Source organism: Sander vitreus, chromosome 8 (assembly GCF_031162955.1).
Source record: "Sander vitreus isolate 19-12246 chromosome 8, sanVit1, whole genome shotgun sequence".
NCBI lineage: Eukaryota > Metazoa > Chordata > Actinopteri > Perciformes > Percidae > Sander > Sander vitreus.
In genome coordinates, this window is record NC_135862.1 from 16,352,414 (window position 1) to 16,470,864 (window position 118,451).

The 118,451-nt window shown below is 40.6% G+C and overlaps 4 protein-coding genes across 6 annotated transcripts; 1 reads left to right on the plus strand and 3 right to left on the minus strand.

The window, feature by feature from the left end:
• Positions 1 to 2,389: 2,389 nt before the first annotated feature.
• On the minus strand, positions 2,390 to 12,590 carry LOC144522211 (acyl-CoA Delta-6 desaturase-like). The gene is made up of 13 exons (XM_078257110.1): positions 12,429 to 12,590; positions 11,624 to 11,901; positions 7,855 to 7,965; positions 7,356 to 7,553; positions 7,178 to 7,279; positions 6,974 to 7,099; positions 6,819 to 6,879; positions 6,663 to 6,739; positions 6,390 to 6,487; positions 5,997 to 6,093; positions 5,832 to 5,911; positions 3,157 to 3,282; positions 2,390 to 2,907 (listed from the first exon to the last, which is right to left on the minus strand). Exons 2-13 carry the CDS (start codon positions 11,831 to 11,833, stop codon positions 2,856 to 2,858), a joined length of 1,338 nt encoding a protein of 445 aa, XP_078113236.1. The 5' UTR covers positions 11,834 to 11,901; positions 12,429 to 12,590; the 3' UTR covers positions 2,390 to 2,855.
• Positions 12,591 to 20,933: 8,343 nt separating this feature from the next.
• On the plus strand, positions 20,934 to 23,208 carry lrrc10b (leucine rich repeat containing 10B). Its single transcript, XM_078256085.1, has one exon. The coding sequence runs from the start codon at positions 21,615 to 21,617 to the stop codon at positions 22,800 to 22,802; it is 1,188 nt and encodes a 395-aa protein (XP_078112211.1). The 5' UTR covers positions 20,934 to 21,614; the 3' UTR covers positions 22,803 to 23,208.
• A 2,582-nt stretch (positions 23,209 to 25,790) lies between these two features.
• On the minus strand, positions 25,791 to 38,108 carry saxo4 (stabilizer of axonemal microtubules 4). Of its 3 annotated transcripts, XM_078257112.1 has the most exons (14): positions 34,328 to 38,108; positions 33,925 to 33,977; positions 30,542 to 30,653; positions 28,699 to 28,871; positions 28,496 to 28,607; positions 27,290 to 27,452; positions 27,176 to 27,221; positions 26,902 to 27,002; positions 26,687 to 26,752; positions 26,485 to 26,574; positions 26,334 to 26,399; positions 26,135 to 26,229; positions 25,952 to 26,056; positions 25,791 to 25,867 (listed from the first exon to the last, which is right to left on the minus strand). In XM_078257112.1, exons 4-14 carry the CDS (start codon positions 28,796 to 28,798, stop codon positions 25,849 to 25,851), a joined length of 963 nt encoding a protein of 320 aa, XP_078113238.1. In that variant the 5' UTR covers positions 28,799 to 28,871; positions 30,542 to 30,653; positions 33,925 to 33,977; positions 34,328 to 38,108; the 3' UTR covers positions 25,791 to 25,848. The 3 variants fall into 3 exon arrangements, with proteins under 3 accessions (XP_078113238.1, XP_078113241.1, XP_078113237.1); XM_078257115.1 differs by lacking the exons at positions 30,542 to 30,653; positions 33,925 to 33,977; positions 34,328 to 38,108 and adding an exon at positions 29,132 to 29,869; XM_078257111.1 differs by lacking the exons at positions 30,542 to 30,653; positions 33,925 to 33,977; positions 34,328 to 38,108 and having other exon boundaries at positions 28,699 to 29,026.
• On the minus strand, positions 38,108 to 116,739 carry syt7a (synaptotagmin VIIa). Its single transcript, XM_078256229.1, has 15 exons — positions 116,569 to 116,739; positions 85,852 to 85,955; positions 72,757 to 72,836; positions 71,222 to 71,356; positions 67,814 to 67,981; positions 65,129 to 65,536; positions 60,584 to 60,727; positions 53,278 to 53,308; positions 52,566 to 52,574; positions 50,523 to 50,597; positions 47,970 to 48,231; positions 46,610 to 46,779; positions 46,193 to 46,307; positions 45,302 to 45,501; positions 38,108 to 44,580 (listed from the first exon to the last, which is right to left on the minus strand). Exons 1-15 carry the CDS (start codon positions 116,600 to 116,602, stop codon positions 44,476 to 44,478), a joined length of 2,040 nt encoding a protein of 679 aa, XP_078112355.1. The 5' UTR covers positions 116,603 to 116,739; the 3' UTR covers positions 38,108 to 44,475.
• Positions 116,740 to 118,451: the final 1,712 nt, after the last annotated feature.

Sequence of the window (118,451 nt, forward strand, 5' to 3'; positions counted from 1 at the left end):
TGAAACATCTGATAAATACCGTCGACTTGGTATGACATATTTTGGGCTCAGATAGTTTATGAAATTTTTGAAACCCAGATTTTCAACCTCACAAAACGGCTGGTCATCCAGGGCAATGAATACCATAATCTTTCCGGTTATGGCTTTGCTCCTTTCCTTGCTTAAAAAAGCAAACAGAGGTTGCTGACTTGTGGATGGCTCAGTGCTAGTTTGGTGTTTACCTTTAGCCCCGGAGCGTTGCCCTTGCAGGTGTTGCATATTGCAAACTTGTTATCTTAACACATGCTGAAGAATTTCCAAACAGCTGACATGTTGCAGTTTAATTTACGAGGTTCCCTACATGTGCGAGAATAACGCGGACACACCGCGAGTGGGTACGCGCGACACATGGCGGAAAAGTTGAGAGAAAAGAATAAGAGACTGTGCTGACGCGTCCATGTGTGAGTGCGTCTTTGAGAACTGTAACTCCTATAACTTATTTTGTCAGTTAATTGTAGTATTGACCGAGCACGTGAAAACCGGCCAATTCCGGTCACCGACTGGTCTACCGGTGCATCTCTAAAATAAATATCATCAAATCATTTAGTTTAGGCTATGCCTTAGTGCCTAGACCTGCCAACATATGCCTGTTGTTAGAAGAAAATAAAACACCCCACAATTGTTTAGCCTTGTAGACCACTACTGACCTCAATCATGCTGCCTCCCTCAGAATCAGCTGCTCTGCCAAATTCCTGCTTCTCTCTCTCCTAAAATACCTCCCAGTATCCATCTGCTCAATGAATTGAAGGATATACCGGTACAACAGCGTTAACAGTGACACTATGACATTTAGTTTTCAGTGACAACATTTTTTGTGGGGACTGATATTGCTTTTAATACTACAGTGAGGCTATATTAATGGCAAAGAATACAGAGCTTCGGATAGCTAACTTAGCTATTTCTTGTATTTCACTCGTTCACTCTAGCTAAACTATTGTTTTCTATAGCCAACTAAAATATCCCTTTATCTTTACATCAGTTAAACGTAGCTGAAGTTAGGCAAGTAAAAGTCATTTACAACAACTTACAATTTCACTCTGTATCACTCACTGTGTGTGCAGTAGCAAGTTCAGACCAAAGAATCGCGACGATATACAGCAGATGAATGTCCTTACACTACAAAGATGTAAATATAAACTTGGTGACACACCTATTGGTGGCACCACATTGTCTTAATACGGGCCTGCTGATAGGTCATGACCCTCCAATAAAGTAAAGAAAGACGAGGATTGACATATTAAACTGCTATCAAGTTTAACTGTGTGGCTGATTACCATAGACAGTATATAAGAAGCTGATTACACGTGCTGAATCATGTACACTTCACTCAAACTACAGTCAGTGGCATGAACTTCCAACTTTGACCTTTTAAACTGTAAATATAACTTACATTTTAAATGTTTTATTAATGTTAACCATTTTAACATATATACGGTATTAATTTATATTTTCTTCGCCATATTTATATATTTATACTGCATTTAAATAAGTTCAATGACTGTTTTAACTACTTAACTCCCAATATCTAAATGAAATTTAGCCAGGTCTACACATATTTAATTGTATATTTATTTTATATCACCCAATGTGTATGTATTCCAGTGTTTTCTTATGTAATTATGTTGCTTTCATTGTCTTATCAAAAATTGCTGTATGAAAAGAGGAACATATAAATGAAAGTACAGGTGTGTGTGTGTGTGTGTGTGTGTGTGTGTGTGTGTGTGTGTGAGGGAGCATGTAAGCACAACATGCATGTAACGTAGATATTTGTACGAGCAGTGTGGTTAATGTTTATGCTCATTGTCAATATTGCAGCTGTTTACTGAATGACTTAAATAAGTAGATCTTAGCTATTGCATATCTAAATATGTGCCAGAATGTTTGACACATTTTCTGATATATAGCCATTTTTTTCATATCGATGTTTACAAGTAAAATAAATAATAAAACATGCTCTGTCAGAAGTAGTCTCATGCTGGTTGGTAATTGCAGATCAGCAGTAGGTATTAATATAAATAATGTTGCTGTTTATAATCAAAATTCAGACATTCTGACAAGAGAAACAGTCAATAATCCTGCATGAAGTTATTGTGAATAACAGTGAGATGCTGTCATTAATGTGTATGAGACTGATGTATGCAGCATGATATTTTGCAGTGTAAACTGCACAGACACACAGGAATAATAAGGAATATATGAGACTATGTTGTTCTGATATGAATAATTAAATAAAGATGTAGACAAAACATTCAAGGGGTTGTAAATATTAAATAAAACAATTTAATCAAAAATAAACTTTTTTGTACATAATTCTTGTATTTGTCACTGGATTAAAATACCAGAGGTAGAGAACCAGTCAATACAGTTCCTTTATTTCATACTGTAAAACCAGAATAAGAGTTGCAAGTAAAGAAGGAAGTTAAATTAAGTACAGTAACTTTAAATAATCCTCAATTACACAATTTGTCACTTGTCCGCATAATTGTCATATTTTATTGTTCAAACTGTATCACATGATTGATAATGAAAAAACATCACATTAAATACCTGACAATCACTTTTCACAATTGTATATATATATATAACGCCATACTACTGTTGTTCAAGACACTGTAAGGCAAATCAGAGAAATCCTGTGAGCACTAAAAATCTGGCACAGAATCTGAAAAAAACGGAACTATAACCTCAACACTAGGAAAAGATAAATCCCACACTATTAACTGGATTATAAAACCAAACAGATACAATCAATGTATGATGCAGAAGAGAGGAAAACACATCAGTCCTTGTAGGTACTGTGCAAAGAATAAAAGTTGTCATTTATGCAGATATGCATCAAGCCAGAGGTCGCCCGAGTGTTTCAGTGACCTGAAAATAAAATGAGAACAAAAATACACACATATATCAGGCAAGCGGTTCATTATTAATCTTGTTCTGCAAGAGATTTATATTAAATTGTCACCTCATTTTGTCTTCATTATTCAGTCAGTTGCACTTTAGGTTCATTCCTTTGTTTTGTCAGATTGAATAATGTCTTATTTTTTTCGACAACCTCACCTTGTCTAATCCTGGCAGTAAATAATACTATAATAATACTACTATTATTTTTGGACTTACCTGAAAACATCAGCGAAGCCCTGCTGCAATGTTTTCACCTGGTAAGGAATCCCATGTTTCTCACACAGTGCACGGACCAGCGGGGCCACCAGGTGGTAGTTGTGGCGCGGCATTGTTGGAAACAAACTCCAGAGACAAAAGGAACAGAAGGCATCCATCAGCATAAAACATGTCTCAACAATTGTGTTTTAAATTTAAATAAATAATAATAACAATTCGAAGAAAATACTGTTCAGTATGATGAACCATGTTTCACCAAACTTCAAAAGACTTTTTACAACACAGAAATGGCAATTCAATCACCCCACTTTCATTTCACTGGAAATAAAGAAATATTTTAATTTATGTTTTTACAAACTACAGAACAGTTGTATCTTTTTCCTGTCTAGTCTTCCCTTTAAAGTTTGAGTTTATTGAATTCATGCTCACAGTTAACTGAATGAAAAGCAGAATTTATATCAGTTTAAAACATAAAACAGTCTGGTCCTATAAATATAAATAAATATTATTTATTGAAGGCTCTGAGAACCAATTTTCTCAATCACCTTCTTACTATGAGTGAAGGTGTCAGGGGCGTAGCACAAAATTCTGGGCCCTGTAGAAAAGCATTTTCTGTGGGCCCCTCACCGCATCCACTGTTATTCATTCTAGCATCTTTTTGGGCCCAGGGTACTCAGTCCCCTTTTTCCCCCCAGTCCGACGCCACACACTATTTTCTTAAGTGATAACTATATTATATTATTATTATTATATAACTATATTACAGGGTCCCCTCAGGGCTGTGTCCTTTCTCCGCTACTCTATACTAATGACAACAGATTAATTTTGAAGTTCGCAGGCGACTCTGTCATAGTCAGTCTTCTTCATGCTGGTGAAAACAGCCATGGTCCTGTTGTTGATGAGTTCGTACAGTGGTGTGACAGTGCATTAACCTACTTCAACTGAATGTAACAAAAACTAAGGACATGAGTATTGATTTTAGGCACAAGCCATCAACCCCTGAGAGTAGTATCATCAAGGGACAGGTGGTAGACTTTGTCCCTTGATGGGTGTGGTAGACTTTGTAGTCTACCACCCCATCTCCTTCTGAATTGTATGACTATGTTGTTTTTCATGTATTGTACCTTGCAGGAAAACCAATTGCCTTCATTTTTGGGGACAAAAATAAAGTTGAAAGTTGAAGTTGAGTCCTGGACTCAAGTCCGATTTGAGTCGCTATCCTCTGGACTTGTGACTCGACTCAAACTCAGGTAATGGTGACTCATCGGGCTCGAACACTGGGGACTTGAGACTTAAAGGTCCAATATGTAATATATTTACTGTAATAAATCCAAAAATGACCCCAATGCGTCATCAGATATTAAGGAAACATGCTAAGTTGAAATACTATCTTTACTGACAACAATGCTAATGCCAGTATTTTCTCCTTTTGAAAGGCAGATTCTGGCCCATATGTATATATAGGCCAATATATTTATATACAGTACAGTATACCCACTACAATACATTAGATTACACCACTGCCAGAGACGTAACAAAGCCCGGGTAAATATTGGAGATGTATTTGAAAGATGGAGACAGCTTAGAGCCCAAAAGGACGCCGAGTTGGCTAAATTACTCCTGAATAGGTAGGCTAAGCATTAGCTTCAGGCTAATTTATCACGGCTACAAGGGACGGGCATTTTATGTCAATTCAACTTTTGTGTATTTTATATTTATATAGCTTGAGTACCCAAGTTGGTTAATCGCAACAACAATTGAGACACAGCCAGTAAAGTGATTCCGACTGGTCCTGACTAACAATGCCATGCTAACCCTGCTAACATTATCCGGAGGACTAGGCAAGCAGTCCACTACTGTTTACAACGTGTAGCCTGTTCGGCAGCCATAGCCGACAATGGTGAGTTATTTTAACCCAAGAGAGGGGGGCTGTAAATCGGGAAGAGAGGGCCGTGAGTTTGCAGTGTGTTCAGCGATTGTTGCTGTAATTTTAAGCCAATAAAGTGTGTTCAGTCGGGTGGAGAGGACGGCAAGGTAGTGTTATTTTTAGCGGTTCCTACCGCAATTCTAAGGAAGTGTGTCTGTCCTTCGGGTGGAGAGGACGGCGAGGTTGTTGTGTTTTTAGCGGCTCATACCTTAACTCTATGCCGAAAGTGTGTTCAGTTGGGTACAGAGCTCCGCGTGAGCACGGGCTTTTATGACTGTCAATATAGCCATCATCTAACGTTAGCTACTTGCTGTGCTGTGAAAATGTCTGGCTATGTGAGACAAGCATCTAGCAACATTGTTGTGGATGCTGCGGTCTCAGCCTGGCAACCTCCGTGAACTTCGAGTCTGGGCAGGAGGGGGCGGGGGAGACGACTCTCTCCAGTATTTTGAATTTGTACTGCAGTAACTATTTTAAACACTAGCTGTCAGTATTACATATTGCACCTTTAACTCCGACTCAACAGTTGGTAACTAAACACTGTGCTGTGTAAAATATTGAAATTATTTTGTACACATTTCTCTAAAATTTAGACAGACATATCTTATCATTAAAAATGTTTGGATCTCTACTGGAATAAAAACATTCAGAGAAGTTTGATGAACATTTACTGCCTTTTTATATCTATAGAATTATCATTTCTCATATTAGTTTCAAGAGTTCTCCTTAGACTCAACCATTCACTCACTGGTGTTCGATTTGAAAGTTGAGGTGTCCGCTGAACCAGTCGTTGAAGAGGGACTGCTTTATATTACAGGTGGCTTGTAACTAAAGTAGAGGACAAGACAAATGTGGGGTTACACATGAGCAGCACAGTGGCAAACTGTAGACTGTTTCCTAATAAACCAGGTACCTGCATGGACAGCCAGTCCTGGTTCTTCTCGTGGTCGATGTCCATGGGCAGATGATTCATCTGAGTCACCCACACAAACCCGTGACTCTCCAAAAACCTGTCATTCATAACAACACAACACCTTGATCTTTATAAAGGGTTTGTACATTGAAACTAATGGGGTTATTTAAGTTAGTATGTGAGTAATTCATGATTGAACTTTTAGATTGCCAGATTCACTGATGTTAATCCCTCTCCATCATGACTTTTCTATTCAGCCCTTTACTGTAAGTTGTAGTGATAATGACTGCGTATCCTTGTGTGAGAGAGCGATATGTGAGAGTGTGTGTGTGTGTGTGTGGTTTGATGGCAGTATACCATTATGGTACTCTAAGTGTGTGTCAGGGTTGTTACCTGACAAAGCTGATGAACACCACTGAGCCAAACAGGCCAAACATGGGTATAGAACAGCACAAGTAGCGCAGGTAGTAAGACAAAGACCAAGCCAGATCCTTCAAAAGAAAGGAAGGTTAATATGACTCCCTGAAGGGCGCCTGGTTAGCTCACCTGGTAGAGCAGGCGCCCAAATATAGAGGTTTACTCCTCAACGCAGCGGTCGCTTTCAGCGTTGAAAAAAACTAATCTTAATATAATCTGCACTGTAACACTCAGAAGATGGCATCTTACCACCCAGTCGCGGCGGGAAATCATGGTGTGTATTATTTGAATGTGGAAGTAAACTGGAATGAGAAGCGGTGGTCCAACTAAAAGATGGAAAAGAAAACCATTATTCCTGTAAAGTTTTCATTGTTTCACTCTTTTAAATGACTCCAAGAAACATACCGAGAAAGAAGTACTTGTGTTGGTGGTGATAGGGCATATATTTGATCTTTTTTATGCCATACTGCAACAGAGAGAAATACAGAGTTAGAATTAGCAGTTGGTGAAAGATTTAATACTATATGTTTAAGAGCTGTTTTAGGAAATCAGTTACTTGCCTCCACTGGTTGAGTTGCTCCAACTACAAAGGCGTGCAACATGTTGACATCAGGGTCCTTACTCAAGATGTTGGGTTTAGCATGATGCTGGAAATGCCGGTGATTCCACCAGTTGGCAGACGCTCCCTGAAAAAAAAAACTTTAATGTCTGTGCAAAATTTCTGAAATAAATATGATTATGATACGGTTGAGAATACCAATTACCTTCAAATGACCAATGACAAACTTGTGCAACAAGTGATTCCAGCTGGACTTCTTGAAGACAGACAGGTGGCCAAAGTCATGCTGCAGCCATCCAGCCTGCAACTACAGAAGATGAAGAGAAACCGGCATTGACTTACAGTTCGTCAACAACAATATGAGATAATGATGTTCGAATCACCTGAGTGGTTGCTAACATGACGGCGCTCAGAAAGGTCAGAGTCCAGCTAGTTCCCCAGACCCAGATGATCAGCCAGGCGAGGGCCTCCAGCAGAAGGATGTGACCCAGATGGAGGCAGAAGAACAAAGGCCGAGCTCGAAACAGACCCTCGCTCTCCACCTGCGCACGTAAAGTATGGAAATCCTGTATGATGGTTGCCTGAGAGCAGAGAAGAAGAAATAGACACATCCTGTAAAGCTCAAAAGAATCAGAAAAAAACAAGGCATTCAGGCAGTTTTAGTTGAGTTATTTAACAGCATTTAATAGCTAAAGAAACTCTCTCCAGATTCTCAGATGTGCCTGAACACTGTAAGACTCATTAATAACAGAACTGTAAATGGTCTGACCTACTCATTTTCCTCAGGTGTTTCTGTACATGGGATCCATCCTGCCATGTTGTCCCACTGACACTAAAGCTGCTACACAAGATATTTTTTATTTGAGGAGTCTGAGTGCTCACATTTTTGTTTCGGTCCTGGCTGGGCTCTGTTGCTGCCAGCTCTCCAATCTGCAGCGGCTTCAGAAACTTTTGCACAAACTTTAAATCTGGATGAAAAGCAGTGAATGCCTCCTGTGAAACAGAAATGAAGGATCTTGTCAGTAACGCAGTAAACAAAAAAATAAACATTTGATCAGATGTGGAAGGAGCACTCAACCAATATAATTAAGTGAAAGTACAGAAGTATTATAACAAAAACTACTCACAAGTGTCATAAGTAAAAGTACTGTTTCTGCAGAAATATGGCTCCTGTGAATGATATATTATCAGGTTGTTGATACTGATGCATCAGTGTGTATGCAGCATTTTAATGCTGGTTGAGGTAAAGCTGTCTTTACTACTTCATATAATATTTGTAGTTTAGGTCAGTGGTTCCCAACCTAGGAGCCAGGCCCCTTCAAAGGGTCACAAGATCAATCTGAGGGGTCGTGAGATGATTGCTGGGACACAGAAGAAGAAACAAAGTTCTGCTACACAGATTTGTATTCGATTTCAGACTTTTCTCTAATACTGTATATGATGATTTTCTTTCGTAAAATATTGGATAATTTGACCTAGCTGAGGCTCAAACTGTTATTTAAATGAAACCATTTAAAAATGTAGATGAAAAATGAATTAACAACTCAGAGATCTGAAATGTGACAAGTAGGCCCAACTATACACTGCTTTCTTCTAAATGAATCACAAGCCAAAAGGGCCACCGGCTTAATATTTAAAATGTGTTGGATTTTAAAAGCGTAACATATTTTCCTTTTTGTCTCAAATAGAGATTTGACAACTCTCAAAATTATTCATTATGGTTTCAATCAAATTAGTTGTCACTAAATGTCCAAAAGTCTAATGTCATGTTATTTGCAGGAAATAAAAAAATTGACAGTGAAAAAGTTAAACTCCATTTTATTAATAAAGAAATAACCAAAGTTCATCAACTTGCTATCTAGGTATTTTGATTGATGATAAACTCTCTTGGAGAGAACATGTTGGTTTTGAGCCTTTCTACACAAACAATGTTGCTTAACAGGGACGTCGCTAGGCCTATTTTAGGGGGGCTGAAGCTACCCCAAAATGTTCCTAAGCCCCCCCAAATAGGCTAATAATAAGAAAAATAATAATGAAATTTTTTTTTTTATTTTTTTTTACAATGCACTCTGTATCACTCACTACGTGGAATAAATCTTCCTTCACCATTCATCTGGTGGTGTCGTTGTGCACTGCAGTCTGTTTTATTTTTATTTCACGAACTGTCAACTGGTCGTAATGGCAGTGTTTTAGAGAGAGGCTTACGAGTAACAGTATGTGGACGAGCAAGGTAGAGAGTTACTGAAGAGAGAGAGGCAGCATTAAAACAAAGCAGTAAATCTGAGAAATAAAATATTGTTTTTGCCGATTTATGACTCAAAATGCAACTGTAGCAAGTATCTCACTGTATTAACGTTATCCAAATTCATAATTAGAAACAACAAATAATATATCCAGCTACAAAAAAGCCAGAAAGTCGAAAGTTAGACAGAAGTAAAAAGAGTCAATGGCTATGAAGTTGATACATCGTCTTGTCTCTTCTCATTGGTTTAAACTGGCAGCTTTCAGAATGCTGCAAGTAGCTACAGGATTTATCTTGTCTCGTCGCAAATGTTTGGTCTGGACTTGCTACTGCACACACAGTGAGTGATACAGAGTGAAATTGTAAGTTGTTGTTAATGACTTTTACTTGCTTCACTTCAGCTACATTTACTTGAGGTAAAGATAAAGGGATATTTTAGTTGGCTATAAAAAACAATATTCTAGCTAGTGTAAACGAGTGAAATACAAGAAATAGCTTGCCTAGTAAGGTATCCAAAGCTCTCTATTCTTTACCATTAATATAGCCTGCTATCTCTATAGTATTAAAACAATATCAGTCCCTAAATATCATAGTGTCACTGTTAATGCTATTGTACCAGTATATCCTTCAAATCATTGAACAAATGGATACTGAAAGATATTTTAGGAGAGAGAGAGAGCGAGAGAGAGAGGCACCAAGGCATAGCCTAAACTAAATTATTTCATGATATTTATTATTTATGCTTGATTTTGACCAACTTAACTTTCTGTATTCCTTTGCTGTAATAAATTAAACAATTATGTAGATGTTGCCTAAATGGAGACTAGGCTATATATGAGCATACATAGATACATACATAGATACATAAATACATACTAGGACTTTTGTTCATCTCGCCATCAGGTTATTAAATTCAGACATACTTTAAATCCTTGTCAACCATATTGCAACGAGCTAGTTCAGCGTATCATGCCTGACTGGAGTAGTGTGTTTTTCTTTAGGAGTGGGAAGGGCAGACAACATGTTGCCTGTTTTGTCAGTGGGGCTGCCTTGTTGAGTGCAGCGGCACTGAGAACATTATATTTCACATAATTGAAGCTCTTTTTTAAAAAATTAAATAGGATTAGTCCAACGAATCGTTCGGTTTGTAATGCGCACCTAACCGAAAGCCTTGTACCGAACGGTTCAATACGAATACGTGTATCGTTACACCCCTAATTAAATAGTCTTATTTTTACCTGCAACTTATCTAATAGAGAGAGGGATTAGGTATGGTATTACTTTACCACACATTTACATGGGCAGATAGATAGCGGTTAAGTCTTGGCCTAAAGAAGAACTCAGCACAGTCTGGCTGAAGTAAACCCCCCCCATGCAGCTTTGATGTATCTAAAAGCTAACTTTAGAGTTTGTAAGTAAGATTTTGCAAGGGAAAGTTTTGCATAGCCTCGGGGCTAAGCCCCCCCTGTCTTTCAATCCTAGTGACGTCCCTGTTGCTTAACATTATATTATAGCTTATTTTATCCTTATTTAACATACTGTAATATTGCGTGGGCGAGTAGCCTACCTCTAATACATATCTGTCCAAAACATTGTTGCTACAGAAAAAGTTCATTAGATTAGCAACCTTCTCCAAAGCTTTTACACCAAGTGCACCACTCCTTTTTAAGTTGCAGTTATTTTTGACATTAACATTCTTCAAACCAGTATATTTGTGTTCAAAAACAAAATTACCTTATAGTTATATTTTGCTAACAATTCACATTTCCATTATTATCCAACTAGACAGGCTGATTATCTTCATATTCCCTTGTACAAAAATCCCGGAGATAGTTCTCTATCAAATTTGAGTTGAGTTATTTTGTGGAATGAAAATTTACATTTAATGGATTCCTCCTTGTCATTGTCTAGGTATAAAAATAGACTTAGAAATGCCCTGCTGTGTAAAGCATGTGATTTTGGAAAAAAGATAACTCTTAATGAACTGTTGTTTTTATTGTAAACATGGTCATTATTTTTATTTGTCTACATGTTATTTTTTGTCAGTGTATTTTTGATTTTTTACATCTACATTATTTTGCGTATGTACTTTGGTTGTGTTTTTTATATAAGCCGCTACAGGTTTCTACCACACCCTCACATGTATTTTTGTTTTTCTTCAATTTAATTTGTTTTTTATGTTCTGTGAAACAAATAAACTAAACTAAACTTATGTCAAATCTGAATCTAATCAATAACAACCCTAGCTGTCAGATAAATATAGTAGGGTAAAAGTACAACATGTTCCTCGGAAATGTGGTAGAGTAGAAGTATCACGTATACATGAAATGGAAATACTTAAGTAAAGTAGGCCTACCTCAGAAGTTATATTTATATTCAAGAAAATAATAATAATTTAAACAATTATACCGTGGCATCCTCTCCAGCATAGTGGCTGATGACTCGAATCCCTCCTGGGTGTCTTTTGACCCACTGTGTGATGTTGTAAACCTTTCGATTGATCACCAGCCACTGGTCATTCCGGTTGCAGTGGCTCTGCACCTCCTCCCAGGTGTAGACACCAGCAGCTCGCCCGCTGATCGGCTCTCCTGGCTCAGTCAGCTGGCCTCCACCTCCCATCCTCACTGCTGTCTCTGGCCTGGGTCCACCAGCACACTAAAGGGCCAGTCAGCATCAAACTTTGACACCTGGATGTAAGAGGGAAAATAAGTTGTGGTTAACGCCTCTCTAACAGTGTGCAGTCACAGACTGTGCAGAGGGAGCAGCACTCCTACTGGCTGATTGTTGTAACACAAGTGAAGTCAGACAAAGAGCAGAGCAACATCTTCACTAATAATTGATGATGAAATCTGACAACAAGCTGGGGGCTGTTGGTGAAGCAGGGCGGATTTCCACGTGAGCATCATTTGTCTGTATCGACATACACCATAGGCGCCGAGTGCACATCCTCATATTATAAAATACTGGAAAGCATCTATAGCCTGCAAGTGCGTTTTTTTGTTTGTTTTTTTACAGCAGCGCATAAGTAATACTACGTCGCAGTTCATGCGGTTATTGTGTAAAATAGGACATAAACAGACACATCAAACCACAGACCGTCTATCGATCAACGTTAATCGCCTAGCTGTATATTAATTAGTTGGACAAAAATCGCAGATAGCGGGCGGCAGGCAGTATAGGCCCGCTAGGAAGATTAAAAATAGTTCACACTTACAGTATCCAGATTTTGGCTACTCTCCCCGGGTTTCAGTCGCATTAACACGCCGGCTCACTTTATTTGCTCTCGTTCCGTTCAGACCCATGTTATATAGTAATCATCCCAAAAAAGCTATTCTCTTGTCTTGCCTAAAATGTTCACGGACTCATTCACCCACTCATTCAGTACAAATTCCGAGCCGATCATTCGAGGGTTTCTGGGCCAATCGGTGTACAGTATATCCTGGACCACTGGCTGATGTGCAATAGGCTCAACAAGCAGCTCGTCTGAATATCACACAGTCTCGTCTGTGCGCTCACACGGAAACAGTCGCCTCTACAGAATCCTCCATTAGGCTACATATTTTTATATCATAATGGACCGTGTGTTACAATATTCTATCTATCTATCTATCTATGGTGGAAGTTTAATCTTTTATTTATTTATTTTGCAAATGTTGCAAAGTAGGTGACTACTTTTCTCTACTTTGATGTAAGCACAGGTGTAGCACACAATTCCATGTTCATTCCATGTTCATAACACAATTATGAACATGGTGCAGAATTCATATATGAACATAGTCCAGAATTGTGTGCATTGTGGGCATTCTCAATGAGCGCCTCCCCATCCACGGTCATTCATTCTGGTATTTTGTGGGCCTTGACTCAGTCCCCCTTCTCCCCCGAGTCCGACAGACGCCCCTGGTTGTAAAACATGAACATGAGCAGTTGCTAAATGTGCAAATAAGTGTAAATTTACGGTTCATAATGTTTTGCGTTTCCCACATTTAACTGCTAAACATTTGCATAAACTTAGCAAGAAAACAACAAATATTGGCCAATTTCAGCATATTTGTGGGGACAACATACTTTTACAAATATTAATAAGGATCTTAAATGCATTTTCTTGTGTCAGAGCATTAATCAGCTTCTTAAAATGTTTGACTTCAACAGGACTATAGTGACCAGTAAACAGAGCCAGCACAGTCAGCAGAAATATAACTGTATTTTAAGCACATGGTGGTTGCCATCTCTTGAACTATGTTTTTTACATCCTGAAAAAAGGAGACTGGTAATTTTAGTGTGATAAATATTTTTATTTTTGCGTATGATCTTACGCAGGCCCGTATTAAGACAATGTGGTGCCCCTGGGCACTATACCTCAAAGCCCCCCCCCCCCCTTTACCGGTGCTGTCCTCCTGGCAAAAATATCAGACATAATAAGGGATTTCTCAAATGTAATTTACTAACTTATCCAACTACATACATGTAGGCATATGAACAGTGAGCACTATATTAAAATGTCTCAATTCAAAATGTCTATCAATTCAGAAAGCCAAAATCAATACTATATATTGCAGCATTGTGGGTCGGTCAAATGTGTATTTTTCCGACTTTATTTCACGGGCCCTGAAAGCAATTGCTCTGATTGGTCAAAAACTTTCAAAAGCATCATGGGAAAGCTAAAACTGCTTTAGCATCACAGCTAACGACAATAAAAGGACCGAAAATGAATACGATTTGAACAAAAGACTATCAATATTAGATCTAAGAATATGGATTTATTACACAAAGTCCTCTGAAAGAAATATGAGTTCTAGGAAAAGAAGCTCAGACTGTGGACCGGTCTTTTACACTTCTCTGCATACTGAATAAACTCACCACTGTGCTGCGTGCTTGAAAAACACGGAGAAGGGTTGGGTGCAACCAAGTCTCACCCAGAGGTGGGGGGGTTTGGGTGAAAAATGTTTTTCTTTGCTTGCCAATTACATTGAATCAAGAAAGCCAACCACTTACCATTTTTATAACAGTTAATATTTTACAATTTAATATTAACAATTTTGGGGGTTTAAACTGGCCACTTTTGATTATTGTTAACCCCCCCATCCCCCAAATGATACATTTGCCCGTACTTGTGGACCAACTCAACTCTGACAGATTGAGGAGGGGAGTGATAGTGGTCATGTAATATTGAGTTATGTATAAGTCAGAAAGCCCCTATATTAGGGATTTTTGCAGTTATTAGAACTATACGTTCCTAGAACACTTTTTTCGTCGTGTTCTGACGGAAAAAGGAAAAATTTGGGGATTTTGAAGTTTCTCTGGCCGCAGTAGCGTACTTTTTTAGCTCCTACTTCAGACAAGCCCCCAGGAATAGCACCATGTCTAAAAGCCACCATGGGCTTAGCGGATAACGGTGGTACTGCACCCCATGGCCCAGAAAGCCTTTTCACATAGACTTTGCATGGCGAAAGAAACGTCTATATTTCAGAGGATAATTTGTTTCGGGGTATATGAATTTACCAGCCCGAACAAGTAAAGGGTCCTTATTTAAAACGTCACGTTTTTAACATTTTTAACATTCACTAGAAGCAAATCCATAATTATTAAATTTGGCATGATGAACGCACATAATGGGCGCGAGCAGAGCCGAGGGACTGTGCCCGCCCGCGTCGCCTGCACTGCACATGCTCATATGACTGTTTTTAGTCCTGTAGCTGTAATAATCTAATGGATGTAGCTCCAGCAGCTAATGGCTGTAATTCACCATGTGTTCTATTAATACATCCATGGTATTATCTTATGATATATCCGAGGGATGTATGGATGTATGCTGTAAAGCCTGTTACGTGGATGTAACGTCATTAGCGTTTCCCAAAACTGCCAGGGCTATCGGCTAGTAGCTAACATCAGCTGTAGCTAGCATGGGAGAACGGTAACACTGTACATAGATAACATTACAGACATAGTGATTACATCGCCATGGTTTTCTCAAAACATCCATCGTTTATTTTGATAAGCATTACTAATTAATACATGGCAAAGTGAAGTATTATAATGAACATTGTCGTTGACTGTTGATGTCAATGACTGGCTATATACAATATGTGTGATACATCCGAGGGCTGTATGCTGTAAAGCCTGTAGCATGGATGAGAGATAAAGCCATGGATGTATTAAGAGAAGCTCTGTTCACCAAACTGCAGGCTAACCTACTAGCTAGCTAGCTAGTAGCACGACATAATAATTACATCTCCTTGGTTGTCTAAATACATCTATCGTTTATTTAGCTAAGCGTGTAAACGACCAGGAACAACGAAAACACAATGTTTAACGTTGGTGAATATTTTAGACAATGAAATGGCAAGTTCATGAGTTCCCTAGCTACGTTTACCGTGGATGTAAGAGACACGAGAGAGAAGCTCATGAACGTGCATGCTGCTACCGGTTGCAACGACAACACAAACAAATTGTTGCTAGTGCTCATGTCCATCGTGAGCCAACCAGCGTTATGGGCCAACAATGCGGAAGAGCCGAGCTCCATGTTTGCTTTATGCGCTTTTGAGCACTCTCATTGGAATGTACGGGGCTTCCCGCCGAACATTGGAAGGATTAGTCCTACCAAGGAAGGATCCTTGACATACGCCTACTGTATCCAGTTCTCTTAATACACCCATGACTTCAGAGCAGGGTCTTTTCCCTTTTCCTAGGTGTACTTGATTGGTTGAACTTCTAAGTCACGCCCACTGCCAACTCGGAACTTGCAGACTGAGGAACAACCAACAACGGGACATTTTTAATAATTTTCACCATCTTATTCATCAGTAAATTCACTTCTGACAACGTTTTAGGTGAGAAATTAACTGTTAATACACGTGCTAGAAAGAGGTTTGCTAATGTTTTAAAGACCACGCCGAAATATTCACTCTGACATTCTGGTTCTGCTTCGGATGCCGTCAAGTGGGATCTCCGATCGTAATCAGTCCTTCACTGACCAATCAGCATTCATTAGCAGAATGCTGGCGTGTTATGGGCAACAATGACTCAACCTGTAAGAAATCGAAAGGGCATAAGTACTTGTTCATTCAACTTTTGACCTATTATCCATGTTGAACTTGCAAAAACTACAATCAAATCTGAGATTTCTCAATGACAATCAGGCGAAAGAAACAAATTTAGCCGTCTAGCTCCATAGAGTCCCATTCATTTAGCACTGGACCACAATCACCCCCAGTGGAACTCTGGTGGAACTGCAACCAAATTTCGTACAATGGGGCTGAATAGGGAGTGAAACAGCTTTCCGTAGACGGGCTTTGATGCTGCTTTGTTGTTGTTGTATGTGGCGCTAAGGTCTAGTGACAATGCTATAAAGACCGTTGCTGTGCTTGCGTCACTCCCTTACCCCTCCTACCAGTCCCTATGGCCACTTGGCCAGTGAGAATGCAAACGGAAAAAAAGATTTTGGAGGAGAGTAGTTCTTAGAACTGCTTAGAAGTGTACTTTTCCTCTAAAAAGTACAAGTACTATCTGGTCGGAAAGCACCATAGTGGTCATGTAATATTGATTTATTTATAATTTATTATTATTATTATTATTATTGTTAAATTAGTGTTCATTAACGAGTAATGTATGGTCTTTCAACAATTTCAAGTGAATAATATAACAATTTACGGAAAATATTGTTAAAGCCTGTCTCATGTGGTGCCCCCCCACTGGTTGTGAATGTTTGGTGCCCTTGGGCACTGGCCCAAGTGCCCTTATGGATAATCCGGGCATGGTTTTACGTAATTGTTAACAACATATTATGAATGTGTTGCAGTTCTTTCTTTGACCAGCAGATGCTGCAGATGTGTTCCTATAATCAGACATACAACCCAAATGTAATGTTTGATTATTAAGGATTTGCTCTTGATGATGGAAAGCAACCATTCAAGTTTACATTTGTTTTAGTTTTTTTTATTGTTTTGTCTTACCATATGTTTCCCATGCTGGCTGGGTCATGCAGAGCTTCTGCATCTGCATTCAACACATTCATCTCAGCAGTCACATCCATTCACCGCCCGGGGTCTCTGTCTGTCTGTCTGCTGCTTACAGTCCATTGTGTCATTTCAGGGTCATTTGAATGCAATGCAGAAATTTGCAAATCAGCTCTTTTGGTCCTCAGCATATCAGACAGGATTATCCTCAAGCAGGGTGCGGCCTGTCTCCCTGTTTGTCCGCTTCTTCTGCCACAGCTCATCAGGGTGACAGAAGCGCTCAACATCTGACCCCAGCAGCTTTTTTAGGCTTTTCTTCAGTATTACAACCAACAAAACAGGCTGCCCATCAGAAAACATGTCTGCTATTGTCAAAAATTCAATAAAGTAAATAAGTAGGCCTATATTTAGTACAATTTTCATGTATTACTTGGTACTGAGTATTTCTATTTTGGGAGAATTTCTACTCTTCTGCATTTCAAATCAACTTATTTAACTTTTTACTGCACTACATTTATCTCATGGCTGAAACTTTATAGTTGCTTTTTAAGATTAATATTTTACATTCAAAACATGTAAGGACTTCATTAAATATGATGAGTAAATGTACTTAGTTTTAGTATACTCTTAGTATGCAGTTGTAATAGAGTATTTTTACACAGTTATAACTAGAAAAGGATGTTAATATTCATCCACTGGATAAAGTTAGCTTGTGCTGTAACTGCTGTTGCCCTTTTTTATTTAAAACTTGCTCTGGGCTCATCCAAATTGTGGAGCTATTTTGAGCCACAGTGTATGAATATATTTTAGTCGTGTCACATTCCTGACAATCTGAACTGCATTTTAGTAGGTTTTGTTATTTATCTTACTATCTGAGGTGGTGGGTCATTAAATTCTGTAGATCTATAAGAAATGTTTTACTTTGTTATAGGCATTTGGTTAGACTTTTACTCCACACTGCTTATCGGTTGGTTACTATTGGTTCTCAGACTGAACACTGTGAAGGTTGGCAGCAGTTTACAGGTTATTTTTGTGTCTGTTTTGTGTGAACAGAAAGTCTCAAGGAGGCTATCGTCACAGCTTTTTAATCTATAAAAACCTGCTATAGCTGAAGTCTGGAGTGTTTGATACAAACCTGTATTACTTTTTTTTTACTACACTGCGTTATGTATCATTATGTATTTACAGCTGTGGAACAAGTATTTAGATCCTTTAGTTGGAGTAACATTACAACAATATAAAAATATTCATAGTAGGAAGCGTAGTGCTGCCATGGCTGACAAAGAAAAATGTATTAGTATCACGTTATTACGTGAAAATGTTACTGTAATAATGATGTTTTTCATATGATATTTTCACGTTATTCCAACATACAAACTTATCAAGTTATAACAAGAAAATGTTCTTGTTATTACAATATACTATTTATCACGTTATAACGTGAAAACATTCACGTTATAACAATAAATTATCATGTTATTACATGAAACTTTTCACTTTTTCACATGATAATATTTTGCAGATTATCCGTCCGCACATCGTGTCTTCATTCAAACAGTTTCATGTTCTAATAAGATAAAGTATCACGTTATAACGTGAAACGTAACATGTTACAATACTATAGATTATCATGTTATAACATGAAAAGTTTCACATATAACGTGATAATTTATTCTTATAACACAAAACCTTTCATGGTATGACATGATTAATAGTAGCTATATTATAATAACAGGAAAATGTTCTTATTATAACTTGATTTTGTAATAAGTTTGTATGTTGTAATAACGAGAAAATATCTTGTTCAAAGGGAAAAAATATCTTGTTATAACAATACACTTTTCACGTAATAACGTGATACTGATACGTTTTTCGTTTTCAGGCATGGCAGCACTACGCTTCCGTAGTTAGGCCTACAAGTAAAAGTCCTGCATCCAAAATGTTACTTTAGTAAAAGTATCATCAGTAAATATACTTCAAAATCAAAGTTGTCATTATGCAGAATAATGGCTCCTGTCGGTGTTATTGGATTCTTTTATTGATCTCTTTATGTTTACGCAGTATTTTATTGTTGTAGCTGGTCGAGATCGATATTTTCAAATTCAGAATTGTATTGACTCTAGACCATTGTTACATGGTGTACAAACAACATATACAATACAATAATGACAACACTTTGGGTTTATCTACAGTATCTGCAATAAAAAAGTAAATGTTAGCATACTCCAAATAGACAGTTTAAATACTTTGGCAAGTGTTAAGGAGGGTTCAGTTTTAGAGGTTGATTGCCATTGTCATGGGGCATCGGTCAGAATGCGTGTATGAGCCACAGAGGAGTTCAGTTCATTCAACGAAGATTTATTTAACAAAAGGGGGTGAGGCAAATGATAATGGATAATATAACAGAACAGACACACATGGGTTGGAGAATCTAGGAAGAAACAAATATAAATTCATCATAAAGTAACTAGGTAAATAAAGCTGTCATTCAATATGTGCTCAAGATATAAGCTGCAAAGTACAACTCATTTTACCAGCTGCTGCCGCCCCATGTGAAGGTGTAAAAGAGACTGACTAAGAGTGAACGCAGTCTTAAATAAGGAGTGACCAGGTGAACTCAATCAGGTAATTAGGGTGGAAACAAAAGCCAATCAGTGGTGAAGACAGGGGAGGAAAGGAAGTGAGGTACAGGAAGTGAGGTAGGTGTAGAAAGCAAGTGCCAAAATAAGATAAAAAATAGGGATCTTTAGTACAGCAAATATAGGCTTCTTTTCCCCTAATTATGTTAGCATTGAAGGTTGGTATGATGCCTTTTATATCTTCCAGTGGATTCTGGTGTGGGCTGCTGATACAGTTTAATCCAACTCAATGTATGTTTTATCTATTAAAACTTAATCTGCAAAGTTACTAGTAAATATCAAATAGATGTGGAGTAAGAAGTACAATATTTTCCTCTGAACTGTGGTGGAGGAGAAGTACTGTATGAAGTTGTATAACATGTAAATATTTGAGTAAAGTATCTCAAAATTGTACTTAAGTATAGTACTTGAGTATATGCACTACTTTCCAAAAGTATTGTTGTCTTTCTTATTGGAGTAGTGAGGCTTAAAACTTTTTCTTTTGTATATTAGTTCAGACATTACAGTATATGGTTACTGTGACAGAGATAACAGATAACAAGAAAAAAAGAGAAGAAGGTTTACATAGGAAACGAACAATGCCATAGACCTAGTTGGCATTCCAACAAAACAAACAAAGTAAACGAGATAGATAAACGAGGAAAATGAATGTATGAGATATATAAATCTAGACCAGTAGCCTATATGCATATGAGATACCTGTAGCCTATAATAAAAACACTAATAGAGATGCATGACAATTGTAATAAAAACTCAGGAAAAAGGGCTGTGTGTAAGCAAAAGGGAACAATAAATACATCAATTAAAATCGAAATCTACAAACAAGTCTAATATGTATGTTTAACTCTGAAAGTGATGTAGTTTTCTTTAAACATCGTTTTAAAACACATGGTAAAAATGCGAGTAATAGGAGAAAACGTTTTTTTTTCTAGGCTACTACTACTTTTTACACACACACACACACACACACACACACACACACACACACAGACAGACTGACCATGTGATGTGATTGCCCCCTGTTCCGGTTACAAAGGAAGGGAGGCGGGAGGCAGCAGTTCAATGTAAACCTTCACACTGATGGAAAGAAGCAGCCAACATCAGGAGCAGAGTCCCTCACTCAGCCGGCGCTGCAATTTACCCAAAATGTTCAATTTGTTTCTCCAGCGCGGATTAAAACTCCGCGAGCCCTCGGCCTCTAATGGGGAGCAGCTGCATTAACTAGTGGACAGACTTCCACCGCCGGCCAGGTCACCGAGCTGAGCACGCACTGTGACAGGAAGAGCGACATTAAACTGACTATTTACTAATGTGGCACGTTTTCTCCTGTTGCGATAGAGAGACCGGATCACGGGGACAGGTGACCTTAAAGCTGCGCGTTATCTTTCTCTGAAAAGCCTCGAGGAAGTTGAAGAGGAGAGAAAGGGTAAGGACTGCAAGAATTCAATTTCAGCTCTAAATTCTGCTTTACTTTGTTGAGCTCAACTACCGGAAGCACTATTACTATTACTACCATGGACTGTAAAATAATTACTACTATCATTACTATTACTCCACAGTTTGTTAGATATTTTCTACTGGTGTTTTCTGATCAAGCGGTAGATGAAGGGATCAGGAGGCACCTGACAAACTGCTGAGGCATGACTGCAGGAGTGTTGATTGGCCTGGAGCGTGATGCCGTTTGCAGCCGGTGGGTTTAACAACAAGACAACAGCAGCTCCTAGGAGGAGGGTTAACTTATCACAGACATTACCTCATCAAATGACTCTGTCCTGACTCACATAGGAGCCAGGGGCTGCAGGCCATAGCATGGGCAACTCCTCCAGAAAGGGAGAGGGAGAAGAGGAAGAGGAGGGGGCGAAGGGTGGCGAGGAGGCAGAAATCACAGAGAAGAAGAAAGTGGAGGTGGAGCAAGAGCTTCCAATGGGGGTGGAGGAGTTGTTTGAGAGTGGAGATCCCGTGCTGGACTTGAGCTACCGTAAATTTAAGCGGTTGCCTTCGCGTGTTAGTGGACTAATGCATCTGGAAAAACTGTATGTTTGTGGAAACAGCCTGCGCACTTTGCCCGACAGCATCTCCCAGCTGCAAGGTCTGCGGATCCTTGCCCTAGACTTCAACAAGATGGAGGACGTTCCCGCAGCCGTCTGCCAGCTCACTAACCTCACTCGCCTCTACCTGGGCAGCAACCGGCTCATGTCACTCCCGCCCGAGGTGAGGAACCTGCAGAGTCTGCGCTGCCTGTGGATGGAGAGCAACTACTTCCAGATGTTTCCACTGGAGCTCTACGACCTGCCCAACCTCAAGTCCCTTCAGATTGGGGACAACCGGCTGAAGAGGCTGCCACCTGACCTCTGGCGAATGGAGGCTTTGAGGGGATTATGGCTCTATGGGAACCGCTTTGAAACTTTCCCCAAAGTCCTGCTGCGCATGGAGGGTTTGGAGATACTGGATCTGGACCGCAACAAGATATCAGAGTTTCCTAGCCTGAAGCGCCTCCACGCCCTGCGCCTCTTCTCCTACGACCACAACCCAGTGGACAGCCCACCTAAAGTGGGTGAGGAGGTGCTCGTGGTTGGAGAAGGTGCTGCAGAGTTCTTGGAGAAGCGTGAGGCCAGAAACGAGAGACGACGAAAGGCCACAGAGCAAGAGGCCGAAGAGTTGGCTCTAGCAGTAGAGGAGCCGGTGATTCACGGCATCCTGAAGAACAGCAGCTCCAACTCAAAACAAGCTCTGGTGACTTTAGGGGATGCAGACATTAAAGAGGAAGAGGCAATGGAGGAGGAGGAGGAGGAGGAGGATGTGGAGGTGCCGGTCACTGAGTACGATGGAGCTGAGCTTGAATATGATGAAGAGGGGGTTGAATATGAGACAGAGGAGCTGATATGTGAGGGAGAGGGGTTTGAATATGAGGGGGACAAGCTGGAGTACGAAAGGGCTCAGATGGACTATGAGTATGAGGAGCTGGAGGACACAGGGAGACAAGATGAAGGGGCATGAAAAACCCCTCATCCATTAAGACTAAGATGATCTGCAGGCAGGTGGAGGTGAATGACAGAAATGAAGCTGACACAAATTAGCTGTGCTGCTAATCTATCGTTAACTGTGAAAATGAATTAGCATTGAGGCATTATAAAACTGTAAACTGACAGCACTTGTGACATCTCTATCAGCTGCAAATGACCAAATCAGAGCAGGGCTCAGATGGAGTGTGTGTGTGTATGTGTGTGTGTGTGTGTGTGTGTGTGTGTGTGTGTGTGTGTGTGTGTGTGTGTGTGTGTGTGTGTGTGTGTGTGTGTTACATGAGGTTTGTTTTCTGTGTGTACACATGAGACCAAGTCTTCCTTTATTAAATATTCTCAGCTGATGAATTCAGTGTCAATCATTTATGGGTAAATATGTCTTAATTGGAAAATCAGTGAACGCACAAGCTACTGTTTACTTCACCAACACTCTGTAGTATTTCCACACATCATGGTCAGTGTCTGTTTTATGTGCCAGTGCAGCTCGGCTCAACTTATTGCTGTTTTAATAAACCAAGGCACTGTGTGCACATGTAAATGTGTGTATTGGATTTAGATCTACAAAATATTTATGACATGCTAAACACAAACCCCCAACCCTTGTCAGTGTTGTGTAAGCAGTCCTGTGAGTGTCAGTGCCAAGAACGAGAGGGAGACAAGCAGTATTATTAAAGGGATGGCTGATGGGAATAGCTGAGGAGCCTCACCATAAAAGGTAAGTCCATAGGGAGGCTGCAAACATGAAATAGATTCAAAAATATCAAGCAGTTTTTTTTTTTTTATTCAAATAAAACAACCTGAAGCCCCGTGCAGGTCAGAGACTCAGGTCCGTCACGACTTTTGTATACTCCTTTTTGTCAGTGACTGCACCTTTACTACCTCCATCTCTAACATGAAGCAGGTCTGGCCCTTGTTCTCCTCTCATCTCTGCACTCATTATTCATGGGGGGCTCGTATGTAATCCAATCCTCTCTCCCTCCATGTATCTTTTTCTCCCATCTCATTGAAAGAGTGAAATATTTATCCCAACGCTAAAATATTTATGCTCGTTCTCCTGTGGAAGCGTGTCTCGACTCCTGCTTTCAACATTTGAAGAACAGACTCAAACTGATGTTTGCTTTTCTTTTATTCTTAAATGTTAACATATAAAACCATATATTTTACATATATGTAAGGGTATTTGTGTTATGTCTAGGGCTGCAACTGATTATTTGTATTATCTAATTAATTTGCTGATTCATTTTCTTGATTAATTAATGGATTGATCCATTGAATATCAGAAAATAGTGAAAATCGCCCTTGAAAGTTTCATAGACTGCAAGTTGATGTCTTCAAACAGCTTGTTTTGTTTGACCAACAGTCAACAAAAAACGATATTAAGTTCCCAAAAAGCAGCAAATCTTCACATTTGAGAAGCAGGAACCAGTCAATTTTTGTAATTTTTAAAATAAAAAACGATACATTTTTAAAATTGTTGCCAAAGTTCCTTCAGAGCAGCAACTAATGATTATTTTCATTATCAATTCATTTGTCAACAATTTTCTTGACTAACAGCTACAATCGTTTTGTCTGTAAAAGAAAACTATAGTAGAATAGATAGTTTATAGAGTTATAGATAGTTTACAGAATAATGCTCATCACAGCTTCCAGAGTCCAATGTGACATCTTCAAATGTCTTATTGTGTCTGACCAAAACCCAAAGATAACCATAATTATCATTTAAGACAAAAAGAAGCAGAAAGTCCTTGAACTGGAGGAGCTGGAACCAGAGAATATGTGGCATTTTTGCTTAAACAAAAGGAAAAATTTACAGCCACACTTGCAGCTTTGACAACATGTATAGTGACAAAGCTAATGTGCTGGTGTTTAGCAGGTGTAATGTTTACCATCTCAGTTGCTAATATTTGCTAATAAGCACTAAACACAAAGTACAGCGAAGGCTGATAGTAATGCAGTTAGTTTAATTAGACAAAATTAAATGTTGACCTGATGATGGCACTAGAGCATCCCCAAAGTTATTACAATTCATCCAGAGGGGGACATAAATGTGTGTACCAAATGACAAGGCAATCCATACAATAGTTGTTGGATGGTGGTGCTAGGGGAAAAGTCAGGGGACTTTTGGGGTCTATGGAGACCATGAATGTCTGTACAATCTGTCTGAAAAATGTCATGACGATACATCTAAGTTGTTGAGATATTTCAATCTGGACCAAAATGGTGGACCAGCTGACATTGCTATCCCTAGAGCTGCTAGCATGGTTCAAATTTCCATAAAGCATATTATTTCACTGTTCACTTCAGGAAGATGGCAGCTAATTAAACATGATCTGCTGTCTATATTTTGCTGACACCAACATTTATTTGCAGACACTGTGTGGTTTTATGTATCTCTTGTTTTGACACAGCATTCCCGTGTTTATTTGACTTGTGTTGAAAATGTAAAACCACTGCAAGTTCTGACAGTTGGCACACAGTAGGTGTACAGTATGGAGCTATAATGACACATGATACAAATGTGACGCTTTTGGAAACTCAACGCTTCTTCTCGGTCTGTGTTCTGCTGCTCGTTCCACAACGGTGGGTGGCAAAACAGTTTGACACAACGCAGACATCGATGGGAATTGGTGCCATACTTTTAGTGGGTATAATTATTTTGCTCATTAGTTTACACTCCTCTCATTCTCTGTAGGTCAGTGATAGCAAGGCAGTCAATGCATCATCTCCTTCACTCCCTCTTTGGCTTTCACACGACTCACTTCACACTCACTGTGACTGGCAGCTTTCCAGCTCACACAAAAAGACTTCATAAAGAGATGAACATGAGCCGGTTTTTTTTGACAGGACTATTGTAAAACAACAGAAGGGGGAGTGATAAAAGTTTTCAGTATTCGATTATAAGAATATGTAATCCTGCAACAGTTCTTACTCACACATCCAGTCTGCACAAATCAACCAGAGTAATGTGTCAAGAACCAATTTTATTTTTAGTCATGCAGGTACCATCTCAGGTGTGTGAAGGTCTAGCCTCTTAAGATGAACCTGTGAAATTAAAGTAGGTCATGTGAGACAAAGGAAACGTATGCATGATGGGACTTCATGTGATGGGACTTCTTGTTCGTGTACCTGTCCATGTCTCGACGATTGTAGCCGCTGTTTATTTTTGCACTGATGATTCCGGCACAAGTATGGCCAGATTTCAACTTTTCATAATCGGCATCATGACAAAACCTGGAAAATAAATACTTTTTTTTAGCTGGATATTTGACAACCAAACAGTATAAAACTGAAAGTATTAAACACACTTACATGCTTTTATAATGTGTGTTGAAGTGTGAACCATCAAAAGGTGTGTTAGGGAAAGCCTGGTTGTTTGGAGCATTGAGAAGAAACCCTGTGGGCTCCTACAAAACACAACAGCAGGCTAAAAACAACATCTAACATTTTAAAACACAGGTACTATTGATTAAAGGAAGAAAAAAAAAACTAAAAGATAAAAATATATAACCTTTTTTCCAATGGTCTTCTCAGTTGGTGCATTACTTTTAGTCTGGGGTGATGGCAGAAGGGAGGTCTAGAAGAGCAGACGGAAGGATGTTAAAGTTAAAGTGATCTCATTAAAATCTTCTACAGCTGAATGGACGGGGATCAATACTTACTGGGCAGGCCAAGGGAGCAATGGCACCTCGCGTGAATCCTGTTTCACGAGAAAAACGGCTGCTGCACAGGCTCGGTCTCGCCTCAGTGCCCTTAAACACAAGCACAGAAAGATGCTGTTACAAATTATGAAAAATAATAGTACAAACTGCATCCTTTCAAAAGAGAGTCAGTCAGAGTGTGAATAAGTTCTGTGGATCTAACCTGCAGAAATGACGGTGGCATGAAATCATTTTTCATCACTGAGCTGTGAGTCAGGAGAGGTTCAACCTGTACAAGACAAAAGAATGAAAGTAGACGGTGCTCACGGGAAGACAGACCACACATATAACTGGCGTACCTAACTGTGTGAGTAAAGATGTAAATATAGTCTAGTAATACTGATTTATTTTACAAGAATGATTATTTACAAAAATTACCATGCAGCTTTTTTTCTCCTGAAATGTGTTTAGTTGAAGGTCTGTTCCCTCGGTGAAACCACTTTGTCCTCTTGGATGCACAGTAGCATGGTTCTGGGAAACTAAAGGAAGTGTGACATTTACAAATGGCAACAGGCCACAAGGAGTCCTCATTCTCTTAAACATGGCAACTACAGCAGCCTAGAATATAATTATTGTTTTTTTCTCTCCCCATCATCTATTCCTGCTTTTTGTGTCTTTAAACTTTAAATTCACATCAACTTTATAATTTTACCTGTTGGTGTGAGACGATGTGGCACAAACAATCTTTGGTATTCTGTCTGAAAAGAAATACAAAGACAGATAATGAGAAATTTACAACTCAAATGTCGTTATCTTTCTGTCCTACCTTTTCCTCTACAGTCACTGTTCTCGGATGAGCCCTCAGCTGATAGAAGCCGCTGTCACTGGGTTTGTTAATGAGGTTTGGCAAAGGCCCCGAACAATCAGACCGGATGTGAGGCCGGTAGTGTTGTTTGGTTTGAGACATGAAATTGTCCGATAACGAGAGTCTGCAGAAAAAAAAGCATCACACCTATGTTAAGGAAAAAGTTTGAAGCTAGAGAGGAAGGTTGTTTTATATTATCTAACAGTCAATAGAATCAGTTGCATTCTTGTAAACCAAATCAGGAATTTGGTTTACAAGAATGCAAACACAGAAGAACCTGTGCTATCAAACATGTTCTTGTATCTTATGAATTCAAATGAATGAGAGGCTTAAAGTGTCAGTTAAGCAAAATGACAAAAAATATACTTGTTTTCTTGTCTCTAGTGGTTTTGAGCCATGCCGATAGCTTTAAAGATAGCCATCTAGCAGAGGTGTGGTCCTCATTGCATTGGAAATTTGATTTAACAAAGAGAAACAATAGTAACAGTAATTACTCTACTGTATATATTAGCTACTATTTCTTTGGTAGAAAGTATCTCCTATGGAAAGTATTAAGTATTAAAATCTGTACAGTAGTAATTACTAAATAGGGACATTGTTTCTGCTTAATCACATTTTTCAATAAAATGAGCACCAGAGATGAACTTCTTTTCCCTAGATATATATCTTAAAAGCCCTGCACACCCATGGTAAATTATCTCTTATCAAGACTGTGTTAGCAAGTACAGACACTGCTTGATTGACATTATATTGAACTCTCCTGTTAGCTTTGTTGCACCTATTAGCTGGACAAATATCACCTCTAGGCTTCTCTTTTTTTCACGGCAGACACATTAATTGTCATTGTGAGAAAAGCATACATGTTGCTAATAACATTAATGATGGCTTTGTTCTATTTAAGTGTCCCAGTAAGGTATAACAGTGTGGCAGTGAGCCAGAAACTGAATCTGAATCAGCTAAATGGAATTCAGCCATCACACACACACACACACACACACACACACACACACACACACACACACACACACACACACACACACACACACACACACACACACACACACACACACACACACAGTGTACACAGTACCGACACAGGTGTTTTCGCTTGCGATTGTCAACTAGCAACAGGTAATGTTTATACTCCTACCCTGCCCTGACACTTACCCAAACTGGGGGTTGTCAATGCGGTCCAAACTGGGCCTGTAATATATGGCTGGTCTCTGGTTTGAAGTGAAGCCCGTCCCACTGAGATGTCCAGAAGTGAAGTTCACCCTGCCTGGTCACAGTCAGACAGAAGTTATTTATGTTTATGCTGAGACCTTTTGACTATGTCCTTTAGTTTTCCCCCTCATCATGCACTCTCTCACCATGAAAAGTGTTGTAGAGTTTGACTGTGTTGCTGGTCAGTCGTCCCCTGCTGCCTGTTGCTCCAGCAGTCGGCATGACTATCTTCCCCTGCTCAGCCATCTGTGACTGTTGTAATGGAAACCTTCGCTGACAGTGATGGATGGCAAAAGTCCTCTGGGCACAGTGCACAGTGCTGTAACCACAAACAAAAGCAAATAACATGTAACTCCTTTTGTTTAGTTTTTTTTAGATTTGACAGAATCCAACAGAACTCAAAGCTTTCTGAAGAAATGATTACAGAGTCTGTAGCAAATGATGCAATAAGTGCTCCCTTCTATCAAATGCTGTTTGAGTGAGGAGAAACGTTCAGCAGCACTGCAGTGATATAAGTATTACAACAGATATTAATCACCCCGGAAAAAAAGGAAAGCTTCACTAACTCCCCAGACATACCTGCAACTCCAGGTTGTTCTTCACCTTTCTGTGTTGTGGTGGTTTTGTAGGTAAACAGGTCTCTGTTGCTAGGAGATTCAGCATCAGTACAGCTTAAGAGTGACTCCAGAGCATATTTGCACTCTATGCTCCAGAGTGAAGGGTTGGCTGCTATCTACATATACAGTTAACATCAGATAGTGTTTGTACTGTATATCAACTCAACGCTTTATTTCTTATACATCTGTCCTATGCAAATTATTTGATCATTACAAAATAAGATTGCAGCCTCTGGCACAAACGTATGTCACAATGTTTTTCATACAAGACACAGCAATCCTGGAATGTCAAGGCTTTTTTGTGTTTTGTTCAGTAGGGTCTTTGTTTGTATTCATAGAACCACCATTTGGAGTTGCAGAAGCTGGACGTTTGAACCATTGATCAGCACTTATCATTATGATTATTTTTTGGGCTTTATTATATAGGATAGCTGAAGAGGGGGAGAGAAGAGGGATGACATGCAGCAAAGGGCCGCAGGTCGGACTTGAACATGTTTGCTTATTCAAACATGTCCTCAATAATATATGATATCATTATTATTTCTAGAAGGACTAATGATAAAAGTAGTAGTCAACACTGTACTATATTGCATTATATTACACTTATTTTATATTATGCTTTATGGTTGTATTCTGTTTACTTTCTATTAACATTTTACATTATTTTACATTATTATATCATTACATCATGTTAACATTTATTATTTATAAGCAATTTATAAAAATATACTTGCTTATGTAAAAATTATCAAATATAAGGCCATTTTAAGTGATAATGTACAGTATTTTAATTGTATGTCATATTCTCATTCATTATCTTTTTATTTACCAGAATCCAGTTACGGATGCTTTAAAGGAGGAGTTTAATTTGTTGACAATACATCATTAAATAATTCAAAAGATATAATCTGCTTACAGCTACATTTTACTGTGTAATATACATTTAGTAAATGTATCATTTTATGCTTATGAATGCTATATTGGAGTTAAAGTAAAGTGTTACCATTATGGTGTAGTACACATACAGTATATTGCACATATATAAAAACAAAATGCCTTCATATATGTAATTTATTATTCTTATTTGAAACCTTGTAACCCAGTTTATATTGGTAACAGTACACACATCATAGCAGCCTGTTTTTGATTTTTTCTTTTACATCAGCATTACTCTAATAAGTCACTGTACTACCTTAATAAGATTATTCCTGCGCATATATATTTGCACAAATGTGTTTATGTTTTATTTATTTAATTCAGATAGTTCCTTATGTATTTTCATAATCTGTTTTAAGGATAGTGGGTGTCGTAGGCTTTACAGATTGTAAAGCAGTTGAGGCACATTTGTGATGTATAAATAAAATAGACTTACATTACATTTTAGCTGTGCAGCTTTTTGGAGTATAACATCTTCAGCAGACTGAACAGTTTCTCCATCTGTCCATTGGATGGCAGTGTGATGCCACAGTGGCTCTGACTTCAGTCTAGCCCAGAAAAGATGTAAGGTTATGTAAAAAATGATGGATGGCTTGAAATTTGCATGATATCTTGATAAAAATGTCCATCCGAGACAGGGAGTTATCATCCACCGCTGTTAACAGGAGAAAATGTCCGTATACCATCTATACATATAGGCTTCATCTACATGAGCATCTCAATTTAATCTGGAGCATATCCACCTCCTGTTGTATTTAGGCCATCAGTATAAAAAACAGTCTCAGTTTCATTTTTCCAGATGCAGATATATATATATATATATATATATATATATATATATATATATATATATATATATATATATATATATGTATATATATACATATTTTACTAATTAACCACCAACAGGAGGATATTTCTATTAAAGAGGTAAAAGAGTGTGGTATTTTTACACAACCTCTACTTCTATACTCTATATCAGAGACCCCATATGCTCTCCAAACACACAATATGAACTTCAAACAGAGTGATTTTCTTCCCTGTTTATTATGAGAACTACAGTACAACATCTAACTGGGGTTTTTCCATGACAACCTGCCACCACCGTGGATCACTAAATCTGACAATGCATCATTGTCACATCATCTCCACACATTGCCTTTCATTCTCAATCCTATTCCTTCTCATTTCCTTGGACTCACACTGCATCTTCACCTCGGTCACTTCATGCTCCCCTCCATCTGTCTAACGCTGGCAGTCGGAGGAGCCTATCTTTACCAAGCTGTTGCTTGTGTTGCCGTTCCACAGTCTTTCATGCTTGACGTGCTGTCGTGCCAAGCCTGGGACTGTTTATTATCTTCTCCAAAAAAATAACTACAGGGAAACGCCTGCATCATTGAAACTGACAGTCTCATTTCCTGCTTCTTTTCTCTTAAACACAATGTGCACATTATTGGCATTTCTAATTATAAACTCTCGGGGATCCATACAGCAGGAATAGACCAGGCGCCTATTTTCATTTCATTCAAAGATTACACCAGATGATTTCACTTAATAGAACAACTTCAGCCTGAGAGTCAGAGAGGAGCAACTGATCAGTGGGAGCATCAGCTGTACTGTTTGAAATGGAAACCTGCAGACTCTCCATGTGATTGTTCATCTCTTCAGCAAAGCAATCTGTTCTGCATAATTCACATAACATGACTGAGCTGTAGCCAGGCTCAGTTATAGGTTAGATTCTTGATCAAATTGACAATACTGGAGAAAAAAGAAAAAGTAAGAAATGCTGCACCTTCTGCAACAGTTTACACTTGAGATACCAGTTACTAGTTAGAATACAGAGTGAGCTTAGAAGAGGGGAAAAAAAGTGGGTGCAGTGGTTCTAAAAATAGATGGAAGTGATGCAAGCACGGGTCTCCCGTCGAGTTGATGCGCTTGGCTCGCCTGCAGCCGTCTGTTGTAGTTCTGGGAGGGACGAAACCTCGGCCCCTGTCTGCAGGAAGCTGGCTCGGTGCTCGTCTGCGTTTCCTGCCCAACTCTGATACTCTGCTGCACCAGGAGGAGAATCTCAACGGTTTCTCTGTCTGTTCAATAACCTGTTTCTATGTCTGCCATGGGATAGCATGGAATTAATATTTAGAGAGACATAAAGAGACAGCTCAAGCGCTAAGACCCTTCTTTGTGTGTCAGTTCTCAGAGGTGCTCTCTCTGCTTCACCGCCTCACTGTTCTGGGTCTTATCTCATCCCTGCTTCCTTTTTGACTTCTGTACTTAATAGGCAAATCTGGCACAGACAGTTTGGAGTAAATTGCATTGTCATCTTTTTCCATTTAGATTTTTAGTCAGCTTTGATGCATGCAATGCAAAAGAGGCAGGCTGTGATGAGGTGGATTCAGGCATAAAATACTGTGAGACATCGTAAGTCAAAACATGTACATTTCCTGACGTGTACAAGACAGACTATTCTGTAACTCGATGAGAAGCAGATTAAATTAAAGAAAACCAATTTCACTATGTTGAAGTTGCAAGATATGCCTTTGAATGTTTATGCTGTTGATGTCGGAAGTGAAACAAACCATACAAACAAAGCAAGAGCTAATTAATGAGAAAATCTGTCATCATCCTGTGAATGGGATAAAAGATTCCGTCAGAGTGTAGCATGTAGCTGGGAGATTCATTTACCTTCATGCTGACTAATGTGATGCTCAGAGCAGAAGCTTTCCACTATACATTTTTAATTGCACTCAAAGGCAAACAACCTTTGCAAATTGCTGCCTCTATCAGCAATTGGTATAACATGTTAAATTGGAATGATGTCATTACAGTTTATAATTATTTATATTGCAGTTTAATTACACTGTAAGTCCATGTGTGTCCATGATGATTGAAAACAGCAGAAATTACACCACATGGCAAGTATGTGGACACCCCTGTCCACATTTTGTTGTGCGGCAGTTTTTTTCCTTTCATTTTTGGGCTTGAAGCCTTACTTCCAACTAAGGGAAATGTTAATGTTACAACATATAATGGTATTTTACGTCAACCTTAGTGTGCATCCAAGTTGGCCTATTTAAATCTTTTTTTTTTTTTTTTAAGATATTTTTTAGGGATTTTCCTTTTTTTAGAACAGCTGAAGAGAGGCAGTAAACGGGGAAGAGAGAGGTAGGATGACATGCAGTGAAGGGCGTCAGGTCGGATTCAAACCAAGGCCACTGGCAAAGACTGAGCCTTCATGGGGCGCGCGCTCTACCAGGTGAGCTAGAGGCCGCCCCGACCTATTTAAATCTGAAGTATTTTTTGTTCAACCAACAGCTCAAAACCCAAAGACACTCCGTTTACTAACACAGAGGACTAAAAAACAGGGAATAGTCACATTTAGGAAGCTGGAACCAATAAAGTTTTTCTTTAACAAGACTATAGCCAGGCTAGCAGCTCTGTGATGTTAAGTTAAGGGATCACCAAAGTTATTTGAATTTATCCTCTAGGGACCTTGAATATCTGTAGCAAATATCTTGGCAATCCACTCAGTAGTAAAGACATTTTATTCAAAACCCAAAATGTCAACCTCATGGTGAAACTAAAGAGAAAGTCAGGGGATCACCAAAGTCAGTAAGACTCATCCTCTGGGGACCATGAATGTCTGTACAAAAGTTCATTGCAATCCACAGTTGTTGAGATAATTCCATTTGGACCAAAGTGGTGCCATCCCTAGAGCCACGCCACTAACATGGCTAAGAAGGACTCAGCTCTAGCAGCATGTTAACACCCATGATTTTAGAATGAGATGCATGCAGGTGTAATGTTTGAGTGTCCACATACTTTTGTCCATTTAGTGTATCTCTATTGCCAACGGCTATCGCTCTTCAAATAACCTTAAAAGAAAACAAAACACAGAAAGAAAGACCATTTAATCTGTGTACACAGGTGTAGTAAAAATGATTCTTTAATATGGAACAAAATCAGAGCTCAGCTCCATGGCTCCGTCCACCCAACACAATCTGTAACACTGATGGGTGGAGGAGAACGAGAAAAACAACCAGTAAGATCACAGTCCGCTCGGCCAAAAAACAGGAGAGGCTAAAAAAAATCATGGAACGCAAAACCAAAGTGCTACTGGGTTTGACCTCGAGACGCCCTTGCTCCCGTCCCTCCTGACCCATGATGTGTCTACAAGGACAGGCCTCTCTGCCGTCTCCCAGGGCTCTCCCACCTCCTCACCTACCTCACCCTTCTCACCCCCCACCCTGGAGGTCAGTGGCTCCTCAAACCAGTCGATGACCCGCGGACCTCTCCCAGCCCGGTGAGGTCAGCGTGAAGGCGGGTTTTGGAGGAGCAGAGAGGCGAGTGTGACGGTCTTTATGCTGAGTGAGCCGTCAGTTGTCAAAGGGACGTGAACACAGACAAGACATCTTGGTTATTATCATGGCTCCGATGGAAATGTCTGTGGTTCAGTCCCTCTGTGTTTTACTCCCAGCCTACGTAATCTAATCAGATCATCAAATGTTGCTCACTTTAGATTTGGATGGAATGTTTGAAGTTTTTGAGGAAATGAGACGAGATTGGAGGGAGAGGATGTCTGCGGAGGCCGCCCAGTAAGAACCCGTTACTATCCTAACACAGGGACATCAACAGAAGTACTACACAGATATGTACAGAGCGACCAAGCAACACATCAGAATACTGAGTAATAAATCTGGAGTGGGAAAGGGAAGTTAATAATAGTTACTACAAATGCACATATCCCACTACTTTTTTGTGTAGTTGGTCCAATCTTTAAGGCTATTCTTTCTCTTGCTACAAACGGGGAACATAGATTTGAGTCACAGGTCTGTGCTTAATCTGAATATGGCTGCTTTGTGTTTCTGCATGCTGTGCTGGCAGCTGCCCTTCTCCTCAGAGATTGGAGGAGGCTAAAAGTACAACACTTAAGAAAGCAACATGAAGGTATGACCAGGGATGAGGATGCTCTTTTTTGTGCTAAATCATTCTCTGGTCCACAGAGCTCTGTAGGAAAGACAAGGTAATGTGGAGGGTGACGTATGAGAGCTGCTAATGGACAAAGAATCACAGATAGATGAGGAAGCATGGATTACTGGGAAATTAGCCTGTGGTGGTGTATGCATGGCCAGATGAATGGGAGAGTAAATGAGCAATTGAGCAGAGGAAGTGGAAATCTATACTTGGTGGAGGAATAAGATGAAGCATTGTAATGAAAAACAGAGTGGACATGAGGAGAGAGAGAGAAAGAGAGAGCGAGAGAGCGAGAGAGAGAGAGAGAGAGAGAGAGAGAGAGAGAGAGAGAGAGAGAGAGAAAGAGAGAGAGAGAGAGAGAGAGAGAGAGAGCATCTGCCAGCTTCAGCCAACAGTCATCCTGCACCTTAACACACTGCTTCGCACGACAAACTACATCAGAGAGGGAGAGAGGAGGGAGGCACTGCACAGAGAGCACTAGCACTATTATGGACGGACACATAACTACCATACACACACGCACACACACACACGCACACACACACACACACACACACACACACACACACACACACACACACACACACACACACACACACACACTACTGCACAGGGTCCCAGTCTGCGTTCCACTGCACTCTCCTGGCTGCCAGAACCTCGCTGTGTCTCATCAAGAAAAAACAACAACAAACGAACCGATCAACAAACAAACGGACGTAAAGAATAAACAACACACACTTTGGATCCCACTGGCAATAATAAAAAAATAAACCAGAAACCAAACCTAGGATATAAAAAGAGCCAGTGGCACTGGGTTTTACAGAAAGCATTTTCTCAATGACTGGCTTTTGAACAGCTCTATGCTTTTTCTTTTAGTCTACCAAGTATATACTATTAACCTTACCAGGCAGCTAAAATCTATACAGTACTGTCATTTTCATATATTTATAGATATTTATACACTATACAAAGTTGGCAAAATACATAAATAAATACATTAAATTAGATTGTACACATCACAATTGTGTGTTTTAAGTCAGAGCACTCTTTGTTGAAGAGGTGGGCCATGGCAAGTTGAGAAAGGAGGTGAAGAAAGAGAGTGAGAGTGTTACCCTGGACATCCCGTAACGCAAAGGAGTCACCATCACACTCGGTAAGTAATAATTCAGTGTATGGCGTTCAATTAATTACGTGTATTGCTTATTACCTACCTGATTAAAAATGTCCACATTATGGCAGGGGTTAGAGGCTGCTCTAACCGAATCACAAAGTCTACAGTATTTACAACCAGCGAGGAAAGAAAAACACACGTATTCTGAGGGATCTGGATTCAGGGAAAATAGTCAGAATTTATTTTCAGTGCATCGAGAACGACAAATTGTGTGTGTGTGTGTGTATTTTCAGACTCCCCGTGGACTCCCTCTAAAGGATGGTATTACAAATGAATCCAGGGCTGTATCCACTGTCCTTCCTGCAGACAGCTGCTGGGAGTATCGTCTGTACTATATCATGTCTGTGGCAGAGACAGTCCGAAAAGTAATACGAAACTGATAAGCTCTGTCCCTGCACTGTATACAGGCCCTGACAGATACATAAGGCTATGGCATATGGAAAATAGGGAATCAGGCGTACACACACCTGCAATGAAAATAACTACAGCCCTGTGCAATTTTTTTGGATGCAGCAGTGGGCTGAATATGTATGTTGAGAAGGCACAGGGCACATTTTGGACATCTGGAAAGATCAATCTTATTCTCCCTCACTTATTTCCAATATGTTTGCCATATGGCAGTTTATAGCACTAATCCCGGGTTATTCTTGCTGGAGTTTGAGAGTTCTTACAAATATCTGACTAAGCAGGAGACAAGCATATTACGTGGCAAATTCATGGCAGTCAGTTGTGCTTAATCATGAGTCTAACCCCACAATAAGAGGCTGAATCACAAGCATGCAAATTGTCTTTAAAAAGGGTCAGACGAATGATGTACGTCCTTCACTTGGAATCAACTCCCTCCTCCATACATGCCTATCCCCATATATGGCCTCCAGCAGAGCAATAATGACTCCAAATCCAATGAGGAAGGCATCATCAGTGTCAGTACAGGGCCAATCCCGTCTAACACAATGGCATTACAGTAAATCCCCAAGCCTATAAGGAGACAGGGTGAGATGTGATGCCAAGCGACCGGGGCAGACCGACTCCACAGGGAGTCGGTCTTACATAGCCAAGGAGCGCTTAATTTTTGTAATAAAAATGTTTAATGGCATACATAACACAGGCTACAATTTGTGCCACATATCACTCAGTCTATTTCCTGAAATGTGTACGGGGGGAAAAGGTATGTGGCAGTGTTGCTACAGCGGGCCTGGGATGTGTTGGGTATCACTCCATCCCTTTGTTTCTCTTGCCCCGACCTCACGGCACCTCCAACAAAAATACAGCGGACATCAAAAGCCCTTATTCAAGAAGGGCAGGTATAATCAACTTCAGCATCATCAACATCACCACTGTTACTCATCAATATCGTTTTCCCCTAATCATTTCACGTGACAAATAAAAACCCAGCATACAACAAATGTCATATTCCATCAACAATATTTACATAAAGTTTCCAAAAACAGGATTTTCTTATCATATTTTTAAAAAGAAATAAATCCAACACAAGAACACCAGCACACACATACATACACAGTGACAGTCAAATGTGAACAAAAAGAAAAAGGATATTATTACTCATTGTTTTTCATATTCATTTTGTTACCATTTAAATAATGCTTACTTGAACCCTGATTGGGAGAAGTCACATTGGTTTTCACCAGATGCTTAAAACAATTGAAAGGGTGAGTTATGGGTGGCGAGGTCTGTCTGCGCAGGGCGAGACTCACACACTGACTGACTGGACATAAGACAAAGGTGACCCAGACGACTCCTGGGCTGACTCAGCCGTCATAATATGATTCAGCAGAAATAAACATCAACTGCAGTCCCTCTAGGTAGGATGAGATTACTACAGCCTGATTTTTAACACACACACACACACACACACACACACACACACACACACACACACACCAAGAGATAAAGCACAGTGTACCTTTAATTTAATATTGCACAAACTACAGCAAAGCAGGCACCTTTCCAACAGTGAGTCATTGACGCTCATTTTAAGAAAGCCATATATATCAAGGAAAACTAGCGTCGCAGAATAAGGAATGGGCTGAGAGTATGACAAGGACAAACAATATCATCAGACTCTGAAGAATATCTTTCTAATCCCTTAGCAAACAGGTGTGACCCCTTCAGCCAATAAAGCTTTCAGTTATTTAGAAAGTAAATAGAGAAGGGAATGCTGCAGGTGACAATGATGAATTTGGGGTGGACACACCCATCCTCTAAATAAACATCGTAGAGAAGATGAAAGTTCAGGAGATGAATCACTATATCCAGCTGCTGTAGACAGCTAGCAGCTCTGTACAGCAAGGTTTTGACGCTAAATGACAAATTGGCAGTGCTTAAATTTGCAGAAAACTAGAAACAAAAATTAAAGTGTTCCAACACCCTCCAGATAAAATGCTAAATAGAGAGGCATCTAATAAACTGGGTAAAAATGTAATTTACGTAACTAAAAAGTCAGTTTTAAGAGCCTTAATTCAGTGGCAAAGTTGTGGGCAGTGTTGGCTGCGTCTGTCTTCTTAAATTAAACCTCAGTAATCAAACCGTAATTATCCACACCTGCACCAGCGACCAGTTGGCCTTGTAAGGGAATGAAACCCTGATGAAAGTCAGAGCTGAACACAAGGCGAGCAAGTACACTGAGTGGAGTTAGTCTGAAAAAAGTCTTGACTGGGAGCATCTGCAACACTGCCATGCTGTATTCATGAGCTCAGGATTGCTGAAGGTTATTGCTGACAATGTTGGTGCCAACAAAACGCAATATGTTTAGAGGTGTGAGACAGGTGGCAGTATAATAAAACTGGGATTTGGAAATTGCTTCCTCTTTTATACTGTTTGGCTCTGAGCTTACCATTCATTTTAATGGTGCTGTTTGACTGCAGGCGATGAGAGAACATAAACATAATGTTTGAGACTCCTTGTTATTTTGTGAAAAATGCAACTTTTCTAGATACTCTGTGATACAAAAGAATCACAAAACTACATAACTTTTAAAACTAAAGCTCATGAAAGTAAGAGCAATATTACAATGACATTTGAGTATTTTGTTCATGCCGTTCTTAGACGTAATAGTTAACTTTGTGACCATAAGCATCAATAGTCACTTAACCTCTTTTACTGTAGATACATTAAGATAAATGATAAGATACCCGCTGAATGAATAGTTGCATATGTAGAGCGTTGTTAGCCTGATGTTCTGTTCAACAGCTCAAAAAACATACTTCACATTGTTTTATCATCTTGATACCTCATGACGTTTCCTGATTTTATGCAAACTAGTGCAGTGCCCGTTGAAAATGTGCCTGTTTGGAACGGGCCGATTGCTTGGCCTGTGGTATTGCTGCTTGTAGAATTCTTCAAAACCAAATTGTACCCCAAAATTACTTACAGAAGGACCCCAATAAACCACTTAATATGCAACTCCACTGTATAGCCTACTACTGACTTACAGTGTAGGCTAGGTCTACATCAGAGGAAGATATTGTACTACTATATTTACCTGACAGAGAACGTGGCAGATTCAGAATGTAATCACAAAATATCACAATGAAAATGTGGAGTAATCAGACATTAGCCTCATAGACTCATGGCAGTGCACTACCCACCTGGCCTGTTATGAGAGCTAATCAGCACCTATCTGCGTTAATCAACCACCAGAACCGGTTGTTTGTGTGAATATGACATGAGTTTGTTGAGAGAGAGAGAGAGAGAGAGAGAGAGAGAGAGAGGGAGAGAGAGGGAGAGACATCCCGTGTAGTATGATCGTTAACAAATTTAACACTTCAGCAGAGGTGTTAATTTGTATACAGGTTATTGTGGCTTGGCGGTTAACGGTGAAGTATGGATTTGATTCGCGGGGTTATTAGTGTTGTAAATTAGCAATAGACTTAATTAACCCAACCCTGGGTGAGTCTGATGAAAACTGCTGTGTTTGCCCGGTTCAGCTCTGAGATTTTCACGCATTGCACAGCGCTGTCAAGGAATAATCTCTGAGATTATGTTATGTTCAAAGGCGCCAATATTCTCTCTCTTTTAACTCTGTTTTTGGTCTCTTTTACATACACAGCATTGAGGAAGTAGAGCCAATGCCAACTAAACACAATGGGTAATAAAACAACATAAAAAAGCATTTCACTATTCCATTTATCTCAGTAACATCCTGCCTTTGCCTAAGTGTCAGTGGCTAATTATTTGATGACTGTCCCATTGAAGTTATTGTGCATTGGATTCACATTTAAGAAGTCTGTATTCAAAAGCACTCAGGAAGTTTTAAAATCCTGCAGCCCTCCAGCCTACCTTCGAGGATAAGCGACATCACACTGTGCCTCATGTTACTAAAAATAAAGCCATATCCCCCATTTTACAGGGTCACTGATGACTAAGCTTTGTAAACCCTCGTAGAATCGCAATTTATCACTCCTGGAGCTATATGTAATCTTGGTGAAAGGAAATGTCAGAGGTTTTGTGTTGACTCATCACTTGCACATTTAAACTATATTTGGTTTTTGCATCTTTACACAGCGAACGCCAACTGATTATTTTCCTCATTTCGTCAGACGAGCCTATATCCCTGTCCATCATCTTCATGCTTACTAATAGGAGCACTCCATAGTTTTGTTTCATTTTTAGCAAGTATTACCTCTGCAAATAGCGAGTTAGGTCCAAGAAAGCAGATATTGCTCGTTTCTGACCACCTAATGGGATAGTAATGTGCGGTGACACTGCAGGCAGTGGCTGTCAAAACAGTGGGCCATGTTCCACGGCAGGCCAATTGTTCTGAAGGGCGCTGGACTGGATCAGTGCATCACAGCAGCCAGCAACGAGGCTCACACGAAACACACAGTGTGCTGCCCAGACCGGCTCATAGAGAGACGAGGACTAACCTGGTGCAGATTAGACTATAATTACACAATCTTTCTTGTGGTGATCAGGTTATCATTATCATAAATCAAAACAAGGCCAAAAGTAAAAGATGCTATCAGGTTATCGCATAAAAATCGCAATAAAATCTAATGCAGGGCCCTCGGTATTTTAGGCATGGATTGTAAGTGGCCAGAGTTAGCAGGAACTACATACGCTGCATTAACAGAAGCAGTGATGCTTCAACTAAAAAACAAACAGATTATATTTGCTTGTGTTGTGGATTTTCTGAGGCCGATTTGTTGAATCAAAGAATCTTCAGGGAGACCGGATGGTGCAATAATAAGATCTTTATTTCCACAAAGATCTGAGAAGTCCCTGCAGAAAAGTTCTGAAAATTCTTACTACAAGCACAGTGCCTTATACCCAGGCATTACCTCAGCTCATCGTGTGGTCTGGTTGTCTTTGCAACAAGGCTAAAAACATGTCCAAATATGGTCAGTTGTCCTTCTCATGTTTATCTATTCCAGTAAGCACTTCCCCCCTGTATCACAATATGTTCTAGGACATGAGATAACACAAATGTCATGACATGAAATTATGGTCATGACATGAATGACATTAGATAAAGGTAATGACGTGAAATAAACCAAAAGTCAACACTTGCTAAGTCAGTCAAACATGAGATGTTTGAAAGATGGATGCTCAATTAGACATAAAAACGTTGCTCCAGTAAAAAAACTAATCCTGAATAGCTGACAGGATTATGCTTCACACGACTTTAAGAATGTGAAAACACAGACAGTTACAGTAGAGTGTACACTAAGAAAGAGTAGACGTCTGTGTGAGCAGCTCTTAATGGCTGGCAGTATCCATGTTGCAGCTTTGTGACGGTTTTATTTACGTTACAGAGATATCGAGCTGAGCTGAATGTGCCTGACAAGCAGGGCAGCTACCAGTACACTCTGTGGTGCTCTCAAGCACTCAGGGAAGAGATAATGTCTAATCTGCTTCTACAGTATCTCACAGCGGCAGATCAGACCATCATCTAATATCACACCCGCCGTCTGCGATACATGGTCGTTTGTAGTTTCTGTGAACAACAACAAAAACTCAGAGAAGGCCTTGTTATCTTCTTTGTCTTTCAGCGTTAAAACCAAAATGCACATCTGTCTCACTGTTTCCAGATATGCATTGTTCAGCATCAAGGACTCACGCAGGAGAATCCAGACTCTTGGTTAGAACTCTGACTCTGCTCTCGCTGTTGATCAACACATTGTGTAATAGCACTGTTGTTGGCCGCCTCCGTGTGACAAGCAGACGAGCTTGATCTCTCAATTCTCGCCCGACATTTCAGACACTAGCAGACTGCCACCAGGAGTCTGGTAGGTGACGTACACACACACACACACACACACACACACACACACACACACACACACACACACACACACACACACACACACACACACACACACACACACACACACAGGTACACTGAGGAAAACAGAGGAACAAAAAGGAGGATGAGAGCCCTACATCCATCCTCCGCCTCTTCCACTTCATCTCCAAACCCTGAAATCACAGAGCAGACGCCTCCTCTCCCCAACTGCTGCTCACCCTTTCAGGTACTTCTCCCTTAATTTTCACCAGTACTATAATCATCATCAAAACTGTCATTATTATTGTTATTACATTTTCAAAAAGTGCAGATAGAATTTCCCTGTGCCCTCGTTCAGAAGGCAGGGCAGTAAAGGAGGACGGGGGAAACAATGGCAGTAAGAAGAGCAAGAAGAGCGCAAGATGAGAAAGAGAAAAGAGAAGAAGATTTCTGCTGTCTAAATTGTGTTGCTCCTGTGAACACACACGTACGCACACACACACACACACACACACACACACATATGCACACACGTAGGCACACACGTACGCGCACACACACACACACACACACACACACACACACACACACACACACACACACACACACACACACACACACACACACACACACACACACACACACACACACACACATTAACGCAGCACACCATCAGGTCAAAACTGGTGGAGATCAACCCCCATCAGCACAACACAACAGCACAGGGCAGCACAAAGAATTCATAGCATCAATAAACAGACATAAGTGTGCACACACAACCGACTGCTTGAGCACAAACCGCAAACGTTTTGCTTCTGTTTTCATCTTAAACTTGGAAGATTTTAAATTGGTTTCCTCAGTTGGTGATGCTGTGAAAAATGACATCATTGTATCATTGGGGGGATTTGTTTTTTTCCATCTTCTTTTTTCTCTTTCCATGTCAAGGCTTTTTGTCTGGAAAAATCAGGAGCGATCCATTTTATAAGTTTACTGTGTTCCCGCTTTCCCAGTTTCGGAAAGTTCTGTTTATTTTTTTTATTTTTAATCTCTATTTTTGTTGGAGCTACAGCACAGCACCCACAGCACACAGACGACAAGGGGTGGGGGGTCCAGAAAGGGTTGGATACGCTAATATTGTGCCAGAGTAAGAGAAAGAGGGAACAATAAGGACAAAGGAGATAAAGAAGAGCATAGAGAGGAAAAAAGAGGAGAAAGGAGACAGCAGTATCAGCAATTCCATCTTGAGTTCAGCTAGTTTCATCAAAAACCCAGTATTGATTGCTTTTCACAACTTCAGATGAACATTAAACCGCTTTTGAGTAAAAGGACTGAACTAGGGAGAGGATATTGTACACTTGAGACAAATGACAAGACAAATGAAGAGCAGGAGAGACGAGAAACAGCAAACAGGCTATGGATAACATACCGTATATTAGTCGTGTGTATAGGGGAGTTCTGCCAATCTATTCTCCTAATATATTAATAGGTATATGTACATATTGTACATACTGTATTGTGTACCTGGAATAGTCATATAATAGGATTATATGAAATTAAACCGTTACTTAAGATTCTCTGTGATCCCACGGGACTGGCACCTTAAATGGGTCAGGGGCTGCAGTGCAGTTCAGAACCAAGGGGTCGACAAAAAACTGAATATCGGACTTCCACAGGCAAAGTGCATAAGGACAGACAGACATACAGACAGTCAGAAACAGGGGGACCATTGGCAAAGTGGTGAAATACAGAAACTAAGACAGCTGTATGAAGAAGAGGGAACAGAAGAAGTGAAAAGAGTCAGAGAGGAATACAGATTTTGAAAGAAAAGAGTTTAAAGGTATAAGAGAGCAGATGGCTAATTGTACCCGTGTTTCGCAGCCTGGCAGCAAGTCAGTCTTGTGCATAAGGACGGGAATGGGAGGAGGGGAAGGAGGAGGGGGAGTAGGAGACGGGAGGGGGCCATGGAGGAAACTGGGCAGTGCGATCAGGCCTTGAGAGCGTGCCACTGGGCGACGTTAGTACGCGGCCGAGCGAGCATGTCTTTCCAGTGCTTCACCTCCGCTGGTCCACTCTTCCACGATAGGTAGATCTGAGTGAGGGAGAGAGGGGATGATAATGTAGACTATAAATAATAAGAGTACGTAACATTGCTGGCTTTATCTCTAATAAATAAAGTAATGGCCTTTTGTCATTCAGACATGTCAATTACGTTACTGTTTGCCTTTATTCAGACATGATAGCAGCTTTTTGGAAAGAGCCACGATGTTTGCGCAATATTTGGCATGTGGTACGTGAGAGGAAGCAACAGCACTGCCGGAGAGCAGTGATGAGTTGAAAGGTAATGAAATGAAGGAAGAAGACCGGTCTCAGTTCTCTCACAGGCTGCATCACTTATAGATTTTTAAACATATTTTGACATTGAAGCCTTAATCAATGAAGCCTATTTCTTGGCTGTAACTCCCTGGAGTGTGCGCTGGTTGCCTGGCAACTGCTAGAGCCAGACCAGAGCCATGCTAGCCATTTCCCCCTGCTTTCAGTCTTTATGCTAAGCTAAGCTAACCGTCCGCTGGCTGTAGCCTTATATTTAATTGCCAGATATGAAAGTCGTGTCAATCTAACTCTGCCAGAAAGCAAATATGTGTATTTTCTAAAATGTCAAACTATTGCTTTAACATAGAGGAAAAGGTTAGCACTATGACAAGATTAATACAGTATGTTTTGCTAATTGCTAAATGTATTGGCCGCTGATCAGATAATAAAACTTTAAAACTACTGTTGCTTCGGGACGTATCACCTCACTGATGTGTTACCTTGCCGATAACGTCGTTGCGGCTGAGCCTGTCTTTGTCCATGACAGTGATGATGATGGTGGTCTCCCTCAGCACATGGGCGGGCACGTCGAAGGGGAAGGACTCGTTGAAGATGGGGTTCAGACAGCGCTTCATCGTCACTGTCTTCTTCTTCTCTACACGCTTGTCCTTGTGCATCAGCCACACCTTAACATATGGATCTGCAATGTGGATGCAGAGAACAGCAGTTTCCATGAGAGCGAGGATGAAGATGCCCATGAAAGGTGAATTTTAGAGTCGGGTTTGCAATTACCCTTTTAAAGTCATGGAAGGCAGCAGGGAGACAGATACCTAGTTTGAGCTCAAGGTCAACTTATCCCATGAGCTAGGAAACATACAAATGAGGAAGTATTTATGGAAATAGGGCCTGGGATTTGTATTACCAATTCTGGAGCATTATCGTATTCTGTAATATAAACGGACACCGCTCGTACTACTGCAGGAAGCAGTAATTTTACAAAAATATGCCACAGAAAGCAATGCATAATGAGAGCTGGCACTTTAAAAACTAGCACCAGACTGAGCTGACACAGTTTTCTCTGGGAGGCTGAAGATCCTCATAGATATGTAGAGCGAGAGAGAGAGAGAGAGAGAGAGAGAGAGAGAGAGAGAGAGAGAGAAAGTGAGAGAGAGAGAGAGAGAGAAGGAAAGATAGAGGGCATGGAGAGATGCTTGATGTAATGTCACCTTGCTGCAGCAGCTATCTAAGGTGCAACCCGGCTTAAGAGCCAGACGGCAACCATCTTCTGCTTGTTTGAATGTTTGAACACAGAGATGGAGCTTCTAATGTCATAATAAGGGCTTCAGATGGGTGAACAAGGGTTAGAAAGAGAAAAGACTAAACAAACTTACCTGAGGTGCCCCCGATATCCATGGCTTTAAGATTGCGCGCTTTGATGATGTTCACAGTGATGGTGTTGGCAGTGGGATTATAGCAGAGAGACAACAGGAGGTCTCCTCGTCTCCCCTGAGGAACACACAGGAACATAATGGCGTATAAATCACCCATTCTAATATCAGATTTCATCAGGAAAAATCAAACTCCAGATTACTCACTAGCTCGCTGTGTAATCTTACATCACTGCTCTAACCCCTTGTGCCAAACACAGATGGTCCAGTGACAAGGCTGGCTTAGCTGAGCCCGTTGCTCACCATTATATTATGTCACATGTTGAGAGCAGTCAACAAATGGCATCACACTTTTAATAAAACTGTAATTACAACATTTGAAGGAAATCACTGGATTCGTCATCATTCGGCCTCTCTTACACTGCCATCACTGCAGGGCTTGAGCTCCTTCCAGAAGGTCTTTATCTGGCCCAGTTCCACCTTGTTAAGGGGGATAGACACCTCTCCAATAGGGTCATTCCTGCTGAAGCGGTCGTAGTCCAACACCTGAAGGTATAGAGTGCGCTCTCTCACCTTCTCGTAAGGGAAGCCTAAAACAGAGACAGAAACTTCAGAAACACTAATGGGAGAGCTAAGTTACAGAGTGAAATAAATATTCTTGACAGTACAGAAAGGGCAGTGTAATCTGCACCGCGCTAACAGGGATGAATTTGGCAAAGGCCAAAGTGCATTTCAAAAACTGCAGGACCAGCCAGCGCTCTCTCAAATGACTGAGAAAGCTCATTATACTCTAGTCACAAAGAACTATCTCATTCATTTTTCAAGACCACTGGCTATTGTTCTAATTTTGGAGCCTCTTGAACATTATTTTGGCTATTCTAACATTGCGCTGTCATCCGAGCACAATGGTCATAATTACACAACATCAGATCATAGAGAGGTGAGACACTTCACTGCTCTCTGCATGGCTGCTACTAAACATCTGCAGTATGCAGTGCTCAAGAATATAATTTTTCTAATCAAACCTGTCTGTAGTTTTTTGAGTTGAAGGTTTTATAAATGCAAATTTATTTTTCTAATTTCACACTTTATGAATTTTCACACAACTCCCACAATGTTCTTTCTGCGTTGAGAAACCACTCTTTGTCGTTGTCATAAAAACTTGAAACAATGATGAATGAAACGATAGTACAAGCTTAGGTTTGTCAGTGAACGTTCAGAATTCATTTTGGCACACTTGAGTTTATTCTTAAAGAAGAAGATCGATACCACTCTCATATTTGTCTGTTAAATGTAACTCTACAGTAAAGCCAGATGTTAGTTTAGCTTAACATAAAGAGGAGGAAACAGCTAGCCTGGCCCTACATTTTTACACTGTGGTTTTTGTAAAGATTAAATAAATGATAAAATGATGTTGATGAAGTTGTGTTGGTGGGCTTTAGCTGTTCATAAGAGAAACAGCTCCTGGCTGTAGCTTCATATTTAGTGTACATATAACTGTATCAATCATCTCATCTAACTCTCAGCAAGAAAGCAAATATGTGCATTTCACAAAATGTCTAACTATCAGCCCCTTATAATGAGTAATGTGGTCGAATATGAACACAAAATGATCTGCCAAAGTTTGAAGAGTTTGGTTATTTCACATGAGAGTTTTCAACTGTTAATAAATAATCACTAAATATATTTATTTTACTTTAATGTGAACTTTGAATTTGAAGAGTTGAAATGGAAATATGTAATAACAACAATAACAAATGCAGCAGAAAACAACACAGACCCTCAAACAGGAAGGTTTCGTTCCAGTGGGGGTTGAGGTTCTTCCTCTTGACCTTGGTCTCCAGCTTGTGCTTTTTGTCGGGCAGCAGGTAGATTTTGACAAAGGGATCAGAAGTGCCGGAGAAGTCCTTGGCCGGTAGCTCCTGGCCCCTGAGAACTTTGACGGTAAGGGTCGTGTTCTGGAAGCTGTACCCTATGCTGAACTGGATCCGGCCCAGCTTCTCACTGACAGGCCCTTCATCATCCTCCGAACCTGGAGACAGCTGCAGGCCACAAATGCAATAAAATAAATATAAATACATATACATGCAGCAACAGCAGCCACTAACATGAAAAGTGCAGTCCAAGGGCACACACTTGACACAAGCACGTGCACACAGACCATGACAGAGAGAAGCTGTGAGGGTAGGAGACTTTAGAGCTGCATTTCTATCATGGCGTACTCAAGCAGCTGCTTAAAGGCAGAGATTGGGCATTAACAAGACTGAGAGAGTTTAATTTCCTTTCTAATGTTCTTAAGCGGCAGGAGGTGCTCAGATTGAAGATAGGGGAGCTTCTCTCTCACAGCCACTCTGACTGCTTTATCACTGCTGGGCACTAAAAGGCCACTATCTGATAGAAGGCAGCGGACAGAGAGAGGAAAAGAGAGCGAGAGACAAAGAAAGACTAGGAGAGAGAGAGAGAGAGAGAGAGAGAGAGAGAGAGAGAGAGAGAGCATTGTATGAGAGGCACGAACAAAACTAAAGCACAGTTCAAGGTTGGCATTCTGCACTTGCAGCCGTCTTTGTGGTCACTTCTTTGGCTCCACCTTCTGTCTTTGTCCATAAATTCTCTCTCTCTCTCTGCAACAATAGCACTGATTGGAATGAAGCGTTTGAGGACATTGAGGGAGAGAAGACACCTAGCAGTTCATGAGACCACTTTGTTCAAGTGCCTCCACTGATACTTTGAAAAAAGACCCTTCTGGTTGTCTGGTTTACCTGAAATTGTTGGTTTCCGTGCTTTAGGTCAGAGCTTCAATTACAAAGTGGAAAAGACTCACTCACTCAGCTTTTGTACATATGGGTTTTAGAACTGATAAGCAGAGCATGTGTGAAATAGTCCAAGTTGAATTAATCAAAAAGTGTCAGTTGCCATGGATGGCTTGTCTGTGTAGGAACTGCTGGTGTGTTTTCTTCCTATTATGGCTCTCTTACAACAATGTAAAGCTTTAAATCAACCTGGCTCAAGCATGGAGGATGACTCAGCAACACTAGTCCTACCTCCTGACTAAGAGTTACCCATAGAAAAATAAATAAAATGTACATTCTATGTCTATGGAGTTACCTCATGTAGTACATGGTCAAAAGCATGTGGACAGCCGCATATTACACACTTGTGATCACTAAACATTTCCATCCAAAACCATGATGGGCATCAATATGATTCCACCACTCTTCTGGTTATGAAGCTGGTTGGAGGGATTTGCCTCCATTCAGCCACAAGAGCATTAATGATGCTGGGCAGTGATTTTGGCTGATAAAGCCTGGCTCACAGTTAGCATTCTGATTCATCACCAAGCATGTGACAATGGGTTGGCAGGCTAGTCAAGTTCTTCCACATCAAACTGGAATTGTCATTTCAAGGTCAGTTTACTCATCATGAGCAGTACTACTCAGCCAGTGCAAACAGCTGTATATGTCTGTGGCTCTGGACAGAGCTTTTTAAAATCTTAGACAATGATTGTCCGATGTCCAGGGTTAGAGACTACAACTTTAAAGCATTTAGGATCTAGGATATAGTGTTTTTGAAACTGGACTGAAAATCTGAATATATTTATATTTATTTTTAATCCGTCTCATGTGAGTCCCCCATTTTTGGAAGTGCAATATTAAATTACTGAAGTACCTCTTTAAGATTTCCCTTCATCTATACGTCTGGTGAAATTCTATATCTTTCATACCATTAACAAATGCCATGAAAAGCCAAAAACTAGCAATTAATTTATCCTACTAATGTGTCTGTGTAGCTAAAGCCTCATATAGCTTTTTTCCTCTTTGCCATAGAGCTCCATTGTAAAAACTATTAAATTACACATAAATGAGACACATTCTTGCACTGGGTGACATTCAGTTTTTTTAATAGGTATTACAGTAATATTTACTCCCATTTGACTCATACTTGCTACAATCTACAGAGCCCAGCTGTATTATGACTTTTTTAAAGGTTCACATGTTCAGTAGAAATCAATGCTTGTGGCACAGACTATCCCAATGTTTAGGGTTTTTTTGGGGGATTTTTTTGGTCTTTATTTGATAGAATAGCTGAAGACAGAAAAGGTGAGAGAGAGGGGGGACGACATGCAGCAAAGGGCCGCAGGTCGGACTCAAACCTGGGCCACTGCAGTAAGGACTGAGCCTTAGTATTTGGGGCGCACGCTCAACCAGGTGAGCTACCAGCGTGACCCGGTTTCTGGCTTTTAAAGGGACATGTTGACAATACAGTGATATAGAATAACAGCCACCTTACACTCAGAATATGTAGGGTGGATGTGTGGTGGGATGAAGGGTCTTACCATCACCATATCGCCAGTGAGAGAGTTGGCCAGGTCAGTTACAGAGGAGTGGCCGTCAGCATCAGGGGGTTGGCCCTTGGGGCTGTTAGCTGGCTTGTTGCCCCTGTAAGCAGAAACACAGTTTGACCCAGAGGGAAAATGGTGAGCACATGAGCTGAGAAGCTTACTCATCTCCAGAAAGAGAGAGAGTGTCTGAGCACGCATGGAGCCCAACCTCCACCTGTTTGGCGCTTGTAAACTGCCTATCTAAAACGACCAATTGAATCCAAGTTTGCTTTGGATAGATGTCACTTCAAAGTGGATTGTGCTTTGTCTAGCTATCATGAGCGAAGCCAAATAAAATCTGCCAAAAATTCCACAGATTAACAGCGGGCTCTAGAACTGAGGACATTTGATGCGGTGAGTTGTATTTGATGAAACTTGGAATCTGAGATGACTATACATATGTCCAATGTGGCAAACATCCATGTCTCTAACAAGAAAGTTACCTCCACCAAGTAAACAAACACATTTTCAGACAGAACACAAAACAAAAACCACTAAATGTAATCATTATCTTCCTTTACAGACATCAACGAGACACACACATGTATAATGACATATACAGCAACATGATGTCACTTTATATACAAGAAACAGACATGTATAGCAACATGTAGAGTACCAGACGTTTAACAGGACAGATGTTGAAGTGTTGTGTGAAGTGTATTTCTTTGAATCTCTCAGTTATTAAGAATATGCATCAACAACACAAAATATGAATAAAAACATAAAAGAGAGAACAGAGATCTCCCATGGCACAGCTGGTACTTAGGTACAAATGTTAATAAATGTTAAGTTTAGTTCCCTCACACGAGGATGGTTGAAAACATAGCGTTAAAGTGGGAGAAACATTCTGGGAGAAAAACCTCTATGTTCATACATCATGAAAACAAGAAGAATCACAAAGTGTAAAGAAAACAAAAAAATCAGCAAAAGAAGACAAATTAAAAGAGAATATTATGAGATTAAAGAAAGAATGAGAAAAGATAGAACAAGAAAGAGCCAAAAGCAAAAGTCCCCGCCAATGTAACGTGACACATTGGACACACAGCACTCCATAGATGACTGGTCAAGGCACATGGAGAGGCTGAACACTGAAACACTGTTAGGCAATAAACAAACAAACACAGAAGGAAAACAACAACCTACACACACACACACACACACACACACACACGCACACGCACATGCACACACAGAAAGAGAAAAGACATGAGCAGATGCAGAGAGAATGCTGAAGTTGCACACACACACACACACACACACACACACACACACACTGGACAGAAATTATAAAGTCTGTAGATAAGATAGAATGATCCACAAGGAATGAAAGAAATAGAAAAGCAAGCTGAATTTTAAAAAAATCTGTATTAGAAGAGATAGAACATATTAATAGCATGAACAGTGAGGTTACGAAAACCAAAACCAAACAGAGAGTGAGATTGTTACAAACACCAGCACATTAGAGAGAAAAAACAGAGCTGCAAGAAAGGATAGGGAATGAAGGAAGGAAAGCCTGGAAACACAAGAGAGGCTTAGTTTGGTCAGTCTGATAAGTTTCAAAGAATAAGAGACAAAAATAAAGAGCTATGCACACACAATATCTCTAACAGGAGACAAAGGGGCGAACATGCTAAAGGGAGAAAAAGAGCACAGAAGAAAAGAAAAAGACAATAAATACAATTGATCACAAAGGAGATCAAGAACCATCGTTCTTTACATGGAGAGCTCAAATTAAACGATAGATGAGATATAGTATGAAAGAGAAATAAGGCATAAATATACCATACAAAAATATAATATCATTGAAAACACATAAAGGGACAAATAGTAAGAATATAAGAAATGCACATTTAGAGTGTCACAAAACAGGGCGCTGGTAGTAATGAAGTAATAACAAAAAATTATAGAAGTTAACTTTACATCTATCCTAATTTTCCAACCATTTAGCAACACTCTAAAAGTGTGGACTGGGGACACAAGGGCCAAAGCACAAACTGGCATTGGCTACATGTGCATATATCATATATGCAAGTAGTTGTCACTCACAGAGTGAAGGCAATGCCTATGACAGGCAGAAAACAAGGAGCCCATAGAAAGTCTGTCTGTCTGGCCAGCAATCTCTGTCGAGTTTTCACTGAGAGAATGTACTTTTTTGTTGGGCGCTCTAATTTGGATGATAATTGATGTTGAATGCAATAATGTGTACATTTTTGCTGAAGACAAGGACAGAACCGGGGGAAAATATACTGACAAATAGACTGACAGAAAAAGCAAGCAAACAAGACAAGCAAACAGACAATCACTTCAACCAGCAAAGGAATCAGAGCGAGACGAGGGGATGGGGAGGAGGGATGTTAACCATTTAGAGAAGGGAAGGGACTATTCATCAATTGGTGTTAGTTGTATTAGTTTCCAAGGGAGGTAATTGCATTTCCAGGGGCATGTTTATTTTTTGCACAGACTCTGAACTGCAGGCAATGAGTTTAAGAGGCGAGGAAAAGGTTGGGTAACACACTAAACTAAGATCTGAGGATCAGCTCAAAAGGTCTCTAAAGCACGGAGAGAGACTTTGGGTTTGAAGTAAAGCAAGGCACCTCCTTCCTCCTCCACCTTCCAACTATCGATGGGGGAGTGAATGTCTTCAATTATTCATTCTCCTTCATGCTTCATTCAGGGGTTCAGAGCATTCTCAGGTAAGAGCTAGTACAGCCAGAGGAATGGCCTTTCTACCAGCCCCGCTCCACAGCACATGAGGAGGTCCTCTGCTCCAGCGCCATTTAAACAAAGCGGCTGGAGCTGCAGATTTGTTGAAATAATATACTTCCTCCAGATCATGTAGTAGGAATCAAAAATAAAGATTGGTTTCAGTTTATTTCATTTCTAAAAAGCAATATCAACTGTGGAAGATGGTAAAACTACAACTGCTATATTTGGTGTCAATGCTTTTTCTGTCTGACCCTTTGGGGGTTGATATGGAAATTGATGCTTTAAAGCCTGCAGTTGTCTACAGTATCCAGTGGGAGGCAGAGTGGACTCTAATTCAGATCAGATTCTCCCACAGCTAAGGCACAGAAAGTGGGCTGTTGGCATAGCAACGGCTCTAGAAACATAGACCATACATTTGGGGGTTTAGGGTATGTGTGCCAAGAGGTTGTTGGGACTGGGCACAGGGGAAGGGTGTGTTTGGAGGGGTGCAGCAAACAGGCAAACACACTGAGAACAAAGAAGATAAGGTATAGGATATATGACAGGTACGGGTGAGAACCTCGCAGACACACACACATGAGCAGACATATGGAGGCAGGCAGGGCCACTTTGGGTTTCACCGTCCTGTGATACTATCCTTTTTTGTTACCTGACCGAGGGCCAGCAGCTCGAAGAGAGGGGGAGGGGGGGAAAGACACTCCACTTCTAGGCTGGAGAGAGACGCGAGAAAGAAAGCCCAACCCAGCCCCCCTTTTTTTTGTTTTTTTTCCCCACCCCTTTGCAAACATGTCACACTCAACCAAACACGCTTGCCTGAGACCATGAAGTCATGTATTTTCAATGTCTATGCTCAATTTCATAGGCGCCCACTAGATCTATCATTCTATCATTCTTCAGGGGCCACAGCATCCCAGGATCATACACAGTCAAAACGACAGCAGTGAAGCATGGCGCTGCTTACATAACTCATCATCCACATGAAACACATGTACATTCACACTAGAGTCAGCCAGTCATTCCTGCTGCTTCACTACACAAGTCCAAAGTCCAAAAATTCTGCTGCGACATATGAATATGGATGCTTTCACTGTTAACTAATTACTTCCTGCATGCTGGAACTGGAAATAGGTCTAAAATAGCATTGTTTACTATAATCCCTTTTCAGAAGGAATCAACATGGGGTGCTAAATGTTGCCTTCTGTTTCTGCTTCTTAAAATGGAAATAAAAAAAAAAACACAAGTCAATTCAGTGGGTGCCAAAGGTTGATCTTTATAAGCACTGTTTTATGTCTATTTTCATTTGATTAAAAGCCATATTTCAGACGTACTACATTTAACTTTGGTGGCCAGCAATTGCCCTTTTGACTATACATACGATACAGTTAAGCATTGCAAACATGATTACTTTTGAATCCAAAGATGAGCTTAGTGTCCACCCCATCTATAACAGTTCAGTCCCACCTCCCTTTATAGCCTCCCAATACTCTCTGCAATTTAGCATTCATGATGTCTCCGAGTTTAATTAAAACAAACTAACCTATCGTTCCGGGGAATTTCAGCAACATGAAATCATCAAAACATTTTTTTTTAAAGTCCATTAAAACTCTACTAAATGTTTTGAATCACGATTAGATACAAAGATTGCCTCAGAGGTGGAGACTGCTGCACATGTGCCACCTGTTCTGAGGCAGGACACAAGGGTCCCAGGCTAATGCTCCAAATAGCTCATCTCCCCAACTGCCATCCCTCTATCTGTATGTATGAGATGAGCATGTGTATCAGCATGTACCTGCTGGCTAAAGTGCTGCCTTCAGCCCCACATAACGCATGGATGTGCAGAGTACAATAAGTACTCCCTCCTCCTGCTCATGGAAGGAAGATTGATTTGCACCCTGAATATTCCCTCATCCTCCCCTGACATACTGTATGTATGGATGGATGGATGGATGGATGCATTAACCTCTGCCTCCTCTCTTTGTGACTCCTTTTTTTCCGCCTTAGTGCTATCTACTTTCCCCCTTTTTTTTAGCATGTAACTGAATGCATCTCAACAGTCCCTCTATGATGTGTGGATGAGCATGGCAGCCACAGTGAGCCAAAGCCCCAGGGACAGTCTTAAGCAGAGCCCCTGAGGATTCTGCTGATTAGCCGGGCCCATAAAGACCCTGTCAAAGGAGGAGCCGACTAGCAGGGCATAGCATAATCAATTTACATGTTTATGTACAAACAGATTATATCATCTGGAAGCATAAAACAGCAGTTTTAAAAAAATGTTATCTAAGAAAACAAGGCCCGAAATTACCACCTAAAATGCTACTCTGCACATGTGTCTGACCTTAGAATAACCTAACATTACATTAGCCTACCACACATCCACCACAACATAAATATTAAACTCCTCCTACTCAGAATAATGTGGTTAGAACTCAAACACACAGTCATGACTTTAAATAAACATACATTTATATTGATTTATGTTAAAGGTCATACACTGTGATTGTATTTGCCTTTCATGTCAAGTTAAGCAATTTAATTAGTTTGTAATATATGAAGCAACATTATATAGCCCACTTGACAATTAACAGACACTCAGAGAATCTCCCTGAGTGCATCACGTCTTTGAGGCAGAGAGTATATATATATATATATATATATATATATATATATATATATATATATATATATATATATATATATATATATTTATACGTTTTCAATATCTGCAAGATGTATTCTGAAAAATGAAAAAACTCCATTTGCTTACACAAAATTATGTAACATGCATGGATGAATAATTGAAAGACCACAGGCAAGTGGATTGAATGTTACTAATGTAGCACAAGGATATATCCCGCCTCTTCTGTTCTGGACGTGCATCCTGATTGGACCGTTAGCTGGCTGCTCAGAGAGAGATCTAGATTCAAAGCTCATGGGGATTGTGGTTCCTCTTTATAGCAACACTGGTAAAAGAACCTACAGTATAGGTTCACTGAATCGCAACAGAATTGTTTGAGTGAAGACCAATGAGGCAAGCTTTCTAAGCTTTCTAAGATTCATAACCTATAGGTGCCTGGGATATAAACATCTCAGCATGCGTGGCCCCAGAATCAAAGCAACACACAATCTTTGTAATCTAACCGAGTTCCTCTGCTATTTTATCGTGCAACAACCCTCCCGCTCTGTCCCCTAAAATTGTGTAACCTTGGTTTGAAAGTCTCAATCAGTACCACCAACTCTGGTGCAGTTCAAACTGTCAGTCAGCTCCTGCCTCACTTCATAAACAAATGGCTATGCAGAACACTTTCATCCAGCGATTGCACACACAAGGTCAGTGAAGGAGAGTAATGAATACCACGCACTATAGCACCTTCTCATGGCCTCTGGGGAATAACAGTGCGCCAACTATGGCCAGGCAACAATGAAGTGTTAACACATAGCTGAAGGGTCAACAAAAGGTCCTTCTGTTGTTATTTGGGCCCTAAGTACTTTACATACATGTTCCCATTAGCAGGATTATCTGGCTAATTGTAGTACAAGGCCAGGAGTATTACTGTTTCCAATGGTGGAAGAAGCACTCAGAGTAACAATACAATGATGTAAAAAAAAAATACTCCATTATAAGTAAAAGTCCTGCATTTAAACTCCTACTTAAGTTAAAGTACAGAAGTTTAATCAGCAAAATAAACTTAAAGTCCAAAATAGAAGTAATAATTCTGCAGAAAAATCTATTATAATATTTGACTTTTGACTGTTGAAGCTGCTTGAGGTCGGGCTAAATGTTTTACTATTAGGTAGTCCAGTGGTTCCCAACCTAGGGGTCAGGCCCCAATACAATAAATCTGAGGGGTCGTGAGATGACAATGATGATTTTTTTTTTTAAATGTTCTCCAATCTTTGTTTTTTGTAAAATATTTGATAATTTGACCTCTTTGGGCGTTCTGTGTTTTAAATGAAACCATGTGAGATATGTCTGAAACGTGACAAGGGGGCTGCAACTACACTACGAGATTGGCACAATTACATTTTTTTTTTTTTCGATAGCTAAACGACAGTGGTCACAACTGAAGCCACATGTGCAAAACTCTAACTACAGTCTGCATTACCAACAGTCACCTGAGCTAAACAGTTCACATCACCTGCAAAACTCATTCCAAGCAACACAACTCTTTACACGTCTCAAAACAGGCTCATTGCAGCCATCATATTTTCACATCTAACTCTGTGAATTAAGGGATTTTTAACTGGCTGTGTGTCACTGCAGCGCTGGCAGTACATGCCAGTAAAACTCTGACACTCCGAAAACTCATTTGGCGGCGTTTGTAGGCCTACTTCATATACTGTATACTGCACAGGTTTATTTCGACCAGAGTTGGTTGTGTTATGGTTTAAGGAGTTAAACCATATGTTTATGGAGTTGGTGCTTATTTAGTTTATTTATCAGACTAAAAAGCTAAGAGCTGGTTCCTTCATTAACCCCTCATAATGGTGAGTAATCGAGCAATTGATTACTCATGCCCATCCCTACTAAGTCACAAACCAATGGTTTAATCTTTAACTATGCATTATCTAACTATGCATATTTTAAGTAGTATTAAGTAGTATTTTAAGTTATTCTGTGTTTTATTATGTCAAATCTGAATCTGTACTGGAACTATTAACTATCGCTTTTAAATATATGTAGTGGAGTAACAGTTACTTTCCACCACTGGTTGTTTCACTAATGTAGGGCATCACATATCAATTGTGCAGAGCAGCTCTTTAATATTCATCAACAGTGGAGAGATTTCCCTTTTATGTTAGCATTGATGATGCTAACGTTTGAGAGTCAACTATTCACATTAACTTCAGAGGCATCATACTTTGCCAGTCACATGTTGTCCAGATGATCCATTTAGTTGAAATCCATTGGGTATAACATGAGTGATGCAAGTATGGAGATGAGGGATGGGCACATGAAGGACATGTTCAACGTAAATGCACAGACTGCGATGATGTGGATATACAAGGGGTGTGGAGAGCGGGAGACGAATGAAAGCGCAGCATTGTCTCCGGCTCGAGAGCCCCATTCAGAATGAGCAATATGCCAAGACCATGATTGATTAAATCATGGCCAGACATCTGTGAAGTCAGCACTAACACCACAGGGAATGATATAGTCCCAGCAAGCTTACACCTTGCATTTCTAATATACTATGGACTTGTAACATTTAATTGAGCCTCTAAATTTAGCATCCAATTAAAGTGTGACTAAATCATTTATTATACATTTAAATTTGTAATCTATCATGAAACAAACAAAACAATGAGTGGCTCAAGTGGAATTAGTTTACAGCTCAGGAGAGGGATACACAGGAGTTTGCTAAAGGGCCAAGACATTTGAAGCATTCATTATATTCAGATCTCTTTTTCTCGATTGTTCACAGACTAGAAGCTGCCAGTCATTCTGTTTTGACTGGAAGAAATAAAATTAACCTCAGGTTAATCTAGAAAATACCACAATGCACTCAATCACGGTTAAATCGAGATGAGTCCTGCAGGCCAAGAGCTGGACTGAGCAGCCCGCGGTTCCTGCTTGCTGTTTAGTCTATTAGTGGATTTCACAACCCATTTAAGGAGGTTTCCAGGTGAATACAAAAGCTGGGAAAGCCAGATGTAATGTGCACAGCAAATTACACAGCAAATTGTACTCCTCTGTGGCTCTACAGGTTTAATCCTGAACAATGCAGATAGTTTTGATGTTCTAAAAAGCAACATTGTTACTGAAAGAATATTTTCATGCTTGTTTGTAACGCCTTGCAGCACTGTGTTGACTTTAGGAAAAGGCCAAAGGCTGCTTTGGGGCAAGAGATTAACATGAGACACAAATATCTTTCACTAGTTATGTAGATCTAAAGGCTACATTTTTAAGATAAAAAAGGTGCTTATTAGTTCAGGGAAGACAATTGCTATTATGCTAAAGACACAAGAGACCCTGCAATTGTCTCCAGTTGCACAGCCCACATGTGCAGCTTCATACTGCAGCTGTGCAGTCTAGATATGACAACATTTGCCATCTGTACTGTAATACAGCCTTAGTTTTAAATCATGTGTCAAATTAATGAAACACTTGTGAATGAGTGTGACAAGTAAATCAGAATTTCTTCACCCTCCCCTGCCATTTTGTTTTAAGGTTGTGTGTCATATTATGCATCTCCCAATTGTCTCCAATTTGTCACAGAATCAAAGTGAGGTTAAAACAAACTAATTGGACTGCAGAGGAAATCAAGTGTGTCGCATCTGCCTAGGGCTGGACCAAACGCAGGATTTCACTAGTGTTACACACTGGCACAAATAATCAAAACCACCATCCACGGCCGAAAAATTAACAAAACAAGCACAGTGCGGTTTCAGCTTGTTGTTTCACATGACACAGCCACTGTACTCATTTTTGAGTCTTAAACTGTTCCACACAAAAAAATGGTCCAATTCCTAAACAAAATGCAAAACTAATTATTTTGGGAGATAGGGAGATGTGAGCGAGAGTGGTGCATCCTTAAAGATGAGTAGAAATATTTTGGCTTCTAGTGTGTAAGGTGGCTGGCAAGGAAAAGGTTTATTTTTAGAAGCGTGTTTACGTAAGTGACTAACATGTTTTGGAATAATGAGGAGGCTCTCTAGGCCCTCGGTGGAGCTACAGAGACGGGACTTTCAGAGCAGCAGAGGGTGATTGAAGGAAGCTAATGAGCAGGAGGGAAAAAAACGAACACAGGAGTAGAAAGGACTGGGATAAAAAAAAACAAAACATGAAAATACAAAGGAAATACGACAATTACCAATGGGAGGTCTCTGTAAGGCTGGAGCGAAAAGAAAAAAAAATAGAGATGAAATGGTGGAGAATGTCATTGCGATGGGAGAGATGATTATGGTCAGGAAAAAAAGACCACTGGCATGAAAAAAAACTTGAAAAGAAAATGTTACCACTAAAAGCAGCGAAAAGGACTGGAGTACCAGTGAGCATCTCACTGCTGTGATTTGTGAGCTCATTACTGCTTTACAGCTAACGTCCAAATTGCTTTATCTCTTTACTCATCTCAGCATTACAGGTATTTTTTCTACATTTGGTTTCATAGTCAGCTCTCATTTTTATTTCTGTAACAGTGTCAAGCTCTGGTGCTATTTCAGGCGCAGGTCTGTGGCACAATGCACTTAAGTGCAGTGACTCACCGAAGACACTACAAAATAAAACTACTCTCCTCGCCTAGATATATCCTTCACGTCCTTTCATTTGCAACTCATCATTCTCTCACATACAACAAGCACTCTCATACATTATCTGGTACCTCTTCTCAGGAGGGGGCTCCTGATTGGATGATGGTGGTGCCTGCGCTGTTTCCTGCAGGTCAGGGATATTGGCAAAGTCATCTTGCTCAGCCACACCAATGGCCAAAGCCAGGACCACCAGCTTCCCTTCACTGGCTCACATTTAAAAAAACAATAAAGAGATAGAAACAGAGATGGAACAAGAGGCAAGAAAAGATGTAAAGGATAGAGAATTCGGACATAAAGGTGTGGTGCAGGGGGAGAGAAGAAAAGAGAGGTAATTTCAGGTGACAGCGAGGACAGTTAGCAAAGAGGCGGCAGGACAATAAGAGAATATATGGCATTAAACAGAGGAAGCAGTAACAAAGAAAATGTTCATCAGGGAAATCTGCAATGCCACATAAAACCACAGCAGTAAGCACTTTATCCAGGGAAGGATATTAAGAAACAACCTTAAACTGAAAGGCCAAATTAATAATAATGTATAATGATTTTAATGAAGTGGTGCTGACAACAGGTGCAGGCTGTTCACGCTGTACAGACAACAAATAATTAAGGGAACTGTTGATGATTAGTTAATGATTGTTAATGGATGTGATATTCAGCAGCTTGTACATCAGCTTCCACACATGTAAAAGGTATGTACAGGCCCGTATGCACAGACACAAACACACACACACTTGCACACCATACTCATAGAAATTAATTTAGTTATTTAACCTGCCTTTTGCTTTCCCTAGAGACTCACCTTTCCCATTGAACATGCCTGTCATCTTTTTGAGTTGAGTTGAGTTGAGATTTAATTAAGCCTCATTAAGAAGATCTGGACTAATTGTTTCTATTTGAGTGACACAGTATCTTGAGAAGGTTGGTGTATGTCACCGCTTTCTGGGTCACTGCTCTCTCACTATCCGTGTTGCTCTCTTCTCATTTCATCTTCTCTATTACACTACACTTGCTCTCCAAATCCCCTTTCCCCCTCATTGCTATCCTCCACTCTTAATTCTCTGCCTCCATCCCTACTTCCTGTCACCCACACGCACAGTTCTATAGCCTAAGCCTCTGACTGCATTACAATACCTCTGCTAAGAAACTACAGTGCTGCCAAGCTGTGGAAAGTTATCACCTCAAAGCTCACAATTTCATCTTTCTTACATGCCATCAAAGGCTTTTTTTTTTTGCAGCACCATAAAGCCTTGTTTAATAATCTTATTTAAGGTTATGTCTATACCAGTGGTTCCCAACCTTTTATGTCTGACCTACCCCCACAAACCCTTTAAGATTAATTAAGTACCCCATTCATTAAGACCATTATCCATTGCTCACTATTTCCAACCGTTCATCCATTACTTTTAGCTAAATATTGCAACCGTTTATCCTTAGCTCACTATTTTAAACCATTTAAACGCTGCTTTTAGCTCACTATTTCAACCGTTTAACCATTACTTTAATCTAACTATTGTAACCATTTATCCTTAGCTAACTAGTTCAACCGTTTAAACATTACTTTTAGCTCATTATTTAAACCGTTTATACATTATCTTTATCTATTTCAGCCGTTTATATTTAACTATTTAAACCGTTGCTTTTAGCTTACTACTTCAACCATATTTCCATTATTTTAACTGTTTATCCATTGCTTTTAGTTCACTATTTCAACCGTCTATACATTAGTTTTAGCTAACTATTACATCCTTATGTTTATCCTTACCTAACTATTTAAACATTGCTTTTAGCTCACTACTTCAACCGTTTATCCTTGGCTAACTATTTCAACCATTTATTTATTACTTTTAGCTAACTATTTGAACTGCGACCAGAAACGTTTTAGAATTGATGCAATCCAACTACTAGTAATTTCCTCACCACTGCCACGCCTTTTTAGGAGACCAGAGGCAGAAGTGAACGTGAACACAGATTAGGACCTATTATTTTGCCCCCTGGTCACCAAAGTAAATATTGGATATAAGTGGAGCATGGGTGGACTGGTCTATAAATATAATGGCATGGTGCTTTTAATGATACTATAAGTATAGGTTATTGGTTAATGGTTATTGGATCCCTCTTCTCCCACCGCCTTTTAAGTACTCAATGAGCATTTACACTTCATATTTGTTAAACAACTAATGCACCAAACATTAAGAAAGCAGAGGCGAGAGAGGGAACAGGATAAGTTATTGGTTTTAAGCCACAAAGCATGAAGACCAATCACCCAAGAGACCCATTTGGTGAAATGGCTCCAAAGGCTAGATATCCGTGTCAATCACATAAACACATTCATTGAGCTATGATTCACCCAGATAGGGAATCTGGCCAAGATTGAAATTAACTGGCTTGAACAATGGGTCATGTCTATTACTGAGCGCTCTGTTATCAATCATAGGAGGTGTTGCTGTTGCAGAGAAGGCAATACATCATCAAATATGACCTCAATCTCACATTTACAATGATGAGTTGACTAGTTTAGTTGAGTATAGGCGATATGCTCAGTGACCTTGGTGGTGGCATGCGCTACATTGCTAATGCTCATTTAGGCGGTGACATTCGCTCAGCTGTGACATACTCAAATGCCCAGAGAAGCTTTAACACAAATAAAAAGGAAATACGAATGGTGAAAAGCTACTGTAAAATTGATTCAGTGCAAAGGGACATTAAACACATGTTGTACCTTGGCATTGTCCTTCCTCAACCCTTCATCACCTCCCTCTCTCCCTCATCTGCCCTCCCTCCACTTCTGGCCTGAAGTAACAATATGTTGTGGAAGTAATGGTGCCGGTGACATAAGATCAATGCTTCAGGGTTAACACAAATCTACACACAGCTGCTTAACTCTTGTTCTTTTACTGATACACAGTGACATGTGGACTGTGTGATGTACACATGCTGACACACATCAAACAGCACAACCAGCAGACTAAGATTTTCTATTAGCATAAAAGTTACCAGTGGTACCGGAAAAAGAGGTGCCATTTCAGTTGCAAATTCTCATGAAATATGGATTAGGCCTACTGGTGTCCCTCCTTAGCAGGATATTTAACAGTCATTCCAAAGGAGGGCTCAAAAATAACATCATGTAATTGAGTGGGACGGTGTGAATATAAAATGTGAATTTATGACGCAAACTCATAAATTTTATGAACTAGCACTACCAGCTCTTTCCTGTAAAGACAATTGCAGCAGACAGGCTGAATGCCATCAAAACAGATGTTACTGTTTAGCAGAGCATACAGTGTAAACGAACAATTTTTCACAGAATGGGATAGAAATAGCCCACAATATGTCAAAACTTCCTTGCCATTTTTCAGGCATGTTATTCATTCTAAAATTAGGAAAAAATTGTTTAACAGATTTCTCAATAAGAAGCTTTGTAATTAACTTTAACTGATCACTGATATATTCAGTTGACATTTGAAAGGATCATAAAACATCAAGTACCCCCCACATGAACTTCCCCTCTAAGAATACAGTCTAATAAACATAATGTATAATTGTTTAAATCAGTGTGTGATCTATAAAGTCCTAATAAAATGAGATGTTGATCAATCTCTTACACAACCACAGGGCTATAATAGCTTATTTACATTTATAACTCTACCCTTATTAACATCTATAATAGATTTTTCAAATAGGCCAACCTCTGGCCTTCTCATCTACATTCACCTTCATCATCCTACACCAACATGATTAGCTTTAACATGGACTAAATTGCCTTTTTAAATGTATATAAAAATGTATATAAAAAAAAGTCTAAACTTTGTGCAAATTATGGTATAATGTATAATAATTTGTATAATGTTTTGAAAGTGTTGTCAAAAATGTAAATGTCTTAACATGAATCCAACATATTATTGGCTTAGTATTATATGAACTAAAAAGGTATGTAAAAAGGCTTTAGGCTGCCCACACGTTATTGCAGGCCCAGTTTAATATGCAAGTTCATTTTATACAATATATGTAGTAGGGGGTCCCTGATCCGTCTCTCTCAGTTAAGGGGTCCGTGGCTTAAAAAATGTTGAAGACCCCTGATGTAAAGCCAGGGTCGTAGCACAAAATTCTGGGCCCCGTAGAAAGGCATTCTCTATGGGCCCCTCCCCACATCCACAGCTATTCATTCTAGCATATTTTTGGGCCCTCCTCACATGAGGGCCCTGGGTACTCAGTCCCCTTTCCACCCCCAGTCCAACACCCCTGTGTAAAAGCCATGACCCACAAAAACCCACCCCTACATAATAAATAATACACATACATGTATGCACACAAGCACAGTAGTACATATTTTGACTGACAGGAGTAATATCCTTCCCTGTATATCAGATGCAAACTGAAAATAAAAACCCAAAAGAAGAGGCACAGAACACAAAGGTAAAAGGTAAACGCAGGTTAGTTAGTACTTAAACATAGATACATTATGAACTATTTGATTAATTCAGCATTGCATACTATAGCAAATAATTACCTTAAAGCCTAAGCAGGTGATATTACAAAGACCTACATAAAGATATGAAATACAAAACACTACATAAAGATATGAAGGAAGAGTTACAAAGACTCACAGGAAGGACTTTGCGTCCAGGCCGCGATTCCGCACCTGGTCCATCATGAAATCCCAGCTGCCAGGATTGCCACGTGAGCGCCCTGCTGCTCCACCTCCCCTATTGCGAGAGGCCCCTGATCCTGATGGGCTGCCCCGTACACCCCTGGGACCGCCTCGTGTACCTGCACCCCCACCCTCACCACTGCTGCCACCTCCCTCTCCTCTCCCAGCACCCCCGCCTCCCCCAGGCTGTCCAGGTGCAGTGTGTAATTGTCCCAAACTCTGGGATGTGGTGGGAGGATGGCTAAGACCAGGGCCTGGTGGGTGGATGAGAGGCTGCTGAAGACTCTGCTGGCGCAGTAGTGTCCGAGGCCGGGAGGGGATGTGCTCCAAAGTGGACGCATACGATAAGACTGGATCCCCAAAGCTGGGAGGGCAGAGGAGCAGGGAGGAAAGAGAGCGCGAAGAAGGCCATGGCCGACAGAGGATAGGATGATGAGGATGGAGGAAGGAGTCAGGGGGCATGGAAGAGGAAGATGAAGAAGTAGATTTAGGAGAGGAGCCGTGGCAACAGGAGGTGAGTTGGTCAGAAGTGGTGAGGTCAGGAGATGAGACGTAGAAGAGACGGAAAGAATCATCAGAGATGAGACAAGGTGGCACAGGGCAGTAGGGAGACACAACAGAAGAAGTCAGGTTGACGTCAGGATGGATACAGGAAAGTTCATCCAAACAGGAAGTTGATGATTGTGAGGGGGAGGAGGAGGAATGAGGAAGAGTGATATATGATGACAATGTGGAGAAGGCAGAGGGAGGAGCATTGGGAGGTGGAGACAGGAGGAGGAGGAGAGAGAAAGAGAGCAACGTGAGGCAGCAGCAGTAACAGCAGTAGCAGAAATAGCAGTAGAAGGTGCAGCCTGAGTGATGGCTGTGTGCCGTGTACTGCTCATAGGGCTGCGTCAGGCAGCAATGTGCAGACTGTGAGCCCGCCCTGTGCGTCTGCGTCAGATGTGTGTGCACCTTGCGTGTCTGCGCAGCCTGAGCGTGCTGTTTGCGTGAGGGTGCGTTTCGCGTGGGCAGTGGTCGGATGTGCACTGTCCGCACGAGTGTGGCGCGATTCTGTGCCACATGACTAAGTCGAGGCGCATGGGTTGTGCTTTTGCAGGTTCCAGGCCTTCTTGATGAGGGTGTTTTGGTCTGATGAGAGATCCCCATGTCTTCTACTCGTCAGTCAATTTTTTCCATCTCTGATAGCCTCTCTTCCTGTCTCTAAGTCTTTTTCGTCTTTTAAATACATGCTGCACCTCTAGAGACATCCCAACAGCCAACCAAGTCCTACATTATGACTCCCTCCCTCTGTCAGCCTCTCATTTTCCACTCCTCCTCTTTATAAATGCTGTTAAATTGGCTCATTGCCTTTCTTACAAATGTTTCAGTAGTCACATCGACATGAAGGTGTGACACATTTTATTTAGTTTATTTAGTAATCACTTACTTACACATACATCATTCCTGTGTTTAGTGGGCTCTACAGTATCCTGTATCATCTTTTTTAGATATTTTCTACTCACCAAATGTATCATCCTCTCTGAGATCGCTGTGTAACCCAGGCTACCAGAATTAGGTCATGAGAGAGCTATTCACATCAGTTAGGTGCAGTTTACTCCGCTCTGCATTACTTCACCTAACATAATTTTGCACAAGGCTTTTAGTGTCCATCATATTTAACAGTCACGAATAAAAGGATAAAAAGTGTAATGAAAGGTTTTGCAGAAATAAAACAGTTTGTGGGCAAAACATAAGAAAAGAAGAATGAGAGGGGTGGCTTTACACAGCGACAGAAAGATGGAGAGAGCGATGGGAACGAGGAGAGCAGAGGGTGACGATGGAGGAGAGAAAATGGGGTGTGAAACACAAACACAAGAGACACAGACACTTATAGCAGCCTGAAAATAGAATCCAATTATAGACAGGGGGCAAAAAGAAAGATGAGAGAATGAAGAGTGAGGTAGTGATGAGTGTAAATGTGATGTGGAGGAAAAATATCACAGGCACGAGGTGCCAAAGGAAGGTGCAAAAAATCACAGAGAACTGAAAATGAACTGCCTCATTTACAACATGCTGAATATAGATTATAACTTATGTCATACGTCATGCCTGTGGGATACAATTAGTTAGTGACCAACATGCAGTTCACATTCCAGCCTAAATCTTAATTAAAAGGCGGGATGGCAAGGTATGAGGCATTATTTCAGTAAGTGTGAGAAAATGAGACTATTTCCGTATTGCATTTTTGAAAGTACACACAGGCAGTGCGGTTCCTCACATGAATAAATCATATTCTCCTGCAGATTCATACACGAGGCTATATTGTGCAGCTGGGCTGACTGTGTCAGCTGAAGGTTTGAGTCAGTGCGAGGCGGCTCGAGCAACTATTGTTATCTTCTCATGATGACGAGAGTTCACATTTCCCCAGTGCTCACACCGTGATCTGTGCCCACACGCTCACCTCGACACCTGAGCTGCACTTTTCCCCCTGCTGAACTTGACCTGACTCTCCTTGTTTCTACTCAGAACTGATTCATTCATCTAATCATAGCTGCTGCAAGAATAACATTTATAAGAATAACATTTGCATTGTAATGTGTGTTTATTCTTCTGTGCTGATTGAAATGTTTGCTTTTTTTCTACCCGGTTCTGAACTCACTCGCTGGGTCTCAATCCTCCGGACTTCATGTGGCCCTGGACGGTCTGCCACCTGCCGGCCTTCACTCCCTCTGTCACCATGCTCTTCACGCTGTCACTGCGATAAGGACCCCCCCCATCATCCCCATGCCCAGTTGCTGCCCCCTTCTGACCCCCTGACACTGCCCCACTAAGAGAGAGAGACAGGGTGCGGAGGTCCCACAGCAGACAGAATGTATAGAAGAGGGAGAATAACAACAGGCAGAGGAGAAAAAGACCAAAGAGTGTAAGAAAGAAAGACAAAAACACACTCACAACTGAAAATAGATTGAGTAACCACATGGCTAAGGGGGTGAGACAGATCAGCAGAGTGTGTGAGGGGGCATGTCTAGTTTTCCAGGCCAAGTGAGAGGCATGAGGATGAAAAGGTCTGTGTGGAATCCAGTGTGGAGAAAGAGAGGGATGGAGGAGAAAGAGAGGGATAGGGGAAAGGAGAGCAGGGAGGAAGAGGAGAATTTACAGGGAGCCTGTGGAGGATGGAAAACCAGCAAGAAGTCACTTATTTCAGCCTGGAGGACCAATACTACAGCTGCCAGCATTCACTAGTGGCAACAGTTTGTGGACGCTGGTTATTTCAGTCTCATTCTCTCATTCATTTAGGAATTTGGGGCTTGAGATGTGCAAGGCAATTCAATAGCAACTTAGAACAACTGGAGGATGGCTTGTACTGAAGTCCCTCATGAGCAAATAATCGACTCATTTGGGAAGTCATCCAAAGTGACATTCACTTAAATACAGTGCATTTGTTGCTGTACAACATCAATTACACCATATTTTTTAGATCTTAATGTATAATATTTAATTTTTAAAGATCTGCATGTCATCTGATCACCACTTGGCATCAATAACAGTAAACAGGAAGTTGTGAAATACCTGCACCACACAGTAGAAAGGATCATAAGGGCAATCTAATCAGTGTTCATACTTAGGAGCACTTGCTGACTCAGATTTCCTCCTAAAACTGGTTTTACATTTAAAATGTCATATCTACTCTAAAAGCAGTGATGATCAAAAAATAAAGCACAGTAGTGCCCTCTGGTGACATGACTACATTTTATTAATATGCATGGTGCTCCTGCTCCAGGAGACACAAATTATGAGGCACAGAAGACAAGTCGTCTGGTGTGTAAGCATGGGGTCGGGGGGTGCTACACTTGCATCATGTCCCTTTGAAGGTCACCTTTCACATTTAATTTTGACCAACTGACCTGACAGTGCATGCTGATAAGTCATCAATCACAACAACAGCATGGATGACACCGCTGAAGCAACGGTCAACACAAAAGACGAGGGCCTGATTTGTCGAGCACAAGGTGAACGTCTTTACTCTTTATTAAAGGTAGGAACACATAAATAAATGGGACCATGCATCACTTGTATTTACAGGAATATAGCATTCAGATATCAATCCTGTTTCTGACAGACTTAACTGACATTCGAGTAGTGATTTAAAAAAGAAACTCTTTGACAGTTTTTCATCTCATAGCTGTCAAATTGATCAAATAAGGTATAATATACTTGATGGGTAAATTTGAAAAAATGGTTTACGTCAATTCACCACGAATTGTATCATGACTGTTGCTGACATCAAATGTATAACAAGTTCAATATTGAAAAATGATAGTATTGAACCTCCAATCCAATTAATCCTTTAACATGGAGAACGATCGTGCAGGGAAGGTACCCTGCTTGATAAATGAGACCCAGTGTCATTACAGAGATTGAAAGCGGCTGATCTCCAGAGAATCTCAAACAGGAAGTAATTCCTAGCTGCCTGTTGGCTTTAGAGGCATATTATTGGTCAGGAGGTCATAAAAATATCTTCATATTTTCTTATTTTAATTGAATGTCTGTGTTTTTACTGGCTCACACACTACTGATAAAATAGTGCATTTTTAACATTACTGCAGTGAAAAGTTATTTTATTTTTTTCCGCTAGAGAGACAAGACAGCTTTTTGGACAATAAATGACAACCTTGAAGGTTTAAAAAAAAGAAAGAAATGAACTTCTCAAAAACAAGCACTCGGGTCTAAAGCTGGTTTCCTGAGATCAGCAGCCATCATCTTCAGGCAGACTTTTCAGACAGCAATCCATATATCCATCGTGTTCATAAGCACACTGCTGCCTCCTTTCTCCAGGCAATTTAACACACAGTCCTCAACAGCTAGGTCTATTAAAGATGACCAGTTATTAGACAGTTTATCAGACAGATACCTGTTACCAGGATATCTAAGCTTAGAGCCTTCACGGTGCCCAAAGGGAGATAGGTATGACCTTGCTACTGCTTTATTGGATTCAAGTGCCTAGTGAGTGAAAAATGCATTTATTGCATCAAGTTAAAACACTGTTGCCTTATCTCCCAATGTGAAACAGTAGACACAGTTCAAGTGCTACAATGTTAGTGCAGTACACATTAGAGATTAGGTTGATGGGGATCAGAGAGAAGCCACAGATGGATGTAAACCACAGGTGAACACTGGCACCACACTGCAACCTGGTTTAACGGTCAACCCTCCACAACAACAACCACAACCATTTTAGTTCACACAAGTAAAGGACAAGGAGATACACAGATTACAGAGGTGGGTTAAAGTATACACGCCTTTTGGAGAGAAAAGGTACGAGGGTTGTCCGTCTCCATGGTTACAGCCCCATGGGAAAGAGGTGAGAGGTTAGAGGTCAGGAGTTAGTTGGGACCGGCAGGGCTGTAGGGAGTAGAGGGGCATCTGAACATGCGCCTCGATGTGAGGAGTAGTGGTAGAAATTAGCCCGGGGAGGTTACAGGGCTGTGCTGCTTTGACGCTGCAGTAATAGTCAAATGGTTGTCGCGGGGATGCTGTAATGTGCATGTATGACATTTTCTACACTTTATTTTACAAAGCAAATTAATTAACTACTCATTAATAACCATTTGTGCCTTCCAGTGTTCTAACATTGAGTGTGTTGTTACGGAAATCGCATTATACAACAATAATAAGTCTAGACATGTGCATTGTGCATATATTGCAACACTATGACATTTATAGATAGGGCTTTTTCTAAAGGCCTTTGGCTAAATATCCCTGGTTACTCATAAGAAACCTTTGTCCTCAGGAAAATAAAGAAACTTGGTGAATTTAATAAGCTGTCAGGCATTATAACATCCACATCTGATGGTTCAATTTGAGGCCTGTGGTAATGACTGCACAACTAGAAAAGGGGATGGTGTGGGAAGGGGAGAGGAGAGGAATGCAAGGAAGGGAAGGGACTAAAGGAAAGGAAAGGAAAGGAAAGGAAAGAGAGAAGGCAAAGGGGAGCGTGGCACGGCCCCTGCCTCGTTACAGCCCTGCTCAGGGGGAAGTCTCTTACCAACCTTGGACCAAGACTCACTTGAGTGTGAGGCGAGGATCTCCATATGGGGCATAGGGAGAAATGTTTAGTACGAACTCCTTGGGCGGATAGGAGCTCCACCTCTGCTGCACTGTGCTGCTGTCATTGTTATTCCAAAAGTCTCTGTCTAGATCACTGTGGCCAAAGAGAGAGACAGGTCAGAGCAACACAACTATGGACAGCCTTGGCACCAACCAACCATTTGCAACAGTCGCTCCTGCTTTGCTGCTGCTTTTTTGCGATGGCTTGGTTTGAGGAAGATCGTTGGTCTTACACCTTCACTGAATGGGAGTTTAAAACAAAACAGGCCCATATTAATGTCTACTTTTTCCACCTTAAGTTGACAAATCACCATAGTGGTTTGATTTTAAAAATAAAAAAGGGGCAGCCTGGGGGAAAAAGGCATTCACAAAAAGCTTTTAATAAAGCAATGTGCTGTAGCAAAGACACAGAGAGATAAAGAAGGAGAAGCAAGAAAAGAGGAAGTCATAATCTAATGAATACATACAGCATGTGATTACATTTTGTTCATATAGCACAGCACCACTGATGAAACACATTTGAGTAAACATTAAGAAGTCAGGCCCACATCCTCGGCGTGAGCGGTGAGAACACATGAACGCATGAGACACAAGGCAGAGAGATAAATCTCAGACAGTCAAAGTAGAGGAGGAAAAGGTGAGCAGAATCACTGATGTCATACAAGTCACACAGCAGCGGTCAGAGCTGTAAGCACAGGGACAGAGCAGGAGAGAAAGGCAGTGCACAAAGAGAAGAAGTTTGAAGCTGAAATGACCAACTGAGCACACCAATGCTGCTGGAGCAAGTGAGAAAGAAAATGCAAAAATTAAGAGACTGAGAGACTTAAGTTAGAATACATTCACATAGTGCATTTTAAGTGCTTGTAAAATAAAACAGAAAATAAAAAGTAAACACAAGACATTAAAAATAGCTGAGACGGCAGCAGGCTATAAAAGAGAAGTTGTGATGCGCATGTTAATCGAGGCATTTTGTGGAATAAAGTATTGTACTTAGCATTACAAAGCTGACATTTTCTGGTACTGACCTATAGCTTTGTTTCATCAAGAACAGAAAATACCTTAATCTTAGTTTGAGCCCTGTAAAAAATCCTCCCAAACATTTATACTCTGATGAACGATTTCACAAAGAGCGCTCAAGCCCCCCTCCGTTTACTCAAACCTGCACCATTTTAAGCAATGCAAAGGCGTGGCTAAAGGCCTGCACTTAAGGGATACCTAACTTACAACAGATAAGATAAGTGCAGGAGCAGGCTTGTCCAGCCAAAAGCTTCACAGGTAAGATAATGCAGATTTAATCTATACTAATTAAATTACTAACCTTTCATTTAATGTCTACCCTAACATGCTCTTGCGGAGATTGTGCTCTTCAAGATAAAACAACAGGCCTCATTTTCTGCCTGGTTTATGTGGTGTAGATCATGAGCCTCAAAGCTGAACCAAATGGAGTACATTATCACCAGATTATTCTACCCCAACCAGTTACCAGGCACTTACTTGATGGCTTTCTTCTCCCCTCGCCCACGTGCCGAATCTGGAGTGTCTGCCGTTTCGACTCCTGGCTTATTCCTCTTCCCCTTGACATGACAGAGAGCAGAGAAACAAAAGGTTAGCTTAGATTTGTCCTTTGAAGCCGTATTTTCGCTATACTAATTTCAAGAGTAAATGCCTCTCCATTATCTCAGGAACACTGTGCCATCAGTCCTTTACCTGATGGTCTCCTGATTACACTCATCAAAGTCAAATCAAATCGGATGTGGAGAACCATTTCTGACTATGATTATCATTCGCACCACCCTGAAATTTACATGGCAATTGCCTCTTTAAGGTAATCCACTGGGTATTGGAAAGAAGCTGCTAGTAAAGTCCTGCACCAGCCTGATTTCAAATAGCTAGAGCATGACCTGCTGTAACCATGGAAATAATGGCAATTTAAAGGCTTCGAAAAGTGAGGTCTGCTGGGCGCATTCTACTGGAAAAGCTCATTACAGTTAAAGGTGTTTCACACGTGTCACAATGCAAGTAATCTCTATTGACACTTTGCTACAAGTTGGACAGGAAGGGTATCAGTCTAAAGCTGCCCTGCCCCCCCAAATACCAAGCATGCTTCCCTGAAAGTGCTCTGATACACATCAAAGATAGACAAGGATTCTCCAACCCAGAAAATGAGTGGGAGGGAAACACACTGAGCTGCCACCGTGTCTTGGCTTGGACAATTGGATCTTAAGTTAAAGGGCAATTTCCTCTGGTTTGCTTGTTGGGGATTGAGCACTGAGCCTGAGACTTGAGCATGGATGTATTATGAGACCTGGATCGAGGCGGAGCCCCGTTTATTCCTATGAGAGTTGCTCAGTGGCGCATGAAGCCATCATGGAGACCAAAAATACCAGGATCTTCCGCTCTGCTTCTGCATTATGCGGCCCATAGAGCTGGCTACTTCCGGTTTAGCACTCCACTACCTTGAATGGGGATTTAATGATTTAATCGCGTGGCTCGTCTAGACTTTCCAAATGTTATAAAACCGAATGGATCAAATTTGGATAGTGAAATGTATCCACTGATTTCCAGACATCTCTTTCGCCATGTAAGTCTATGGGAAAAGTCTTTTTGGGCCAGAGGGCTTCACGTGACGTTGCAATTCTACCATTTGGCCGCTATGTTCAATTTGCTTCAAAGCCTGGTGTACTTCCTGGGGGCCTGGAATAAAGATATTGGACTAGGCAACCTCCCTGCTTCCATTTTACTCTTGTATTGAGCCTTCATGCCTTCATGTCAAGCCTTGCTAGACCTCACGTGGACGACCTCAGTTCAAACCCAGTACCTTCTTGCTGTGAGGTCACAGTGCTAACCATTGGGCCAGCGTGCTGCTAAAGGTTGGGAATTTCTTCTCATTCACAGTTAGCTTGATGAAGATGGTTAAACATTTTTTTTATAATGAGATTTATTTGTCTACCTGGCGCAAAAGGAAACAACAAACATCGGCATCTTTATCAACATCAGCCAAATGAAAATTCTAGACATCAGTATCTGACGAATTTGCAATCGGCGCATTTACATGTATTAACTCGAAGGAACCAATTAGGCTTGGTCAGAATTCTAGACCTGTCAATGAGCACCATTAGCCAGATCAGCACCTTGTGTCACCAAGAGGTGTCTGCAAAAATCTTTCTAACCTATCGTCCGCTTATCCGGGGTCGGGTCGCGGGGGCAGCAGCTCCAGCATGGGACTCCAAACGTCTCTTTCCCAAGCCACATTAACCAGCTCCGGCTGGGGGATCCCGAGGCGTTCCCAGGCCAGGTTGGAGATATAATCCCTCCACCTAGTCCTGGGTCTAGGCCTCCTCCCAGCTGGACGTGCCTGGAACACCTCCCTAGGGAGGCGCCCAGGGGGCATCCTTACCAGATGCCCGAACTACCTCAACTGGCTAAGAAAGAGAAAGTTCTCTGCGCTTCTGCAGACCACAACAATCCGGTGCAACCAAGGCAGGACAAAAACGGTATAAAGTTACAAAAGATAGCCGGTGCAACACAGATGTCTTCTTACTTGATGGTTTTATTACTTAAGGTGCAAAACAGTGACTAACGTTTCGATGTAGAGTTACATCTTCATCAGAGTCCTTGGAGAGAATGGGCAATGAAGCCCTTAATAAGAATCATCAACAGGTGCGTAAAGGGGGCGTGTTAGCTGCCTGAAGATACACCCATCTCAACCAAGGTGTTACCTCAACTGGCTCCTTTCAACGCAAAGGAGCAGTGGCTCTACTCCGAGCTCCTCACGGATGACTGTGCTTCTCACCCTATCTCTAAGGAAGACACCAGCCACCCTCCTGAGGTTAACCCATTTCGGCCACTTGTAGCCTGGATCTCGTTCTTTCGGTTCCTTCTGACCACCTGTCTACTCTAAATAGATCATTTTCTTTAAGGCTGGGCAGCATATGCCCAGCAGTCACACCTGGCCAGATTCAACGTGTCTTCATCAACTCAAACCCAAGCACTAAAAATCAGCCAGAGATTATGTATGAGTTTCTGATATATACTTATATCTATGTATGATGCATGCAATGCTCATAAATATCAAAAGTGTATGGAAATGCAAATTGTGCCACAGCTTATAGAACGAGCTTCAGAACCTAACAGGCGGACTGATCTAGACTCCATAATGTCCAGAGACCACAGATATCATTTCAAACTACGGTCAACACCTTGGATATTATGGCTTTGGATATTGTTGGACTTGTTACAAAGCCAGAGTTGACAATAGCACTGCTGAGCAAAATTGATAAAGTCCACAATGACACTACTGAGCAAAACTGATATCCATCACACACGGAAACAAAACTGCTCATCTATTGTATAATCAGCACCAACCTAAAATAGAAAGGTCAACAATTGAAAAAACATTGATGTGACAGGAACAACTAGTTAAACAGCTGCAAACAAGAGGTTTGTTTGTAATTCAAACACTGAACACACTAGATTAACAGTCTCTTTATAAACTATCATAGACATGAAAGTCTACTGAACACATCACAACATGTTCTCAGCCAACATTATAAAGACCATTCACGATCTTTTATAGTCCGCTTTAGGCATTTAATAGCGGTTATCAGTGGCATGCTGGCGAGTACATTAAAATTAGCTCATAATTTTGTTTTTGATTTTTGATTTTGAAAACATGAAGATGCATACAATCCACCATTAAAGCTTCAAAACATCTGCATGCCCAGGAGGTAGACTCTTCCCCCTAATAAAAGATTTCACATAAGCACACCACAATAAATATTGTATTCTTGTACAGCAATTTCTGGAAAGGCAAAACTGTCTGAATCTCTGTCAGGCGAGGACAAGCTAAGGAAACTCATGTATCATTCAATGCTATCGTAAAAGTTTTAGGAAGGTGGGAAGAAACAGAAGATGAGTGAGAGTCCAGTACAGAAAGAGTTGAAAATAGAAATCAAAATCTTAAAATTAAAAAAAAAAACAACAGGCAGGCAGGCAGAAGGAGAGGATAACAAGAACAGTGCAGGACGGTATGTGAAACAAAGACATGGGAGGAAAAACAGGTGTGAAAAGTGAACTGAGAGAAACAATAAGTGACAGGAAGTCCTGAGTGGATTGGATGTGAAAACAAGAAATGGACACACACACACACACACACACACACACACACACACACACACACACACACACACACTTCCTCTATAATACCATTAGAATTTCATTTGTTCTTTTTTTAAATATTCAAATTATATTTGAATATTTAATATAAAATTATATTTGAATATGTAATGCTCAAATGTAGCCTGTTATTAATGTACTACACTTAGGTTTATGCATTGTCAATGCCACTATAAGCATGTGGTTGTTGTTACACGTTCTGTCCACTAGAGGGAATTCTAAATTAGCCCGGCCTTGAAGGGGAGCTTCTCCTCGGAACGCGTAGCTCCAATGGCACCATTTTGATGCTAACAAGCCATCACCTCCCGTTAGCATTCATTTTGGCGCCACTTTGACTGCGAATAACTTTAAGCGTTTAAAGACTCTATTTGTCCATTGTTTATTTCTAAAGAAACACGACAATGCATAAAAGGCTCCATTACCTTGTACCTCACGTTTTGGCTCCGTAGCAGGCGTTTTTGTAAAAATAGGCTAACGATTGTGTCATAACCGTCTCTGCAAGATTCGGAATGATTGAGATTTCTCTTGGCACAGCTACCAGAAGACTTACAACTTTCAGACAGGTTGCTCACATCACATCTACGTCTTCGAGCTCAGTTGGAGGCTGCGCAGTAACGCTCAGCCATCACTGGAAAAGTGTTTCTAATATCCTTCACTGGTCTCCGTCCAGAGCAGCGGGATCTGTTGGTCCATTTTATATATGTCAATGCTTACGTCATGACACAACTTTGTTAACATTCATTTTTCACCACGAGCACACAGCGACAAACACAAATTAACACAGAACTCTGTAATAAAACAAGTGTAGTGAAGCGGCTCTGTTGGCTAACGGTGCTCGGTTAGCACAATGACATGTTAGAAAGCACAGCCGAAACGATTTGTCATAAACTAAGTAACAATAGTGTTAGCCACGATGCTGACGACATTAATAACTAAGCTAACGGTGCTGTCAGTGACAGCCTGTCACTACTATTTTAGTGATTAATAAGCAACCTGTTTCTTGCAGATTGTCATGTTACTAAGAATACAGCTATTAGAAGGTAATATATGAAGTAAAAGCTAACTGACAGCTGTAGGGCAGCAAACATAAACTATAGCTGTCTCCATGAAGCTCCCAGCTAAGCTAACGTTACTATAACTTGCAACACTAATGTTAACATAAGCGCTTTGGCTCGGTGGATGTCGATTTTAAAGTCATGTTAAAACTATTTCCCGTCCTTCCGATTTCCAGCCACAGCCTGTCACTCCTCCCTGTAGCCTACTAAGAAGAGGGAGATTAGCTAATGTTAGCCAACATATTTATGAAAAAGTCATATTCGAATAGTAATTTCAGCATTTGAATAGTATTGACTTTTTAGTATTCAACTTTCACACACCAACACACACACACCAACAAACACACACACACACACACACACACACACACACACATCTGCTCAACACCCCAAATAAGGGTTAAAGCATACCAATGAAGGAGTGAGCAATTGCAGCCTTCATCCTCTGCTTAAATACCCTTGAAAATACTTATGTCTAATTTAAACCAGCTGTCTTTTTGTTAAGCGACTAAGGGTTTTACACGATTAAAGTTTTCAGTGCTGGCTGGCTCTGAGCCACGAGTTCAAAATAGCTCCAACTGATATGATGAACCAATTATGAGACAAATTGCAGCAAGTCTCAACTTGGACAAAAAAAACAGCAATCCACTAACACTTCAACCCCAACAGAGAGTGTTTTAAATGGCATTACTGAGGTCTAGTGCAGTACATGAGCAGGTGCGTCGTAGTGGGGGGCCCTAACATAGGGAGGGTGCTCAAAAAGCCTAGAAATGAAGCTTGTTTTTATCAGCAATTTTAAAAATATTAGTTAGTTATTAGCATTATAAGTAAACTATTACTGTTGGCCAGATAAATATAGAGCCTCTATTATAGCCTTTCAGCTATCTTGATCAGTTTTACTATTGTGTTTACAAAAATTACTGATGAAAATCAATCTTGAGCAGCATCAGAGAAGTTTAATAATTTAGACTAAGTTGTTATTTAATAGTACTTCCTGTATTAAGACCAGTCAATAGCAGGATCAAATCCTGTGTTTTCAGATATAACACTGGGCTATCTTTTTTGTAAATATATACATATATATATATATATATATATATTATTTTGCTATCTGTGTGTTGCATCAGACTGGGCAAGTTGGAAACTGTTTTGCCTTGATGCAAATAAAAACATTATTCCAGTGAATACAGTAATACAGTGATCTTTTCTCAGGAGACTGTCCAAAAAAACATGGTTTGTCATTTCCACCTTTGTCTTATGTATATGAAAAAATGTTTGATAAAGTAAAGAAAAATTATAGTGAAAGCTTCACACAGTAAATCCAGTTTGTTGACAAAAGAGGGCTGAAATATGATATATTTAATGAGTTATAAACACTTAATCACTGATTAGTAATTATTACCCTTATATCTGCTACAGATTAATGTATTTACTTGCTGATTGTACAGGCGTCCAAATGGATGTATGCAAAGGGGAAGGTGGGCCCACTGAGGCTACATATATACGGGGCCCAATTTTTTTTGCTACAGGATTGCAGATGAGTGCTTCGGGCTGCCTAGGGTGATGCTAAGGGTTTTCTTGAAGAATCCAGAGATGAGGAGACGGAGTGAAACTACCACTCTCTCGGTCTCAGTTGGCAGTGCACTGCCTTCCAACACCCAGCTGTGTTTGTTTGCTGTGAATTAGCAGGCAGCAAGAGTCTACATGCTCGCTCAATATTACCCACAACACACCATAATTAGAGAGGAGTGCACTATTAAAATGGTCGTCCGCTGCTATCATCAGGCGATCATTCGTTTTCAGCATCTGTCGAAACAATATTTTTCATACCTGTGTTCTTGTGTCGAATTCTCTTACATCACAAAAGCATGTAATCGCAGAGACATCAAGTTTACATATCACCAGGAACACTGCCAACACTATCAGTCACTTAAACATGACAGGTCAAGGCTTTGGATCCACGTAATGTGCTCTTATTCTAATATTCTCAATGGTTGTTCGACATTCTATAATTATTGATTATCACATCCTCTCTGTCCTCTGATTGGAATAATTACTATGATCCTCCTAACAACTGTGAACTCCTATCTCCCAGTTAATGCAACCAAAATACTGAAGGTTGTTGATACAAGCCCAACAGGGATTAAATCAAGCTGTGAATCTGGTCAGGTCCAATCTCAACTCACAACTATGTCACGGATCAAACGGCACAGGGCTCACAGGAGCAAGCAGAGGGTTTCTGAATGCCAAACAGCCACTGCTGCTCAAACAGATGTTAGCTGCACCACCTCTGATATCCGAAAATCCCACCCAACACCTAGAACATGAGCCCCTGCTGACAATCATCATCCCCACAACGCAGCAGCTTACTAACCATTTGTTTTGTTATTGTGATTAACACCTATGTCTCTGATTAGAAAATATATTATAAAGGCCAACCTAAAAATCATAATCAATCAATACAGAAGAATACTTGCTGTGAAACCTGAGTATAGTTTCTTATAGAATAATTATATTGGCTCAGCACATATTCTATAAATGTCATGCTGATGCATCTATAAACAGCAAAAAGCAAACAGACTTAGCAGGCAGCAGAAGGGGACGATAGCATTCAATGCACAGTTTTTTCCAGGGGGCTTAGATAACAGAAAGACAAGCAGGAGGGAGGCTTCAGGATGACTGCACATGAGGACTTTTTAAATAAAACCCATCACACTGGTTGCCAAAGCTAAAACACCGAAAGCAACACTCACCCAAAATGTCTTGTCTATTAGCCTATGAATCATATCCAAAACTGGCATGGGCCCACTCACAACTGACACGTGAAGCTTGAGGCAAACATTTGTTCTTATGAAAGCTGACACTGTCAAAGAGTACACTTGAAAATATCATAAATAAAGGTTTTAGACATGGCCTGGCTTGTGGTAGCTTTATGTAAAATGAGCTTTAACCACAGAGCACTTTTTTACCAAATGCGAAAATATTTGTGCATAGAAAATAGGCCTGCATGAATTTAAAGTATACTGTATACAGTATGCATCTATAATGGGGTTTCAGTTGAAGGTAACCGTGTTTATGCAAATTATATACATTTTAATAATGTGTTCAGGGAATATAGTGCTACCATGGAAAATAACATCAAGAGATCAAGGGAAGTGAGGAAGTGGAGATAGTTTCTGTAACACAAACAGATTGTATAACTGCCGCGCCTTCAGGTTGTTAGTCACATAAAGAAAACATCACACCTTAAAGATATTACTGTGAGAAAATGATTTTAACAAGATTAATGGTATTTATGCTTTGTCAACGTGTAGTGCATCATTAATAACACGTTTATCATCATAGAAATGACTGAGGTGTCAATGAAAAAATGAAATTTTATCTCAGGCACACTTTATTATTTTGTACATTAAGCAGCTTTGTTTAATATCTTTTCACACCAGTGGGCGGCTGACATTTTTGGAAGTGGTCCGAAGACTACAAAGGGCTTAATTAAAATCCTAATGCCACTCTGTGTTACCACACCACCACCACACCCCCTGCACGTAACCAAGGTAAGATGCACTGATAAGAAAGAAAAATAAAAGCACATCATCTTGTATGTGAGGATGTGGTTGATAGGGGCTTTCGCAAGCTCGAAAGATGGTCATCCTATCCCAGGGAGGCTGCTCTGTGGCTGCTGCACGACACTGTCACAGGATGGAAATGAGTTACATTTACAGCAGTGCTCCGTAGAGGACCTAGGGCACTTTCCAAGGTGGTGGGAGCAGAACTACCTCCATCCACAGCTGGAACCTAGAAGTCATTCGCTGCTCCATTTACTTTGAAGTGGAATATCAAATATAACGTTCCAGCGAAGCAAACAATACAAAAACGGTGCTGTACACTGTCCCATTTTAGCACGGACCATTTCCTCCCTGGTTACAGGTTACAGTCACCTTCTGGGAATTCAAGCAATGCAAATGACACAATGTAGAGAGGCATGTGGTGTGTGGAACCTGCTGCAATGCCAAATCCTGCCATCTGTGGACCAATAAGTTTCACAGCAGTGCAATGGTGAGTTGAAACAAGTTCGAGCCAACATTAAACTTGAAATAGGTGACCTGTGCTCGTGGGTTGTACAAGCACAGGATGAATCAGAAATCAATTAACTTTAAAGGCATGCAAATCTAAAAGAAATCAGTCAAGTGAAGTGGCACTCTGCCGTACAGCTCTGTCTGCCTAATGAGTAGTTGCCTCACTTTAATCAATCACATTTCATACCACATAATCACAATGACATGCCCTCTATTAGAGGTCAGTCTGCTTGATCTGTGTTCTGTTTCTCCTCAATGAGTGGACTGGTACTGATGCTATATCAGCACAGTTTACTATTGTTGTCATGGATATATCCCTTGATTGCATACTGCAGTCCCTTTTGTCTTGCTCTCTCAGATATTTCACCTACTATCTATACTAATTATCTCCTTGGGAATGTCTGACAGCGGTGCACATACTGTAATAGACGTGCCAGGCACGAAAGCTTGTCAGGCGTAGCAACAGTAACTAAGGAGGGCGGGGCTTAGCGAAGGGGCAATTGTGTACTACTACAGCTTATGTTTATTAAATGAAGCCCAAAATCGCTAGTATAAGCTAGCGCTAGCTAACGTCAACGTTACGCAGCCGCTAACTTATGTCAGCGTAGCCACTAGCTAACGTTAACGTTAGGTAGCCTAACCTGAACCCTGGAACGCTACCAAGTCGTGAGTCATGACTTGAAGTCGTAACTTACGGGCTAAAAATTGTGTCTGGAACACAGCATTAGTCCGTCCCAATGACGAAATCATGGGAGGAGAGAGGAAATAATGTGTTTAGAGCGATGACAATTTGAGAGCTCCTCGACTCCTCGATCCTCAGCATAAATGGAAGTTGTTCTGTCCCTCTTCCATGAAGAGTGACAGACAGCTCTTATTTTTGCCCCAAGGACTGAGGAGCGAGCATCGAGTTGCTACCTCCGACCAAACTGCTGACGTATTCATGTGACGCTTCAGAGGAAAGGACGTCTCAGCCCTCCAAAACATGTTGCCTCTCTCCTCCCATGATTTCCTTGCGTCTCTCCCGTGCCTAACACGTAACAGTTTGGGGTCCAAAGAGGTAAAATTATCCAATATTTCACAAAAAGCAAAGATTCAGTTCAATCTCCAAAGAATGAATGAAATAACAGCCCGGTCTCACAGCAGTTCGTGTAAATGTCACATTATTTTTAATCTATTGATACGTGTTCACGGGGAAGTTTTTCTCGTTTTTTACGTGGTGGCCAGCACGAAAATGTGAAGTAATGTATTTCAATGGGAAGCATATTTCGTGGTCACAGCACGAAAATGGTAGGGTGTAGTATAAAAAGCCAACACAGGGCTTTCACCCGGGTGAGCGGGGATCGCGTCCCGCATGTGGCGTTTTGTTTCCCATAGTCTTCCTAATCACAACTGTCCCGTTATTGTCGCGCGTCCCCAGCGGCTGTCTCCCGGCATGTGAGGCGTCCTTTCTATACCTTTCCCCGTAGTTGCGTCCCCAGTGGCCGCCTGGCAGCCGCCTCCCAGCCGCCTCCCAGCATATGCAGCATCCTTTTCGGCCGTCTCCCGTGTGTGAGGCGTCCTTTCCCCGTAGGGTATTTCATGCTGGCCACCACGTAAAAAACGAGAAAAACGTCCCCGTGAACACGTATCAATAGATTAAAAATAATGTGACATTTACACAAACTGCCGTGAGACTGGGTTGGAAATGAATGTGTGTAGCAAACATCGTTTTTGTTTTGGACTATAAAAAACTGTAAACAAAGTAGGTAAAACGAGCTCCACATCAACTATGTAATGACATAGGCTATGTCACAGGGGCAGGTTTTAGGTGGAACAAAATGGTGGGGCAACAACTAGCCTAGCTACTTTGCGCAGATGCAAAACAAGAACATTACAGAACTTTATAATTTGACATAATGCGCTATTTCACATTTTCCCGCACAGTTTAAAACTACATACTTTGATGTTTGGTAACATTAATCCTCTCAAAGCAATGCTTGAGATCTTGAAAGCCTGTTCTTGCCCACCTTCCTCCTCTGAATAACACACACACGGTGACGGGACGCAAAACAGCGTCTTTCGGACAAGCTAGCGGTTAGTAATTAGCCAATCAGACTGCAGCATACAATCAGCCCCACAAGGCGTCTTTGGGCATGCGCATTGTTGTTTCCCACACTCCAGACACTTAACATTGCAAGAGCCACGCGCTATTAAAATACCATTTTCACCACTATCATATCCAGCCACTGACTTTAAATAGTATGATAACGATAAATAACAGACATAATATGTCAGCCATTACTCTACAATTATGTTAATTAGTTACTCAGTACCACTAAAACCACACTTTTATCTGCTGCCAGAAGGTGGAGCTACACAGGGCTAGTTTTTCTACAGAACAAGTATGGCTACTTTTACTTATGATACTTTAAGTGCATTTTGCTGCCTGTATTTATGTATGTTTACTTGGGTAGGATTTCGAATGAAGGACTTTTACTTGTAATCAGGGCCAGCGATTGCTCTAGGCGAACTAGGCGATTGCCTAGGGGCGTCAAATGTGTTTTGGGTGCCGTGTCGCCCTTAGGTCTACTCTCTTTAATAATAGAATTAGAATGACAAGCGAAATAAAACATGTTTATTAAACATGATCATCCTAGGGCGCCCTCTCAGCCACACGTTTGCTTGTCAACCTGATTATTAGATTGAATTGATAATTATTGTCCATAATTTCCTAATTGGGGGAAAACTTCAAACTAATGATTTAGTTTGAAGTTCCCGTGACGTGACGTTTCCAGTCTATGGGTCAGACTCAAACACACGGAGCTCTGAAGCAGACCTGTGCGTCGCATAGTGTCCACTCTCACTGTAAAAATAGAGCGTCTTCCGTGGTCTGTGCAGCTTCAGGTTTATAATGGACGCGCTCTGCTGTGGGCATGCTGCAGCAGATGTGTCCCGTTTGTGCTTGGTGTATTTCTGCTGTAGTTTCGGGTTTCCACCTCCGATGTAGAGCAGCGTACAGCCACTTCCCTAAACGTTGTCTCATTCAGAGACCAGAGTCTCAAACGGGGCTCTGTGCCTGTCAGATGGTTTTAGATCTACCGTATCAGCAGAGCAATCACGTAATGCACAGCAGGCTATGGTGTAGGTAGATTATTTTCTGAAATATTGTAACTTTATTCTTGTAATAGCCTATTATCACTTTATTTTTCTCAAAATATCACGACTCCTCCAAATCTCAGAGAATACAGATGAGATATATTTTAAATGTGCAGAAAGTTTTGAACATGAGTAGAAATATTGCTCAAACACATCTGAAATATTAAAGTCCAGGGGTTTATTAATTAATTCAAATGAATTCATGTATCATTGAGGTGAATAATTGTCATATGCACATTTAAGGAGGTTACTTCCTCAACAAAAGAAGCAAAAGAGGAGGGAAGAGTAAATGATGCCTAGGCTACATGTGTGCTGACTAAGATATAATTAGAAAAGCCGATCTACAGGAGAATAAATAGATGAAAGCAATATAGAATGCCTGAGAGCCTTAATGCTAAATATTCCATTATGTTTTTATATTTGGATTGTAATCTATGTTTGCCTTTACATAAAGATATTCCCAGCATAAATTGATTCAGAAAAAGTTAGAAATAGGTGCATAAAAATTCACCTGAATGCAGGAAATGAAGTGTTAAATGGTAAAAATGTTCAGGGGGTGGACCCCCAGACCCCCCACATCATAAGTCACCATGCACACAAATCTGGAAACAAAACCTTGGCCTTTGGGTTGCCAGACCAGTTATGATTAGACCAAATGTTGGTGCCATCTAACTTACATGCAAGCTAGAAACTAAAATGAACATACATTGCTACTCTATCGCTGACACAGCGCTGTGATCTGGCAATGCGAGACTAAGGTGGGGGGGGACGCAAAACTCAATCTCGCCTAGGGCAACCAAAGGGCTAGAGCCGGCCCTGCTTGTAATTTAGTCTTTTCACACTGTATTGGTATTGTTACACAATTAAAAGATCTGAATACTTCTTGCACTACTGGTAATATGTCTTCATTAATAGCTGTTGTGTAACAGAAAATTATCAGTTCAACAAGACTGCACATAATATTTGCACATAATTTTATAATATTTGATCACATTGTTGTTTCTCCAATGCACCAAAGTGTCTTTTTCAAGTACGCTCACGGCAGACAATGTTTATGAAGGCTTTCTGATTATTAAAGCATGTTAAGATGGAAACTAATGTGACTGTAGAGTGTGTGTGTGTGTGTGTGTGTGTGTGTGTAAACTCACCATCTTGCGTTGACACCAACCACAGACGCCACAAAGAGCCACCAGCCAAACAGCACACACTGTCACTGCGAGGGAGACCAGGAATACACTGAGGGACACTGAGCCTGTACACACAAACACATACAAGGAGTGATGCTTTTTTTTTTGCATACATGGTTTCATTTTCTTCATTTCATTTCATTTTCTTCACATGGAATTTTTGCTACTGAGCTGATTGTATGCCACAGTAAATCATGTTGTCAAAGACGCCAACCCAAAACAAAACTCTCCCTCTACTTCTAATTCAATAGCCAGGCAGAGCTGCCATTTTTGCATTCTGTCATAAGGAGCTGAGAAATCCAATTTCATCACTACCCCTATCATGCCGGAGCATTTCAATACCTTTCCAATAAGGGCTGCAGCCAGGCATCACTCAATTGCACACACATCACTGTCATGGTGTCACAGCTTGTTAACTGACAGGCTGAAAGTGAAGGGAGGAGGGGGAGGAAGGCTGGGCTGACAATACAAGAGAGCTCATGATTAATGGGTATCAGTAGATGCCCAGTGAGAGAGGTGGCTCTGAAAGAAAGTCATAAAAAAAACATCATCTTTTGCTGAGAGGTGTGTGTGTGTGTGTGTGTGTGTGTGTGTGTGTGTGTGTGTGTGTGTGTGTGTGTGTGTGTGTGTGTGTGTGTGTGTGTGTGTGTGTGTGTGTGTGAGAGAGAGACAATTCACACCTGCACCTGTGCGCCTGCGTCTGTTTACATGCTGGTTATGATACTGTTACAATGAGTGGATCTAAACTCGTGAGCACTTTGCATTTCAAGTTGCACACGTTTTAAACAATTCAATGGCCTTCACTTTAGAGGACAAGGATATAAAGCCTCATTGAGCTTTGATATTTGCACAGCAAGAGGAAGCTAATGTATTCAAATTCGTGATTCCTAAAATATACAGTGATAAACAGGTGTCAGAATGCATTTTTACACCACTGAGTGACAAACACTGAAAAACACCCATGCTTTCCTTTCAATAACAGGGTTTGTCTTCTTCCCAATTGCTGTCTCCTTGCCTTCCTTTGCTTGTCACAACTGGCCTTTTCATCTCGCTCCTCCATCGGATCTTTGCTTTATTCTCCACCTTGCCATGTCCTCTGGGAACAGACTAGCTCAAAAAGGAGGAACAGTGGTGGGTAAACTTGTTTCATATTGAAAATAAGAACGGGATCAGCACTGTATTCCACAGCCTTCACTCAGCCTCCATACTGTTTTGAAGTTGACAGGACACCTGAGGCCACTTGCAGTCAGAAAAGGGAAAGTTCATACAGAACAGCACAGACCATGGACAGCAAACTTAATGATGGGTAGACTTAATGATTGTCTACTGTTAGACAGTCCTTTAAAATCCCATGAGAACACAAATCCAAGTGTGACTGTAACAAATGAACCAATTAGTTGCATTTACACAGAAATGTGTATGGAAACGGAACAAAAAAACAGGAAAATCTTGGGTTGTGGATGAGGGAATGTACAGTATACGGTAACACTTTACTTGAAGGTATCTACATAAGAGTGACATGACACTGTCATGAACACATGACACTGTCATGACACAGTCATGACACATGAACCTTAACTCTAACCCTAACCATAACTTGTCATGACAAAAACCGATTGACACTTACTAAAAGAAGCGTTATGTCATAAACGTTTTTGACTTGTTTATAATGTTTATGACACGTTCATGACAGTGTCATGTCACTCTTATGTAGATACCTTCAAATAAAGTGTAACCAGTATATTTTAGGGAGAGCTGGAGGTGAGTCTTCAGTAAAATAATTTTACTCCGCTGTTCTTATGTTGATTGTCCTGATTTCAGGCATAACCATCAAAAATATGTATTTATAATCCTCATGCGAAACTGGAAATGGCTGTCAATATACATGGTGTTACCAACTGCTAATTTTTACCTGCCAGTGGTTTGCCTGCCAGCGGTTGGCGTTGCTGCCTCTATTGTTTTCGAATGTTAACACAGCAGTAGTCTCGCATTGCCAGACCAATCTCCACAGCGCTGTGTCAGTGCTGGAGTATGGTCTGACTACACCCTTATTTATTCTGGGATAGGGGACCAAATGCCATCCTAGGCTGCGCTAAGCCCCAGATGCAGCAACGTTGCCCTTGCAAAATAGATAGCGGAAAAGGAGGGACAGCAATGTACATCCGTTGAGCCAGACTAACACAGTGGCAACCCTTCCACTACTCATATATTATCTTTAATTCACTACTCTACATCTTCTCAGAGTGATACAATTATCTTGTATGTTTATGTGTTACTGGTAGGCCCTTTAAGACCGGCAAGCCATTTTATGACACTTAATGATGCCCTGTGGAGTTTTATTGTATGCAGAGTTTTTGTTTACATTCAGTGTGTGCTCAACAAATGCATTTCCCTCCTAAGAAAACATTTACAAAGCTAGTTTTTCTAAAAAAAAGTTTGAAACTTGCATTGTTTACATTCATGTTTAATTGCTAGCAGTCTTCTTCTTCCCTGCCTTTTTGAGTACACTTTTGCTTGCAGGTACAGAGTGGAGCAACAAAGTTTTCTAACTGTGTTATGCACCTTAGTTGTTTTTTTTAATAAAGAGATCAATCTGTTGATTCAATCATCTGTTGAATAATCATTTGTTTTCATCAAGCTACAATGTATTAACAAACCCTTTTATGCTTTAATCTACAAGAGGAGTGTGTGTGATCTGCATAGGATAAGAAACATAAGTCAACTACAGTAAAGGTTTACACTCTTCATCGAGTTGGGACCCTACAACATCTCATCCAAAGCAGGTCCTCCAACCAGCCAGAGTCCCTTGTACTGCCTGAGAAATAAAAATCCTAAACATCTTTAACATCACACACTACATGAGTTTAGCTCCTGACAACGGCGCCTGCTCCCAACTGGAACTCGATCCGACTCGACTGATCTTGTTCTGATCGTGAAGGTATGGATATCATCAGTGTAATAGTTGTTACAGGTGACCTTCCCATTATTTATCTACTGTCATAGAGACTGCAAATGGCAAAAAGGCACGTCCATGCCCTCCTGAACTTGAGAGGGTCAATGAAACACAGTCAGCTGATGAATGATGACTATAACTATTCATAGATGTACAGAAATAGACACAGCTTATGTCCTCTGCGACTGTATATTCATAGAGAGGTCAATAAAGTTGAGTGCATTAGATACCACGACATCAGCAAGGGTAGCAATGGATCTTAAATAAGGAACTGTTCTCCAGCTAAGGGCATCTATGGTAGCATCAGTGCTTAGTGGCTCGGTGATGGATGCTGTGATTTGAAGGGCTTAGAGAGTCAGGTGGATATGTGAAAGCCAGCAGCTGATGTAGAGCCCCACGTCCTGTGCTCTTCCTGAAGGTCGGGGGGGTGGGATGAAGGTTGGTATGGTTTATGATCTGTGTCTGTCATGAGAGCTGATGGAGTAAAAAGCCTCCAAATAAAATGCAGCATCCACAGAGGCCACGTTTCTGCACTCACTAAATGGGCAGCTGGATTCCCACTTCATGGAATATAACTCCCTCTTTAAAAGCTACAGAGGCAGTGTGCAGGCAGTGCAGAGGAATAAAAAGAAGGAAATAGACTGCGTTGAGGTATTAGGGAGATATGCAAATATATATATATATATATATATATATATATATATATATATATATATATATATATATATATATATATAACTATAGCTGTTCAGAAAAACAGGCATCATTAGAGTAAGAGAAGTCTGCACTACACACAGCTATCACAGCACTCAGGAAATTCAATTCATCTTTCCCTTTGAACAAAACAAAACTTTCAGCTTGAAATACTCAAACGGCAGTAGTGGAATGTAACCAAGTACATTTACCCAAGTACTGTACTGTTAAGTAAGGAATAACAAATACTGGAGAGCGATGAATCACATCTAAAATGGCAGGACTCTGTAATACTGACAAGTGAGCTGAACAAGCCATTGAACCCTTTGATCAGAAGCCTTTAGAAGTCAGAGCACTCTTGAACTTGAAAGTCGCCTGTTTGTTTTAGATTTCAGTGGCTATCTCTTTTATATGCACATAAAAGAGAAAATAAATGGCACTATGCACTGGGGTAAGTAGCAATGGTGATGGTGTAAATGAGCTTGCAATAAACCCTCTGCCTGAAGAAGACAACAAAGACCAAGTACTGCTGAGGTTAAACGTGGACACAGAGGCAGAACTTGTAGAAAGGTACAGAGTATTTAGTATGGAGTGCTCTTAGTGCATAGCAGCATTGACTACAACAAGCATTACTGTGGAGAGTGGGACTGTCGGTGATCTGGCCCACATGCAGTGAGCTAAGCCAAGCAGAAAGGGACCAGTCCTCAGGGGTAGAAGAAATTGCTAATTGGACAGGCGGAACTGGAGCAGTGTCCAGTCAGCAAAGCTGCCACACCGCATCTTTATGCTCTGACTGAGGTGGAGAGGGCAGTGCCTCAGAAGCTCGGGTGCAAAGCTCACAGCCTAATCGCCACTTCAAAGTGCCCCCTCCTTATACTGAAGTCTGGGTTCTGGCCGCTTTATAACCACTGAGCTGCTGTTGGGGTAATCCTCCGATGTCACTCAGATGTCTTTACAGATCTGTCCCCTCTGAGGCAAAATCTGTGTGCAACAGCAAACTGTTACTTACTTCCAGTTATGTTGTTATACTGAGTGTTTCAAATCACTTCCATCTCCCTTCTGGCTCAATTCTATGCTGTAGCTTATTGCTTTTGTTTTGGAGTTATTTCTCAAGACAAAATACTGGGTGGTTGTAAACAGCGCGTGCATTTGGAGGCGTTCAATCTAAATATTTCTCCCTTGCTCAGTTGCACAAGATAATTCGTGTTGGAAGAGCGTAAAATTCACAGATATGAATAAAATGAACAATTATGGTGGTTCCAGTTAAATAATGTCATTGTCAAATAAACTGATGAGATAAGATTTCACACAGTGAGCTCAGAGGTGGTTGCTACCAGTGCTGTGGCATGCTCAAAGGATGAGCTATTGTTTTGGCATGTTTTAGCCCATTTACTGTTGTTGCAAAGCCAGTCTGGCAAGACTAAATAGGCATTTGCTTGAGACAGAACATCATGTCAAGTAGGATGCATGACAGATGATTGACTGTTCTCTCCACCGTGCAGACATCATTGTGAAACCTTCCCACAGCTATATGAAGGAATGTACCATTTGGACATTGGTATTTGTTTTTTTGGGGAAAAAACATTGCAGTTCTCTGAAAATGTCAAATATCTTTTAAACTATTATACATTTGTAGAATTGTGCTTCATTTTTTTACAAGGTTTAGGGATTGTCAAGCAAGGTAATTTTCTCAACCTTTCCTATGGTTTGCTGGTTGGTCAGCATGTTTTTGGGCTCAATAAATTCTCAGTGGACAATTCAGTTTTACAGATGTATACTAATACTTTATTTACATGTTGGCATAATTGTCCATTTTTAAAGCATAACACACCTTAGATTGATGAATACATTTTCCAGATTTCCAAACAGCCCTTTAGTTTCTATTCATTTCAATGGGGTATGAAAATCCACCAGAGATTTGGGTGAGATTCAATCATCTTTAATTCTTATTTAACTTACTGTATGATATTGTTTCATGAATTAAAGAGCTGAAACTGTTTAGCAACATTTTTCAGGTTGGTGCTTTCAAGTGCTAAATTGATTGTTTATGTTCCTGAGTTGGATTTTGGCAAGGAACTCTTACAAATTCTTGGATGTCAGTACTTGCTACCACCCCTTAATGTTACATTAACACGCAACGAGAAACAACATAGACAACAGAATGTGTTCTGTGATGGATTCACTATCTAAAGTAAGTTGGCAGGAAAATTCTAAATCAAATTGATCTGGAAGGTATGGCGAACATCCATTCATCTAAAAAGCTCTGGCATGCTTTGGGAAATTGATGGTATAATATTGAGTTTATGCAATTTGCAGAAATTTCAGTACGTGGGAAAATGATGGACACAATTCTGGTATGGCCCTTTAACCACTTAGAAATTCCAGTCCACAATGGACACTAGAGCCCCATGTGCTGCAAATCACAGAGATGTGTAGAGCAACCAGTGGAATTTTGACAGGTGGAGAGCACCTGTGGTGAGAGTGAGTGTCTCTTGCATCCCCTGTAGGCTACAGAGAGCTTTGGCTGTCCTCTGTCCCTATATGCTCCCTGTGGCTCAGCTGCAGCACTGCTGTGCTGTCACAGAGGCAGTTTCACAGAGAGAGTAAGACGACTGCCACCCACGTTCTGTCTGCTCTCAGATGAGGGATAAGATCCATCTCAGTCCAGTGACAAGCCGGGCTGGAGTCGGACCAGCAAGACGTCATGTGACACATGCCTGCTGTCACCTATAATGGCACCATCATCTTATTAGCACCTCTGACACTGAATAGGTGAATCACCCATAAAAGCCAATAAGATCTGGACACTCGGGGTGTAAGTGAACTGAAGCTGTGATAATGTTTTAATATAGTTACAAGGGAACACAATTATTGTTTCTATGACTCTGCCATACAATTGATGCTGAACAGATGCTATTTTTGTCCAGCACACTAATATTCTTATGTGATTTGGGCAAACATTACATTTCACAATGTATATTTATGAGTCCTTAGCTCAGATAGTCCAATGCTTAGATATCATTTGGCGTAGACCATTTTATATGTAATTATTTAGGTGACAACAAATATAATAACCACATAAATAAAACGTTTTATACGTTAAATTATCTGTTTTCTTATCAACTGTATGCTAATGGTAAATACTCAGGAGTGTCTGTGAAAAACAACCAGCAGCATGCTCACAGTAGGATGCTCAGTGAATAGCTTAACTTCTGTGTGTAAGTCAGGCTGTATAATACTCAATAGTCAAAATGACATTGCATTGCAATAAAATTAATGAAGGTGTGATTCCTGAATATTTTTCTTTTCAGCAAACTTAAAGAGGCATATAAAGTGGTGACTTCTATACTTCTTTATAACACCAATTGTTCTTCAGACTATCCTTTTGTTAGAGGCCGGCCCCTTCATAAAACTATTAATATTTGGAATGTTTTAGTAAAAATTGTGAAGCCCTAGTTTCTAGAAACTAAAAAAACACATTGATTTTGAGCTCATTTACTTTACAGGTGTGATCTCACTGGGAGGTAAATGAATATTATTTACTTTTAATTAAATTATTGATGAGTGGTATAGATAACATTTTGGTTAAATCTATTCTACTGATGTGTTTGATGAGGACTTTATCCAGTAATCTATCAGTGTCTCCCCCAGCTCTGCCTCAGAAAGACTGAATTAACTGGTCAGATTGAAATGGATGACTTTCATATGTAAGCCACAAGAAAGGACTCAACACATTTACCAAGGACACTCTCCCACCGCCTCCTCACAGGCCAACTTGTTTTCCAATTTGTAAGTGCCCCTGCCTCGCATCAAACATACATTAATAATGGATTACAGTCATATATCACCGAATGATTCTAAAACACTACTTCTTTCATCTGCCTTCTTGGATATTATTTTAGTGGTGCACATTTGTCAGTGCAGTTTACCAGCTAATTAAATGTTTAGGTAACTTTGATTGTTTCAGATCTGTCAGGATTGAAGAATATATTCAGAAATATGATCACAGATTACCTCTTATAATGTTGTACCTCTTGGCTTCACCTAGACTTCACCTTTCTCATCTTTTCTAAGTAGTCTTCCTACTTTCACCTCCTGTCCTGAGTGTCTCATTGGGACAAAGGACTTGAACGTTTCAGAAACCTGATCAAGCTAAATGAGCTTCTCCTGTTTAGTAGCCCCAGAGCTTTAAGATGGTGTGGATTCCTCACACATTTAAAAACAACCTATTACTCACCAGTCCCACTGATGCCCTTGACTTTATTGACTTAAGTCCACATGGTGGCTGTTGATACTCTGGAGGTAGACTAGTGTCCATCTCAGTAATGAGCTCGAGAGCTTTAAACTAAGTCAACCATGACTAACATTATTCCAGGTTCATGGGCATTACAATGCCTATATATAGCCTATTTTATTTGTTGTGAGCAAGGTTTAGGGTTCGCAATAAAACAGCTCCTCACTGAATGGTAATAGTGTAATAGTGACTTCCTACACCCCATCAATGTTCACTTTCTCATCTTCTTGTCCTCTGTGCTCTAATTTACAGTCACTTCTAATTCATTGCTGTATCACCTTCACTATCTGCATATAAAGTTGTGTTTTAGTTAATGCCATTCTAAAAAATAAAGCTTTTTAAAAAAAAAAAAAGGGTACAATCGCATGTAGTCAAAATTCCAAACACTAACACACACATATACTCTTCCACTTGACACAGCTTAAGCACAGTGACATGAGTGGGAACAGTGGGAGTGAGGGAAGAGGGACCCAACTGTAATGCTATTGAGGAGCGATTTGTGAAGCTTGTGCATATGCATACAGTCCCCCATCTGCCCACATCATCAGCTCACTGCTGGTGACATCAACCAAGACAAAGAGGCCTCGGATGCTCCAGATGTATTATGTGGGTGGCAGTATAAAATCTAATCCAAGTCAAAGTCAATTGTATTTGCCTAAGGATACAGGGCAGAGTCGCATGCATTCATGGTATGTGTGTTTGTGTACGTGTGTGGATACTTGTGCGCTTTTGTATCCATGTCCAATTTCCAGCGCCCCTCTTCATATAAAAATATCAGCCTTAATATTCTCACTCTGATGAAAAAAACAATTATTGAGGGTGTAATTAAAGTATTGGCAGGACAAGTGCAACTTTAATTGAATGACAGCTACAGTAGATGACAGTGAAATGAAAGTGAAGCCGCCTAGTCCCAGCATTTCCGTTACGGTTTTATAAAATCTCATCAAATACCATGAAACTACACAATGGGCTTAGCATAAGTCTTCATATGAATGCCTAGGAATTATTCACAACCAATACAGACACACATCTATCTGGGAAAAGCAAGACGGACTCCATTTGTCATAAATTAATTAATTCAAATTCATGACTACCTGGAGGCCTTTACCTTTGCCTTCTTCATTAAATTAAAGACTGCTTGTTAAAGGACTTTATTACCTGTCTGGACAGACCAGGCAGTAAAAACACAGGACCTGGCAAACCCTCGCCTCTAGCCAGAGGTTATAGTGTTGACTCGGTCATAACCCAGCCAAAGTCATATCCCTTAAGACTCCATAAAAAAGCCTCTAAAATATAGACTTCATGTGACCTGATGCCATCCGTGCGTGTCTGTCTCTGCATCTGTATGTCTGCCTTTATTTCTGCAAATGGCACTCACTTTCCCTGGAGTCAAAACCTTACACTGACTAACTTGTACCCTCGGCGGGTGTGATGACTGATCACTCTGCCTCACCTGTGACCACAACCTTCTCACAACTGTGACGAGAGGAGGATGTACAAGTGCACGACAGCTAAGTGAAGGACGCCGAAAGATTGCTTTAGAAGTAATAATCTGGCTGCCGAACTGTAATTTACACAGTCATAAGAGTGCAGAGGGAAAACAGAGAGTAACTCTTCTACAGGGTGTGGTATATTTGTTCAGTGGCTGCTTCTCTCATCTGATGGAAAAGAGAATCCCATCCCTCCAGTGAGCACCTTTCTCCCCCGGTGACCTTCTTCGTCAGCCGCTGTGCATTAAAGGTAAAGCTCCACCATGGTTGAAGTGATCCTGTCCTCTTCAGTGATATGGCCTGAACAGAGGCCCCAGGGAAGACACTACATTGGCTCGATGTCAGGAGGAGATTTAAATACCCCTCTGCTTTTAGACTCCAGCTGGATAGACACCAAAGAAAATAACTGTCATTAGCATCAGCCAATGTCAATGGAAGGACAAATTAAAGTAATGAAATATATCCTTTAACTCTAAATCTACTGTAGCTTTTAATATATCTGCTTCCTCTGACTCATAAGTGAGTTTCTTCCAAAAAACACATTTAATAATTAATAATACAATTTAATATGCATCATGTTCCCCAGAATGAAGTTTTACTTTTTGTAGACAGCCAGCTCTGTATAAACATAATTTGCTCTTCATAAGCACAGGGTCATTTTAGACGGGCCTTCAGCACTGCTGTCTGTTGCGTGACTGCCCATTGATGTGTTTGCTTGTATAACTGTCAACAATTTACAGCTGGGTAGTACCCAGCAGAATGAGACATATTGATGATGCCATGCAGCTGCTTGCTCGCAGCAGAATACAGTCAAGGGCTCATGGGAAATATAGTTTTCCACAACTACCGGTCCTTCTGGCCTTCACTTCTGCTGGGAGCAGCCTGTAATTTTCCTTCCAATTACACAGCACCTGAGGCCATTTTAGCCTTGCTCCATACTGTAATAGCTTGTCTTAATTCTTACTCATGAGCATATTAATAGTAGCATTTGTGGAGATATGAGCTGCTGCAGTCAATATCACCTCGGAGTTTAGGAGTGGCAATAATACCTGCAGCACCGTGCAGGATATCAGTGTTTGTCACGTCCACCAATAGGGTGATGTCTTCCATCTGGCTGGCAGGGCAGCAGAGAAAAAATGGCAGGCTTGGCTGCTGCCATTAAGCAGAGTGACACACACACACAGCTCTCACACCTACTTGACATTATCACCCCTACATCATGACAAGGATGTTATTTGGCTAACTATTGCAGGCGTAGCTGAGTGGGGAAATAATAGAGGGAGTGTGAGTTCAGGCTGGAGAGTGAGAAAGAGAAGAGATTTAAGTTATTACTGGAAATCACCCTAAGTGTCTTTTTGGCAGGGAAATAGTGAGAAGCACAGCATTTCTACTACAAATATACAATTAATTGTGGAAAGCGTGTTGGACCCTTGTTTTCTATCACTTTCTCAATTTACTTGGTGCCCTCTTGAGAGCTCAGAGCTGGGCTACGCCTAACCTGGGGACATGCAAACTAAGTTGTCACAAATAATCTAACTGGCATTACGAGCATTATTTATTGTGATTGGAATGAAAAACAAAGAGGCAGAACTAACCTGATCCGTGGGTGATTTATTAACTCTCTTGAAGAGAGCTATAACTGTCGTCATGTGTAATGGGCCAGATGGAGTTGGCGAAGAATAACGGATGCTGTTGAGGCAGCCTCTCAGCCCTGTGTCTCTATGAGGTCTGTTAAATTGCTAAAAGGACAATAACTGTGTGATTGTGTGATTTGTATGCAACCTGACCTTTAAGGCGATTGAGGGGCTAATCCAGGAACAAACAGCGGTTCCTGTTAGGTTCCTGTTGGTTGTATTGAATAGAGGTTTTTCCAGATCATCTTTTCTGGTTCTTTCGTAAAGAATCATGTCAGTAGTCTGATTAGGATGGGTTCCGTTTGGTGAAGAAAGTTCAGAGGTCATCTTTAGCCTAGTCTATATCCTTGACGTTTAACTTCCGGGATTGCTCCCGTGCAGCAGGAAATGCCGGATGCATGTATTTTCCGTTTCCTTCCGCTTTCTTTGTGTTGAAATTTTAAATTTGGTGGATTAATGAGGACTATTATTGACTGCTTCTCAGATCGCTGCATGGTAAATTGACACAGCTAGCTAGACTACCTGTCCAATCTGAGTTTTCTCTCGCACAACTATTTTGCAGCGGCTCTATGCGGAGTTTAGCACCGCCCATGACGATTCTGATTGGTTTAAAGAAATGCCAATAAACCAGAGCATGTTTTCTTCCCATCCCCAAATGCTATTTGGAGTAGCCAGACCCTCCTTCAGCGCCCTGGAGGAGGGTCTGGCAAAGCGAGACTAGTTCTCTAGTTCTATACTCACTTTGGTTCAGACTGATATATCTCACAACTACTGAATGGATTGGCATGAAATTTGGTCCACACGTTCATGTTCCCCTCTGGAGGGGTGTCAGACTAGAGGTGGAAAGGGGACTGAGTATCCAGGGCCCTCATGTGAGGAGGGCCCAAAAAGATGCTAGAATGAATAGCTGTGGATGTCAGGAGGGGCCCATAGAGAATGCCTTTCTACAGGGCCCAGAATTTTGTGCTACGCGCCTGTTTCTCGGGTTAAATTATAGGAACTTTGGTGATCCCTTCCCATCTTGCACCATCAAAATATGAATTTGTTCAATACTTTGGTTTATATCCAAATACTTACAAAGACAATGAGATTTCCATCAGTCTCAGCTGTACTTAGTGCTAATAACTATAAAATGTTAGCATGCTAACACCATAAACTATAGATGAATGTGGTGTACATTATACCTGCTACAAATCCAAATGTTAGCATTGTCACTGTGGGCATGTTAGTGTGCTGACATTAGCATTTAGCTCAAAGCACTGCTGCTAATGTGGCTGTAGATTCCTAGTTAAAAAATCAAAAGGCACTCTTATGGCGTTTTTCCATTACATGGTACCTGCTCGACTCGCCTCGTCTCTACTCGCCTCACAGATTTTAGTACTGCCTCAGCGTGGCTGGTTGTCATAGCGGCGCCGCAGTAAACTGCCGTGACCTAACGCGACACACACACAGAATGTGGAAGGTGTGTTGTTGCCAGAAGACACATTTTGTTTCAAATAAAGTTGGAGGCAGCAAAAAAAAACACAGCTGGCTAAACTATTTAAAAATGGCGGGTTTGTTTAGGACACCCCCGTCTGTCGCTTTCATATCACCTTTTGGTATCGGCTCAGCTCGCTTGGAACCTTGATGGAGGTGGTATTAAAAAAAGTACCTGTTAGCAGGTACCAGGGACTTTTGTTCGTAATGGAAAACCAAAAAAGGCGAGTAGAGTCGAGGTGAGTCAAGCAGGTACCATGTGATGGAAAAGCGCCATTAGATAAAAAAATTAAAACAACCAATGCAATTAAGTCAGAAAAGTTAAATAAATATTAGATCAAGCACTTAAGTGTTTTGTGGACTGAACACATGACTTCTGTTTGAAAATCAGTGGCTATTCACAAGTTAATGGAATGGTTTTACCCAAATCACTGCCAGTTATCTAATGGGTATGTGTAAAGTGGCTAGCACTATAACATTTCAAAGCACTAATTGATGTGCAGATGAAATGTAAGGTTCAGAGGGGAGTATGTGTGTGGGGGTATGTGTCCATGCCTATTTGTGTAATTGTTAGAACGTGTGCCGTGCTTAGCCTGTGGATGCAGGGTGATTCACCAGGCTGTACTGGAGGATTCCTGTGTGGGCTGACAGTCGTGGAGAACGGGACCTGAGATGAGGGAAATGGGGCGAAAAGGAACAGGAAGGAGAATGGATACAAACAGTACAAAAATGTGTGCTTCCCTTTTGGACCCTCGACCCCTGGTCTCCAGCAAGCAGGCGGAATGACAAGTGCCACCTCCACTGCGTTCCTGCGTGATGTATTGTTGAGTGGTCATAAATGGATGATGTAATAATATGTAGGGGAAGGGGTCTGAAGTGTCACTTCTTTCTGCATCTGGCCTGGAGAGATTGTGTAAACCTTTGCTCAAAAAGCACCCAAAATAGGACTAGTCCAGAGTACGTGAAAAAAGAAATCAAGCGCAGAGGACTGCCAGCATGCCCTACCTCGAGGCTGTATTTGTTTGGGGGCTGGAGGCTGGGGAAGGGGGGAGGAAACCATGCGTATGGCTGGCTGTGGCTAGAGGAAGACAGAGAGCGAACATGGGCACACAGGCCTACTGATGCTTAGAGCTTTTTATTAGCCTGCTTTCCACTGCAAAGCCAAAAAGGAAAAGGCAAGGCTTACTCATCACTCATATCACTAATTTCCCCCCTAAAACAATTATGCATCATTTTGCACTTTGTTGCGGACAGTGATGGTTGCCAAGTGGGTTATAGTTTCATCAGAACAAATAGTGTTTATATTACATATTTTTTCTCCCTTTTCCAGTTGGCCATGATTCTGACAAATCCTACTTAGCCTTATTGTTGTGCCTGGTGGCCCATAATCCTGTCAGAGAATAGCCCTTCCACATGTGTTTCATGCCCTGTTCAGACCAACTGTATTCAGAATGTGTCTAGATTAAGCTGCAAATCACACTGGGCTTCAGAATGTGTCTAAAAGTGACTACATTGTTTTCTGGCTCAGATTTGATTTTGTCTGTGGAAAACTGCAACAGAAAAACAGACACAGAGACAGAAATGCTGTTTGGTACCTCCCCTCATGAATTGACTTCAAAACACTGTCCATGCTTTTTGCACAAACAAACAACTTGTCGTGCTGTATGCATGTTGTACAAAGTTGAAGATGACCCCACGGCCCTTGCTTTCACGTTACATTGAATATTCAGTCACATGCATCACTGACCCCCTCTGAATGCTGTTTGAGCGATTCAAGAGCCTCAAAGCTGTGTGTATGCAATTACACCTGTGTTTAGAGCTGCTCACTGGTGATCAGATAAGATGCTTTTTGGTTCTAAATGCAAACAGAGCCTCAGTAAAGATGGTCAGTCACTCACACAGCCCCGAGATCCCAGCATTTCCAGGAAATTCTTGCCAAAGTCCAATTGCTACTACCAGTAAGAATGCCTGCAGGAATCTGAGATTTTAGGCATGTATGTGACTGCATGTCTGTTTGCACACTTTCGCATGTAGTAAAACAAAGATCATTAACACTACCATGCAACTGTTGTTGGCAAATACTTAAGTACGACCTTGAAATTAAGTTATCACAGTATTATGACTGGATACAATTATACGCTTCAGAGATTTCTTCCAATTACGTTTCATGCTAAAATGACAGCTTACTGTCCAGCTGCGTGGCTAAATATTTTGTAGAAAAAGAATGAACGCAGAGTGCCACATCTGTAAATGAAACCTATGCAGGTGGTTCAACGAGTGGCTTAATCAGACATTCAGGTTTCCATTCCCAATTCAGATTGCAAAGCAGCATCCAACAGGTGGAGCATCGAGTGCATAGCCTGAATTTAGAACATTCAACAGTACTGCCTCAAACCAATTGAACAGCACGACAATGACTGCACGCAATGGATTCATCTTCCCTATCACTGCACACAGTAATAACCTCAGGTCAGCACTATAAATATGGTCATACACTCCAATATAACCACTCAACACATATTAAAGCTCATAAGAAGTTATTCTTAAAACCAGAGCATCAAACGATTGTGCATGTTTGGTTTTGTGTCTTTACACCTCAAAGATAATGTACTTTAATGTTCTACTGGAATATTACTAATCTAATGTTTTGTGAAAAATCCTTGTTTCCTCATGAACCATACTTCACCTGCCACTCTCTTTCACTCTTCCACCTAAACCTCCAAGACTCTACATACCTGGGCTTGTGATCTCTTGGTAGATAGTACTCTAACAGGAGGTATTTTATGGTCCACATCCAGCCTGTCAAATCTGTCTGGAGCACATTAAACAAAGTGCTGCTGCAAACAGTGGGTAATAGACAGAGGGCGACGGAGAAGACAGCGCTGTGTTTAGAAAAAGAAAAAGCAGAAGAGGAAAATGGAGCCGCCAAAAGGACATAGGAAGCATTTTTTTCTGTGAACTTCCCGAAGCGATTCCCAGCTCACACACTCCGCTCCTTTGCTCTTCTGCCATTCTCATTCTGCCCTAGTCCTGCAAGTTTTTAAATTTCAAAGGTAATATTAAGTAATACTGACTAGCCATTTATGAGATGCAAATATGACGCAGAATTAAATAATTAATACAAATAGCCTATTACATTACATTAATATTACAGAGGAGTAAAGGAGAGGGTGTGAACGTGGCTCTGGAGTTAGACTGAAACAGAGGTGAGTGCAAAATCGCTCTACACTGAATGATATTATTCCTACTGTTAAAACAAGGCCCGTCATTTCGTACAACTCAGACACCAACATGTAATACAGGGACTGACAGTAAATACCACACATACATCTATAGCACAAAACACTTTAGATCCATGTATAGGCTCTGCTTCATATAACATTGGGCGACTTGTGTTTTATACATGACCCTTTCTGGGTATGTCTCATGTCAATGGAGCCTCCGTGAACAGTCTTTAATGAGGCTTGTCAGGCACTTTAAGAAGGAGGAAGACTGTCAGAAGGAGCTGGGAGCCACATGCCTGTCAATCCTCAGCCATGTCTGATGTGCAGTGTTAACCATGTGGACGCTTTAATCAAACACGTGGCCTCTCCTAACAAAGGAAAGGCCTACTTGCAGAGACACAGTCTGGACAAGCCAACAGGCGGCAAAACACTCCAGATGTTGCAGGTCTCACCTAAGTGTTACCTTTAGGTTTGAATTCAGGTCCTGGCTTCCCATTGGACGAGACTCACGGAAACACTGGGGATTCCCTGCAGTGTCACCCAGGACCCAGACGCAGGTTACCACACCCTTGTCTTTCCACTGCGGCTGCTTCAGGAGACGCACAGTCAACCGTTTTCATTTAACACGTTTTGGATTCTGAGAAATCGCTGTTCAACCAGCCATTTCATCTAACCTGCAGAAGGGAGCGAGTACCGCCGTCTTGTTCACTAAAGAGGAGAATAACTTCTAAGAGTTAAGTTGACTTGCTGTTTCCTTTGCTGCCACTAGAAGGAACAGCTTTCCATTAAACTCGCCGAGGCGCAACATACGGCTCCGTCTTTGTTCAACTCGGAAAACCCACCGGAAGAATTAGATGGTCTAAAGCACGCCTAAATCGCTACAGGAAGCAATCTCAAGTAATTAATTAGAGATAATTAATTAGTGCATTATCTGTGAGCTCTTTTGCTGTGTAATGGCATTTTTCCATTACATGGTACCTGCTCGACTCACCTCAACTCTACTCGCCTTTTTTGGTTTTCCATTATGAAAAAACATCCCTGGTACCTGGAAACAGGTACTTTTTTTAGTATCACCATCATGCATTTTTAAGAGAACACCCCCCTTTGAGACTGTATCCACAGTTCAGTTATTGGTCCCGGAGTCCAGAGTGGTGCCTTATTATTTATTCAATTTGATAAATGTATCAATATTCACAACTTTATTTATATTTATAAAATACCTTTAATAAATGCTAATAACTGAACCTGTGCCTCCTAAATCCCAACAGCACTCATTGTGTGTTTGCCTTAGAGTCAGTCTGTTCAAAGGGGGATTTCAGAATGAAGCCATCATCAAATATTAACTGTAATTCTTAAGAAAAGCTACCTCTAAAAAAAAGACCTAATTATGAACATTCTCCCTATCATAGCATCAGTTTCTCACAGCTGTTCTCGTGCACCAATTTTACCTCCTCTAGCAACATGCATAAAGCTTCTTCTCGCGTATTTCTGGCTTTTGCTCGTTTCTCCCACTTTGTCCTCACCTCCTCCCTCTGTTGCTCTGTAATTAAGACCTGTGAATTGGAGGACAATGGACTCAGAAACAAGGGTGGAACAGATATACCCCAGGGTAAGATGGTGTGAGAGGCAGATACTATGACGCTCTATGCATGCATTATCCCTCTCTATGATAGCTCAATTAACAAGTGAAGACCTCCATCATCTCGTTAAGAGTGTGCTGACCGTCACTGGTGGGCAAACAATACATTGTCATTATCAAGTGGATAATCACATATAAAACAACATAATGAAGCACAATCAGTCTCATATTACAGCTCACAAACATAACGATCCGGGGAGGAAGATCACCACAGGCAGGATGCACTGTAGAGTCAGCACTCTGGATGATAGCATGACAATTATTTTATAGTGTTTTTGGCATTCAGGCTTCTTGTTTTGATTATATAATCAACATGCTTATGTTGGTGGTGAGTGAGCTGAGCTGAATTACAGTGCATTCTGGGAGCTCTCTTTTTGACCTGCATGTTTGTTTTTCCGGGCTGTGCGGCAGGTTCCTGCCTGTACCCAAATATCCTGAGCGCACCATGGGACTGGAGAGTCAAGATTTCTTTGTTTACTTGTGCAAATGCATGTCTGAGGGTATTTGAGCATGTGCCAACTCTGTGGGCAAATAGACTCCCAGAGTGAGTGGCCAAATATTGAAATATCACCCAATGTCAGGACTATTGGAGTGTAGAATTTTTCGCCTTTTATGACTCATTAAGGGTACCAATGGCCCCTCCCAAGCCTGAGAGCCATAATCACTAAGAAGGGTCTTGGGGCCGTTGGCATTAATCAATGAGGGTTGCATACATGAAAAATGAACTGTGGTTGTAGAAAAGCACTGCTGTTCATTAGCGTGAGAGAGGAAAAAGAGGCAGAGATATTTCTATAGCATGTCAGATGTGTGGACAAGTGGCACAAAAGGCACATTTCAGCTTTGCAGCCCAGACCAATCAGAAATGTACTGCTTGGACAAGCCAGCCCAATCTGATGTGTCTCAGCTCTGCTGAGTCCGGGGCTGAGCTCTCTCAGCTCACTCCCATGCATACACAATTGCTTGCATCCAATTCATTGTGCTCTTCCAGCTGCACCAATTCACGCCGCTGCCAAGGCAAACATAGGATGATAAGCCTGCGACCGCAAAAAGTTAGATGGCTGGTGGCGAATCAAGAGGAGCAACAAAAACAGTAATCTAGATCATGTTTGGAGATGGAGTGGGAGGAGAGAGAACAATAACAAGAGTCTCACAGCTGTTGGTACAAGTAATTTGATCTTTTTGTGTTCATAACAGGTACTCAGTTAGACTGTGAATGGGGTAAGCATAGCTTTTCTTTAGCTAAACATTCAGTTGATGAATCCCAAGCCCCCATGCCTCCCCAGGTTTTCCATTTCCCAATAAGTCACGTGAATCCAATGTAGAGAGTTTCTTCTGTCTGTCAGGTTTTCCCACATCATCTGTCCTTCCTGCCTGTCCTCCTCTCCCCCTGCTCCCTCCATCCCATTCTCCACAAAGAGTTCTAGTGGGCCACCACAAGCACAAAAGATGACAATTTTAAACAAATTGATTCAACTAAAGCAGATGTGAAACGTAAATGTGTCCACTAAAATTTTATCTTTTTGTTAACAAAATGAGGACATACTGATAGCTGTTGCTGAAAATGTATCTTTCTATCATCTTCACTATGCTTCTGGTAAAAGTTTGAGTGTAAAAAAACATTTTCCCCACACAGAGAGACACACACACACACACACACACATAACTCTCTTGAATCCTATCATGACCCAGCCCACCTCTGTTCTGTTCTGCAAAACAATAGCTCCCTCTTCTTCTTCATCTACAGTATTTTCTAACTAGTCCTGATGCGGCCACAGAGTGAGAACAGCTGTAATGGAGGAGGGTATTGCAAGGACACAGAGCGCTCGCTGCCATCTCTCGCATTTTAACCTCACACTGCCACAAGCTACCTCCTTGGCTTGAGTGCAGGGGAGACAGACTATGGAACAGTGAGTTGACTTAATCCAGGGAGAGGGCCTACCTATACAGCTAGCTAGATAAGGCCAATGAAGGAAAAATATCCCTTGCCCTGCTGGTCACCACTGAAGCAGGGTAATAGGGTGATGAGGCAGAGGGAGGAAGGAGAGAGGAAGGAGGAACAAGGGAGAAACGCTCAGGCAGCCAAGCTGAGGAGATGGCACTCATACAGTCCAATCTGTCAGTCTGACTACCTTGCCAGATACAGGGTGGCTCACACAAAATCCCACACTTTTTGATAAATACCAAGAGACAGGGCAGCTACACACACAAACACAGAAATGAATGCACACACACAAGCTTGTGGAACATGCTGTACTGAAACATACAGCATGATACATCTTCTGTAAAAACGTTCACTTTGTTTTTCACCTGTCTTCCTTTTCACAAAAAAAGTGTTGGCATTGTGTGGGAGCTATTTTTGCTACGAACTTGTCTCAATTCTTTTTTCTGTATACCTTTCTTCCTTTACCACATTTTTTTTTTAACTATTAAAACATTTTTAATTGGAACTAACTAACTAATCAAGGTGTAGGGGATCAGAAGCTATTCGACCATCCAAAAAGCAGTTATGAGTTTTCTGGCTCCTTAAGCGTATTACTTTAATGACTTGGGGCAGTTTGTTCCAATCTAAGCTAAGGGACGGGATGCCCTTGTGGATGGATGATGGTTAAGAAGATACAATATATCAGCAGCGTCCCTGGTTTGATTCCAGCTGGGGACCTTTATTGCACATCATACCCCTTACTCTCTCCTCTAGTTTCCTGTCTGTCTCTATTCAATCAGCTGTCCAATATAACAATACAAACATTAAGGGTCATTTGTATAGTGTCGAACACTGCAGGTCAGCTCTGCAGGGTCTGTTTAAGATGAGTACAATTAACAGTCTGTAGCTGTCAAATGCTTTGAAACCATTATTACAGAAGCTATTACTTTTCATCTGTATAAAATCATGGCGTGGAAAGATTAATTACTCGTTGGAATGGTAATGATGAAGAATGAAGAATTTACTGGGAGTCTTCGACTGAATGCGATTGTGTGACCACTTGAGGTTTAATGTGAGGATTAGTGGTGGTGAATGTGTTTTAGGATGACAGATAGGAAAAAGGAAATTTTTCTAAAAAGTAAAATAAAATAACATCAGTGAAGCATGAACATACAGTCAGGTCCATAAATATTGGGACATCGACACAATTCTAATCTTTTTTGGCTCTATACACCACCACAATGGAGTTGAAATGAAACGAACAAGATGTGCTTTAACTGCAGACTTTCAGCTTTAATTTGAGGGTATTTACATCCAAATCAGGTGAACGGTGTAGAATTACAACAGTTTGTATATGTGCCTCCCACTTTTAAGGGACCAAAAGTAATGGGACAGTTGGCTGCTCAGCTGTTCCATGGCCAGGTGTGTGTTATTCCCTCATTATCCCATTTACAAGGAGCAGATAAAGGTCCAGAGTTCATTTCAAGTGTGCTATTTGCATTTGGAATCTGTTGCTGTCAACTCTCAATATGAGATCCAAAGAGCTGTCACTATCAGTGAAGCAAGCCATCATTAGGCTGAAAAATCTAAACAAACCCATCAGAGAGATAGCAAAAACATTAGGTGTGGCCAAATCAACTGTTTGGAACATTCTTAAAAAAGAAAGAACGCACCGGTGAGCTCAGCAACACCAAAAAGACCCGGCAGACCACGGAAAACAACTGTGGTGGATGACCGAAGAATACTTTCCCTGGTGAAGAAAACACCCTTCACAACAGTTGGCCTGATCAAGAACACTCTCCAGGAGGTAGGTGTATGTGTGTCAAAGTCAACAATCAAGAGAAGACTTTACCAGAGTGAATACAGAGGGTTCACTACAAGATGTAAACCATTGGGGAGCCTCAAAAACAGGAAGGCCAGATTAGAGTTTACCAAACAACATCTAAAAAAGCCTTCACATTTCTGGAACAACATCCTATGGACAGATGAGACAAAGATCAACTTGTACCAGAGTGATGGGAAGAGAAGAGTATGGAGAAGGAAAGGAACTGCTCATGATCCAAAGCATACCACCTCATCAGTGAAGTATGGTGGTGGTAGTGTCATGGCGTGGGCATGTATGGCTGCCAATGGAACTGGTTCTCTTGTATTTATTGATGATGTGACTGCTGACAAAAGCAGCAGGATGAATTCTGAAGTGTTTCGGGCAATATTATCTGCTCATATTCAGCCAAATGCTTCAGAACTCATTGGACGGCACTTCACAGTGCAGATGGACAATGACCCGAAGCATACTGCGAAAAGCAACCCAAGAGTTTTTTAAGGGGAAAGAAGTGGAATGTTATGCAATGGCCAAGTCAATCACCTGACCTGAATCCGATTGAGCATGCATTTCACTTGCTGAAGACAAAACTGAAGGGAAAAATGCCCCCAGAACAAGCAGGAACTGAAGACAGTTGCAGTAGAGGCCTGGCAGAGCATCACCAGGGATGAAATCCAGCGTCTGGTGATGTCTATGCGTTCCAGACTTCAGGCTGTAATTGATTGCAAAGGATTTGCAACCAAGTATTAAAAAGTGAAAGTTTGATTTATGATTGTTAATCTGTCCCATTATTTTTGGTCCCTTAAAAAAGTGGGAGGCACATATACAAACTGTTGTAATTCCTACACCGTTCACCTGATTTGGATGTAAATACCCTCAAATTAAAGGCTGAGAGTCTGCAGTTAAAGCACATATTGTTCGTTTCATTTCAACTCCATTGTGGTGGTGTATAGAGCCAAAAAGATTAGAATTGTGTCGATGTCCCAATATTTATGGACCTGACTGTATTAAACCAGAGGCGAAACATGTGAAACAACGACAGTAAGAGCTGGGATTGACTTTAGGGGGCCACCCACAGGGTGAACTCTTGACCTCCTGCAAACAAAGTCATCATACGTTATCACGACTCCACACACCATTGCTCCAGAGAGATAATGCCACAGAGCACCCCAGCCACCTAAGATCTTTCACATCAGCACCTTGGTGCTCCAAAACACTATGGCAACTGCTCACACGTGTAATCTCTCCTGGGTGTGAGATGCAAACAGAGCTAATATGTTTGACGAGACAGCAGTGATCACATTTCCAAGTGACTCCTTGCATCCTGCTGGGATAACCGAATAAAGAATGTTCTCAGCAAACCACAATCCCGCTTTCCAAACACTTGATCCTAAGATGACAAGCACCAGGCTATCCATTATGCAATAGTCTCCCTTTCTTCATCACTAATCAAAACTAGAGCAAGTTCTCTGGATGGGATTAACAGGTTCTTACTCTTGTCTCTTTGCTCTCAGAGGACATAGAGGTGGAATGATGTATCTGCAGAGCTATTGCATTTAATCTACAGAATGCATCGTAGCAACGAGACAATAAGAGTCAACGAGTGGTGGTGGTGGGGGCAACAGAGAGAATAAGAGAAAGAGACTGCCAAGAGAACATGGATCAACACGACGAGTCAGGATGGTTACGTAACAGCGTACATGAAAACGTTCACTTCACATACAGATGCAGTATAATCATAAACATTAAAAATGTACCATACTGCCTCTGAGTCAAGAATGTAAAAACTTATTAAGCCATGCCTGACATACATTGAGGAATTAAGAGACTATTAAGTTTTAGAAGAGCGTTGTGAAGCCATATTACAAGCTCTTTTTATCTCTTCCTTTCCCACCGCTACTTCCATTCTTCATCCCTTCCCCATAAAATCCTGATCCCAAACTAAACCAATCCGCTGTCACAGACCCTTCATTCTTTACTATGTATCCTCACTGTTTTTCCCGTAACACACACACACACACACACACACACACACACACACACACACACACACACACACACACGCACACAAACACACACACACACACACACATATTCACTCAGGGCCTCCTCTCCTCTGTGTGACCTTGACTGGCTAGCACTCCAGGGCTTGTTCTTTGCTTCTCCCTCTCTCCTGCTCTTCACATCTTTTCACGCTGGCCTCCACTCTATTGTCTGCCTCTCTACCTCTTGCTTTCTATCACTCTTCCCATGACCGGCTGATGTTAACCGGCGTTGTCCTTTTTCCTTGTCCTCCCCAAGACACAGAGGAGAAAGGAACAGAACATGGCAGAGAGACGAGAAGTAAAAGACCTCCCCCTCCTCCGCAACTAAGTCAGCTGAGAGAGATTCCACCAGAAGAATAACTGTATCAACAAGTCTCACATATGGATCCTGTCTGATTTCTTATACTGTGTAATAATAAAAAAAAAAACATGCATCATTGCATTTATTAATTTTTATCATATCATTAACACGTTATGTACAGTATGTGTGGTATTTCATCCATACTGTTATCAATAAAAAATCCTTTATTTTGTTCTTCTATTCTTCACAAATGCGATTTTATTTCTTTGCAACGCATATTGCTTGATGATTCAAAGTTTGATTAGGCTTTGCTCTAATCAGCTGATACGGCTTCCTGTGCAACCGGGGAAGATGATGAGCTCTCTCAGTGGAACAGTGAAACAGCAGGTCCAAATCTGTGTTTCATTGCAGGTGTTCCTACAAAAGCATCTAATTGCCTCCATCGCAGCATTGTAGCCTGTTCCTCTGACTCCAGTGATCCTTGAGATTTTCCCAGTGGCTTAGCTCACAACATACATCTGTACAATAAATTGGAGCTGTTAGCCGTTTGACTATTCATTCAAAGCTAAATAAACCTAAGCTCAAGTGATGAAGTGATCTATTAAATGTCAAACCGCCTGATTTATCGCTCTCTACAATTACGCTATTCCTGTGCCAATTTATGTACCTTACATATCAAAAAGTCTCTGATGCGATTGTGTTCATCAATCTGATGCTCACAGACTGAATCTACTGCTTTTAATTCAGGCTTTGCTGTAAAATATGACATTTTCATCGACTCAACATCTGATATCAATACAGCAGGCTGACAGGACCACAGAATAGCTTGTATGCTTTAAACAATGTTAGCCAGAGAAAATAGTGGGAATCATGAATGAATGTGTCCGTCTTTCTTTTAAGTTTGATCAATATAGATAATATAGACTTGTTGAATGCAGCAAAGCATTATATTTTCTCCCAGCATCTGGCTCTTTTTCAATTCATTTTGCTCTAAGAGGCATGGACATTACAAGAGTGCCACAGCAATCCCCCCAAATAATTTTCCATATCACATTAGTAAAACAGCCATGAAGTAGAAGGACATCATCAATTTCTACAGGGCAATAATAACAAAGAGGTTAGGAACTCACAGTCCACTGCTGATACTTCACACCATGTTAAATATTCCCCAGAAATTCCCTCAGTTTTCCATTACATTTCCTTTGATGCACACTAAGAATTGTTATACACCACCAAGACAGTACACCAAGAACTGCCAAACCCCCAGGCGCAATGAAGGCCTTTTCATTTAGGGGTAAGTGGCTATAGTAAATCACACCTATACAAAAGCTCTAACCACACCTTTGAAAATGTATATAAGAGCATTTGTAGGGCTGCCACCTGTCGTTTGAAAGGCAGTAACAAAGTCAGGGGCCCATAACTGAAAAGGGACCAATAAAATCCAGTTGGATTGTTTAATTTCAACAAGAGTCTACAGCCATGCTAGCAGCTCTGTTAGGCTGCACAGTGGTGCTTCGTCAGCATGCTAATATGCTCCCACTGTCAATGCTAACATGCTAATGTTTGGCAGATATAATGTTTACCATGTTCACCATCTTAGTTTAGCATGTTAGCATGTTAATATTGGCTAATTAGCAATAAACACAAAGTACAGCTAAAGGCTGATATGAATGTCATTAGTTTTGTAGGATTTGGTTATAAAACAAAAGTATTGGATGAATTACATTTTGATCTGATGATGGCGCTTGATTTAAACATTATGGGGACATCTGGGGGCCATGAATGTCCATACAAAATTTCATGGCAATCCATCCAATAGTTGCTGAGATAATTCAGTCTGAACCAAAGTGGTGTACTGACTAAAACAACGGAATTAGGTCAGAATTAGGTCCTTGGAACAAAGGAAAATGTCCATAAATGATATATATATATATATATATATATATATATATATATATATATATATATATATATATATTACATTCATAGTATTCCTCCTCTTTTAATCACATTAAACCTTTTGGTTGCAGGTTAGGATGCCAAAACAAATAAAGTCTACTTGAGGAGTTCTCTTAGTGCAGGCCTGCATGCCAAACTTACGTCAGTTAGATTGGTTACTCCTGGCCGGAGATTTAGACTCCAGCCCAAATCCATGGCTAGCATCAACCTAAATCAATAGTTAAGCTGACATTTTTCTATATATCATATTCAAGTGGTAGTGTGGGATGCCAGAGTACAGGACCACACGTCTATTAAATTTAGGGCAATTTGTCCCTGATGCACAAACTCTGTCTCCAGACTTAGCACTACAAAAGGCAGGAGATAACAAAATGTCCAAAGACAAAAGGATAATACTTTATGCTGCAAAGCAAACAAGTGAAGCTCGCCACCATTTTTTTCATTATTTCTAGACTTATCGTAACTGTACTTTTCTGCACTAGACTGAACCAAACTGGACTTTGCAATAAGACAACAAGGTAAAATGTCATAAGGTGACATTGCTCTACATTCAGAGGCTATAAAGCTGTATTACTGATCCACCGAATGTTGCCGAATGTCCAAACCTAACCTGTACCTTAACCATTTCCCTGGAATTGATCAATAAAGTCAGCACCTGTCCAACAAGTCTTTTACAGTCAGTTCATCAAAACAGTCATCAATAGATGAAGCTGGACAGCTCTTCATTCACTGGTCTGTACTGGTCCCCCGCTGTTTGACAAGCTGAAAATCGCTTCTGTTCGTTTCTGTTGGACAGAAACCCTTCAGTTTATGGCTTAAATTTCTGCTGAAGAGGGAATAGAAGTGAATCAGTGTAGCACAGAAATTTCACAAGTAGGGACAGTCTTCTGCTTGTGCATGGGGTGATGATGCCGCCTGCATGACAGATTTTTCACACTTGCTGATTTTCACACGTGCTGGTGATGGTTAAAAAGGAGAAACACACACTATCATGTGTAAATTCTCATACTAACCCAATACTTTATTCACTGAGATTAGAAAAACCTGGTCTATTCATAATTATCATTCATTGTGAAACAGTAGGTATTGATGTGAGAAACTCTTTCTTTAAAAAGCGATTTAAGATTGTAATCTAGATACAGATATGTAGAGATGAAACAATTTATTGCTCAGAAAATGAATCAGCAACTATTTATAGTATTAATTAATCATTTTTCAAGCCATTGTCCAATATGACAGTAGACTGAATATCTTTGGGTTTTGGAAGGTTAGTCGAACAAAAAAAGAAATTTGAAGATGTCACCTTGGGCTCTAGGAATTTAAACGTGCAAGTTTGTTTTATTGTCTAGCATTTTAGAGAATAAACTATCTATCAATCAATTGATGATAATAATTATTACTTCCAGCAAACAAAGATGTATACTAAACCTAAACTCTATGACATCCAACCCCTTAGAGCTCTAAATAGCGTTTTTCTGTTGCATGGGCTTTTAATTTGGTTTTTAATAGTCAGTGGTTCTTTACATCTTTAGTGTTTTAGTACTCTGAAATACTGTTTATAATGCCTACTCCCTAATGCATTTAGTCTCAAAAAAGTGAATTCCTGTTTTTGCCAAAGGAAACTATGACTGCCACACCCATCCCAAACTGGAATCTTGTTTTTCTTTTTCTTTTTAGTTTTGTGATAAATCAAATGAATCTGCTGAGTAGAGTACATATAACCTAAATGCATTCTTAAACGGAACTCCCCATTAAAGAATAAAATATTTTTTATAATTATTTTCACCATGATAAAGAAAAGTTGGCTGAACATCCCCAGGTTGTCTGTTAATGGCCTACAATCAAACCCTGCAGGAGCCCACACTGCTGCATTCTGAACATCAGTTAGTAGTCTAAATAGTTGTTGAATGTTTTCCAGTGGGTGTAAATAACGAGCCATTTAGCCGTCAGACTGAAGAGACGATAGTAGGGTGCCACTCGCAGCATTCACCCCGTTTTACTTTCTACAATTTACTTTTTTACGTTCAGTATTGATTGGAGCCCACATCCAGTCTTTTTTCAGATGTGTATTTGACAGTAGCTAGTAGTTTGTGTGATTGTCAGGCTCACATATGATCAACCAGTTTGTCCTCACCCTCCCTTTAATCCTTTGAGGCCATAATCAATATATCCCTGGTAGACCTTTCTCCATCTCCCTGCCACTCCACCTTGAGACGCAGTGTGAATTTAAAGGCCACACCAGTGCGGCGAGGGGAACACCCGCCGGAAAAGAACACCCACTCACATAAATCAATTAAAGGTGTGCCAGTCATGTACTGAACTCCTTATTTAAAGGAGTAGCCCCAACACATTAGTAGTCAGCCTACTCATAACTTTACTACTTTACTTGCAGTCTAATAATCCCTGGAAACAGCCTTTTTTTTAGCTTAGCTTGGGCCAAATACCCAACATGTCTAGCAACAGGTTTCAGGTGCATTCACTCTCACCATCTTCCATTTAATTACTTCAGCACCTCACACTAATGCTCACTCCTGATTCTCCTACCTCATCTAACACCTGCTACTAACTAACATGACCTTCTGGGTCTTGAATTCCTATACACTATACAGTCTATTATGCTCCAGACATTCCCCTTTGCATCCCTCTTTGACCTTCAACAAGGAAAGAGCTAGCAGTGCTAGCAGCTCTGTGAGGCTGCTTTGAGCTAAATGTTAATGTTGGCATGCTAACATGCTCACAATGACAATGCATGCTTATGTTTAGTATTATATTAATTCAAGTAATGTTTACCATCTTAGTTTAGAGTGTTATGCCGCATTGACGTGCTCATGGGATGGTCCCATTTTCCCCGACTTGGGAAGTCATTTCAACCTTGATGTGTACATGAGCTTAAAGTCATTATGTGGGAAAAAATATGGATGCTACAAAGAAGATGTGTTGTATTTTATTGCTCAGAGTGTTTGAACAACATATTGATAGCGGTTTCCAGTAGTTATTTCCAGTTTGATCGATGATGCGCTAAATGAAGTCATAAAATTATGAGGCCCAAAAATGTCAACCTATTTATAGCAGATGATCGATCATGGATCTATATTAATAGCTGGATACCGGATCCCAAAATGGCTTTATTCAGTTCAATGGAGTTGCTCGTCTGGCATATACACCAAAAAGTTTCTAAGCTTCCGGGTTTACGTCTGTGATATTCGGCCGACTAAAAATGCACAGTAGTGTTTTTCTGGGAGCCTGTGATCGACAGACATTAGGGGTACGATCAGCCCCGACAAAATGTACCAAAACGTTTATTTAAACTGAAACGGTGGTGTGTTTCACACCCTGTTGTGTGCGCAAGTGCGCTGCCTTTTTAATACCACAAGTTTACATACACGTCGCTGCTGATTGGGTAACCCCTCTGACCAAATAAGAGAAACCACACCTCAAAGCCTGTTGCACGAAACCGGAAACTGTGGTAAAACACACTGTTTTGCATTTGAACATGCCCTAGGATTCATTCTCTGTGGAACATGAATGTCTGGACCAAATTTAATGGAAATCAATCTAATAGCTGCCTGGACCAAGGTGGCGGGCCGACCAGCCAACTGACTGATACTGCCATCCAAGTGGCTTCGCAAGACTTTGTTAATAATTTCATAATTTGGATGTTAGCTTACCTCCCTGAGCTGTGAATGGACTCAGCAACTGAAAACCATGTGCAATCCTAGTGTCAACCCTTTCAGGTATAGAGAAAAACTAGCAGCAACTGGTACACGGCTAGCTAATTAATTAGTTAATTAGTTACTTGCAAGTAAAATGATGGTATGAAATTTTGTTTCAATCAGGATGACAAAACAATTATAAGCTCAGTTGGCATCTAAAATATCCTGACTGAAATGTGATCAGCAAATTATTTAGTTAGGCTATTGCTAGCTAGTGACAACTCGCAACAGTTAATAACAAAATACACAGTAGAGCTAACCATATAAAATAAATGTAGGCCTACTTATTTAATTATTATTAATTCTATTTCGGCTATAACGTAATAATGTAAAATAATGTTTGCTATTGTTAAATTTTAACAATAGCTAGGAGGACTTTTTAAGCATAACTATTCCCTTAATTTTATGGGACTGCAGTCTGTTTGCGACTTTACTGAGCTTTCTTACTGAATAGGACAAAAATCACTTTAAAAAACTTTTTTGGACGTAGCTTAAGTGTATCTAAGCTATTTTATCCTTTAGGCTAAGTACAGTCTTTTTTAAGGGCTAGCTATATTTGTATTTCTGTAAACATATTATAGCTGGTGGCTCTTATCGCCAGCTACCGTCCTCACTACCCACGGATGCTGTTGCTCGCACACATCCCCGTACAGTATCATATTGTTGTGTGGTGAGATCACATCACAGGAAAATGAACAAAAATGGCTCCTCCCACTCTGCCTTTTGCTTTTTTACACCCCCTCCTCCCCTCTCTCCTCGGTCCTCAGGTGTTATTCTCCTCTAACCTGAAGATTTAGGTGGTAATTAGCATTACCTCTTAGCCCCAGAGAGCTTTTTATGATTCATTGTAACAGCAGGGGACACGAGCCGAGTGTGTTTCTGGGCACCCGAAGAGAGAAGAAATCACGCCTCAAAAACACGTGGGAGAGATTACTCAAATATGCATCCTTTGTACCCTCTTTACCCCTCTCGCTGCTGCACGATTATCTTTCCCGCTAAACAATAAACTGCATTTTGTTAGTTTTTTCAGGATGTCAGAAGCTGTGGAGCACCATACACTTAGGTTTCATTGTAGCTATATGCTTTGACCTTGTGTTATGTTGCCCTTAAGTAGGTATTGTACATTTCCAAAACATTAACAACACAGGGCAATGCACACCGGCAAAATGATGCATAAGTGGCTCTGTCTACAACAGGTTCACAATTAATCGTTCACGGTGCATTGGAATAAATGCAGGATTTGGGCAAATGATAAGCATTCTCCTAGGAGACAATTAACTGCACTGATATTACATAATGACAGCCCACACTTTCACTAACATCACCGGTCCATGTCAAAGGAGAAGGCTGTTTAAAAAAAAAAGGCATAGCCTACATGGTGTGACAGTAGGCTACATCCCCACCTTTTCATGTCAGGCAGTCACCTCAAAGAGAAACAGCGGGTCAGAAATGAAACACCTTACAACTGTCAGGATGATCTTCGCAAAGAGTGGTCATTCGTGCCAGGATCTTACCTTTGCTATTGTCCTCTTCCCTGTTCAGATACATGGCTGTTACTTCACTCCGAGGCAAATACGATGGCGTTGTCTCAATTATTTGTTGGTACTCCTCTGGCGTGTATCGTGAACTCCGCTGATGGGGTTTGTTGTAGTAGCTGTTTATTGTTGTGTTGCTCCTCAACAGCCTCTCCTCTCCTCCTAGTGGATAGTGGGCTAACCAGTTTGAGACTCTCACTCACTCACTCTCTCTCTCTCTCTCTCTCTCTCTCTCTCACTCTCTCTCTCTCTCTCTCTCTCTCTCTCTCTCTCTCTCTCTCTCTCTCTCTCTCTCTCTCTCAATAACCACCGGTTCACTGTGTCTCAGAGGACAAAATGGGAAAAAAGTGACTTTTTGCAGCTGTCATGCTCTGCTGCCATGCACGTGCGATTCTTGATTGTTTGTACATCCATTTGTCATTTAAAAAAGATTGCCTTGCGCGTTATGAGCCTTGTCTAAATCCCATGGGTGAGAGCCCACCCTTGGGATTTAGACAAGGCTTTGCACCCGAGTTGCATGGCTTAATTGGGAATCTTATTAGTGGTGGAAGAAGTACTATCCAGATCTTTTAATGAAGCAAAAGTGGAAAAGTACCAACGTACTTAATTACAAGCAGTAAGTCCTGCATTCAAAAATAAAGTTATATTTAAGTAGAACATAGATATATTAAAGGTAAAAGTACTCATCATGCAGAATGTTATTGTATATAAGCCTACTGTATTTTTCTTACACATTTCCAACGTGGTCCCAAGATGTTAAAAGACGGTCACAAAACGTATTTATATTACATCTTACAAACTACCACTCAAATAAATAGCAATATACTGGTTTATTATAACTGATTCATTAGCATTCCAATATATTACCTGGTCACTGTAGAGCTGATGTTAGCTGCCTTATATTCAGTAATTGTAATTAATTGCCAGCTATTTTGATTATTGATTAGTCATTTATCCCTCAAAAGAAAAAACAGTAAAAAAATGTCTATGATTTATTTAAAATAAACATGTTTGTTAGATAAAACAATACATTTCAGTTTCGGGAAATTGTGATTGATTTGTTACTTTTATGTAAACTAATCAATTAATCGATTAATTGAACAAAGTAATCCACAGATTAATCGAGAATGATAATAATGGTTAGTTGCAGCCCTAAAGGAAAATACTAATGTAAGTGGAAGTACTTCAAAACTGTACTTATGTACAGTATTTAAAATAGAATATTTTATCACCCAGTATTCAGGCTGTCTGACATCAAACATAGGCAGCAGCCCTGTAAGTGGTGAAGGAACTATTTGCCCGTGACCTTGACTTAGTCCTAGAAAAATCCAGCCATGAGGCAATTTAAAACAATTTCTTTAATTACTTTTCCTTCTTGTTCTCAGAGCAAATTTCCAATCTGTGATGGAACTTCTTGTCATATGAAGCTGGCAGACGGAGACATGGGACATTATAAAATAAATGGGATAAGCCATGACAGTTATTAAAACTACAGCACAAGGCCAGCTTTACCACTTTACCATTTGGCAGAATTGGTTTTAAACAGAAGATGTGTAATTCATAATGAAAATTATTACAATAACCACTAACCTCTGACCTGAAATCTTTGCAATGCGGTCTTTAATGTTTTTATTGCACATCCCCGCCTTTCAGTGTCGCTCAGTGCGCCTGAGTAATAAATATTCAGGTTCTCCTTACAAGCCTTCAACATAGAAAGCTAATATTCCATTCAATCATTTGGCTCTCTGATATCACAGATTACAATTCGAAAGGATATGAGTTGAGCCGTACTGTAGATGCAAATGCTGTGAGCAATACCGCAACTAACAGTTTGCCTGCATTTTGTCAATAAAGCTGGGAAG

Coding starts and splice junctions, on each gene's coding strand:
- LOC144522211 (XM_078257110.1), bottom strand. CDS start 11,833: ATGGGAGGTGGAGGCCAGCTGACTGAGCCAGGAGAGCCGATCAGCGGG. Junction 6,740..6,818: donor ACACAAGTACTTCTTTCTCG/GTATGTTTCTTG, acceptor TCCATCTTTTAG/TTGGACCACCGCTTCTCATT. Junction 6,094..6,389: donor GTGTTCATCAGCTTTGTCAG/GTAACAACCCTG, acceptor TATGAATGACAG/GTTTTTGGAGAGTCACGGGT.
- saxo4 (XM_078257111.1), bottom strand. CDS start 28,900: ATGTTATTTGCTTTTGTTTGTGGTTACAGCACTGTGCACTGTGCCCAG. Junction 26,753..26,901: donor AGGAGAAAAAAAGCTGCATG/GTAATTTTTGTA, acceptor TGTCTTGTACAG/GTTGAACCTCTCCTGACTCA. Junction 26,057..26,134: donor AACACACATTATAAAAGCAT/GTAAGTGTGTTT, acceptor TTTATTTTCCAG/GTTTTGTCATGATGCCGATT.
- syt7a (XM_078256229.1), bottom strand. CDS start 116,602: ATGTATCTGAACAGGGAAGAGGACAATAGCAAAG. Junction 65,537..67,813: donor GGAGGATTGAGACCCAGCGA/GTGAGTTCAGAA, acceptor CTGCCCTCCCAG/CTTTGGGGATCCAGTCTTAT. Junction 53,309..60,583: donor GAGAAGAGGTACCAGATAAT/GTATGAGAGTGC, acceptor TGTGCTGTGGAG/CGGGGCTGGTAGAAAGGCCA.
- lrrc10b (XM_078256085.1), top strand. CDS start 21,615: ATGGGCAACTCCTCCAGAAAGGGAGAGGGAGAAGAGGAAGAGGAGGGG.